We start from the raw sequence: 144,179 nt of genomic DNA on the forward strand, positions 1-144,179 counted from the left end.
GGCATAAGCTAACCACCATCTAATCAGGAAAGTAACCCTACAGGGTTTGTAGGGACACAATCTATATGCTGATTTGAACCCTCAAATGTTTTTGAGATTCTCGCTTGGTTGAAGCAGTAAGACATTGACTCAGTTTCCTTTTCACCATGCATTCTTCCCTGACCTCGGACTTTGGCCTGATTCTTATTCATAAACCTTTCTCATTGCATGTCTCCTCAAAGTAAGTCTTGCATCATTTAGAAAAGAGTTCTTCAGGACACAGACCAAAAATCAGCCCTTCGAGGTGATGGCAGTGGATACCAGGAGAAAAAGGGTACCTATTCTGTATTCTGGGTCAGCGGCACTGAAAACAGTCATTTCCCACCTTGCTGTCCTTGTATGTGCTTGTCTGTCTCTTGTGACACCTGTTTTCTTTACTGTCCCTGCGAGCTGTCTTTAAGCTATTGACCTCTGGGATTTGCAGATTTCACAATGTGGGGCTACTTCTTTTTTATTTGTAGGTTATTTCTCCAGGGTAAAAGACAATAACTCCCTAAAATTCATATGAATGTGCAGAAAACTAGTATGTTATTGGCTGTTGTTATTGATTTTTATAGTGCAAAATATGGTATAGAGTATAAACTGTAGAAAAGTTGAAGGATAATGTAAAAAACTCCCATAACTTAATCAGATTCACCATTAACATATTGCTTCACTTGCTTTATTATCTATCAGACTCATACATTTACAAGTTTCTTTTTCTCTGAACCATTTGGGAGTAAATTTCAGACATTGTACCTTTTATTCCTAAATACTCCAATGTCTATTACTTGAGGACATTCTCTTACATGACCACAGTATGATTATCAAATGAGGAAATTTAACATGAGTACATTACTGTCACCAAAATGCAACTCTGGTGAATTGTCCTTTATGACAAATGTTTCCCTTGGTCCAGGACTCACCCCAGGATGACATGTTGCATTTATTCATCATGCAATCTTTGGTATCCTGCAATCTGGAATAGTCTCTCTGCTTTCTCTGTCTTTCACGACCTTAATGGTTTTGAAGAATACATTCCAGGTATTTTGCAAAATATCCCTCAGTTTGTTCTAATGTCTTTATGATTAGATTCAGGTTATGCATTTCAGGCAGGAATACCATGAAGAGATCTTGTGTCCTCCTCAGTGCATCACATCAGGAGGCACATGCTGTCACTTTGTCCCATTCTTGGTGACTATTTGGTTAAGATGATGTCTTCCAGGTTTCCCCATTATAAAGTTTCTGTTATTCTTTTTCTTTGATTAATACGCAATTTGGGGGGAGACACTGAGAGGCTATGTAAGCGTCCTTCTCCTCATCAAATTTTTCTAGCTGCTAGTTTTAGCATCCATTCATGATTCTTGCCATGATGGTCACAGAATAGTGAAGGAAACATATTTGAGTGTTCTCTTTGCCAGAGATTGCAATATTTTTTTCCAGTGGCTGCCTTATTTAGCTGATCATCCAAAACAACCCACCATCCCCTCATGAATCATGTCCTGTTTTCTCATCCACGGAAAGAGACAGAGAGTGTTTCCCACAACAGAATGTGGTGCTTAGGAAGCAATGTCTACGTGGTAAAACCTTGGGCTGGGTCCGTGGACCTTTAACTCACACCAGATTAACTCACACCAGATTAACTCACCTCATCACACCAGACGAATGCAGCTGGCACTAACGCTAACCCCTGTTATGGGTAAGAACTGGGGAAAATTTATATACAAACTCAACCCGATATGAAGCTGTTCTTTGTAGACCTCTCACATGGCAGTCTTTTTCTCTGAACACTGCAAACAGATCATAACAAATTAAGAGGGAAGATTTTTATCTCTGTAAATCTCATTTTCCCAGACTCTAGAAGGGGCTTCCTGGAAAGTCTTTGTTCGTCCACAAATAGTATGTTGCCATTACCACACCCAGGCCAAAGTAAACGTTTTTTCTTCACTCCCTTCACCAACCTTATCTGACTAGATACAGCAATAACGTACTTCCAGACACTTACGGAGCCCTAGAAGTTAGCTCTGGGTTCCCTTTTTGGGGAGCTGCTGGTGGTTTCCCCTGGAATCTTGAGTGTACGCATTCTGCCCACACATGCTGGGCTCTTTCCAGGCAGCACCTCATTTAACCCTCACAGGATCCTTGTCAGACAGGTGCAACTATTAACCTCATTTTGCAGGAAACAACAGATGCTTAGAGGGATAACTGGTAAGTAACTTGCCTAAGGTTCTAGCTAGTTAGTGTTAGTGAGAGGCAAAGCCTGGATTGGAAGCTGGACTGAGTCCAGAGCCTGCACTCTTAACTGCTACGTTATACTCATCCAAGACAAACCCAGGATCTTCTTGGCAGGGCCAGGAGGAGGCTGAGCTAGGCAAGGTGCCTAGGGAGCAAAATTTAAGGAGGCCCTCACTCTGAGGTGCTAACCTTGCATTTGCACGACACTGAGAGTGGGTGCCCCCTTAAAATTTGCACCCTAGGCTCTTTGCTTAATTCACCATCCTCCCAGCCCTGGTTATGCGGAGGGCTGGCCAGTGTGAACTGGCCTCCCTAACAACTCAGTGAGACTCACACAAGTTCCTGGGATACATGGGAATGTAGAGATTTCTGTTTGCTTCCTTTAGTCAATGGACAAACTATTCATCCTTGAGCCTACTCTGTTCCAAGCACTCTGCTAGGAACGGGAGAGAGCAGAGACTAGGATGGGGACTGTCCCTGCCCTCCTGCAGCCTGCAGGTCCAAGCATTCGTTTCCAATGGAATCAATATGGCAGGCCAATACTTGGGCCTTCTTGAGAATCACCTCACCTAAGCAGTGGCACATTTTTTGAGGATTTCACAGTACACAGAGGTGTCAAATTCTGCTGTCCTGACAACCACGTTGTTTATTCATTTTATTCAAAGGGGACCTTTTTGCATTTACTTTGCCTGTGGTTTACTTTCCCCACTAACAGAATGAGCACTTTGGGTACTAACTCAGCTGTACTTCCCCGGGGCTTTATTTCTTTCCAGAACTTAGCTCTTGACAGCACCACTTACTAGTTGTGTTCTTGGAAAAGTCGCTCTGTCTCCCTGAGCCTCAGGTGTTTCATCTGTGAAATGGGCATATTTATTTCTCATCTGCAGAGTTGTAGTGAAGATGACGGGAAACACTATAAGCACCTAGCAGGCACATGGCAGCGCTCAACAAATGCTTGTTGTCTGCCCTTCTTTGGTCGACCCTTGTGCCAAAGTCACCCTTCCCAGGGGTCTGACTAAAGTGATGCAGACTGCCAAACAATCTTAAATCACAGTTAGGTGTTATCCAGGTGGCAGACTCTTTGGCCAGTCTTTGACAGTGTGAGTGCTCTGACTGGCCTTTCTTAGCACCTGCTGTACAGTGGGAGTGTTGAAAAGCAAACTCTAACCACAAAGGTGATTTTGTTGGGAAAGCATTCTTAAGTATTTCCTATTTCAAATACACACTATTGATTTCTTTTCTCCCTTGGATGATCTGAATAATTGGAGTTGGTTAATTAGATTAAGCTTTGTAAACCTCCCAGGATTACATTTTTGGTTTATTAAACTATTTCAAGATGTATAAACAAATGTTAATCTGTAATACATGAAATGTTCTTCAGGGGAAGACAGCAGGGAGCAGATAAAAATCATGTTGTGACGTATAATTCATCATTCTCAACATGGGACAAGTGTTATGCACAGTTTTTAAAAATTCATTTTACTCCTTTTGGAAACACTACCACTAAAAGAAACAGAGTGAGCTTACTCTAGAACTGCATGCATAAGGCAAGATCTACTGCCAACTATTTACAGTGCTTTTACTTTCATATTTTTAATAAATTTGGAGGGATTTGGGGGTTTATTTTGTTTTGTTTTTCTGACGTGAGCTTGTATAATCCAGCCCATGGGCTCTCAGTCTTTATAAGCCACTGTTTGATTAAAAAGCCCAGTGCTTGTGGAAGATAAACAAACAAACATAGATACGGAGAATAGATTGGTGGTTAGCAGAGGGCAAGGGGGTGGAGGGAGGAGGAAATGGGTAAAGGGGCACGGATGGACGGTGATGGATGGAAACTGAACTTTTGGTGGTGAACATGATGCAGTGTATACAGAAGCTGAAATAGGTCACCTGAAATTTACACAAGGTTATAAACCAATTTGACCTCAATAAAATAATCAAAAAAAATAAATAAAAATAAAATAAAACCAGGGGGCGAAAGCCCAGGGATTTCTTTGCTACTCCGCGGTTTCAAAGTATAAAACTGAGTTTGATGGACACTGCAACGAAAACAGCTCAGACTCAGAGGAATTAGGAGACTGTCCTTAGGCCTTAGCACGAGCTCTTCCTTACAATGATTCTGCATCCAGGAAAATGATTTAAAATGTAGTCTTGTAAAGTTGAAAGAGTCTTTCATCTCATCTTCTGATCACCGTTTCTATTTCCAAAGTGGACAAAATGAGCCATAGCTTCTACCACGGTACCTCATTGTAAATGACAGACCCGTAGACCAAGTCAATTCTTGGCTGCAAAGAAAGAGTCGGAATTTTCCTTAGTTCTGAAAGCTCTTAACCATAGGCTTCAGACATATAGCATTTTAAGTTAAAACGTCTCTGTGTATGACCATCATTTTCACATTTTAGTCTCATGGTTGTATGTGCAATTGACTCTACTTAGGTCTCAAGGGGTCCTATGAGCTGGTGTCCCTCAAGAACGGGAGGGGCCAGTCACTGTCCTTTCATCAACACCGGACAGCGCTCTTGCTTGCTATGACGTGCTCTCAGACACGCTTGCATTCTCTTCACACTCACCGTCCACTGCCAAGAGGCAGAAAACACACCAAGTTGTTGCATTTTAAAAGGTGCATGTAACAGCATCTTCAAGAATGTCAGGCATTTGAGTCAAGTTTCTGCAATTACAACCACAAATGACAGAATGAAAATTTTTCTTTTCCTCCAGAGCATGAAGAGTAAGAATCCTCCATAACTTTAACCTAGATTGACTCTTGAGTTCATGAAGGTTATACTATCTGGTTGCAACAACTGGTTTATCCAACAATGTTACAATGAAGGTTTCCCACATTATCTGCTTTCTAATTATCTGTATCTCCTTCATCACTTCCAGCTGGATTTTTTACATTTGGTAACATGGTGACTACTTATTATGGCACATCAAAATTATGGGCAGAAATATAAAAATTCCCATCTCCATTCATCAGTGAGAATCAATAAAGAGCTACAGCATAAAGAAAGCTCAGCTGGTGTTGATAAAGGGCGAGGATTGGAACAGGGCTCCAGGAGCACAAAGCGAGAAGTCAGAGATCATCTTTCCCACAGTGTCACTACAGGGGGACTTGTGGAGAGACTGACCTGACCCCCAGTCCAGCAGGGAGAGAGGGTTGCGATGCTCTCCTGTGCACATGCAATGCTTCACTTGCTCACCCACAGGCACACCTGGCTTCAGGTAGAAAGCATGTTCCTAAAACACATACAAACCACTGATGAGAGATCTTGGCACTTTTTTAAACATTTCAAGGTAAGTATTATCTTATAACAACAAATTTACTGCATGCCAGGCACTATTCCATGTATTTTTAAGTATATTAACATATTTTGTCATCTCAGTCATTGTGTAAAATGGGCACTACTATCCCCATCTTGTAGATGAAGAATCTGAGGCCCAGAGAATACATTAACTGTCCAAATTCACACAGCTAGTAAGTCAGGGATCAGCACACGTTGTCCATAAAGGCCCAGGTGGTGAGTATTTTAGCCTCTAGAGTCGTACAGTCTCTGTCTCAACTACCCAGCCCTGCCCTTGTGGAGCGATGGCAGCCTAGACGATGCATCATGAATGGGTCTGTTCATGTACCAACGAAATTTTGTTTATGCACACTGAAACTTGAATTTCACATAGTCTGCATGTGTCATAAAATATCCATCCTTTTGACTTTTTTCAACCATTTAAAAAGCTAAATACCATTCTTAGGTTGGGCCGTATAAAAAGTCAGCAGGCTGGGTTCAGCTCTCGAGGGGTAGTTTGCTGCAGCAAGTGGTGGAGCCAGGCCTTGAATCCAGGCAGTGTGGTTCCAGCAAGCTCTTAACCATGTACGTATGTGTACATGGCTGTACCAGGAGAGTCATAGTATCGTGCCCTTTATAGGAAACTCAGCAAAGTTTAAACCAAAAATAGCAACCACCCATAAAACCACAACCCAGAAATAACCACCAGTAAAATCTGATGTTTTCTTCCATTCTTTTGTCCACTATATGGAGTATTCATCTATTATGGTTTTTCACCATCATAAGTATTTTTCACAACTCCACACAGGTCACCCAAATATAATAATTAATAGATATATAACAGTTCATTTGAAATGTACTGGGGAAACTCCTATCTTGAAGAATCCTACAGCTACTAATTTCATAAAGCAAAGAAGCCCTCTATTAAGTGAGCACTTGGTCACCCCCTCACTTCTCTGCCACATTTTGCAATTCTAGAAGTTCAATTGTTAAAAGTGATCCAGTCTGCAAACAGGGATGTAGTAAAAAGGCTTTGGAATCTACCAGACCTAATTTGACTTCTCATTGTCCCTTTATTAGCCAAATGGGGCTGAGCAAATTGTTGACGCTCCCAGACCTCAGTTTTCCTCATTCTGAAGATAAACCACGACCACCATATCTAACGCACGGAGCACGTACATTGCACAGAAGGTGGTTATTGGTGGCAGCCGGCCCTGACCTTCCCTGCCACCCTCACCACTCCTAGGCTCCAACACCACCCGCAGGAAATGGACTGTTTCACTCCTGACTGTAGAGAAAGCGTCCTTTTCTGTTTTGTGCAGTACAAGAATTTTTCCCTGAAGTAAACATGGGCAGGCAGTTGGGGATAATGAGAAAGATCAAGGAGGTGGGTGGACCTGAACTGGAAGGCTCCACCCTGTCCCCCCACTCCTACCCCACCCTGACCAGGGGATTATTGACGAAGTTCCAAACTGAAGCAGCGCCCAGCTTCCCCAGCACCAGGTGGCATTCTGACACCAGCAGAGGCTGTGTTCATTTTCACAGGTGCAGGGCACGTCCAGACCAGACATCTGCAAAGATTTCAGCGCCCAGGCAAATCCATGAGCAGCACAGAGTCGGTGGAGCTGGAGAACACGACAGCACTCGCACCGCAGGGCTGCAGCAACCCTGGCTACCAGAGATGGGCCGAGGGTGTGCATGAGACCTCAGGGAGGGAAACCCAGGAAGCACCAGTGTTTAAGGAGCAGGAAGGTGAGAAAAGTCAGAGGATGAAGCAGAGAGGCCACAGGGAGAGAAAGAGGAGCAGAACCGGGAGAGGGAAGGGTCCGGAGAACTAACTACAGGTCAACAGCAAAGCCTCCTCCATGGAACCAAGGAGCCCACAGAATGAGGCAAGTTCATCTGATTTGACAACTAGGAGGTGACTGGTGACCCTGGGGTGTGGGAGGGGGGAGTTCGTGTTATGAGCAAGAGTTAAGAGACTGGGGAAAATGAGGGCAGAAAGGATGCTCCTCTGGCAGAGAGGAGAAGGGGGAAGAGAGACGGGCTCCGGCAGGCAAGATTGGGAATGTAGGCAGGGGGCTGTTTTATTTTTTTTAAAAAAAGTTTTTCTTGTGAAACATAACATACAGAAAACCTCATAAAACCAAAAATACAACTTATTATAAAGTGCCACCCAGGTCAAGAAACAGGACACTGTCATCCCGTAGCTCGGACGCCCCAACCCTGCACAGTCTGTCCCCACTGCCTGCCTCCCCCAGGGCAGCACCCGCCCCACTTTGTGGTAATTCCCTGCTTGCTTCACACTTTCGCTTCCAGCTGTGAATCCTCAAGCACCACCTTTGCCTGTTTTGAACTTTATATAAGTAGAAACTTACAAGAAAAGTTCTTTGCTTATCGTAAAACATTCATATGGAATTAGGCCAGATGAATCTTTCTGTATCTGGTCCTTTTCCCAGCTTTGTGTTTCTAAGACCCAGCCATGGCATTGCATGTCACTGCAGTTCATCCCCTTTCATTGATACACAGTATTTTCCTTAAATATTACACAACTTATCCGTTTCACCGTTAGTGGACATTTGGTTGGTCAAGTTTGCAGCTTTGGGGGAGCGTCTACCAACAACACAGCTGTGAACAGACACTCTTTACATGTCTTCTGGTGCATATGTAACAAATTCAGCCTGCAGTCATACTTAGGAATGGAATTGCTAGGTCACTGGGAATGCACATATATTTTCAACTTTAGTAGTAATGACTAAGTGGTTTTACCAATTTACACTCCCATCAGCAGTGTGAGTTCCTGTTACTCCATAGCCTCACCAATATTTATCTGCCTTTTTAATCTCAGTCATTCTTGTAGGTGTGTAGTAGTGTATCACTGAGGTTTGATTTTAATTTTCTTATGGTATTGACCACTGCACACCCACTTTATGAAATATTTGTTCAAGTCTCTTGCCCATTTTCTCTGCTGGATTTTGTCTTTTTCCAATTGATTTGAAAGAATTCTTTAAGTGTTTGGGATACAAGCCCTTTTTCAGTTGTATGGTTTACAATGTCTTCTACCACTCTGAAGCTGTCTTTCACTCTTTAACATTTTGACAAACGGAAGGTCATTATTTTTTTCCCTTATTTTTTCTTGAGGAAGATTAGCCCTGAGCTAACATCTACCACCAATCCTCCTCTTTTTGCTGAGGAAGACTGGCCCTGAGCTAACATCCATGCCCCTCTTCCTCTACTTTATATGCAGGATGCCTACCACAGCATGGCTTGACAAGAGGTGCATAGGTCTGCACCTGGGATCTGAAGTGGCAAACCCTGGGCCGCCTAAGCAGAACATGAGAACTTAACCACTATGCCACCAGGCTGGCCCCAAAGGTAATTATATTTTGGCCCCATTTATCAGGTATTTTTGTTTTATATATCTTGTTTAAGAAATCTTTTCGTACCCTGCAAGATCATAAAGATACTCTCTCTTATTTTCTAAAACTTGTTCTTTCCCTCTACAGTGAGGCCTCTAGTCCCCCTGAAATTGATTTTCACATATAGTATAAGGTATATGTCAAGACTCTTGTATTTCTACATGGACATCCAATTATTTCAGCATCAATTTTTCTAAAAATCATCTTTTGCCCACTCGACAGATACCACATTTGTCATGTGTCCAGATTTGGGGTAAGTCTTTTCAGAATAAGGCAATTGAAAGATTTTTTCCAAACTCAAAGGAGGAGGGGGAAGGATTCAGAGAAGAGGGAGAGATGAAAGTTGACCACAAAAGAGGTCTGATAAAGCTCGGAATTTCTAAGAGAGAAAATTCAGGCAATTTTGAAAGAACACTTTTACTAAAGCGTGTCCCTTAGAATCCCAATTCAAGTTCCCTCCTGCCCGTAAGTCAGCATCGCTGTTGCCACAGGCGGCCCTCAGAGGCACAGAGCCTGTGCTTGCTCTGACGGCAGTCGTGTGGGACCCACTGACTCTGCTCTGCACACACAGAGGGAGGCTGACCCACTGCGTGAACCGCCTGGAGAGCCAGTCAGCTTGGGAGAGTTCGTGGAATGTAGGTCAAAATTTGGGAGGTTATGTAGGTGTGGAACGTTGACACAGACTTCTAACCCAGATACTGTGAAGATGAAAGTCTGAGGTTGGAAGTAATTATGCAAAGTAAAGAAGAAGAGAATTGTTTCTCCAACACGCTAGTCGGGAACATCAACCTGAATCACACTCGGATTATTGAGTGGGTTTTCACATGATCAAGACCATCTCGGCTGGCGCTATCAGGATGCTTTTTTCCCCCATAAGTAAATTAAAACACAGAAAACACATGACAATAATCTACTTTTGTGAAGGAGGTTTAGAAAGATACATTCTCTACTCTTGCCTCCAATCTGTATGATGACACTTAGACTTATTTATTTCCGGGGGAAACAGCCCAGATGACAGTAACCCATGTCACTTCCATGACATCTCAGAGGGGAAGGATTTAGGGATTTCATTTTTTCCCTCATTCAAGCATTCCTGAAATGGTTCCCTTTGAAAAAGTGGAACCACTTACTCATCAGTGCTTAAGGCATTGATAGGAAAACAGGAAATCAATACTAATTTGGATAAACATAGATATTTGTTGAGGGCTAAGGCAAGACTGTCTAATAGAAATATAGCACATCCACATGTAATTTAAAATTTTCCTGTAAGTCCATTGAAAATGTAAAATGAATATAAATTTTAAAGTAATATATTGAAAATATTATTAAAACATATAATCTATGTAAAAATTATTATTGAGATTTTTTTTATATGCTTTGTTTCATACTGTCTTTAAAATCCAGTGTGTGTCTTACACTTACACTACATGCCAATTCTAATGCTAAATTCTTATTAGAAACAGTTGATCTATGTTTAGGTTTCTTAATGTTTATAATTGAAAAAGTCAGTTCATACCCAAGTTCCAAACGTACTTAAATGTTTTCCAATAAATGAAACTTTGTCCGTTTTAAAATTTAAATTTGTTGAAATTAAATAAAACTAACATTGGGCCCTCACTTGCACTGATCACATTCCAGGTACTTAGTAGCCACAGCTGGCTCGAGACTGTGGTACTGGATGGATCAGGAAAGATTCACGCTTTTGGTTTTGGAGGGCACAGCACACAAAATCCGATGATCCCCGTTGTTCAAGGACTTGATCACCCAGTCACAAGGTTAGAAGCCAAGTAAGATCCTGAGATTTGTTTCTGTGAGATTAGTAGTAATATCCCCTCTTTCATTCCTGATTTTAGTAATTTGTCTTTTCTTTCCCTTGGTCTTTTGTCTGGAATTTTCTTTGTTGGAGGGGTTATTATTGCTAATTCAATCTCCTTTGTTATAAGTCTGAGGTTTCTCTCTTCTTGAATCAGTTTAGGTAATTTGTGTGTTTTTAGAAATTTTCCCATTTCATCTAGGTTATCTAATTTGTTAGCATACAATTATTCATAGTATTCTCTTAATGTCTTTTTTATTTTTGCAATAAAATGGTTATGATGGCCCTATTTTCATACCTAATTTTAGTTTTTTGTATCTTTTCTCCTTTTTTCTTTGTCAGTGTAACTAAAGATTTGTCAATTTTGTTCTTTTCAAGAACTAATTTATTGTTTCACTGATTTTCTCCACTGTTTTGCTAGTCTCTGTTTCATTTATCTCAACTCTAATTTGTGTGTGTTTGTGTGAGGAAGATTCTCCCTGAGCTAGCATCTGCACCAGTCTTCCTCTCCTTTGTACGTGGGCTGCCTCCACAGCATGGCTGATGAGTGGAGTAGGTCTGCACCCAGAATCCAAACCTGGGAACCCCAGACCGCTAAAGCAAAGAATGCAGAACCCTAACACTTGACCCCAGGGCCAGCCTCTCAACTCTAATTTTTATTATTTCTTTCCTTCTGCTGGCTTCAGTTTAATTTGCTCTTTTTCTAGTCTTTTTTTTTACAGCAGAAGGTTAGGTTAATGATTTGAGATCTTTCTTCTTTAGTAATATAAACAAGTATAGCTATAAATTTCTAAGTGCTCCTTTAGCTTCATTCCATAAGTGTTGGTATGTTATGTTTTTAGCTTCATTCTTATCAAATTATTTCTTAATTACCCTTATGATTTCTTCTTTCATCTATTGGTTATTTAGGAGATTTTTAATTTTCACGTATTTTTTAAAGTTCCCATTTTCTTCTGTCATTCATTTCTAATTTCATTCCACTGTAGTTGAAGAAGGCACTTTGTGTGATTTCAGTCTTTTAAAATTTATTGATATTTGTTTTGCCCCAATATGTTGTCTAGCTTGAGGACGTGCCATGTGCACTTGAGGAGAATGCGTATCCTACTGTTGCTGGTGGAGTGTTCTGTGTACATCTGTGGGGCGTGGTTGGTGTGGAGCCTCGTCTACTTCCTCAGCTGCCTTCCTGATCATCTCTGGTTGTTCTATCCATTCTTGAAAGTGGAGTACTGAAGTTTCCAACTATTATTGTTGAATTGTCTATTTTTCCCCAGAATTCTGTCAGCTTTAGCTTCATGTATCTTGGAGCTCTATTATTAGGTGAATATATGTTTATAATTGTTAGATCTTTTTGATGAATTGACCCTTTTACCATTATAGAATTCTCTTTGTCTCTAGTAACAATTTTTGTCTTAAAATCTGTTTTGTCCCATTCAAGCTCTCTTTGGTTACTTAATGTAATTACTGATAAGATAACATTTACACCTGCTATTTTGAAAATTGTTCTTTATAAATCTCATGGCTTTTTTCCCTAAATTTCTCCATTATTTCCTTCTTTTGTGTTAAATAGATATTTTATAGTGTACCAGTTTAATTCCTTTGTCATTTCTTTTAGTATATATTTTTAAGTTATTTTCTTGGAGGATGTCCTAGAGATTAAAATTAACATGACAATTTATAACTAGTTATGACTAATCCCAATTTAATTTCACTAATACACAAAAACTTAGTATAGTTCATTCCTTTCCCCTCCTTTATGCTATTGTCATAGAAATTGCCTCGTTATACATTGTAAGCCCATCAATACAGTCTTATAATTATTGCCTCAGGCAATTGTATTTTAAATCAGATGGAAGAAAGAGACTACAAAGAAAAATACATTATATTTACCTGTGTAGTTGTGTTTATTGGTGTTATGATTCCTTTATGTGGATTTGGGTTACTGTTTGCTGTTCTTTCCTTACAGCCTGAGGGACTATTTTAGTATTTCTGGAAGGGAAGATCCACTAGCAGTGAACCTTGTCTTTGTTTATCTGGTAATATCTTCTAATTTTGTGAAGAACAGTTTTGCTAAATATGGAATTCTTGATTGAGAGTCTTTTTCTTTCAGCACTTTGAGTATGTATGTCATCTCATTGCCTTCTGGCCTCCATGGTTTCTGATGCGAAATCAGGCGTTAATCTCTGTGAAGATGCCTTGTATGTGAATATTCTCTCTCTTGCTGCTTTCAAGATTATCACTTTTTGTCTTTCAATAGTTTTATTATTCACCTTGGAGCCCACTAAGCTTCTTGAATGTGTAGATTAATGTTTTTCATTAATTAACAGGAAATATTTCTTCAAATATTCTTTTGCCCTTTTATCTCTCCTCTCCTTCTGGGACTCCACTATGCATATGCTGGTCCTACACTTGATGATGTCCCACAGGTCTCTGAGGCTCTGAATCTCTCTATTGACATTCTCTATACAGTGAGCCATGATTCTCATACTTTCCTTTAGTTCTTTGTGTATGGTTTACTTTAGTTTTTTGAACATATTTAAAATATTTGATTCAAAATCTTTGTCAAATAAGGCCAACATCTAGGCTTTCCTATGGGCAGATTCTGTTGACTGCTTTTTTTCTGTGTATGGACCATTCTTTCCCATGTCTTTGCATGTTTCATAATTTATTGTCGAAAACTAAACATTTTAAATAATGTGATAACTCTGGAAAACAGATACCTCTCTCCTTCCCCCAGGGGTTGTTGTCGTTGCTGTTGTTGTCATTGCTGTCACTGTTTGTTTAGTGACTTAACAACTAATTCTATGTAGTCTGTATATCTTGTTATGTGTGGCCACTAAAGTCTCTGCTCAGTTAGCTAAATGATCAGCTAAGGATTATGCATAAATTTTCAAGTGCCTCGAACCAGTAGTCTCTGAGTCTTTGCTGAGCGCTCTGTATGCACGCTGGGGGCTTGCCTTCAGTGCTCAGGCAGGCAGTTTACAGCTCTATGTTCCCCTTTACTTCCTGCTTCTGTCAAGTCTCACCATCAGCCAGAGAGAGAGCTTTCGTCCTTCTCAGGTCTTTCCCATCATGAACACAACCCAGGCACATGCCTAGTCTTCTAGATTCCCAGGAATGTCAGAGCCCTTTATGGATCTCTCATTCCCCAGCTTTTCCTTTAAATTTTTCCCTAACTTGCTGTTTTCTCTCACAGTTGTCACCAGTACAGGCAACTACCTATGTTAAACACTTGCCCCCTGCAAATAGTCCGGAGTGAGACGTGAGTCAGATCAAATAAACACAAGCTTTGTGAGTGGGATTTTGTAAGGAACTGAGAGACAGGTCAAATAATGCCAGTCATCTAGTACTGACCCCATCTTGCCCCCTCCATTGGCTGTTGGGCTGCTAGTTTTCACTGTGATTGCAGACTTGTTGTTTTTCAAGACTATCATGAGTCTGGGGAGAGGGGAAGAGCACTAGGGAATTAAGATGCAGCAAAGCTTGCTATTCTGAGATTAAGTCGTTTTACTTGGGGAAAAAAACACTTTCTGGATTGTTGCAAGACTTTGCTTAATTTCCAGAATTCTAAAGAAGTTATTTAGACAATTTTGCCAGAGTTCTTGTTACTTTAATGAGAGGGAGGAGTTTTGAAGGTCCTTATTCCACCATTCTTGCTCATGTCACCAACAACTTTATATTCAAACAGCAAAGTCAGACATGTCACAAGGGGGTATATGTATGATCCAGTGACGAATGGTGCTGGCTGCATCTCTGGTTTCAGGGGAGTGAAAGTACCTTAGGCTGGAATACCTCGGATGATCAGTTGTGAGTGGAGCAAGGACTGAAATTTTGAGGCTTTCACCCATCATCATTGCCTTTTACCCAAACTGGGGGTCGAATTCAGGCATCTAATGGTCACAGGAAAAGGAAAGGAGAAGAGGGAGATTAAATGCTATGTTTTTTTTACCATGAGTGTCCCAAGAGAGAGATGCCCTCCTGATTCCAAGAGGCGTCTTCTGAGGCTCTACATGTTGATTGCAGGGCATAAGACCTAGTTTGTTGTCCATCTCTGGTCCTACAAGGATTTCCAGGTAGATGTCATGTCATTAATGTTCGGAAGCCCCCAATCAGCCATGGGGACACCAGTTTCAATTGGTTTACAATGCAGTACGTTTTGCAAGTACATCGCCCACATCCACAACCTTCAGAGGGTAGGCGGCAGAGTTTTTCAGAAAAATACTCTTATGTCAGTTAGGACAGGCCCCAGACTGGTTACCAGGCACAAGTTTTGTTTGTCTGGGTTTTTTTTCCACTGCTTATTATAAAACCTCCACCCCACAGTCCCTCAATTTAGAATGAGGGTGGTGGCACCTGCTGACCCATCTCATCCAGACACTGTTGATGTTGATGAGACATGGCCCTGGATGCTAGCAAAACTGTTATTTGTCAAATTGAAAAAATCAAAGTTGAGAGTGTTTGGAATTTTATACAGAACAGAGTATTGTGTGTATGAACCCCCAAGTCTCAACTGTGCCACAGAAGTTTGGAACTCTGTCTTCAGATCTCACATGCAGGCAGACATAGTGCAGCACAATTTCCACTGAAAGACAGGATCCCTATTTGGAGGCAGCTAATTCCACTCCACACATGGGCTAAAGTATTTGACTCAGAAGCCACTGATAGCCTTGGCATGCCTCATCATTCTATATTTTTCCTCTGAAAGGAAGTTTAAAAAAAGATGGTATGTAAAGGTTCTGGTCACCAACTCCAAAGTGTTATTCCCACAAATCTAAGTGGTTCTCCAACACCATCAGGGTGTCCTACATTTCACCTCAATTCTGACACTATTTACCTGCAGATAGTATCAAATCCCACAAGTTAAGGGCTCAGTCCTACAAGACTTCGCCCCCTCACTCCTCACCCCGCCCCCCACTTCCTGACTTCAAATAAGAATCGAAAGTCTGGGTTATCGCTTGTGCTTCTGATCCACTGGACATTTATTGATTCAACAAAAATTTATTGAGCTCTGACATTGTGCCAGGCATCATGCTAGGAACAGGAAATGGAGAGCTGCTATTGGGTTAAAATTAGTTAATAACGGCAAACGAGCGCAACACAGTTTGTAAAATTACTGTTCATGACAGAAGGTGATCTCACCTGGACTGAGAGTTGGGGAATATTTTCCAGATGTTCCAAATGAACACTTACAGGCTTTCATTTCTTCACTCACTCATTCCCAAAGATCTATTGAGCACCTATTCTGTGCTAGGTGGAAGGAATATATTCAGTAGGGCACAAAGGATATAATTTCCCAAGCTCCCATGTCAAGAACTACTTTTTTCCATGTTGCACTATGTGAAGTCAAGGCCCTGAATGGGAAGCAAGAGAGGCATGAGCAGGGAGACAGAAAGGTGGTAAAGAGAGGCAGGCAGGAGTAGAGGCCAGTTCTGATTTACCTCAAGGCTCTTTGCTAATTTCAAAATCCTGGACCCAAGAATCCAAAACCAATGATAAGTTTAGGTTTAAAACTAAATTTCTATACTCTGTGGGCTCAGGAACATTCTAGAATAAACTAGCCAGCCAGATAATAAGGAGTTTTAACTAATGTAATGGTATAAACCTCTCCATGAAACGAGATCAGAAAGCAGCCCATTAATGTGAGGCAAGCTCTGTGCACCATGAGAAAGTGTCAGTCATAGTCCAAAAGGGCCAAGACAGACATACATATCTGCTCCCCTTCCAGACTATCCAGTTGCCTTATTCTCCTGAATGGCTCAAATTTGGGAGCACACAAAACTCTAATAAAGTTGTGCAGCTGTGCACTGATGGGTCTTACATTTCTTGTCAATGTCCCTCTCTTTCAATTATACCACTTTACAACTTTGCTAGCCTTTCAAAGATTCTTGGTTTTTAAATTGAATTTATTGCATCCTGAGTTTCTCATCCACCCGAGTCCATTGGTTCAGGAACATTTGCAAGGAGGAAGTTGGTTAGAGAACACTGGTCTGACTTGTGCAGCCAGGGAATTTTCAAAAAATTGCCTGAACAAGGGCCAGACTCATGTAGATAAAGCAAGTTGGGGGTAAAGGTCTAGTTACATGGTATGTTGAATCCAGCAAGGAGGGGATAGAGAAACAAAGACACACACAAAGCCAACAAAAGACATTTCTAGCAGCCAGAAAATGGTAAGCTTCCTTTTGGCACATAGGGCTACTTCCTTGTTCTCCTGCAGGGCATGAGGTCTTCAGGTCAGAGAAGAGGGAAGAAAGAAGTAGGGGAGGAAGAATTGACAAAGCACAGGTGGGAGTAAGAGATAGTCTGCAATGATCCAAGTCCTGACTCTACTCTATGTGGCCTTGACCTTGGCTGAAGATGACAAGGGCTTCTTGTTAGGGAAGAAGTGGGAGAGGGAGGAAAGAGAGATGTTCTGACAAAAGCCAGATTAGGGTGGGGAGTGACAACAGACACAGATGCTGAGGCCACATACTGGATCATTATGAGGAGGGCAAAACATAGGTTCTTTGGATGAAGAGTTGAGGCTTCAGAGCCAGACTGCCAGGCCCACAAATCAGGCAGGTTACCTAATTCTGCACCTGTTTCCTCATCCAAAACTAGAGACTAATACCCTGCATCGTAGGACTTTTGGAGATTACTGTGAAGCTTCAGCATCTAGCACTTGCTCAAGTGTCAGCAACTGTCAATCAAACCCTTTAGTTGGAGGATGACATTTTGGTGCAGACCAAACCAAAATTTGAAATTTGGGTGTGAAGTCCACTTCTTCTAATAGAAAATACTGGAATCCACTGATGGAAAAACAATGGGAGATGCCATCATACAGTTTTGAATTGTTACTCTGTCAGCCAAATGTAAAACCTCAAGTCCTGTAGGTCCCTGCCAGACTGGGAGAGCTCAGCTCCCAAAATCTGTGTCACTTCGAAGAACTTTATAAGATTATTTTCAAATATTTTGGTTCATTCTGATCCACTTCTTATTTAGTCAAATGTGTTTCTTAAAAAATTTTTATATACTGTAAATTTATTCCATGTGTTTCTAATTAATTTACATTGATTTAGTCAACATTCTTTGGAAAGAAATGCTTGATGGCCAAGGTGATTTTAGAAATCACCAAAAAAGCAACTTTTCTCTGAACATGAGCAAATGCAAATGCCTCTGACATAATGATGTAGCCTCTTTTAGTGCTTTACTGTCAACCACTATGGCATAAAATAGTCCAGTTCATAGTAAGGCTAATACTTACGAAAGTGATCACAACGCTCCAAAAACGCATGAGAGTAAGCTAGCCGAACCAACTCAGGCTTCATCCTGCAGATGATTCAGGCTTTGGCATAAAAGACACATTTATATAAACAGAGCTGGAGTGTGACTAAAGCATGGACCAAATGTAGACTTGAGGTCAGTGTCACTGAACTTGCAAGAAGGTCTCAAGTGGTTATACTAACTCTACAAGCCAATGATGGCAGAAGCAAAACGAAATTTGAACAGCTTAAGGGCTACTCAAGTGATACAACACGAAGTTACAAGATGAAGGTATCATTAATCACATCCAATGTCTCTTGACACCACCTATGCCTCTCCCTCTCTATTCCCATTTTCCTTCTTATTCTGTCTTACTCCAATAACAGACTTTAAGAGCAGAAGCCATGTTTCCTGCTCTTAATTTTAGAAATAAATCATTTAGCAACTTGGCTATACAAATTGCTTCACAGACAGGTGTTATTATATTCTTCATATCTTTTTGTATGTTGTAAATATTAGACGTCATATTGTGTTTCTTAATCTCTTGATCTTTGATTGAAGATCGGAAGCTCTACAGGAAAAAGACTTCCCATTGCTGGCCTGGTGGGCCCAGGTTGAAAGCATTTCTATGAACAAAAACCAATCTATATTCATCTTGCAGTCTGGACTTTGATCCCTTTAGACAGACTGGAGATTTGTCTACTACAAAGAAAGCAGAGAAAGAAATGAGACTAAGAAGAATCTTAATTTTGATTGATAGAGTCAAGGAATTATATCCTTCTTTCTTAGTTTTGTTCTCAGCTGTTGGAAGATGTTTTGCTGGTAAAGAGCAGTTCCAGTTCTCCCAGGACTAAACAGATTACATCTTTGGAATTTCAGACACAGTCAAGTTCATTCCAATTAATCTATAGTGGTAGTGCCTTGAACTTCTTAATATTCCTAATCATGACTATAATTAAATAACCAATTGTATAATTTATGATTGATAGCTTTTCTCCTAAACTCCCTGAGAACAAGAACCATATATGCAATGCCCAGCCATCAACATAGTGTCTAGCCCACAGTAGGTACACAATAAATATTTGTTAGAGGAATGAATGAGAATGTCTGGTATGAAGCCCAGAGGAAGTATTCATAACATTCAGGGTTTAGTGAAAAGGCTGATAATGGTACAGGAAAAGGAGGAAAAGTCCAGGTGTTAAGAGGAGATTAGCAAAATATGATATCACAGACATCAGAGAGAAGAATATTTTAAGGAGGAAGCAGTCCACTGTGTATGATGAAACTGGATTTAAGCACCTGGAAACCATGGCTGACTTTGGCAAGGGTGATTTCCATGGAGTAGTAAAAGTGGAAGCCATATTGGAATGGGTTGAAGAGTGAATATGAGGCAAGAAATGGAACCAGAGTCTTAGTCCATCCAGGCTGCTATAACAAAACACCACAGGCAGGTGGCTTGTAAACAACAGACATTTATTTCTCACAGTTCTGGAGGCTGGAAGTCCAAAATCAAGGTGCCAGTGTGGTCTCATTCTAGTGAGGGCCCTCTTCCTAGTTCATAGCCAGCCCATTCTCACTGTGTCCTCATATGGTGGAAGGGGCTAGGGACCTCTGTGGGGGGCTCTTTTATAAGGCCACTAATCCCATTCATTGGGCTCCACCCTCACAACCTAATCACCTCCAAAATATACTACTTTCTAATACCATCATGTTTGGGCATTAGAATTTCAGCATAGTGAATTTGGAGGGACACAAACATTGAGGCCAGTGCAACCAGTAAGTGCAACCAGTAAGATAGAAGACTGGTTTTTAATGGGAAGAAAAAGGATGCTTATCTTTGAATTCTTGGCTTCAGGGCAATAAAAAACTGACAAAAATGCAAATCTTTGAGAATCAAGGGAAGGAGGGGTTGAGTGAGGTGTGTGTGAGGAAGCGCAGGGCATGGTGCCCGGCCCAGAGTCAGGAGTCCAGGTGCTGCCGTATTGCTCTCAGGATTAGCTTCTCCATGGGTGTCTTGAGACTTCCGGTTTTCTCTCTCTAAAATATATAGCAGAAGCTCTTCTGGGAGTGTCTTCTTCTATTCAGACAAATCAGCCTAAATCAAAGAGTGGCAAGAAACAATAACAGGACGTTAGAACCAGGATGAAATAATCACACATTATCAAACTCAAATTATCAACACAAATATCAAAAGCTACTAAAAGAGTGAAAGGCAACCGAGCAGAAGAGGGGCAGTGAAGTCTTGGAATGTATGATTCTACATTTACATGACTTTTAGCCCTGGGCTCTGGAAACTGCACCTAAAAAAGACTTAAGCGCGTTTGGAGAAATTTAACTCCGCCATTGGTCCTGACTTGGTTGGGGTGGTAATGAGTAGAACACTCTATCATCAAAGTACATTTCTCTCTTTCTAATTAGTAGGTAACCTGGGGGGTGATACTTCAAGGCTATGTGAATATCCAATTCCCCAACACATTTCAGCCAATAGTTTTAGCATCCATTGAGGACCAGTACTGAATCAACTAGTACTTTGGGAGCTGCAAAATGATGATTTTCATTTTTTTTAACATTCCTTACCTCACATTCTCCTGAAAATAATAGATTTCTCTATTATTCATCTTTCTCTCTCTTTTTGAGTATCATTATGGACTAATATTCTCTTTTGTTCAATCTTTCATAATCAGTTACCAACATTACTTGTTTCTTCCAACATTATATTATGAAAATTTTCAAACAAACAGAAAAGTTGAAAGAATTTCATAGTGAGCACTTGTATATCCACTACCTACATTCTCCAATTAGTATTTTACTGCACTTGCTTTCTCACACATTTATTCATCTGTGCTACTCTCTATCCACCCATCAACCCATCTTATTTTTTGATACAAGTAAGTTTCAGACATTATTCATGTTTTTGACTTTTTGGTGCTCAATTTGCCCCAATCTTGGCCAGTGACCTTAGAATTCTTTTTGACAAAAATTGAATTTATTCATTAGATATAACCACCACAAGAAAATACATGAAGTAAACATTTATATAAAATTGAGACCGTGGGTTAGCATATTAATGCTTTTAATTAGGTTCCTGCTTTCAGAGCCAACAGAGCCAGAATGAGAAGTGGGGCCAAGCGTTGGCCTTCGTGGCAGCTACATCTTACGACCTAGATGGAGTGGGGCCGCCAAGTGGACATGTCATGCAGCAACCACTGGTGTCCAGCCTACATGAGCCTGTCTATTCTGGCACCAGAATTAACATCGGAAGCTAATCTGCATTTCATCTTCTAAATATAATCCAGGACTCTGATGAATTCTGAGGAAAAAATGATCACTTTAAGAAAAATCATGTGACATCAGCCTCAGAGACAATTAAAATTGCAGCATGCTTAAACATCACTCATCTGCTGTTTATTTCAAGAATCTATATGAACACCATGCTAAGGCCTATATTCCTGGCTATTGATTTTCTCCACTAGTAGATTTACTGGATGGTAATATGGATGGATCCAGAAGTGAAACCAAGATATTTAATTATAAATAAGAGAAAAGGCCCATACTCTCCCAGATGTATCCATTTATAGTTGCTCCATAACTAAGAGATACAATTCATGTGGGGGAGGAGGATGGGAGCCTTCCACATGGCCCTGAGGGGAAAAGGGGCACCTTCCTTCCACAGACCAAGAGGAGGTGGAGCTGCTTCTTTGAAATGAACGTGAAAGATGCAAAAGGACCCTCACTGCATGGAGCTAACACATGCAAGTAGTAAAAAGAATTCTTAGCTGTTGCAAATATCTCAAAATGTAATTTACACCCATGGCACTGAAATTAAGGTAGTTATTAGAACTTCACACTGGACTTTGTGGAGGTTTTTTCCTGTTTTTCAATGTGTTAATAAAGCTGCATATACATTATTCTATCACGTTAATTTTAATCTGTTAATAACTGTGTTTCATTTTAATCATATGTATTTAATTTTATGTATTTTAAAACATTCTGAAAGGGTCCATAGGCTCCACCAGTTGTCCTGTTTTAGGACCCTTCCCAGAAGTTCCACACGGCTTCTGTCACAGGGGTGAAATTAATCACAGCCACAGGGTGGTTTGGTAATGTGCCTTTATTCTTCGAAATCTTAGGTTCTGCTAAAATTCAGGGCTCTGTTTCTAAAGGAAATGGGGAAGAAGAGATACTGGGGGCAGCTAACAGTCTTGGCCACAGTGTGTTTTCTATTCGGGTAATAGAGTTCAATAGATGTTCACTAAATTCATGTTATTTATCTTGGTCTTCCTTATCCTTACTCTTGCCCACTTGATCTGTCACAGACCTAAAGCTTCCCTCAGCCTCTTTCCAAATGTGTCTCTAGATATTTCTCTCGTGTTTCCTTTATGTTCATCTATGCCGTTTGTCCATAGGGAGCCCTGCTTCTCGGAGTGTGAGATTGTGTCCTGACCACCGCCTCTTTTTGGACGTGTTCATTGCTTTTCTGGTTCTCTATTCAGGTTGGTTGAGATCGTGACCACCACAGGTTTACCCGTCTGAGTCATCTGCAGTCAAGGGCTGTGCTGTTGTCACTCCATCTGACTCCATCCAATCCACTGCTGATTTGCCAGATGTGCTTGTCTGTTCCTGGCTCCTCTCATCGAATTTCATGTTGTGCCTTTTAAAAGTCTTCCCCCTGTGTGGTTTGCATGTTCTTCATTTTTGTTTGGTTTCCTCTGAAGACTTGTATTGTTTTGTTTTAATGGTTCCATTTATAACCAGATCAAGATTATGAGTGGTAACCCCAAAATTAGCATATTTTCCACCTTCCAGTATTTTCTTCCCTTTTCTTCCACCACCTGATTTTAGCTGAATGTGTATCTTTGAGTGTTTACCTTTCTATCTTCAACAGTATTACTTATAATCTCTTTCAGCTCCCAGAAGTTGGAAGATGAGGAAACTGGTCTGCTTACTCTACCTGCCACATTTTCTCTTCCTTATCCTTCAAGTAGTCTTCCGATTATCGTTTCTACATTGTCAGGGGTTATGTTTACAATTTGTTCTGGAATCGGAATCCCTGGAGTTGTCTTAGATTTAAATTATTAAATAGATTCAACACACACTGTCACTGCTTTTGCCCTAATTTCTCCATTTGTCATTTGTTTGGCTGAAGTTCCTCCTCGAGTGCTTTCTTCAAGCAAGCTCGGAGAAACCACATTCTAGGAGGACTTGCGTGCTCACTTTATTTTGTGAATCTGATGCGTACGAACTTCCTCTCACTTTTCTCCTCCAGGCACAGAGCTCGGCCTCTTTCCCCTTTCCCTCACATCCTGGACTTAGAGGTTCCCTTTGCCCCTGGCTCACAAGGATCCTAAGTGAAGAAGGTCATGAGTGTTCAGTAGCCCTGACTCCCTGCACCCAATTCAAAGCTCCCTTCAGAGCCCTCAGGGAGACAGAGAATTGTGCCAGGGAAGTGTGACAGTGAGCCCCTGGCTGACCAGGTGGTTCCCTCCCACAGCACTGCTGCTCCTCACTCAGTCTATAAGCCCACCCAGGCCAGCCGGAAAAGCAGGAACACCCCAGGGAGGAACGGTCTAGCCAGCCCCCCCAGCTCACATTCAGGATTCCTTAAACCCAGGACTGGAGGCAGAAGTTACAGGAGCAGGAGGATCGGGGCCATGGGAAGCTCAAAGACTTCAGGAATGCTGCTTTTGAAAATGCAATCACTTCAAGGCAAAGCCCATGCAATCTGGAGGAAAACATTGTAGAGAAATGCCCTTAAAATATCTGACATTTGTAGATTTTGTTGTTGTTGCTGTTGTGAGGAAGATTCGCCCTGAGCTAACATCTGTGCCAGTCTTCCTCTACTTTGTACACGGGATGCCTCCACAAATGGCTGATGAGTGGAGGAGGTCCACGCCTGGGATCCGAACCTGCAAACACGGATGGCTGAAGCAGAGCACTCAGAACTTGAACCACTTGGCCACAGGGCCAGGCCCCTGACATCTGTAGATTTTAAAAGTAAAAAAAACGAAAAAAAGGTAGAGAGAGAAAAAAGGAGGGAGAGAGGAATGATCTTAAGCAAATTGAAGACATCAGATTCATGAAACAGTTTCACTTTCACAAGCCAAATTTCAACAACAGAGAACAAAGTGACTGCAAATCCTGCAGGACAAACAAGCAAGTAGTAAAGTAAACCATACAATTAACAGAAAGGTCAATGAGCTCTCATTATGTGTGGCCTTGGAACAGCGCCACAGCCCCAAAGGAAGGTGAAGAATCCTACATTCCCATGAAGCAGGGTATGAGGCCTCAAGAAATTAAGGCTGGATTTGAACCCAGGTAGGATGGTGGAACCCAAGCTTTTCATCAGAGTGGAGCGCCAATTAATACAGATAATTTGTCAATATTCCAAAAAGCAGTCACCTCAGGTTTACGATGAGCTCTTCCTATGATCTATTTGTGTTGCAGTTTGGAATTTTAAGTTACCATTTGAGGCAGTTGCTCTGGTCTAGTCCCTTCCTGTGCCCAGAGAAACGGATGCAGACAGATCATTGAAGAAGCTCAGAAAAACAACAGAAAGTGGAGAGGTATTCCTGACACCTTGATTCAGGCACCGAAGGCTTAGAAGATTAGAACGTAAGGGAACTGTCTTGGAGAAGTAGAGACAGCTGTCCTGCACCACGTGGTCTCTACTCAGCTGCAGAGTCACTGTTTTAGCGGCTGCTATAATCAGCTCAACAGCCCCTAGGAATGCGTTTCCCATCCTTTCAGAAACGGTTATTGAGCACTTCATGCCTGGCACTGTGCTATGCAGAGAACAGAGGACAGAGTCTCTGGCTTCTCGGCTTAGAGTCCAGTGGGTGTAAATCTACAATATAGATTTATATGGTCCCCAGTCCAACTGACATCATCACATGCCCACTTTTGTCACAGCCATTGGGACTCTGACATCCGTGGTGACATTTCAGGCATCACCCCTTCTCAGAATGCACCACATTGACTGCTTCTAGGAAGATGTGTGAGTGTCAGTCTCTAGAACTAGTTAAAGGTCTTCACAGCGACTCCTCAGGGTCCTTGTCAACATCACATTTGCCTGCTGGACAAGTCCCGTCTTCCCATAAACCTACACGATCTCCATCCCACCAAAGGTCAGGAGGGAAGTCTCCTGGGGGTGAAGGTGTCCGTTCTGGCCCCAGGCCTCAAAGCCAGGCTGTGCCCCCTCAGCAAGCCCAGTCCCACAGTCAGAGCACGTCGGCCAGAGCAGTTTCTACAAAGAAGATGGAAGAAGGGCTCCCTTGGCACAGTGATGTTGAGTCTGCAGCAGAGAAAGCCTGTCCACAAAAGCTGAGACATGGAAGCCACATGCTGCAATCAGGGCCACAGGGAGGGAGAGACGGAGTAGGTGGTGCAAACACAGTTGGAAGAACAAACATCAGACTAATCATGGAGACAAGACATGTCCACAAATGCAGGCTTGATCACTCATGTTATTTAAAGGATAGCTTCTACTTAAAACCAGTTATTGGGTGGAAAGGCCACTACTCTGGCTTCAGAAATGACCACCAGAGCCCAAATAGAGTTTAAAACTGGCCACAAGCGCTTGAGAAATCTCTCAGCACCTCTGTCATTTCTACTTTTGTTTTTTAATATCTAGAATTCAAATTAGGCTTTCTTCATTGAAAGAGAATTTAACCTATAAGTACACTACTATGCGCTTAGACACTCCCAGGGCCAGAGGGTCTTGTCCCAAGGGCCAAACACCACAGGCACGATGCAGTCTGGGGTTGGAAGTTCTTAGTTCAGATCCCACGTCGACCATTCCCGATTGTGCAGCTGAGTCAAGTGATTAATTATCTTTGCCTTAATTTCTTCATCCGTAAAATGGAGATCACAGTACCCACCTCACAGGCCTCTTAGGATCATATACAGAATTATTAAAGGGTTTAGCACAGTGTCTTGTACCTACTAAATATTATATCAATCTAGGTGCAAATAACAGCAAAATCCAAAAGTAGCAAACAAGGAGTCTGTTTCCTGCAGATAAAAGTCAGGCAGTAGGAAGGAGAGAGCTGGAGGGGAAGCACTGCTCAAGGTTTTCAGGACTCAAGTCCCCCCAACTCAGCCGTCTAACATCACCAGGACCGGACCCTTGTGCTCATGGCCCAGCTGGGACCCTCCACACACCAGGCTGCAGGATGGAGGAAAGGAGGAGAGGGACAAAGAGCACCCACCAGCCGTCTCCTAAGGAGCGTCCCTGAGCTGCCCCACTCAGGGCTCCACTTCCGCTTACATTTCATGGGCTGGGCTCTAGTTGAAAGTGAAGCTTGCAAATTAGCTTTTATTCTGGGTGGCCACGGGTTCAGCTAAAATACTATAGAAGGGAACATCATAAAAAGAGAGAAGAAGGGATTTCAGTAATTTCTTGTGTTCTAGAAGTTATATGGTTTTAGAAACTGAATGAAAGGAAGAAATTCATAAAAAGACCTCAGCCCACCTGTACTCCCTGTGACACCCACTGTGGATCTGCACTTGCTCTAGCAGCCTGGAAAGTGCAAGAGCAAACCCCAGGCACAGTGTACTCCCGGCTCAATGATGTGCCCTTCAGGGGGTTCTCAATCCAGGCTTGAGTACGCCCAGCAACGAATGCTGACTAGGGGTATTAAAAGTGGCATGGTGTAAACTGCCTAGAAATACCTGTACACAACACCCATGACATTGTTACCGTTCAGTGGCATGACGGGCTTGCATCTGGAACAAGGTAACGGTTGTAGTTCAGTGCAGTAAGGTATAGAGTAATCGGAATTGCTAAATAGATGGAAAGAAACAATTGGCTTAGAAGTAATTATGTTACCACTTGCAAACATAGGTTCTTTACCTGCCAGACAGGAGGGGCCAAATAAAAACTGGAATGCCAGGCTTATGGCAAGGAAAGTGTTTTTATTTCAGTTGACATCAGCCGGGAGATGACAGTGAGCACTAAAATATGCCTCATTTCATCTCATCTCCCAGAAAGAGGGGAGATGAGGGGTTTTAAAGGTTTGTGAGGAAAGTGGCTGCTCTTAGATGGCAGGGGGAGTCAGCAGCCTTGCTGGTTGGAGCTTTCCCACCAGCCTGCGTTTGGCCTTGGGATGCTGCTTGCAGGGAGGAGGAAGAGATGATAAGGAATCTGGGTGGGCGACCTTGGCTGTTTGTGTCCATGGCAGATAGTGGATTCTGGAGCCAGGGAGCCAGGTAGTGAGCAGGGAACAAGTGCTTTGGTTTTAACTCCATATATACTGGGTTTAATGTAGGGGAACTGATATCAGGGCCAGCATCAATTGTAGGCCACGGATTCTGGCCCTGTGACTCCAATTTGAAAAGAAGCAGATAAACAGGTGTCTTAATGGTCATTTCTCAGGCACCAAGCAACACCCACAATACCCCCTTTATTTCCGTTGGGAGTCCTCTAATGGGAGACATTGTTCTTGAGAATGCTAAAAAGACAAAACATGTATTCTATTGGAAGTAGAACAATCTCATTCCATCTTACAAAATACACCCAGGGGTGCTCTTGTTACCACTTATGCCCACTCCACCCTCACCTTCAACACATGCACACACACGTGCACACATATCTCTTCCTCTTTCATTAACTTTAACAAGGCAGGCTCCATCCTTGTGTTCCACAAGTGAGTTTCAGATTCTGCCACCAGGTGCCAGGAATAATCAACGTTAGGAAGCTAAAGGTCCTCATGGAACAAGAAAATGTCAGGATTCTGGAAGGGACCATAAGGACACCAAATCGAAACTGTGGTAGAGATGAGTGGACTGAGGCTTAGAAAGATGGGACCTGCCCAGCATCACACCTGTAATTTGGGAGCCTGAGGACCAGCCCCTCAGTGACCTGTGTCCTGTTTTTCTACCAACTCATGCTGGGTTTTATTTTTAATTGTTTATTGAGGAAATTTTCAGCATCCATGAAAGTCAGACTAGTAAAATGAGTCCATAAGTATCCATCAGCCAGCCAGCTTCAGCAATTAGCAACACTTTGTCCTCTTCCTACACTGTATATATTGTCACTCCCTGTCATATCTTTCCACCAAGTACCCAGAGGTATTATGTTCCTGTACCAGTTAGTGCAAACTTAAAAACACCATGGTTCATTAATTCAACAGTAATTGTTAGCGTCTGACATGTGCAAGGAACTGTGCTAAAGTAAGATGTAAACAACTGTAATGCAAATGGGCAGTTTGGCAACAAGACTTCTGTGTGTTGGGGAGGGAGAACTATTCCTCTACCCTCCAGGTCCTTCTGGTGGGTCTAAGAATTAAGTTGACATGAGACAGAATAACAGGAGAAAATCAAACAAAGTTTAATAACAGGTGTGTATGGGAGAAACCCAGGAAAACTGAGCAACTCAGCAAAATGGCTGAAGCCGCCACCTTAAATACCATCTTCAGCTAAAGACAGAGGAGGATGTTGGGGGTAGTGGTTTGGGACTTCCAGGGGAGGAAGGCAATTTACATGGAGATGGAAAAGCAAATGCTTGATAAACAGATGTTTGCTGGGCCATCTATAGACAAGGTGACCCAGAGAGAGAGAACGTTGGTAAGAATGGGCTTAGCAAGGACCCTCCCATCTGTTACACCCAGAGTTAGCCATGGTGATGGCCTGTCCTGGGACAGGGCTTCTGTCTTAAACTCTTTTAGGCAGTAAGGGGGAAGGTCAAAGTTTCTTTCAGAGTCTTTTATCCTCAAAAATAATGAGCCAAAGAGACACATTTTGGGGTGGGAGACACGCTCTGACCACCCTACATATGTGTGCTGGAAGTTAGATTTTATTCAAACTTACACACCCTTGTGTTTTGATGGGGTTCAGGGCAGGCTGCCCCAAGATGCACCACTCTGGTATGCAGATTATTTAGAGCTGAAGATAATAAAGGCTCAGAATGTTCAGGAAGAACATTCCACCCTTCCCCCACAACTGCCAAAAAGAAATTTAAAATAAAGGCCTGTTCCCAGGACAGACCATGACCATAGACAACTCTGGGTATTGGTAGACTGGGAGGGGCCTTGCTAAGTCCACTCTTACCAAAGTTCTATTTACCAAACATTTACTTTTCCATTTCCATGTGAGCTGCCTTCCTCCCCTTTGAAGCCCCAAACCACTACCCCAACGTCCTCCTTGTCTGTAACTGAAGATATTTAAACAAGCAGCCTTGGCCAGAGGGCTGAGTTCCTCAGTTTCTCCCATGCTATTAAACTTTGTTTGATTTTCTCCTGCTAACCTGCCTTTTTAATTATTTGGCCAGCCGTAAGAACCTTAAGGAAAATGGGGTAATTCTGCCACTTCCCCATTAGTTTCAATAAACGGAAAATGCAACACAAGTTGGAACTATAATTTCTTCCAGATTCTTGGGGCCAGCCAGAGGCCTAAAGTTAAAATCAAGTCATATACTTGTTCTTTTTTCAAGGACTTCCTGAAAAGATATAGGGACTCACTTGACACCATGTGTCTATCTGTTGCCATATAAAAAGTATCTTATAAAGAGGCAAGCTGAGATGAGATGGAGGAAGAATTGGACCCCCCTCCAAAAAGCATTAAAAGAGAAATGAGCCAGGTGTTTGTCACATCTGGAAACAGCAGCTGGGGGTCAGCACACCCCTCCCAGAGCACACCTCACTCAGTTCCTCAAAGTAAAACCAGCCTCACAAGAGGAGGCATTTCCCCTGTGCTCATTACTACCAGAGACTGCTTTAAACCAAAGAAAACACATTTTAACATCCCATAAAGCCAACATCTAAGTATAATATCATCCTAGGGTTACTATATTCTGTTCTATTTCATAAGTTAAAAGCCTGTGTGATGTGATGGAAAGGAGACTGGAAACCTGCCCCCTGGTCTCAGCTCTGCTGAGTAGAAAGTCCTATGGTCTGGATGAGGCAATTGTCCTCTTTGCTCTCTCCCTCAAGCTGGACCACACCAATCTTTCTATCAGAACAAAACAAAGCAAAAATCATCTATATGTCTTCATGAGCCAAGATTCACGGGTTCTTTTGTCTTTTTGGGAAGACGAGCACAGAGCTAACATCCGTTGCCAATCCTCCTCTACTTTGTACGTGGGACACCGGCCACAGCATAGCTTAATGAGTGGTGTGTAGTCCACGCCTGTGATCCGAACCTGTGAATCCCGGACCACCAAAGTGGAGCATGTGAACTTAACCATTACACCGCTGGGCCAGCCACTCACTGGTTCTTTCTTTAACCAGCCCACGCATCTAAGCTCCTCGTCTTTGCTGTCCCACCCCTCAAAATTCTTCTAGGTATCATTCATTGAAAAAATGTTCTTTTTTTGGGTTATATTTTATTTTTGCAATCTGTACTTTTTTCTTAGAGTGAAGAAGACTTTTGCAAAAACCAGAACACATCTGGAAATGACAACTTGCTGAGGAGCAGAGCTGTGCAGAACAGAGAGCATAGAAAGGACAAACAGGTAGGGGAGGAGGGAGGAGTGAATCTGTTACCATGGGAACCGCTGTGCAACAAGCACCTGAGAGCTATGGGGACAGAAACCATAGTGCTCGGCTGGCACTCGGAGGAATGAATTAAATGGTCATTAGAGTGTGTAAGGCAGAGTCATGAATAAAACCCACAGTCGCAAACAAAGATTTTTGTGTTTATATACCTGACCTCAGAGTTCTCTGATGGGGAGGGTACCAAGGCTTCCCCTGACACCTCACTATTACCAATCTCACACTCCATCCTAAGGTCCAAGGCACTGTCTTAAACAAAGGCATCTCAATTTTAAGGTAAATAAGGCAGACGAGGAAGGTTCTAAGACATGGTTCTAAAACTGTGTTCATCATGCCCTAGGGTTCCTCAGTGACACCTAAGTTTACAGAGCAGGCTGAGGTGCTCTGTATTGTTGACAGGGGTGAACATTAAATGTTATTGCTAAGTGAAAGAAGCCATCTGAAATGACTACACACCATATGATTCCAACCATATGACATTCTGGAAAAGGCAAAACTATGGAGACCGTAAAAATACCAGTGGTTACCAAGAGGGGAGGGAGGGATGAATAGGCAGAGCACAGAGGATTTTTAGGGCAGTGAAACTACTCTGTGTGACACTATAATGGTGGATACATGACATTATACATTTGTCCAAACCCGTAGAATGTACGACACCAAGAGTGAACCCTAATGTAAACTATGGACTTTGAGAGATAATGACGTTAACGTAGGTTCATCAATTGCAACAGATGTGCCACTCTAGTGGGAGACATTGATGATGGGGGGGCAATGCGTGTGTGGGGACAGCAGATATATGGGAAATCTCTATTTTCCACTCAATTTTGCTGTGAACCTGAAACTGCTCTATAAAACAAAGATTTTTGTTGTTGTTTAATATTGTTTCACAAAAAATTAAAAACAAATATTAAATACTTTACTATCATAAACAGAAGCATGAAGGCTGAGGAGTAGCTACTGGATTTGGCAACAGTGGTCCTTGTGTGACCTTGGCAGAAGCCGTGTCGGTGGAAGCCTGATCACAGGGGACTGGGGGAGCAGGATGTGACAGAACGGGTCATGAAGAGTAAAGGCAACTCTTTCAGGTGGTCTGGCTGTGACGGGAAGGAGGGGGCAGATGTCCATGACTGTGGGGTCAAGAAGGTGTTGTTGTTGTTGTTTTGTCTTAAAGATGAGACTGCTGGGAAAAAAGAATGAAAGAAAACAACACTAATGTTAGACATTCCATGGATAGTAGGTAACTTGGCAATTTCACTGTAAGACAATAATAATTATGATCATTTAAATAAAAAATTTACCAAACTTTGACTATTGGCCAAGCTAAGTGTTCAGGGGAAAATGAATAAGTCTTGTCTCCAGCCCTTACCTTAGCAGCTGCAGCTTGGACTCAGCTGGTCTCTCTTGCAATTGTCCCCTCGCCTTCCTAGTCTCCAAGACCCAGGGAGAAAATGAAGGCCGTCTAAGTCATAAGTGTAGTGGAGTTTGGCATTGAAGGACTATGTCATCTTTGAGGATCCTTTTGGCTCAGAAACATGCTAATGACATTGCTGTGATTTTTGTTGAAGTGAAGAGAATCAAAGACCTCATGGAATATGACAGAAAACTAAAGCTGAGATTTAGCATGATACCTCCTGGAGCATGTTCAAAACTGCTCCACATGTGCACACTTCCTCCCAACCTCCCCTCACCATTGCTTACAATAGCTGGACCTATGGGAGACATTATTGCAGAATGGAGGGAAGTGGGAAATCCTCTGGCCATCCCGAGATTAGGATGGATCATGGATATTTAAGAGCTCAAACAGTATCTAGAAAGATTGTCCATGAAAGATGGCCCAGGTATCCACTTCACTCAGTTAATTAGAGCAAGGGCTAGCTGAGTAAGGGAAATATTAAATTGGCATGAGACAGATTAACAGGAGGAAGTCAATCAAAGTTTAATAACATGCATACATGGGAGAAACCCAGGAAAACAGAGTAACCATCTTCAGGTGAATCCTCAGCTAAAGATAAAAGACAATGTTGGGGGTGGAAGAGTCAGGGACTTCAAAGGGAAGGAAGGCAATTCACAGGTAGGTAAAAAAGAAGCAAATGTTTGGAAAACAAGTGTCTATTTGGCTACACAGAAACAGAAAAACACAGAGAGAGCCCAACAAATAGGCTTTTCTAGGTTCCTCCCTGTGTACCACCTAGTTCATGTTATGCTAAGGTAATAGGTGCTTCCTGAGACAGGTTTTTTATCTGAATTCTTTCAGGCAGTTAAGGGGGAGGTAATAAGAAAAACTTACTGAGTCTTTTGTTTCTTAAAAATAGTCAGCTAAAATAATTCTCTTGTTGAAGAGACGCATTTTGGGGTGGCAAATATCATTTGCTTTCATCTCAGTCCTTTGGAAACCGGGGCTGGCAGAGTATAAAGAGAGATGTACGCAGCTCTGGTGTTAACTTCATTTTGCAATTGCCTGAAAACAGAGTGACAGTTGCATGATTACAGTAGAGGCAAGAGCGAAAAACTGAGATATGAGCCTGTTCTTAAAGAAAAGGAGATAATACCAACGGCTCCTTTGGAAGTAAAGGAAGAGATGTGTTATCTGGTTTTTTTGTGATGAGGGGAAAAAATGTCTGTGCAGTAGATAGTAGGAGCCATCTTCTTGCCTAATGATTTAAAAGGGCCTTTTAAAAATTCTTTGCCAAAATTCTGAGCAAAAGAGATCAGGGCCCATTATGCCCAGGATTCTCATTGTTGCGTCTCTGCTCCACTGTTTTATTTCCAGGATGAAGCGCAGGTCACCATTGAGCCGGATTCTCCAAGAAACAAAGAAGATGAAAAGGACAATCAAGAGATGGATCCAAAAGGGTACAGGTTTCAACCAGAGAAATAACCACACCTACCTCCTAAACAGAGTGGTTGTTTTATTCTCATCTAAATTTTAATATTTATTATGATTTATCAGAGATGGTCACCACCACCAATCTCCCCTCCCCATTACCCACCCAGCACCATTTTCAGAAAATTAATGGAGCTCTAGGATAATTAGCATGGTAAATTCAAACTACTGATGTCTGTAGAAAGAGGAGGAAAATAATGCCTTTACCCTCTAGGTCCTTTTGACTGCCCTACGTATTAAATTGACATGAGACAGAATAACAGGAGAAAATCAAACAGAGCTTATAACATGAATACATGGGAGAAACCCAGAAAAACTGGGTAACTCAGCCAAAATGGCTGAAGCTGCCACCCTAAATAGCAGCTAAAGACAAAGGAGGGTGTTGGGCTTAATGGTTTGGGACTTCAAAGGAGAGGAAGGCAATTCACAGGGAAATGGAAAAGCAAATGTTTGGTAAATGGAACTTTGTTAAGAATGGGCTTAGCAAGGCCCTTCACAGTCTACTGATACCCAGAGTTATCTATGGTGATAGTCTGTCCTGGGGACAGGTCTTTTATCTTAAATTTCTTTTAGGCAGTTAGGGGGCAAGTCAAAATTTCTTTCAGAGTGTTTTGTTCTTCAAAATAATCAAGCCAAAAAGATACATTTGGGAGTGGCCAATTCTGATCCCCTACCTGGAACCCAATATCCAGACAGTCTTCTAATTAAAGGTGTAAATTACTGACTAATTGCTCCAGTCCATACTAAGTAGTTAATTCATCTTCTCAATGTCAATCAACAAGCAATTGATTTCTCAAAGCCCAAACCATTTCAAATCCCAAGAAACTTGCTCTTACCTTGTAGTGCCCTGAAGGTATTCCAGGTCTTTATCATCCATTAGGTGGGAGAGGCACATTATTGTCTTTAGTTTTTGGAGGAGGAAAATGAAACTCAGAGAAGTGACTTACCAAGGTTAGTCAGCTAGAGTGGAACAAAGCTAACTTACAACTTCAGCTTCTGATTCCTAGTCCAAGATTGTCTGGTACTCTATCATAACACCAAAGTATTTGCCAATATTCTAAATTCCTATTTAAATTTGATTTAATTCCTAAGTCTCTGAGGAACTTTGCTTTTTACGTATCAGAAGATATCTCTGGAGTTGGTCAGAATTAGGATTGAAATCCCTTATCACGTATACACCATCAAGAATATTTACCACATCAGAAAGCTGAGCTTAGTTTCATCCATTAGTTTACTTTCTGAGTCTCTGACGCTGGGGGCTGAGAGATTCTCTTGGGTGTCCAGAGGCACTCAGGTTTCACCAATGTGAACGAGATGGACACAACCCCCAGGGGATTGGGAGGTGTTCAGCCTAGAAAACCAAATGGCCAAGCGTCTATTTCTGGCTACTTTATTTTATTCAGTGTCAGCTTGCTGTAATGTACACACATTCTCTGCAATTAAGAAATCCGATACACCCACCCTAAAGCAGGTGGACGCGCCCTATTAAATGCTGCCCTTCACCATTGCTACTTCTTAACACTATGTCCACGACTGAGGATAATGCATCACCAGCCTTTCCTAAATTAGATCATGAAAAACTTAGTCTTTATACACTATGTTCCTTCAATATCTTCTAGAATAGTGTTTTTAATTCTCAGTACACATATTCACATGTGATAATGACAAAAGTTTCATGAAGTGTACTTTCTGTCACTCTGTGTGATAAACTCTGAGATGTCCTCTTCTCCCTTTTAATGAAGGTTATCATGCCCTGTGTAACTTCCCAACCCTCTAATGGGTCCCAACCCACAGCTGTCAAATACTGTTCCAGAAAAGCAATGTACACTCCCATTGCAATTATCCAGTAATTCGACAAATGCCTGTCAAGCATCCTCAGTGTCCCAGGTGCTGGTGCTGTAGGGCTCACAGACATCCATTTGCCAGGAAGTTGTAGTCAGTCAAGGCTCCATAAGAAAACACAATCAGAGAAGACAGTAGGAAGGAAGTGCAGAGGATGCCTCTGCCTGAGCAGATGCAAGAAGGCTTTGTAGAAGCAAAGGATTGAGCTGCGCCCTGAAACCTGAAGGGAGCTAAGAACTGGACATGTGGGCATGACTGTGGGAAGGAGGAGACTAGAGGTATTAACCAAGGGGAGGGGTGGTCCCAGCTAGAGCCAGGGTCCTGTGGGGTCCTGGAGATTGAGAATCTTCTATATGGGATGAGAAGTGGTTGTTTAAAAATGCTGTCCAGTGGCATGGAAGTTGCAATGGTTAAATGTGCAAGTAAATTCCCTCCACCCAGCCTCAAGCAGGAGAAGGAGAGGCCTCTGTTAGATGTGTCATTGAGGAAAGAGGCACCTGCAGGAAAGCCAGGTCTCAGAGCAGGTGTGGAGGGGACCAGGAGCATCCCAGGAAAAGTAAAGGACAATCGTTGTGGGTACAGCCCTGTGGCCTCTCCACACTCACTCACGGGTGGACACCTTCCTCCTCAGAAGAAATGATAAGATACAAACATTGATCCCATACTACCTGGACAAGTCGGTGACCCAGATGGGCCCTCTGTCTCTCTGTTCTTCCAATGATCCGGTTTCCACTTGCCAGAGAACCTGTTCATGCTACCGGAGGTTGAGCCTGAGGGGGAGGGACTTTCCTCTTGGTGTCGGTGCTTCCAGCTTGGTGTGGCTTCCCCATTGGGAGACCCAATAGCCACATTTTGCTCCAAGAATCTCTCGATGGAGGTCAGTGGTGCCAACACCACAGCACAATGATAAGCGTTATTTCTTTAAGTTGTCTCACAAAGTCAGCTGCCTGAACCTTGAGCTTAAGGTTGCCCCAACCTTGGGTTTGAGTCCCAAGGTTTGCTTATTGGAGCCTGGCTTTGGGGTTCAGGTCCCTGTCCAGAGGTGGCCTGGCTCAGGGAAGTGAGAGTCCCCATGTGGTTGGAAGGATTGTGCGACCTGGCCACCCCAGAAGAACCGATGCTCAGCTCTGGCCAACGGGAGCAATCCCTGCTGACTAGTCATTGGGCAGTGAGGGCTTGAAGGCCATTTGAGTTTGTCACTGCTGGGGCTTGAAGCCCGTTTGAGGGCCCTTTGGTGTTTTGTGCTGTGTCAGTGACAGAAGGAGCTGGTATCTGGACTCACAGAGTCTGAGTCTTATCTTGTAACTGTGGTACAAGGCGGGGTTAGTCCCTGCAGTCTGAGTCTTAACTGCTGAGCCATCTGGAACAAATTGGGTGGGCACGCCCAGCAGAGGATCCTGTGTCCCTCTCTGTTTCCTCAACAGACGGGCTTCCGGGCCTCTCGGATCTCTCTTGTCTCTGTTTCCTTACCAGCCTTCCTTGGGGAAGCTCAATGTCCCCCATTCTTCTTTCCCTTGCACTTCGTTCTGGAGATGTTCCACCGGCCTCTCCTCTCCCAGATCGGACCTTCCTGGGGTCCTTAGTCTCCTTAATGGTCCTCCTTCAAGAGGGCACCTTTGCTTTTGCTGGTGGAAGAAATGAGGCTCAGAACTTGAGAAGACATCTGAGGTGAGTCGCGGAACTCATACACGACCGGGCCAAGGTACTTGCCCTCCCAGCACTTGGTCCGGTTTTTGTCTTACTGGGTATTGGATCTGTCAGGGTTTTTTGTTGTTTTTCTCTTTGCGCTAACCTTTTCAAAAAGGACTGGCTAAAAATGATGGGCTGTATGTAAAATGATTACATCTCTTTTGCCTAATTATATTTTAAATTATACTTTGGGAATTGTGAACACATATAAATCCACTCTTCAGGCAATGTTAATTAACCATGCTAAGAGAGACCTCACCTTAAATTGGCCAAACTGAGACAAGTTCAGTTTACCCAAACTGGTGTATTTGCATTCAGAATTGGAGACAAAGCTGGCTATAAAAAATTAAAAACCAATGGGAAGCCTATTTTATTTTATTTTATTTTTTTGGTGAAGAAGATTGTTCCTGAGCCAACATCTGTGCCACTCTTCCTCTATTTCATATGTGGGATGCGGCAAAAGCATGGCTTGAGGAGCAGTGTGTAGGTTCACACCCAGGATCCACACCCTTGAACCACGGGCCACCAAAGCAGAGTGCATGAACTTCACCACTACACCACTGGGCCAGAGATGCTTATTTTGATTTTTGACGCTTCTAAACATGTTCCAAATCCTGTACTGCCTCTTTAAGAAAAAAACACTACATAAACAAACATGCTAGGGAAAGGACACCCAATCTGCTGCTCCTCCCTCCTCTCTTGCTGGGCTCCCCCACTTCAGCTTCTCCAAAATTCCACATCTTAAACTAAGCAAGTGAAAATAGTTAGACCTTTAAAATATTTTAAAATTGTAATGGCCATTTTGGGGAGACTTTGTTCCAGAAAAGTCCACCTTAAAAGCGAGGATTCCAAACCTCTCACAATAGCATGCATTCTTTGATTAATACACAGATGCTGCTAAAAGATAAAATGACTTAAAAACCAGCTATAAAAAGAGGATCCTTAGAGCAAAAAGAAAAGAAAAATCTTTAAGACAAATCTTTAGCCATCTGAAGGGGTCACAATTTGGATCCAGCATTCTTTTAAGTTTTGTGCCTGAGACATGGCTGAAATTTTTAAAATCTCTGTTTTTGATCGTCCACAAGTCTGTGTGTGTCTCCAGATGGTGTCATTTCTAAAGGAGCTCTATTTAATTGACTGAAAATAAGTGCTTATATAAATTATTTCTAAATGTGACAAAAACTATCCCAGATTTCTCTCAAGTTGACTAAAATGATCTTTGGTAAATAAAAACTTGTTGAAGTTTGTTGGTTTAATTAAAGTAGACGTGTCCTCAGAGTTATCAACATACGATGTAATGTAAACACACAGCCTTTAAGAGTCAAACAAACTCATGTTGTCTCTGTTACAGAATTTGTCAACAAAACTAACTTAAAATAATAGCTAATTTTGTCTGATAATTCATAAAGTTTTTATAGGCAATCTAAGCAATCTTTGTAAGCAGGTAAACTAAACAGATGTAAAAAGGTAAAAGTTTTGGAGAGAACTATTAACAATAATCATATGATCTAACATATGTACTTCAACAACTTAAAGTGATGGCAAACTGCTCTGGTGTCACATAAAGTCTTTGTGAATAATCTGGACATGATTCTTAAAACAAATGGCTTAAATGTAAGTGAGGTAAGACTTTATGGATAAACTTTTAACAATAATTGTATTTTATAATGTATGTTTTTAGAATAACTTTCAAAATCTCCCTAGTAAGTTAAAACTTTGAAGTTTTACTCAATTAAATTAAATGATAAAAATTCATTAAATGGGAAGATACTTTCTAAGTAAGATAAAATAGACAAAGGTTAATCTACTTCTGGCTTCTTATTACAAAAAAACTAAAAGATGCTCAAGTCTATTAGTAAACATGTCCTATATTTTATTAAAAGATTATACTATGAAGGAACATGGTTCTAAAAATTATAAAAAGTATTTATAAATATGCCAAGCTACAGAATACTAATGTAAATGTATGTAATTACTTACTTTTTTATGTAATTATTTTATTTTTTTTATTGAGTTAATGATAGGTTACACTCTTGTGAAATTTCAGTTGTACGTTAATCTTTGTCAGTTGTGTTTTAGGTGCACCACTTCACCCTTTGTGCCCACTCCCCACCCCAGCTTTCCCATGGTAGCCACTAATCTGTTCTCTTTGTCCACATTTTTAAATTCCTCATATGAGTGGAGTTATACAGAGATTACCCTTCTCTAACTGGCTTATTTCACTTAACATAATTCCCTCAAGGTCCATCCATGTTATTGCAAATGGAATGATTTTGTTCTGTTTTGCAGCTGAGTAGTATTCCATTGTATATGTATACCACATCTTCTTTATCCATTCATTTGTTGATGGGCACTTAGGTTGCTTCCATGTCTTGGCTATTGTAAATACTGCTGCAATGAACATTGGGGTGCATAGGAATTGCTGACTTCAAGCTCTTTGGATAGATAGCCAGTAGTGGAATGGCTGGATCATATGGTAGTTCTATTGTTAATCTTTTGAGGAATCGCCATACTGTTTTCCATAGTGGCTGCACCAGTTTGCATTCCCACCAGCAGTGTATGAGGGTTCCTTTTTTCTCCACAACCTCTCCAACTTTTCTTACTTTTTGTTTTGGTTATTTTTGCCATTCTAATGAGTGTAAGGTGATATCTTAGTGTAGTTTTGATTTGCATTTCCCTGATGATCAGTAATGATGAACATCTCTTCATGTGCCTATTGGCCATCTGTATATCTTCTTTGGAGAAATGTCTGTTCACGTCTCCAGCCCATTTTTTGATTGGGTTGTTTGATTTTTTGTTGTTGAGTTGTGAAAGTTCTTCATATATTATGGATATTAAGCCTTTGTCAGATATATGACTTGCAAATATTTTTTCCTAGTTAGTGGGTTTTTTTTTTTCTTTCAATCCTGTTTTCATTTGCCTTTAAGAAGCTCTTTAGTCTGATGAAGTCCCATTTGTTTATTCTTTCTATTGTTTCCCTTCTCTGCGAAAACATGGTGTCTGAAAAGATCCTTTTAATACTGATGTCAAAGAGTGTACTGCCTATGTTTTCTTCTAGAAGCCTTATGGTTTCAGGTCTCACCTTTAGGTCTTTGATCCATTTTGAGTTTATTTTGTGAATGGCAAAAAAGAATGGTCAATTTTCATTCTTTTACTTGTGGCTTTCCAGTTTTCGCAGCACCATTTGTTGAAAAGACTTTCTTTTCTCCTTTGTATGCTCTCAGCTCCTTTGTTGAAGATAAGCTGTCATAGATGTGTGGTTTTGTTTCTGGGCTTTCAATTCTGTTCCATTGATCTGTGCACCTGTTTTTGTACCAGTACAATACTGTTTTGATTACTGTAGCTTTGTAGTACGTTTTGAAGTCAGAGATTGTGATGCCTCCCGTTTTGTTCTTTTTTCTCAGGATTCCTTTAGTAATTCGGGGTCCTTTGTTGCCCCATATAAATTTTAGGATTCTTTGTTCTAATTCTGTAAAGAATGTCATTGGGATTCTTATTTGGATAGCGTTGAATCTGTAGATTGCTTTAGGTAGAACGGACATTTTAACTATGTTTATTCTTTCAATCCATTTACGTGGAATGTCTTTCCGTCTCCTTATGTCATCATCTAATTCTCTCAGAAAGGCCTTGTAATTTTCATTATATAGGTCCTTCACTTCCTTAGTTAAATTTACCCTGAGTTATTTTATTCTTTTTGTTGCAATTGTGAATGGTATTGTGTTCTTGAGTTCTTTATCTATTAGTTTGTTATTAGAATATAGAAATGAAACTGATTTATGCAAATTGATTTTATACCCTGCAACTTTGCTGTAGTTGTTGATTACTTCTAAGAGTTTTCCAATGGATTCTTTGGGGTTTTCTATATATAAGATCATGTCATCTGCAAACAGCGAGAGTTTCACTTCTTCCCTCCCTATTTGGATTCCTTTTCTTCCTTTTTCTTGCCTGATTGCTCTGGCCAGGACCTCCAGAACTATGTTAAATAAGAGTGGTGATAGAGGGCATCCATTTCTCATTCCTGTTTTCAGGAGTATGGCACTCAGTTTTTGCCCATTGAATATGATGTTGGCTGTGGGTTTGTCATATATGGCCTTTATTATGTTGAGGTAGTTCCCTTCTATGCCCATTTTTTTCAGAGTTTTTTTATCATAAATGGCTGTTGGATCATGTCAAATGCTTTCTCTGCATCTATTGAGATGAACATGTGGTTTTTATTCCTCAGTTTGTTGATGTGGTGTATCACGTTGATTGATTTGTGGATGTTGAACCATCCCTGTGTCCCTGGTATGAATCCCACTTGATCATGATGTATGATCCTTTTGATGAATTGCTGAATTATGGTTGCCAAAATTTTGTTTAGAATTTTTGCATCTATGTTGATCAGTGATATTGGCCTGTAGTTCTCTTTTTTCGTGGTGTTCTTGTCAGGCTTTGGTGTCAGCGTGATGTTGGCCTCATAGAATGTGTTAGGAAGTATTCCATCCTCCCTAATTTGTTGGAATAGCTTGAAAAGGATAGGTATTAAATCCTCTCTGAAAGTTTGGTAGAATTCCCAAGGGAAGCCATCTGGTCCTGGGGTTTTATTCTTTGGGATGTTTTTGATTGCTGTTTCAGTCTCTTTCCTTGTGATTGGTCTATTCAAATTGTCTGCTTCTCCTTGAGTGACCTTTGGGAGATTGTAGGAGTCCAAGAATTTATCCATTTCTTCTAGGTTATCCATTCTGTTAGCATACAGTTTTTTGTAGTATTCTCTTATAATCCGTTGTATTTCTGCAGAGTCTGTTGTTATTTCTCCTCTTTCATTTCTGATTTTGTTTATTTGAGCTTTCTCCCTGTTTTTCTTTGTAAGTCTGGCTAGAGGCTTGTCAATTTTATTTATCTTCTCAAAGAACTAGCTCTTTGTTTCATTGATCCTTTCTACCACCTTTCTCATTTCAATAGTATTTATTTCTGCTCTGATTTTTATTATTTCTCTCCTTCTGCTGACTTTGGGCTTTGTTTGTTCTTCTTTCTCCAGTTCAGTTAGGTGTAGTTTAAGATTGCTTATTTGGTATTTTTCTTGTTTGTTAAGATGTGCCTGTATTGCAATGAACTTTCCTCTTAATGCAGCTTTTGCTGTATCCCATATGAGTTGGTATGGCATGTTATCATTTTCATTTGTTTCCAGGTATTTTTTGAGTTCTTCTTTAATTTCTTCAATGATCCATTGCTTGTTCAGTAGTGTATTGTTTACTCTCCACATCTTTGTCCCTTTCTCAGCTTTTTTCTTGTAATTAATTTCTAGCCTTATAGCATTATGATCGGAGAAGATGCTTGTTATTATTTCAATTTTTTTTAAATTTGTAGAGGCTTGCCTTGTTTCCCAACATATGGTCTATCCTTGAGAATGTTCCATGTGCACTTGAGAAGAATGTATATTCTGCTGTTTTAGGATGAAGTGTTCTATATATATCTACTAAGTCCAATTGTTTTAGTTTTTCGTTTAGCTCCAATATTTCCTTGTTGGTTTTCTGTCTGGATGATCTGTCCATTGATGTGAGTGGGGTGTCGAGGTCCCCTACCGTTATTATGTTGTTTTTAACATCTTCCTTTAGGTCTGTTAATAGTTGCTTTATGAACCTTGGTGCTCCTATGTTGGGTGCATAGACATTTATAAGCATTATTTCTTCTTGATGAAGTGTTCCTTTGATCATTATATATTGTCGCTCTGTGTCTCTCTTTACCTGTCTTATTTTGAAATCCGCTTTGTCTGATATAAGAATTGCAACACCTGTTTTTTTTTCCCTTGCTTTTAACTTGAAGTATTGCCCTCCACCCCTTCACTCTGAGCCTGTGTTTGTCCTTGGGACTGAGGTGTGTTTCCTGGAGTCAACAAATTGTTGGATCTTGTTCTTTAATCCATTTTGCCACTTTGTGTATTTTTACTGGAGAATTCAATCCGTTTACATTGAGAATGATTATTGATTCATGTGGACTTAATGCTGTCAATCTGTTGCTTGTTATCTGGCTTTCCTGCTTTTCTCTTCCTATGTGCTTTAGCCTAACCATTTGATACTGCAATTTCTTATGCTGGGTTTCCTAGATTTTTCCTTATTTATGTTTTGTGGCTCTGTTCTGTTTTTTAGTTTAGTGGCTACCCTGAAGTTTGTATTTAGAATCTCATGTATAATATAGTCTATTCTCTGGTGGTCTCTTACTTAGTTGGCCTAAACTGATTTAGTCCCTTTGCTCTTCCCCTCCTAAATTATTATTTTCATTTCTTATTCCAACTCATGTTATGAGTTTGTAGTTAGAGTTATAAGATCGTCTTTGCTTTGGTAGTTTCCTTACCTTTATCCTAATGCTATAGTTGAATATTTGCTATCCTATTCTGGTTCTATTTATCTGTCTCCCTACTCTGTGGTTTGTGACCATTTCCTCCCTTTTTTCTTTTTTCAGGTATGAGAGCCTTCTTGAGGATTTCTTGTAGTGGAGGACTTTTGGTTACAAATTCCCTTAACTTTTGTTTGTCTGGAAAATATTTAATTTCTCCCTCATATCTGAAGGATATTCTTGCTGGATAGAGTATTCTTGGCTGAAGATTTTTGTCTTTTAAAGTTTTGAATATGTCACTCCATTCTCTCCTAGCTTGTAAGGTTTCTGTAGAGAAATCCACTGAAACTCTGATAGGATTTCCTTTGTAGGTTATTTTCTTCTGTCTTGCTGCCCTGAGTATTCTTTCCTTGTCTTTCATTTTTGCCATTTGTACTACTATATGCCTTGCAGTAGGTCTTTTTACATTGACATATCTAGGAGATCTGAAAACTTCCTCTACACATATTTCTCCCTCAATCCCTAGATTTGGGAAGTTCTCTTCTATGATTTCATTAAGCACACTTTCTGCTCCATTATCCTTTTCCACATTCTCGGGAATTCCTATGATCCTTAAATTCTTTCTCCTCATTGAATCTTCTGTCTCTCTAATACTTTCCTCATTCCTTTTAATCCTTAGTTCTCTTTCTTCCTCTGTCTGGAGCCATTCAGCCTGTCTGTATTCGATTATGCTAATTTTCTCTTCTATGGTGTCTACCTGGGCATTCAGGGAATCCGTACTTTGTTTTATCTGGTCTATTGTGTTATTCCTCTCTAGTAATTTTGTTTGATTCTTCTTTATAATTTCAATCTCTTTTGTGAAGTAACTCCAGAATTCGTTGGCTTGTTTATCTTTCTCTCTACCTCACTGAGTTTTTTGATTATAGCTGCTCTGAACTCATTTCTTACTTAGTTTACCTATTTCCAAGTCCTCAGGACTTAATTCTGTGTTTATATTGTTTTCCTTCTGGTCCGGGGCTTTTATAAATTGCTGGATGGTAGAGGAGTGGTTTTATCCGCATGGTGGTAGAATTCGGTTGCAGTTACAGCTTGTCGCCACTAGATTGGGGTTGAGAAGCACACATTCTGAGCTCTCTACCTTCAGACAAGATGGCGGCGCCCAGCACTGTTTGCTGGGTGGAGGGGCAGTTTTTCTCACACACCAATCTGGATTCGGATCAGTTCTGTTCTCTGGTCACCCAGGGCCCTGGGTTTATGGGGTCCCCGCACACAGAAGCTTTCCACTGTCAGCCGGTTTCCACTGCACCTGCGATGGGAGTCCTGGACAATCCCCTGATCATGCGGCTCCTCCCCCCCTCCTTCCCGCACCTGTGGCAGCAATCCCAGACTCTAGGGGAGGGAGTGAACTTCTCTCCTACCCAGCTCCAGCTCCTCTGAGGCCGGCAGCAGGGGCTCCGTCCTCAGTCTTTTGATACTGTAGGTCTCTGAGTCCTGGCATTAGGCTTATTAGCTGAAATTTAGTTTTTTTTCCAGTCTTTTGTTGTAGTTGGAGGGGAGAGAGTCCGGGGTCAGCTGACCCCGCCATTTTGCTCCACCTACTCTGTAATTACTTACTTTTTAGTTTTCACAAACAAAATCAAGGTCTGTAAGAGCTAAAATTCTAATTAATATATGTGATTAACGCTACTACAAGTTGGGCCTGGCCCCATGGCTGAGTGATTAAAGCTGCCCGCTCTCTGCTTCGGTGGCCCAGGTTCTCAGGTTTGGATCCTGGGCACAGACCCAGTCCACTCACCAGCCACACTGTGGAGGTGTTGCACATACAAAAAGTGGAGGAAGATTGGCACAGATGTAGCACAGGGTGAATCTTACCAGCAAAACACAGTTACCTAAGTTAATAAGGGAAACATGTTTGTATTCAAGGAAAGTAAAAGGTATGTTTTCAGAAGGAAGACATAAAGACTAGAGATATTTTTACTTGTTTCATCAAAAAGATAAGTTTGTCTTACAGTACTAGGAAAAAAAGGAGGAAGACATGGAACAAATTCTAAACCTAAGAAGCAAGTGACACAAGGTTTGTGAAAGTAAAACTCCAAGACAAGAGTTTTATACATAGTTAAGTTGAGTAAGATTAAAATTAATTCAATTAAATAAATGAGGTTCTATATCAAAGGTAAGTTAAGAAATTAAAAATTTGGCTTTCTCTATCTTAAAAGGATAATCTTAAAGTTTGGCCCACTCTTGATAAATAGATTATGAAAGGTGCTCATTTATGGGATATTGAAGCTAGAGACAACTGAGGGAATAATCTGTTAACATGCCTTCCTTTTACAAATAGGAAATCAAAGCCTAATAAGGCAATGACTCATTCGAGATGTGTTCAAATGTCCCTACAAACTGCCTTAATTTCAAGTGCCACTAAATGATAAGATGTTGTCCAAAGGATGGGATGGTTCTCCTTTGCGGAGGTGGCCCTCTGCTCTAGGCATGAAGCTGGTCTCCTTAGGAGGAAGGGTCTGTGAATTACTAAAGCCAACCCTCTCCTACAGCAGTCCGTGTCCTGAGGGTGACCACTCAGGGCTTTTCAGCAGCCTCTCTCTGTGGGACCTCCTCTCCCCCTTGTTGGCCCTGCTGGGTGGGACCCAGGACCCATTCTCCCCAGCATGGCCCACCTGGGATCTACCAGGAACCTTCACCCATCCTTGGCCTAATAAACCAGGGTTGTGCAATCCCAACACAGCACCCTTTCTGGTTCTGCCATCCAAGCCATGTGTCAGCCTTGTCATGCCCACTAGATTCCCTAGGGAGTTGAATCCACTCTAAATTCTGACTTGACTCTCTGGGGCTCAGGATAGGTCCCCCAACTGCAGAGAATGCATTTCAAATTCTCTCTTAAAGGGAAGAAGGTTACATCTCACCTATCTTCTAAAGTGGAGGTCAGGACTCCCTGTAGATCTCTCAAAGAAATCATCAGACTTCTCTCCAAACATCCTTTCTTCTCTCTGACCCTTTTACATGCCCTTGAAGGGCCCAAGGGTTGTTGAATGAAGGGGACACATTGTTTAATGTTTTTGCTATTTGCCTTTGTAGCCACAACAAAAGAGGGTCTGTTGCAATTTCTAGAAGCATAACGTCTGGTGCCAGAGTGTGTTACTCTTAATATTTTTTGTTTGTTAGTTTAAGCCTGATTAAGGTTTTCAAGTTAGCACTTGAATGCAACAAATGTTGCCACAAATACAACAAATGATGCCCCCTTTCTGGTTCTCTCAGGGTGATTTGGAGCTCTCTGATCCTGGGAGTTGTTTTATGGCTGATCTTTGACACCGCCAAATTGGGCCAACAGCAGCTGGTGTCCTTTGGTGGGCTCATAATGCTTGTTATCCTGATGTTTCTATTTTCCAAGCACCCAACCAAAGTAAGTACCAAATTGATGTTATTTGATTTTTTTCCTCCTTTTTTCTCATGTGTGAATTCCTCAAAATAATGAGTGCAAGAGAATTTAACTGTTATTCCATATTTTTCTTACCATGCTATGATATTTTAGGTGACTAGGGTGCCCTTCTTCCTGATCTTTCATAGAATTATCACTTTCTCATTGTTCATTCTCAGTAATTTTCCAGTTACACAATAAGTGAGATGTTCTGTGTTGTCAAGTCCAACTTCTACTCGTGTCCCCTTCTCTCCTCATCAAACACACATTCAAAAAAAACTCATCCATTTTCATCCAGATTTCCCCAGGCCAGTAAATAATCTAATATTCTACCATGGGATTCTGCAGTGCATCAAATTTCCATTTGCAATTTTGGCTATTTTACTCCAAAAATTTGTCCTTAAACAGTTTTGTTCACATTAAATTCCCTTCTCATCCTTGTTCTGTCAGTCAGTAACCCAATACATGGGCAGAAATTCTGAGACATCAGTTGTTCACAAGTGACTCATAATGGCAAATCCTGGAAGATTTTACTGGCTGAAAGGTTCACCCCTCCAAAAATAAGCATTAGTCAGAGACCAAGTCACCTAATGTGATCCAAATTCTTCCCCCTGGGAACATCTCTGCTGTTTTCTTTGCCTCCAATCCCCTAGTTCGTTGCAGGCTGCTCATCTCTGCACCAAAATTGAAAGCAGGTGATTGTCTAAGACTCTGTTATCCCTGGGTCTGCGTTTGAGCTAATTGGTTCCTTTTACAGCAAAAGAAAGCCCCTCAACAGGGTGGAATTTCTTTCACTTAATTCACTTACAGTTTGTCAGATCAACAAACCTAGGATGCACAGAAAAGTCATGTTCTGCCTCTCCATCTTCCAGAAAGGGAAATAATTATATGTATCGAATATTTACACCATGACCATCAAGGCTAGATCCTCGCTCCTTATGGCCCTACTAAGACTACTCTTTGGGTCTGAGTTGTTTTCTCATGACATAAATGTTACAGGCTTGAAAGTCAGGCTTAGAAAGAGGGAATACGACCCTGAGATTTCTGGGTATGAGTCTATCAAGGGACTCTCTGCTCATGACAGCTTGGGCCTCCCAGAGAAGGTGGGTCACAGGCCACATGTGAGAAGCTTCCGAGGAAATAGTGAGGCTCTGGGCGTTTATGCTGAGGTCAGCATTCATGTTCTAATAAGATACGTCTCTCTCCATCTTTCTGCATAGGTTCACTGGAGGCCTGTCTTTGGGGGAATTGGGTTACAGTTTCTTCTTGGGCTCATAATACTAAGGACTGGCCCTGGATTTATGGTTTTTCAATGGTTGGGCAAACAAGTTCAGGTAAGTTGGGTTCAAAAGAACATTTTACTTTTATAGTGCTTTTAACATTTCAATATGATCCTCGAGATATGTCAGACATAGGTTTATTTATCTCGTGAGTTGACCCAAACTGTAATTTCATAGCATGAGTTAGACAAATAATTTTATGTGGAAAATGTTAATCTGTCCAGTTCATTGATATTATTGTTGCCCCTCACCCATACCATCCACTACATCTCTCCCCTATCCTGGTTGCCCCCTTCATCCTGCCCAAGGGGTGTCACAATTCTAAGATGGTTCCACAAACAGTGAGACAGGCTTTCTTTTCAGCTAGTGGTCAGCAGTGCCACCCACATGCCATCTATTGCTTCTGGAGCAAATTACCACAAGCAGCTTTTTCTTCAGCACCCTAGAGTCAGATTGAATGTTGGAAATGCCAGGAAATCTGTGCCAAGTTGTAGTTCAAAACTACACTTCCATGCCACCCACTGCGGGGAGAAAAGCTCAGAAAATTAACTCTCCAACTCTATCCAACAAGTGTGCTGGGTCCTCACCCTCTGCAGAGCCTGGTGGGTCCTGGGGACAGTAACCACCACTTTAGGGGTTATAATGATCTTCTCTTGCCATTTCTTTATCTCAGACCTTCTTGGAACACACTGATGTTGGTACTTCCTTTGTCTTTGGTGAGAACTACACAGACCACTACTTGGCATTTAAGGTAAAGCCAAACCCTTTTCTATGGAGTCACGTCCTTTTCAGTAACTTCTCAGTCTTTGTAGATGTTCGGATAGAACCCAACTACCAGAAACCAGAAGTATAGCTGCTGGGCACGTCATAGGTGCACAGCACACCACTGTCCTTTCTCATTGCAATTTTATCTGAAGTCAGTGGCTTGTAAATGTTTGCTTTGTTCCTGTAGCATTATGGGAAACATCTAGAGGGCTCACAAATATTCTAACACTTTTGCAGCGCATGTAGCATTGTCTGAGATACTTATGAAAAATCGTATGAGGCAACAGTATCTGAGATTTCAGGGAAAAGATCATTAGCTACCTGGCCATGACTAGACGTAACACCACTTAATGGCTTCCAGGTCCAGGATCGGTGACAGGTCTGTGCTCAGGACACCTTTAGTCCCAGGCCAACCAGGACAGCTGGTGGCACACATCAGCCTCTGTCCTTCCAGAACCATCCTCATGCTGAACTGTTCCCAATTTCTTTCAGCACAGCCTTTGCCTAGGGAGGCCTGGGGGCTGGGCCTTCTCCCAGCCAAAGAGGGATGTTATTTTACAGTGGAAAGGCAACCTGGCCCCATGCCTGGGCCTCATCAATTACCTCCTGGGGCTCCCACAAGCCCCGGGAAGTCACTGTCCTCTGGGAAGTCCATTCAGATGCCTGTCGATGAGTCAGAAAGATGCATTTGGCTTTTTCTTCATCTTTCCTTTTTTTGGTGTATTATTGTTCCTATAATTCTAAACTGTTTTCTCACCTAGGGACTTCCAATTTACCTCCAAATTACCCCAGTTTCAGTTAGGCCAACTGTTATGCTGGATATTTTTTTGAAACTGCTGATTTGATGCTTTGGTGCTGAGATAACTAAGCCATCTCTGAAAGGTCAAGTGTTTACATATTGAGATAGAATTATGCTCATATCATGATCTGAATCCAGAATTAGAAAAAATAAAGTCACAAAGAAGGCGTGACTTGCTGCCCAGACTGCACCAGTGTCTCACACCTCCCTCCCGCCCCCCCCAGGGCAATAGCCTCCATCCTCTCTGCCAGCAAAGAAGGTGCACATTTGAGAGATGAGCCCCTTTGACTCCCTGATGCTTTCAGAAAGGCTCTGCCAAGAAAAGAACATTAAATTCAAGAAAAGCACATAAGTGCATCGGCTCTGAATGATGGTGCAGAATGTCTTTTAACATATGGTATTAATAGATTTTCCTAAATTGGATCCTGTACAAATCATCCTCAGTCATTCTGAGCCTCTGGTGGCAGCTTGTCCCTGGCCATTTAGCTGGGGAGCAGAGGGGAAGGGGTGTGGATGGGTAGCACTGGGGAGGGACTGAGACTGAAGCTCTGTGTGCCATCTGGAGGGGAGACACGGCTCCCTGTAGACACACAAGCTGCATTGAAAGCACCCAAGGAGCATCAGGAAAATAGGATCTAGGAAAGGAAAACCTTTGTGAACACAGAAGTAAGCTAATTTCCAAAGTTTAACCGTCCTTAGTGATTTAGAAGTCTATAAGATAATTATCATTCTAAAAGCTGAAAGAGTGGATGCTTCCTCTATAGGAGGCACTGGGTGTGAGGACCTACTATGCTCTATCTGATCTGTGCAGCCACTTTGAATAAAGATCTGAGGTTGCTTGCACCTAATCTTGACCCAGGTTACTCTGCTAATAAGTGGTGAAGCTCATGTCTGTTTAATGTCAGAACAAGAACATCTGCCACTGGCTTCAGTTTGTTGAGCCTAATTATTAAAAATTCCCCCAAAACTTCATTCCTTCTCTGAGATAATAAAGTAGGAAAATATCTTTATAGCAGATGGGGGGAAAATGTTATTTCTGATGAAATATACTTCTCCAAGCTTATCCAAGAAAATTAGAATAGGAGACTGTAGATGCAGCAGCTGCCTAATAAAAGTGTTATTTAGTTCAAGAGGTGTTCCCAGTATTTTTATGATGTTTCAGAGGGGGAAAAGCAGGTAGAAAGAAGGAGACAGATCTAAAACCTACTAATACTCCTGAGGACAACATTAGCTCATGATTGCTTTCATCTCCCCCTCCAGTTCCTGCCAACGGTGTTTTTTTTGGCGCTGTCATGTCCATGCTCTACTACATTGGACTGATGCAGTGGATCATTAGAAAGCTACGGGACCAGAAGGGATGGGTGACAGGTGTAGAGCTTATTATTTCAGGGATAAAGTCCTAAATACCTTTTATTTGGGGTTTTCCAAAGTGCCTTATCTTCATACCATGATCCACCCTCCTTTCCAAATTTATTTGATTCACACCTTAAAATCCTACGTGTGTCCCTAGAGGGAGGTTTATCTCAGGGACTTCTGACAGGGCCTTGACTTGCAACCCACTGATATCTTCATGAAACCTTAGCAATTACTTCTTTAGCCAAAGAATTGACTCCCACAGGTCCCACACCTGCCAGGGAGAACAGCACTGTCCTTCACCTTCGGACTACCCTGTGCCTTATGCAGAGTCATGGCTTATCTGCAGGAGGTTCTAAAAGGGGGCACTCTGGTCTGGAAGCTGCTAGGGAATCAGAGCAAGAAGGGGAAGCTGCTTTTCGCTCCTCAAGGAGTTTTATAAGCACACAAATTTAAAAAAAATGTCTAAGAGTTAATTTCATTCCTGTTGACCCAGCAACTGTCAGTCCTAAAGTCACATGTTAGATCAGAAATCTATGAAATGTGCAAGTTGGTTTGAATGCACACAAGAGCGAGGAAGTGCACACAGGGTTTGGGAACAGCCCAGCCCTCCTTTGATCCCTATCAATAAATAAAATGGAGAGAGAGAGAACCAGAATACTGGAAGAATTCAGAATTTCAGCAAGAGCCCCAGGGCTCACAATTTTCCATTTGTCAATTTAAACATTCAGAATTACTGTGCTCATGGCTAAGGAGAAAGAATGCTACAGGAAGTCCCCATCCTGAGATGGGCACCACAGTCTGTGGTTGGAAGTGCCACTACAAAAGTGGGACCATAAACCGTGTTTGATTGAGTGTTAAGTAGAAAAGTCCAAACATCAACTACACAGCACTACTTGTTAGCTGGGTGGTTTTATACAAAACATCTAAACTGTTCTGTGCCTCAGTTTCCTCTTCTGTCAAATGGGCATAATTATAGGACCTCCCTCAAAGGGTTATTATGTGGATTAAAGCATTACTCAGATCAAGGGCTCAAAACTGCCTGGAATGGAGGAGTGACATCAGCGTCCTGGCGGAGTGAGCTTGCCTGGGACTCTCTCCCCTCCAACATACAACAAAAAGAAGCAACCATATTCCAACAAAAACTACCCTAATAGCACAGGAATCCTCAAAGACTCACAGCAGCTAAACGACAGAGGGCGGAAAGGCTGGAGCCCCCCTTGGAGGAGCTGGAACGGGGTAAGAGAGAACTTCGCTCCCTCCCCCAAAGACTGGGATCCTTGCTGTGGGAGGATCCTCAAGGGAAGGAGTGGGGGAGGGGCCGCACATCCACAGGATCACCCAGGACTCCCTATGGCACCTGCAGCCTAGAGGGGAGCCCTCTAATGGGGCAAAAGCTTTTGTGTGGTTGGACCTCATCAAGCCAAGACCCCAGGAGACCAGATAGTGAGAGCTGATTGTGAAACCAGGGTCTGCGCCCATGAGAAAGTACCCTCCTCCCCCAACCCACGCTATGCCATGCCATCTGGGCTGAAGGAAGAGGGTTGGAATAAGCCTCTCTTGACCCCCATCTAGTGGTGACAGCCTGTAACTGCAACCAAATAATAGTAGTATGCGAAAAAATCATTCTAGCATCAAACAATTCATAAAAACTCCAGACAAGAAGGAAAACAAGAAAAACACAGAATTATGTCCTGAGGACTTGGAAATAAGTAAAGTAAACAACAATGAAGTCAGAATAGCTATCATCAAAAAACTCAGTGAGGTGGACGAAAATATAGAGAAGCAAGTCTGCAAGTTCTGGAGTTACTTCACAAAAGAGATTGAAATTATAAAGAAGAATAAATCAGAGATACCAGAGATGAAAAATACAATGGATCAGATAAAACTGAATGCAGATTCCCTAAAGGCCTGTGTGGACAGCATAGAGGAGCAAATTAGCATAAGCAAATATAGATTTGTTGAATGGCTCCAGAAAGAGGAAAAGAGAGAACTAAGACTACAAAGAAATGAAGAAAGTCTCCAAGAAATAGCTGACTCAATGAGTAAATGCAACATAGGATTTATAGGTATACCCGAAGGTGAACAAAAGGAGAATGGAGCAGAAAGCATGCTCAAAGAAATAGTAGCAGAGAACAACCCAAATCTAGGGAATGAGAGAGGAATGTGTGTGGAGGAAGTTTTCAGATCTCTTAGATTTGTCAATGTAAAAAGACCTACTGCAAGGCATGTAGTAGTAAAAATGGCAAAAATGAATGACAAAGAAAGAATTCTCAGTGCAAGAATGTAGAAGAAAATAACCTACAAAGGAACCCCTATCACACTTTAAGATTTCTCTGCAGAGACCTTACAAGCTAGGAGAGATTGGAATGACATTTTGAAAACCTTAAAAGATAAAAATCTTCAGCCAAGAATACTCTATCCAGCAAAAATATCCTTCAGATATGAGGGAGAAATTAAATCTTTCCCAGACAAACCAAAGCTATGGGATTTCATAGCCATGAGACCACCCCTACAAGAAATCCTCAAGAAGGCCCTCATACCAGAAAAAGGAAAACAAGGGAGAAAGAGGTCACAAAACACAGAGTAAGGAGACAGATCGAATCAGAATAGGACAGCAAATATTCAACTAAGCATTAGGATAAAGGGAAGGAAAACACCAAAGCAAAGACAATCTTGTCATTTTAACCACAAACTCACAACACAAGTTGGCATAAGAGATGAAAATAATAACTTAGGAGGGGAGGAGGACAGGGACTGAATCAGTGCAGACTAAAGAAATAAGAGGCCATCAGAAAATGAACTATGTTATGCATGAGATTCTGAATACAAACTTCAGGGTAACCACTAAACTAAAAAACAGAACAGAGACACAAAAAATAAATAAGGAAAAATCTGAGAAACCCAGCATAAGAAAGTGCAGAAGTCAATGGGTAGGCCAAAACACACAGGATGAGAAACAAAGGAAATGCAGGAAAACTGGAAAACAAGTGACAGAATGACAGAATTAAGCCCTCATGCATCAATATTCACCCTCAATGTAAACGGATTGAACTCTCAAATAAAAAGACACAGAGTCACAAGATGGATTAAAGAACAAGATCCAATAATTTGTTACCTCCAGGAAACACACCTCAGCTCCAAGGACAAACACATGCTCAGAGTGAAAGGGTGGAAGACGATACTTTAAGCTAATGGCAAACAAAAGAAAACAGATGTCACGATACTTATATCAGACAAAGTAGATTTCAAGATAAGGCAGGTAAAGAGAGACATAGATGGTCAATATATAATGATCAAAGGGACATTACATCAAGAAGAAATAACGCTTATAAATACCTATGCACCCAACACAGGAGCACCAAAGTTCATAAAGCAACTATTAACAAACCTAAAGGAGATATCAAAAATAACACAATAATAGTAGGGGAACTCAAAACCCCACTCACATCAGTGGACAGATCATCCAGACAGGAAATCAAAAAGGAAACAGTGGAATTAAATGAAAAGCTAAAACAGCTGGACTTAATAGACGTATATAGAACACTCCATCCAAAAATAGCAGAATACACATTCTTCTCAAGTGCACAAGGAACATTCTTAAGGTTGGAGCATATGTTGGGAAACAAGGAAAGCCTCTTTAAATTAAAAAAATTGAAATAATAACATGCATCTTCTCCAATCATACTGCTACAAAGCTAGAAATTATTTATAAGAAACAAGCTGAGAAAGGGACAAAGATGTGGAGACTAAAGAATACACTATTGAACAAGCAATGGATCATTGAAGAAATTAAAGAAGAAATCAAAAAATATCTGGAGACAAATGAAAATAAAAACATGCCATACCAACTCATATGGGATGTAGCTAACCCTGTACTAAGAGGGAAATTCATTGCAATACAGGCACATCTTAACAAACAAGAAAAATCCCAAATAAGCAATCTCAAACTACACCTGACTGAATTAGAGAAAGAAGAATAAACAAAGCCTAAAGTCAGCAGAAGGAGAGAAATAATAAAAATCATGGCAGAAATAAATGCTATTGAAACAAAAAAGGCAGTAGAAAGGATCAATGAAACAAAGAGCTAGTTCTTTGAGAAGATAAATAAAATTGACAAACACCTAGCCAGACTTACAAATAAAAAATGAGAGAAATCTCAAATAAAATCAGAAATGAAAGAGGAGAAATAACAACAGACTCCACAGAAATGCAACGGATTATGAGAGAATACTACAAAAAACTATATGCCAACAAAATAGCTAACCTAGAGGAAATGGATAAATTCCTAGACTTTTACAATCTCACAAAGCTAAGTCAAGAAGAAGCACACAGTCTAAACAGACTAATCACAAGGAAAGAGATGGAAACAACAATCAAAAGCATCCCAAAGAATAAAACCCCAGGACCAGATGGCTTTCCTGGGGAATTCTACCAAACTTTCAGAGAGGATTTAACACCTATCCTTTTCAAGCTGTTCCAAAAAATTGGGGAGGATGGAACATTTCCTAACACATTCTATGAGGCCAGCATCACACTGATACCAAAGCCTTACCAGGACAGCACGAAAAAGGAGAACTATAGGCCAACATTCCTTGTGAACACAGATGCAAAAATCCTCAAGAAAATTTTGCAACCTGAATACAGCAATACATCAAAAGGATCATACATCATGATCAAGTGGGATTCATACTAGGGACACAGGGAGGCTTCAACATCTGCAAATCAATCAACACGATACACCACATCAACAAACAGGAATAAAAACCACATAATCATCTTAATAGATGCAGAGAAAGCATTTGACAAGATCCAACAACCATTTATGATAAAAAACTCTGAAGAAAATGAGGATAGAAGGAAATTACCTCAACATAATAAAGGCCATATATGACAAACTCACAGCCAACATCATACTCAATGGGCAAAAACTGAGCGCCATCTCCCTGAAAACAGGAACGAGACGAGGATGCCCTCTATCACCACTCTTATTCAACATAGTACTGGAGGTTTTGGTCAGAGCAATTAGGCAAGAAAAAGTAATCAAAGGAATCCAAACAGGCAAGGAAGAAGTGAAACTCTCCCTGTTTGACGACAACATGATCTTATATATAGAAAACCCCTAAGAATCCATTGGAAAACTTTTAGAAGTAATCAACAACCACAGCAAAGTTTCAGGGTATAAAATCAACTTACATAAATCAGTAGCATTTCTATACACTAATACTGAACTAACAGAAAAAGAACTCAAGAACACAATACCATTCATAATCGCAACAAAAAGAATAAAATACCTTGGGGTGAATTTAACTAAGGAAGTGAAAGACCTATACAACAAAAACTACAAGACTTTCCTGAAAGAAATGGATGATGACATAAAGAGATGGAAAGACATTCCATGCTCATGGATTGGAAGAATAAACATAGTTAAAATGTCCATTCTACCTAAAGCAATCTACAGATTCAACACTATCCAAATCAGAATCCCAATGACATTGTTTACAGAAATAGAACAAAGAATCCTAAAATTCACATGGGGCAACAAAAGACCTCGAATTGCTAAAGCAATCCTGAGAAAAAAGAACAAAACGGGAGGCATCATAATCTCTCACTTCAAAACGTACTACAAAGTGACGGTAATCAAAACAGCATGGTACTGGTACAAAACAGGTGCACAGATCAATGGAACAGAATTGAAAGCCCAGAAATAAAACCGCACAACTATGGACAGCTAATCTTTGACAAAGGAGCTGAGGGCATACAATAGAGAAAAGAAATTCTTTTAAACAAATGGTGCTGGAAAAACTGGAAAGCCACATGTAAAAGAATGAAAATTGACCATTCTTTTTCACCATTCACAAAATAAACTCAAAATGGATCAAAAACCTAAAGGTAAGATCTGAAACCATAAGGCTTCTAGAACAAAATGTAGGCAGTACACTCTTTGACATCAGTATTAAAAGGATATTTTCAGACACTGTGTCTTCTCAGACAAGGGAAACAACAGAAAGAATGAACAAATGGGACTTCATCAGACTAAAGAGCTTCTTCAAGGCAAGGGAAAACAGGACTGAAGCACAAAAACAGCACACTAACTGGGAAAAAATATTTGCAAGTCATATATCCGACAAAGGCTTAATATCCATAATATATAAAGAACTCACACAGCTCAACAACAAAAAATCAAAAAACCCGATCAAAAAATGGGCAGGAAACATGAGCAGATATTTCTCCAAAGAACATATACAGATGGCCAATAGGCACATGAAAAGATGTCCATCATCACTGATCATCAGGGAAATGCAAATCAAAACTACACTAAGATATCACCTTACATCCATTAGAATGGCAAAAATAACCAAAACAAAAAGTAACAAATGTTGGAGAGATTGTGGAGAAAAAGGAACCCTCATACACTGCTGATGGGAATGCAAACTGGTGCACCAACTATGGAAAACATTATGGAGATTTGTCAAAAAATTAAAAAATAGAAATACCATATTGCCCAGCTATCCCACTACTGGGTATCTATCCAAAGAGCTTGAAGTCAGCAATTCCAAAAGTCCCATGCACCCCAATGTCCACTGCAGCATTATGTACAATAGCCAAGTCGTGGAAGCAACCTAAGTGCACATCAACTGATGATTGGATAAAGAAGATATTGTGTGTATATATATATATACACAATGGAATACTACTCATCCATAAAAAAGAATACAATCATCCCATTCACAACAACATGGATGGACTTTGAGGGCATTATGTTAAGTGAAATAAGCAAGATACAGAAGGACAATCTCAGCATGACTTCACTCATATGGGGAATTTAAACATGTAGACAAAGAGAACAGATTAATGGCTACCAGGGGAAAGAGGGGGTGGGGAGTGGGCACAAAGGGTGAAGTGGTGCACCTACAACACGACAGACAAACAATAATGTACAACTGAAATTTCACAAGATTGTAAACTATCATAAACTCAATGAAAATTAACTTAAAAAAAAAAACTGCCTGGAATGCAGTAAAGCCTGCCATGACTGTCAGCAATTATTATAACTTATGACTTGTCCACATGTTTCAATAGAAATTCATTGGTATGATGTTGAAAGTATGTACAATGACTCACATTTACCCCTCCAAAAGGAGGGTGTGATTGGCCTGCTCTAAGGACTAGGTAAGATGTACTCTTGTTAGTACAATTGCTGGCCTGCTAACAGTTGTTGAAGGCCTCAGCGTTTTCCTCCAAAGGTTTTATCCCTACTCTGAAGTTTTGTGTATATAAATAGCTCTTCACTGACTTTGTCCCTTGCCCCCTTCTAGATTGGATGGCTCATGCTGGTTACTATGGGATCATCTCCTATTGAGTCTGTAGTCGCAGCTGGCAGTATATTCATTGGATATGTAAGTTGTAATATCACAAAACAAAACAAAAAAGAAAACCTCTGAAATGGACACTCTTTCCAGAAAGTGGAATAAAAATATATGATGGTTTTATTTGTTTTAGTGTAGAGGGAGGAGTGTCAAAATAAGGACCCCTCAACAATGACAAAGTCCAGGTTCCAGGGAGAGACAAAGAGAGAGAGAGATCCCTTCCAAGAGTCTCAGTGCATGAAAGCAGAATTGGGGTTCTGGAATTCTGATGGAGAGGATGAAAGATTGAGTCATTTTCTCAAAGCATCGGACTTATGCATAGATTCTCAACCAATCTTGTCTGAACTTACATAATTGTTGAGGCCTCTGGTCCACCCTTCAGAGGCGAGCAGCTCATTCACTCACATGGAGTTCACCACTATCTTGAGCCTGCAAACCCATAGCAGGCAGCCTCACCTGCTGTAGTGTAAGGCTGGGGCGATGAAAGAGACCAGGAAAGGCTCCCACCGACAACCGAGCAGCTGTATAGATACCTGAGTTCATTCCCAACTTGACTGAACTGGCCAACAGTCTGTCTTTGCTGAGCCTGAAGAACAATGCTGACGAGCAAAAGCATTTTCACTCCCTGATCCATCCCATGGTTAGATGCTCTTTTGCCTGAAGTCCATTTAAGCAAAGAAATGTGATACAAAAGGAGTATCTCTCAAAACAGCGGCATTCCTAAGGGACGGATGAGTGAGAGATAGCAATAATCATCCTCATCACTGCACATGGAGCTTCAGGCAGAATGGAGTCACATACCAAGGAAACCAAGTGTGAGTGCTGGCTGCCCAAGGAAATTGGATTTGAAGCAAAAATAGTCCCCCAGAAAAACACATGGCCCCAGATCCCAGGCTTATGACTGCTCCAGGCAGCTGAACCTTCTTCTCAGCCAGCCCAGCTTGCTAACCTGGAGCACAGACTTCAGAGCAGGGACCATGCTTCCTTCCCTAGGAGTTCAAATTATTATAATTACAGTCATAAGATCTCTCTGGACTAATTAGGGCACCATCTTGAGTTGATTACTCCTACCTGTAGGGTAACAGGGCTCACATACTGAAGTTTTATTAAGTACGTAAATTGAAGCTCAACACATTCACTCTTACAGAACAATTAGAAATAATAGGGGAAATTGTAAAATTGCACACATGCTCAATTTGATACCTAATATGCTAAAAGTTCAGCTACTGTTTATGAAGAGTCCGAGGCTGCAGGCCACCTGCCCTCCTTGAAGGGACTCAAGCCTTTACATCTACACTCTACCTGATTCCTTTCCACCCAAGGGCAAGAAGGGGTCTCTAATTCTCAATTAGGAAAAGGCCTCTGGGCACCTGTCCTTGTTTGTTTTTATGCTTTTTATGTTTTATGTCCTTGTTTGTGTCTATTTCCCTGTGGTGTCAGCAAAGAGGTTTAAGGTCTGTCGAGATGAAGCTGGAAGACGGGAAGCCACAGAGGCTTGGGAATCGCCCGTTCTCAAGGCCAGGCCACTGGGCAGAGTTACTTGGCCAACGGTGTTCCAACCTTGGAAAAGTGTCCCCAGCCAGCAGAGTCCAGTCCCAGGCTAAGTGGGGGCCTTGTGTGAATCGGCCTTGAAAATGCTGCAAACATTATGCATGATTCTGTACGCACACTCACCTAGAGGTCAAATGACCCAGACAGCTAGGATGTAGGCTTTCAAACTCCAGCACGCATCAGAACCACCTGGAAGGCTGTTAAAACAGGATTGCTGGCCCCACCCCCAGAGTTTCTGATTCAGTAAGTCTGAGAATTTGCATGTCTAAGGAGTTCCCAGGTGATGCTGATGGAGCTGGTCTGAGGTCTTCTCTTAGAAATATTGCTTTAGAGGATGGAATTTTGAGTAGATTGGCATACCCTCCTAAGACTTAAAAGGGAACGCTTAATCTGCTCACTTTCTGTTTTCAGACGGAGTCTCCCCTGCTGGTCCGACCGTATATACGACACGCCACCAAGTCTGAACTCCATGCAATCGTGACCACTGGGGTCGCTACCATGGCTGGAAATGTCTTAGGCATATACATTTCTTTTGGAGTAAGAATATTTGGTGATCAATTTATGGAAAATACAACCTCTTCTTTATTTGCTATTGTCATTTCTTTTGTTTCTTTACCAGTTCTGCTAGATAAGGAGGCCAAAAGAGTGTCCTTTTCACTCTATGGCTGGTCACAGTTCCTTTGGCATTTGAATGGAGTCCCCAAAGGAGCTGCCACCTAAATGTGAGTCATATCCAAACATAGAATGAAATCATATTATGAGGTTACTTTGGCTGAAAATATAAATATATAAAGGAAAAAAACCCTGCTATACTGGTAAAGGCAATCTAAACTAGAGGTCAGCAAAGAATGACCCATAGGCCAATTCTAGATCACTCCTCTTCTCTTGTAACTGAGTTTATACTGGAAACCAGCTACTCCTAGTTGTTTCTCTATGGCAGCTTTCATGCTACAGAGTTGAGTAGTTGTGGCCCCAAAAACCCAAAAATATTTGCTCTCTGGCTCTTTACTGAAAATGTTTTCTAACTCTTGGCCTAGAGCAGTGCTTCTCAAGCCTTACTGCACATTAGAATCACCTGGGAGCCTTTAAAACCCGAATACCCAGGCCCATCCCCCAGAGTAATTAAACCAGAATCTCTTGGGGTGAGACCCAGACATCAGTATTTTTTTAAAGCTCCTCAGTTTCCAATGTACAGCCCGTTGAGAGCTGGTGGTCTCTAGCATAGGGATGGAGAGCCTTATGGTAACTGGTGCATGTGCCGTAAGCACAGAGCCAACAAGTCACACATAGATGCAACCCCCATGGGAGAAATGGGATCAACAGCAGCCCTGTGACCCAGGCGACTGGGCGTTCTTACAATATAGGCGTTTCACTCCAGCACTTCATCGGGGCCTCGGAAGTTGATGAGCAGGAAGAGGGAAGAGAAAAAGGGTGAAGGAGACCTCAGGAATAGCACTGTCACTGGATCCCCAGATGATCCACTCTGCCACCACTGTGGGAACACCACCTGCAGAAATGTGCTGGGTGGCATGGGAGTGGGGAGGGGGTGCTGATTCTGGAATTCTGAAAAGAAAGGGAAGAGAATCCAGAAACAAGGGTGTGGGGAGGGGAGGAGAAAGAGTTTAAGTAGACCTGCAGTGAGGAGAGCAGAGATGCTCACAGATCACAGGGACTCTGCGTAAATGAGTGTTACGATGTAAAGGCACAAACTTTCAGAAGAGCACAAGGAAGACAGAGAGGGTTGTATCCATGCCTGCAGCCCCAGACATCCCCATCTAAATCAATGATGTGATGAAATATGGGCTCTCAGGACTGTTTGAACATTCCAAAGGACAACAGAGAGGTGGAGGGATCTGTGAAAGCTCCTACAGCACAGGATCCTCTTCTGAAATGATCTGACTTTGGTTTGTGTGCTTTTCTCCCAGGATGTGGTCAATTCACGCAAATTCCTCCCTCCTCCCTCTGAGTCTCATGGTGATGCCAACTTGGCTCCCTGAGCTCCTCCAAGCCTCCAAAGAAACACTGTTTTCTGGCATAGACACAGTTCCTGCCCTTCTCTTCCCTAGTGAGGCTTTTGGGCCATTCTTTCTGAACACAATAGAAAAACTAAACCTAAGTTGGCCTTCTTTCTCCTAAAATCACAGATTTCACCCACCCACTTATTAGCTGCTTCACTTATGTCAGCGCCCGCGTCATTGGCTGTGGCTAAACTCTTTTGGCCTGAGACAGAAACACCTAAAACAACCATCAAGGATGCCATGAAAATGGAAATGGGGTAAGTGAGATACATTCACCTCATTAATGACCGGGGGATGGGGGATGGGTCCTCATTCAAAGAACAGCAAAAATATTTACAAAGAGAGCATAGTGAATCATGTTATTAAAGTGAATTTAATTTCCCAATGACTATTAGACTTTACTCCAAAAAATCTTGTTTCAAAACTTGAAAACCTTTTTTTTCCCACTAAAGTATAGTTGACATAGAATATTAGTTTCAGGAGTACAACATAGTGATTCAACATTTATATACATTATGAAATGATGGGCATGGTAAGTCTAGTAACCATCTGTAACCATGCAAATTTATTACTATATTATTGACTATATTCCTTATGCTGTACATTACATCCTCATGACTTATTTATAAGTAGAAGCTTGTGCCTCTTAATCCCCTTCACCTGTTTCACCCACCTCCCTTCCCTCCAGTGACTACCACTTTGTTCTCTATATCTATGAGTTTTTTGTTTTGTTATGTTTATTCATTTGTTTTTTAGATTCCACATATAAATGAGATCATTAGTATTTGTCTTTGTCTGACTTATTTCATTTAGCTTAATACCCTCTAGGTCCATCCATGTTGTCACAAATAGCAAGATTTCATTTTTTATGGCAGAATAATATTCTGTGGTATATATATACACCAAATCTTCTTTATCCATTCATCTATGGATGGGCACTTAGGTTGATTTACATATCTTGGCTATTGTAAATAATGCTACAATGAAAATGGCAGTGCATATATCTTTTTGAATTAGTGTTTTCATTTTCTTTGAATAAACACTTGGAAGTAGAATTGCTGAATTGTACAGTAGTTATATTTTTAGTTTATTTTTGATTTTTTAATTTTTCCTTTTTCTCCCAAAGCCCCCCCTTACATAGTTGTGTGTATTTTTGGTTGTGGGTCCTTCCAGCTGTGGCACGTGGGATGCCACCTCAGCATGGTCCGATGAGTAGAGCCATGTCCACGCCCAGGAGTTGAACTGGTGAAACGCTGGGCTGCCAAAGCAGAGCTTGTGAAGTTAACCACTCAGCCATAGGGCCATCCCTTATTTCTAATTTTTTGAGGCATCTCCATACTGTTTTCCATGGTTGATGCACCAATTTACATTCCCAACAACAGTGTACAAGAGTTCCCTTTACTTCACATCCTCGCCAACACTTATTTCTTGTCTTTTGATATTAGCCCTTATGACAAGTGTGAGGTGATAACTCATTGTAGTTTTGATTTGCATTTCTCTGATGATTAGTGATGCTGAGCGTCTTTCATGTGTCTGTTGACCATCTGTATGTCTTCTTTGGAAAAATGTCTATTCAGTTCCTCTGCCCATTTTCTAATTGGATTTCTTGTTTGTGTCCTATTGAGTTGTATGAGTTCTTTATATATTTTGAATGTTAACCCCAAATTGGATATATCCTTTGCAAATATCTTCTCCCATTCAGTAGGTTGCCTTTTCAGTTTGTTGATGGCTTCCTTCATTGTGCAAAAGCTTTTTAGCCTGATTTAACTCCATTTGTTTATTTTTGCCTTTATTGCCTTTGCCTAAGCAAACAGATCCCTAAAAATATTGCTAAGACCAATGTCTAAGAGGTGACTGCCTAAGTTTTCTTCTAGAAGTTTTATGGTTTCTGATCTTACATTCAAGTCTTTAATACGTTTTGAATCTATTTTTGCATATGGGGTAAGAAAGTGGCCTCATTTCTTTCTTTTGCATGTAGCTATCTAGTTTTCTCTGCACCATTCGTCAAAGAGATTGTCTTTTCGCCACTGTGTATTCTTGCCTCCTTTGTCATAGATTAATTGACCATATAAGCAAGGGTTTGTTTCTGTGCCCTCTATTCTGTTCCATTGATCTTTGTGTCTGTTTTTGTGCCAGTACCATTCTGTTTTGATTACTGTAGATTTGTGGTATAGTTTGAAATCAGAGAGTGTGATGCCTCCAGCTTTGTTCTTCTTTCTCAAGATTGCTTTGGCTGAAAACCTTTCTAAATACCTGAATGTCAGTACATTTCCTTGACTTCAATGTAGATATTTTATTTTAAATATAATGTAATGTTCATTTAGCCACGATTTAAGACTGTTGCAAAAACACAGGATGACCATTTCTAGAAGTGTCTCATATAACAGAGAAAGCAGGTGTGATATAGGTATCCTTAACCCCTCTTCAGTTAATTTTCTTTTGCCCTGTGCAAAACAAAGACAAAAGGGTGGAAAAGACTATGGGATTTAGGATGTTCAAAAGTATTTCATTAAATAACAAAATCCATCAAATAGCATGGTTCTGAGATTCACCCCTTGTTTGTATGGAGGTAAAGTTATAACAGTGAATGAAAAAGCAAGTTTTCAAAGAATATATATATAGAATATGTGTGATTCCTCTTATAATGTTAGCAAATGTATGAACTTACATAACATGTTATTTAGGGATGCAGACATATAGGGAAATTGAAAATAAAGGGAATTATGAGCAACTTTTAGGGAGTCAGTTACCTCTGAGAATAAGGAGGATGAGATTAAGGAAGGGCACTGAGGGGGAGGGAGACTCGAAGGTGAAGGTGACCTTCCATTTCTTAGGTGATGGATGTTCAGACCTTCCTTTAATTATTAGTTCTTATACCATGAATATTTTGCAAATATTCTCTGGTAGCTACATTTAGTTAAATATAATTTTTAAATCCTATAGTATTTTTATCTTTTCCCAATTTTTTAAATTGTAAATGACCCCAATTAAAAGAGTAGTATAGCAGACACCCATGCACCCATCACCCATCACTCAGTAATTATAAATCCCGTCATGATTTCATGGAGTCCAGGCAAGTATTTTGACCAAGGCATGGGCCTGAGAGTTTGTCTCTCCATCTGTATGAGCTCTGATTACCCTATATCTACACCTGTGATGTCCATCCGCTGACAACTCCTTATTAATTCTCTCATTGCTATTTTTTGATAAAGTGATTCGAGGAATCTCCTAGAAGCCGCATCACGTGGAGCATCCTCATCCATGTCCCTGGTGGCAAACGTCGCTGTGAATCTGATTGCCTTGGTGGCCCTGTTGTCTTTTGTGAACGCAGTGCTGTCCTGGTTTGGAAGCATGTTTGACTACCCACAGCTGAGTTTTGAGGTATGTCCTATCATGTTTTTCCTCCATTTTGTTTCTGCCCGTCTTTGTTTAAAAATAAACTAGGTTTGTGAATTGCCTTCTCTAACTGCCCCTAGTGTGCTCATACAGAAGCACAAACCTATCTTCCCACAGCTCATTCTCCATCTCCTGTCACCCTCATTTCCCCATCATATAGTCGTTGTCTCCATCTGGAGAATCCAGGTTATTTCAAATGACCCAATTCCTGCCTTGACTCCTAATGGATATAGATGGGCAAGGGCATGTGAAGGGATTTCTATGCCTACAGGACATACAGAGGGGGTGGGAACAATCTTGTCATGAGGGTGAGGCAGAAAAACGGGAGCAAATCACTACTCTAATAAAGTATCTATTTTTGGTTTTTGTAGATGATATGCTCCTACATCTTCATGCCCCTTTCCTTCATCATGGGAGTGGAATGGCAAGACAGCTTTATGGTTTCCAAACTCATAGGTTATAAGACATTCTTCACTGAATTTGTGGCCTATGAGCGCCTCTCGATTTTGGTGGATTTAAGGAAAGAGGCCGGACCCAAATTTGTGAATGGTGTGCAGCAATATATGTTGGTGAGTAAATATTTTGATTTTTCAGTGCACTTCTTTATCACATACATACACTCATCAAATAGTTACAGGTGCCTCTGTGTGTCAAGCCAGGCACTTGGAATAAATCAAAGAACAAAACAGACCCAAGTCCCAGAATTCATGGAGCTCATAATGAACATAGCACCTCATAATTTTCAGTTGTGTTGAATTAATCATTGTGTGTGTGTGTGCTTGTGTATAAGCACAACTAATACTTACCACTGCGATCATTTACTGCTGAGCCCATGGATCCAGTCACGGAGTTATATGAACTGGGACTGGAATCAATCCATCAACAATTATCAAATGCCTTCTGTGTGCAATGCACCTAGGAACTGAGGCCACAGCATTGAACAAGTGATGAGGCCTCTGCCCTCGTGGGGCTCAGAATCTAATGATCAGTAAGCTCTCTTCCTTTCAGCTTAAGGAATTCTATGAACTCTGAGAAACTACCTAAATGCAACCTAGAGCCTGGACATCCTAACGAAGTAGTGAGACACAATCGCTGCTCTCCACGAAGATGAGGGAAGAGAAGAAGCTCAGGGTCTGTGGTCTGAACCTTGAGACAAGCACCCTAGAACTATGTCAGGCCTTCAGGTCAATAGCCAGCAAGGAGATGCTCATGTCCCCTTGGCCTTGGATGGGATAAGGGAGCTCAGGTGAGGCTCTTCCTAGGGCCATATTTGCAGCTGAGTCTCCAACTTCTATTTTCCTAAAGAACAGAATTGGCACACAGGGAAACTCCCAGGGAAATGGTGAACATTTCTGACTCCCAGCAGTACTCCTGGAAACAATCCATTTGGAATTAATGTCTTAGGCACATATTGGGCTTTAAAAGGAAAGGGGAGGGAAAGCATGCTGTGCAAGCTTCTAACTGAGATGGGCCACCTCTGAACAATCCCCACTCTCCAGCCCCCCACAGACCAAACATGCACATTTACTCCCATGTGTTACACTAAATAACAGTACACCCCAGGAGAGTGCTGATTTGTATGTTCTAATCAGGGCATTTGACCCACACATCTGATGTGCACAGTGGGTCTGTAGGTCTCCTGTTTCTCAAATGTTCATTCTTCAGCTGACCACACAGAGGGGCTTGGCTAAAAGTCCTCAGTGTCTGGATGCCACCACAAAGCAGCTTGCTTCCCTGCCAAAAGTAAACCATAGGATCAATTAAGTGAAATGTTTTTCATCCCCAACTGCCAGTTGCCAGGAGAAAGTAGTTTTGTTAATGAGCAAAGCAGGCTCACAGGTCTGGCAGTGCTGAGCAGGTTTGTGAGCAGGTTAGTAAGAGGATAGAGCCAGGCCAGGAGAGCTGATTCTGGTTGGGGGTGGGCCCGACCGGGGCAAGATCAACAGAATGGGGATGAGTCCCTGTAGTTTGTGTTTACCAACCAACAATTGGTGGGGGTGGCCCTGTAGTCTCCTGGAAAAGGCACCACATGACCGAAGTGTAAGATCTGGGTCTGTGATGCAAAAACCCCACGTTATCCATTAATTTATGCCCACTGCTGACCTCCATCTGAGGTAAGAGGTCAGAATGTGTATGTCGCACTTTATTACTCCATTTTCTCTTTATTAAAGATGATACTTTGCATGTTTGTTTGTTTATATGCAATCCATTTCATGGTACGGAATTCAAAAAGTACAAAAAGGTGTAGAGGGAAAAGTGAGTCATCCTGCCTATTTCTCTGGCACTAGCTCCTCTCCCTGTGCCATATTATATTCACTGTTCTTGGCCTTGCTCTTTGCACTTAATAACATATCTCAAATGCCTTTCCATACTGGTGCCTGTGACACTGTATTCTATGTGCGAGCACACCATAATTTATTTTAACCAGTCCCTTGTTGATGAACACCCTTATCAATTACTTGCTTTTGGAAGTAGTGCTACAATGACCATCCCTGTACATATGGCATCTTTGCTCATGTGAAGGAGAGCTGTAGGATGCACTATTAATCTCCTAGTGCAGTTCTTTCCATCACATAGTCTTGCACATTTCTGGGCAAAGACAAAGTGGAATCATCCCAGCCTCCTTTCCCTCTACTTATAAAACCCTACGTGGCCCCATCTGTGTGCCCCCTCTGCAGCTCCCCAGAAAGGAGAAAGAGGACTCTTGAGCACTTCACGCCCTCTCCCTCCCCATGGTCTCCTAATAAGTTGCCTGTTTTTGAAGCCAATTGAACTAAATGAAAAGCACTAGACAGAGCAGGGGACGAGGATGAGCTTTTCCAGAAACAGTGGACTGCTCAAATACTTGAAACATGTTTCCCTTGCCTGCTATATGCACACTGATTGAAAACATCAACAAAGGAGTTGTCAGAAACCAGGAAAAGAAGAGGGGCTTTCTCAGCAAAAACTTACCATGACCACTTGAGTCTTGAATGTGAGCTTTAAAAAATCCAGTTAGTGAAAGGAAAAAAAAGGCACCACCAGTTTTGAATGTAACATGGACCTGATTTGTTCTTTGAACTAAATCATGGAATTTTCAGAATTTGGGGGAAAATAGTTATTGCCTCAACTGTGCGGGTGCCTTTGCCAGACAGTGAAGTGCCCTGGCTCTTCCAAGCCTCCATTGTCAGTCCCTCACCCTGAGAAAGAACCATCTGGCCTGAGCAGCACCTCTTGCCTTCAGAAGAGAAAGGAGGGCCATGCCCACACTTGGACAAATTCACCTTCCATCCTCTCATGGCCCTGTGAGAGGACAGTCCATTCTCCCACTTCCAAGGGGCACCTAATGTTCCTATGGGCTGCTCAGAGCTGAGAAGCAAAGAAAGGCAAGCACACCCCACGGTCAGATGGAGGGGACTCCTGTGATAGCTGTGAGCTGCCTTTCTACTGATATGATTCCTTTTACAGTATATCCTTTTTACTGCAGTACAATTTACATGCAAAAGAGGCCCATTTTTGGTCTGCATGTGAGTTTTGACAAACGTGTCCCCTGTGTAACGACAACCACAATCAAGATGTAGAACATTTCCACCACAACTAGAAAATCTTCCTCATGGCCAGCTGAGCTGACAGCCCCCACCTCCACCCCAAAGCTGTTCCAGGCAGCTACTGATCTTTCTTTCACAATAGACTACTTTAGCTTCTTCTAGAATTTCATATGAATGGGCTCACTTAGCGTTCATGTTGTTACATTATTTTCCTTTTTATTTCAGAGTAGTATTCTATTTTATGGACATCTACAATTTGTTTATTCATTTGCCTGTTGAACATTTGAGTCAATTCCAACGTGGGACTATTAGGAATAGAGCTGCCGTAAATATTCATGTACAGTCTTCTTGTGGGCATAGGTCTTTATTTCTCCTGGGAAAATTCATTAGGAGTGGACTGCTGGGTCATGCAGGCAGTGGATGTTAACTTCAAAAGAAGCTGTCAAGTATGTGTGTATTTTACAAACAGGCTGTCAGGTTACATTCTCACCAACAATGTACAAGAGCTCTAGTTGCTCCACATCCTCACCAACACTTAGCATTGTCCATGTTTTTAGCCATTTTAGAGGATGTGTAGTGGTATCTCGTTGTTTTAACCTGCATTTCCCTGGTGATTAACACTATTGAACATCTACTCACGTGCTTATTCGCCATTTGCATTTCCTTTGTGAAATCTCTGTATTTGTTTATTAGACACTTGTCTTCTTATTACTGAGTTACAACAGTTCTTTATACATTCTGAATAAGATCTTTGTCAAATAAATGTCAATATTTTCTGGGACCAATTTTGTGTCTTCAGCAGCTGGTCTTGTGCCTGGCACATTGTAGCAGGTGGCCAGGTCACACTGAATATTAAAACTTGTCATTAAGCAGAAAGTAGCATTTGTAGAGGCCAAGACCACCCATTCCAAGCCCTTTGTGGAGTCTCTGAATCCACACAGCCCCTTTCTCTCCATCCAAATTCAAGGGGAAATGGAAAAAAGAGTCTAGGAAGCAACAGGTGTTTGACACCGTGCACTGTGCACTTATTTGTCACTATTGATTCTGTCGTCAGAATAGGAAGCCCAGTTAGGATGTCAGATTTACTAACTTGGTCACACCATGTCTGCATCTGTGTGTTTATGCTTATTTACAGATTCGTTCTGAGACAATTGCCACTTACGCTCTCTGCGGCTTTGCCAATTTTACTTCCCTAGTAATAGCAATCAAGACTCTCGGTAAGTAAAAATAATATTCTTCAACAACAGATGTGCTGTAAACATGCTTCAGATCTCCATGTTGCTCTGTAGCATTATTCATGTCAGGAAAAGAAGGCCCAGTAAGAACAGTACATCCTTTGGGGTCTATTTGTTATCCCTGCTCTGCAATGTAGTTCCCCGTGTAGACCCAAGCTAACATCGGGAAGAATCTGCCCAAACGCACAGGTGCTTCTCCAGCCAGGGGTGACACATGGCTTTCACTTCATGTGCCAATTCCAGTAGACTTATAATGGCCACCTGGAGAAGGATTCTGAGGTCCAATGGAAATTAAGTGGGAAAATGCTGTGATTAGTGAGTGATGTCTGCTGTGAGCACAAACGTGGATGGTGACAGATGAGTTGCAGATGTTTGGGATCCTTCCTTGCAATGCATTTGACTTGCTGTGCCTTCAACATGCTGTGTTCACCCTTGAATGAACCTTTGGACTTGTTTCTTCTGTAGAGAATGGAAGCCTCTGGGCCTTTTGGTGTGGACAAACTGCTTTTCCTCCCACACCAGGGAACTTCTCCAGATGTGGAACTCATCACTAAGCTCTTGAATCTTGAATTGCTGAGCTAAGTTTAAAAAAAGAAAAGTCAGCTGCTCTGAGACTCCAGCCCCAGAACAATTCTCAGAGGTTGGGAATTTGGAATTCTAATCAATAAGCTTCAACATTAACCTCTCATATCTGCTTCCATGTTTCCCAGCAATTATGCTGATTTTCAGAAGGGATGACGTCTCTGCAGTGGCAGTGAGAGCTCTGATTGCAGGAATCATCTCTTCCTTCATGATGGGCTGCATCGCAGGTACTACTACCACTGTGTCCTGTGTCCCTGTGCCCACAGCTCTCAGGGGGCGGTGCCTGCAACTTTATATGAAGCATATGCTGTGCAGAGAGCTGAGAGGCAGAGACGTGTTAAGCATATCGTGAAGTGAAATGTGTGCAGCATGGTGGAGAAGCTATGAATAGAAGGAGACTTCAGTGACCTTGTGAATTAATAAAATCCGTCGTGCTCTGTTCCACTTCTAGGCATCCTCTCCAGCACACCTGTAGACATCAACTGCCATCACATTTTAGAGAACGCCTTCGCCTCCAGCTTACCTCAAAACACAACCGACGTGCTGTCGTGTTGCCAGAGCCTACTGAGCAGGTATTGTATTCTTGATCATAACCTCTTTATATCCATTATTAATTTAAAAATTAGACCTAAAGACCCCTTCCACTTATTTTTAAACTTCATAACTCTTACTTTATTTAAATATAAGAACCTCTGAGGCAATTCTAACTACCTTTCATTTTGATGTTTCTCAGCTAAGACTAGGGCCCGTAGCCATCTAGTGTCGCTCAAGCATTTCACATGTCCCTGCTGTGTTGGACACTTGGTGTGAATTAGCTCACTTGCACCTTGCAGATGTGGTGTAAGTTAGGCACTGTTGCCTTTTTACGCGTTATATAAAATCAGGGCTTGGGGAGGCTATGTCACTGACCCAAGCAAAATGTGTGCAAGCACAGTCAAGTTAGAAAGACCCAAGAAAATCGGGGTCTTTCTGCTCACAGAGCCCATGCACTTAACTAGTACTTGAGTACTAGTTACTAGGTTCTGCCTCCCTTGCAAGGGGATCAACCAATGCAGGCTCTCCTGACAACATGGTGATGATGACAGGCCATGGTGCATGAGGAGCTGCCAGTGCCCCATGCCAGCAACCCCCCCGTACAGTTTTTATTTGCAAAATCAATATCCCCACCCCATCTGCCCTTCTTAATGTGCAAGTGTTTTATAAGGATTAGTTCTATCCTTTCTTTGTTTATTCTGGAGGAAATAGGTGGAGTCCTTGAGGCCAAACAGGATTTGAGAGTCAAAACTATTTCTTTGGTGTCTCTGTCCTTAACCCACTGTAACCTGAGTGTGAGGGGGGAAGTCAGCTCCCTGTCCTATCCTATTTTTAATGTGTTATCTTCTGCTCATCTACTGTTTCCATCTTCACTTTCCATCTCTGAATGTCTTTAGATTTGAAGTATGTCTCTTGTAGGCAGGTTTGTTTTTTAATCCATTCAGCAATGGAACTTTTAATCCATTTACATTTTAGGTAATAAGATATGTTCTTATTGCCATTTTGTTAATTGTTTTCTAGAAGTTTGGGTAATTCTTCTCTGTTCCTTTCTTCTCTTGCCATTTTCCATTGTGAGTTGATGAGTTTCTTTACTGTTTGGATTCCTTTCTCTTTATTTTGTGTATCTATTAGAGTTTTGATCATTGGTTGCCACAAGGTTCATATATAACACACTTAACTTCTTATTGTAGAAAGAGTATAACATTCTTAACTCTTATGTTAATGTAACATGTTAATAAAATATCCCTCTAATTCAAGAAAGTTGTTATTTCTGATGTTTTGTTTTTATAGACAATAAAGCAATTAATTTGTTGAGCTGTTAAGTTATTGCTCTTAGGTTTTTTTCTCCCCTAAATTTAGTACCAGAAACGAAGAAGGAAGTAACAGGTAGACTGTTTATCCACAGTTAAATTCTCTACCTTAAGTTCTCTTGTTTCAGCTAATGCACTTTAAAATAACAATGGAACCTCTAGAAATGTCAGGCACCCAGAGACTCTAACTTATTCTGTGGCCAAGTCAATTGCTAACTTCATCATACTTTTAGATAAGAAATATTTCTTTTCTTTTTTGTTTTGGTCCCTTGAAAGCCCGTTTTTATTATAGGTCAATATTTGGGTCCCTGTGTTTCTCCAGAGTGTGGCCACTGTGATAGGAACATGTGATGGGACTAGATCAATTCCTACAAACCCCTTAAGTGAAGATACTCACATACATGACACAATGCATTGGCTTGGCCTCTGCCACCTCCTGTCATGCTCCCAACAAACTTTTTGGACATGTATTGCACAGGGTTGCAGGTCCATTGCTGGTTTTACAAGAAGAATGACAAGGCTGGTGTTTTCCCAAAATGTCTGTGTAGAGAAAGACGCAACAAATCAGTCTCCTTTGAACAAGTTCATAGTATTACAGTGTTGGAAAAGGTCTCATGGGTAATCTGGTCTCCCTTCCTGCTCAAAATAGAATCTCTACAATTTTACATTAACTAAATGTTGGCACCCACACATTGTCTACTGTGTGGACTTCATTCATTGATTTTTTTTCTCTTACTGCTTCATTTACAATTGATTATCAAGACTTTCTTTGCAAACTTCTAGTGAAAAAGTAGTTTTAAATACTAAGGGGCTATTTCCTCTAACAAGTCTTACTTCTTTCATAGATTAAAAATGTGGGAGTGGGGGCTGGCCCCATGCCCAAGTGGTAAAGTTCACATGCTCTGCTTCAGTGGTCCAGGATTTCACTGGTTCAGATCCTGGGTGTGGACATGGCACTGCTCATCAGGCCATGTTGAGACAGCATCCCACATGCCACAACTAGAAGGACCCACAACTAAAAAAGTATATACAACTATATACTGGGGGATTTCAAGAGAAAAAGCAGAAGAAAAAAAAAAGAAGATTGGCGACAGTTGTTAGCTCAGGTGCCAATCTTTATAAAATAAATAAATATACAACTATGTACTGGGGGTGTGGGGGGCTTTGGGGAGGAAAAAAAAATAAAATCTTTAAATAAATAAATAATAAATAAATAAAAATCTGGGAGTGAGTGTTTGTCTGCTTATGTGTATGCATGCAAGGAAGAATTTCCATGTCAAACGTGATCACTTATTTCCCAAGATTCTCAGGTGACCACTTCTCATCCCTCCAAGATGATGATTGAGAATTCATTGTGCCTTTCGTGAAGAAGCATATCTTCTTTTTTTTGTTCTTTGGAACTAGATTTTATAATTGATCAATGTTTTGGGTCTGGGTTCTTCAGAGTAGGTACTGTGGAATACAACTGAAATTTATCTCATCTTAATTTGTCCCAAATCATCATTAAACATCAACATAATGGAGCTACCCTTGAACTTTCTTATTCTTCAGGTGATAAGCTGGCCATCCCATGTTAGTGACCATCAACCTGGGAAACAGAGCTGTTTCCCGTCTCTTTCTCTTCAAGAGCATTCGATGGGTAGGCTTCTCCAGGAAGTCAGCAACTCCATGGGAAGCTTCCAAAGACGCACATAACAGCCTCAGTGACATCACTTAATCAGTACACATTGAGATCTAAACTAAATTTTATTAATTGCTCCAAATCAATATGACTCACACACGGGAAAATTAGAAAAGATGTAGCTCACAATGTATGATACGAATGACCCTGACAATTAGTCAGTTATCTGTGTTGGCATCTTACCATTCTCTTCTAATACCTCCTTCCTCCCTTCCTCCCTTCCTCCCTTCCTTCCTTCCTCCCTTGCTTTTCATTTCCTCCCTTCTCTCTCTTAGAGTCAGGCTGGCAGAGTTGGCTCTCTAGTCACACCTGTCTTCAGACCCCAGCTGTGCCACTTCCAGGTAGGGTAACCATGGATGCAGTAACTCTCAGAGTCCTGCTTTCCATGTCTCTACAGTGAGAGAAAATGATCCGTCCCTTGTAGGACTGGTGTGAACACTAAATGAGATGAGGTGTGTAAAGTGCACACACAGCTGTTCAGTAAATGGCCGTTCCTTCTGCTTCCTCTCTCATCTCTCCCAATTTCCTCACTTGTTGCCATTCTACCCCATTTCTGAGGCTTTTGCTTTATTTTCCTCTCTCTTTCCTCTGTTCCACACCTGGAGTGACACCAGGAAGTATTGCCTGGTTTCTGTGATGGCGCTCAAGTTAATCAGCCTTTGAGCCTTGCTGCAGAGGAAACTGGATTCAGAGGGAGGTAGACCTAGATCTCGATGATAGTGATAGAGATGAGTAGAGATGGACATAGAGAGAAGTGATTGTCCATCCTGCCGTGCTGAGTGGCAGTTTTTTTCCTAGTTTGGAGAGAAAAATCTTCCCTTCTTATCCTGTAGACTGACTGACTGACGTACTCTCCCTGAGGGATCTGCTAAGAGCTCAGTTAGCCTTGGCAGAGCAATGCTAGTCAGGGGAGTGTCACAAAAGTGGTCTGCGTGACTCCTGACATGAGGGAGTCCTTCCCTGAAGGCCTTTTTAAACTGAGAAGTCCACTTAACCCAAGAGAGAAGGCAGCAGAGAGCTAAGCAACAAGTCTTTTGACAACATTAGTCCTCACTAATCATGAGGGAAATGTAAGTCAAAACCACAATGAGATCTCACCTCGCACCTATCTGAATGGCTATTATCAAAAAGCAAGAGACAACAAGTGCTCACGAGGATGTGAAGAAAAGGGAACCCTTGTGCTGTGTTGGTTGGAATGTAAACTGCTGCAGCCACTATGGAAAACAGTTTGGAGGTTCCTCAAAAAATTAAAAACAGAAATACCATTGATCGAGCTGTCTTACTTCGGGAATATATATATGGATATCTGAGCCCCCGTGCTAACTGAAGCATTATTTACAATAGCCAACTCATGGAAATAACCTAAGTGTCCGTTGATGGATGAATGGATAAAGAAAGAGTGCATATATAATGCAATGGAATATTATTCAGCTATAAAGAAAATGAAATCCTGTCATTTGCAACAACCTCGAGGAGGCTTGAGGGCATTATGCTGGGGGAAATAAGTCAGACAGAGTAAGACAGATACTGCATGATCTCACTTATTTGTGGAATCTAAAAAAATCTAACTCATAGAATCAGAATAGATTGGTGGTTGCCAGGACTGAGGGTAGGGTGAGAGGTTGGGGGATAGGTGAAGGTGGTCAAAGGGTACAAGATGTAAATTAGCAATTAATTGCCCCAGTCCATACAAAGTAGTTAATTCATCTTCTCAGTGTCAATCAACGGGCAAGTGATTTCTCCAAGCCCAGTCCATTTTAAATCCCGACAAACTTGCTCTTCCCTTGTAGTACCCTGAAGGTATTCCAGGTTCTAATCATTCATTAGGTGGGAGAGGCAAAGTATCGTCCTTATTTTGGACCAGGAAAATGAAGCTCAGAGAAGTGGCTTACCCAAGGTTAGTCAGCTAGAGTGGAACAAAGCTAACTTACAACATCAGCTTCTGATTCCTAGTCCAAGATTCTCTGGTACTCTATCATAACACCAAAGTATTTGCCAATATTCTAAATTCCTATTTAAATTTGATTTAATTCCTAAGTCTCTGAGGAACTTTGCTTTTATGTATCAGAAGATATCTCTGGAGTTGGTCAGAATTAGGATTGAACTCTCTTATCACATATACACCACCAATAATATTTACCACGTCAGAAACCTGAGCTTAGTTTCATCCTTCACTTTACTTTCTGAATCTCTGACGCTGGGGGCTGAGAGATTCTCTTGGGTGGCCAGAGGCACTCAGGTTTCACCAATGTCAAGGAGATGGAAACAACGCCCAGGGGATTGGAAGGTGTTCAGCCGAGAAAACCAAGTGGCCAAGCATCTATTTCTGGCTACTTTATTTTATGCAGTGTCAGCTTGCTGTAATGGGCTGCACACGTTCCCTGCAATTAAGAAATCTGACACACCCACCCTAAAGCAGGTGGACGCACCCTATTAAATGCTGCCCTTCACCAATGCTACTTGTTAACACTATGTCCACGACTGAGGATAATGCATCATCAGCCTTTCCTAAATTAGACCATGAAAAACTTAGTCTTTACTACACTAATATTGCTTCAACATCTTCTAGAATAGTGTTTGTAATTCTCAGTACAGATTCACATACAATAACGACAAAAGTTTCATGAAGTATACCTTCTGTCATTCTGTGTGATACACTCTGAGATGCCCTCTTCTCCCTTTTAATGAGGGTTATCATGCCCTGGGTGAGTTCACAACCCACTAAGGGTCCCAACCGACACCTGTAAAATATTGTTCCAGAAAAGCAATGTGCACTCCCATTGCATTTATCCAGTAATTCGACAAATGCCTGTCAAGCATCCTCAGTGTCCCAGGTGCTGGTGCTGTAGGGCTCACAGACATCCATTTTCCAGGAAGTTGTAGTCAGTCAAGTCTCCATAACAAAACACAATCAGAGAAGACAGTAGGAAGAAAGCGCAGAAGATGCCTCTGCCTGAGCAGATGCAAGAAGGCTTTGTAGAATTCAAGGAATGAGCTGTGCCCTGAAACCTGAAGGGAGCTGAGACCTGGACGTGTGGGCATGACTGTGGGAAGGAGGGAACTGGAGGCCTTAACCAAGGGCAGGGGCGGTCCCAGCTCGGGCCATGGTCCTCTGTGGTCCTGGAGATTGGGAATCTTCCCATATGGGACGAGAAGTACTTGTGCTAGAAATGCTATCCAGTGGCATGGAAGTGGCAATGGTTAAATGTGCGAGTAAATTCCTTCCACCCAGCCTCAAGCAGGAGAAGGAGAGGCCTCTGTTAGATGTGTCATTGAGCAAAGAGGCACCTGCAGGGAAGCCAGGTCTCAGAGCAGGTGTCGGGGGGAACGGGAGCATCCGAGGAGAAGTAGAGGACAATCGTTGTGGGTACAGCCCTGTGGCCTCTCCGCACTCGCTCACTGGTGGACACCTTCCTCCTCAGAAGAAATGATCAGATACAAACATTGCTCCCACACTACCCGTACAAATTGGTGACAGATGGGCCCTCTGTCCCTCTGTTCTTGCAAACATCTGGTTTCCAGCAGATGGAGAACCCGTTCATGGTCCTGGAGGTTGAACCTCAGGGGGAGGGACTCTCCTCTTGGTGTTGGTGCTGCCGCCTGGCATTGCTTCCCCATCAGGAGACCCAGCGGCCACTCTGAGCATTTTGCTCCAAGAATCTCTCATTGGAGGTCAGTGGTACCAACCCCACGGCACAGATATAAGCGTTATTTCTTTAAGTTGTCTCACAAAGTCAGCTGCCTGAACCTTGGGTTAAAGGCAGCCTCAGCCTTGGGTTCGAGTCCCAAGGTTCGTGTCTTGGAGCCTGGCTTCTGGGTTCAGGTCCTTGTCTGGAGGTGACCTGGCTGAGGAAAGTGAGAGTCCCCATGTGGTTGGAAGGATTGCGCAACCCGGCCACACTGGAAGAACCGATGCTTGGCTCTGGCCAACGGGAGCCTTCCCTGCTGACTAGTCACTGGGCAGTGAGGGCTTGAAGCCCATTTGAATTTGTCACTGCAGGGGTTTGAAGCCCGTTTGAGGGCCCTTTGGTGTTTTGTGTTGTGTCAGTGACAGAGGGAGCTGGTCTCTGGACTCAGAGTCTGAGTCTTATCTTGTAACTGGTACAAGGTGGGGTTAGGTCCCTGCAGTCTGATTGTTAACCTTTGAGCTGTGTGGAACAAAGTAGCTGGCCACACCCAGCAGAGGATCCTCATAACCCTCTGTTTCCTCAACAGACAGGCTTCCAGGCCTCTGGGATCTCTCTGTCTCAGTTTCCTTACCAGCTGTCCTTGGGGAAACTCAACGCCCCTGTTCTTCTTTCCCCCTCACTTCCTGCTGGAGAATTCGGTTGGCCTCTCCTCTCCCAGATTGGACCTTCCTGGGGTCGCTTAGTCTCCTTAACTGTCCTCCTTCGAGAGGGCACCTTGGCTTTTGCTGGTGGAAGAAACAAGGCTCAGGACTTGAGAAGACATCTGTGGTGAGTCATGGAACTCATGCACGAAGGGGCCACGGTACTTGCCCTCCCAGCACATGGCCCGGTTTTTGTTTTACTGGATATTGGATCTGTCAGGGTTTTTTTGGTTTTTTTCTCTTTGCACTAACCTTTTCCACAGGACCTGCTAAAAATGATGAGCTTTATTTAAAATGATTACATTTCTTTTGCCTAATTATATTTTAAATTATATTGTTGGGATCGTGAGCACATATAAATCCACCCTTCAGGCAATGTTAGCTAACCATGCTAAGAGAGACCTCACCTTAAATTGGTCACAATGGGGCAAGTTCAGTTGACTTAAACTGATGTATTTGCATATGTAATTAGAGACAAAGAGGGCCATGAAAAATTAGACAACCAATGGGAAGTCTGTTTTAATTGTTTTTTTTTGGTGAGGGAGATTGTCCCTGAGCTAATATCTGTGCCAGTCTTCCTCTATTTCATATGCAGGATGCCACCACAGCAGGGCTTGATGATTGGTGTAGGTCCACACAGGGGATCTTCACTCTCAAATCCCTGGCCACTGAAGGGGAGCATGTGAATTAACCACTATGCCACCAGGCTGGCCCTGCCTATTTTCATTTTTGAGCCTTCTAAACAAGAAAAAAAAAATCCTGTGCTGCCTCTTTAAGAAAACCTAAATAAACAAATGTGCTGGGGAAAGGAAACCCACTCTGCTGCTCCTCCCTCCTCTCTTGCTGAGCTCCCCAACTTCAGCTTCCCCAAAATTCCATATCTGAAACTAAGCAGTGAAAATAGGTAAACTTTTAAGATATTTTAAAATTGTAATGGCCATTTTGGGGAAACTTTGTTCCACAAAAGTCCACCTTAAAAGCGAGAATTCCAAACCTCTCACAGTGGCATGCATTCTTTGATTAATACACAAACACTACTAAAAGATAAAATGACCTTAAAACCAGCTGTAAAAATGGATCCTTAGAGCAAAAAGAAAAAAAATCTTTAAGACAAATCTTTAGCCATCTGAAGAAGGCACAACTTGGATCTAGCATTTTTTTATATTTTGTTCCTGAGACATGGCTGAAATTTTTAAAGTTCTGTTTCTGATTGTCCAGATGTCTCTGCCTGTGTGTCTGGATTGTGTCATTTCTAAAGGAGGTGTATTTAATTGACTTAAAATAAGCACTTATGTAAATTATTTCCAAATGTGATAAAAACTAGCACAGATGTCTTTCCAGTTAACGTGATCCAAAATGATCTTTGGTAAATAAAAACTTGTTTAAGTCTGTTGGTTTAATTAAAATAGACATGTCCATGAGTTATCAACATAGGATTTAATGTAAACATACAGCCTTTATGAGTCAAAGAAACTCATGTTGTCTCTCTTACAGAATTTGTCAACAAAACTAATAACTTAAAATAATAGCTAATTTTGTCTAATTGATAAAGTTTTTATAGGCAATCTAAATATTCATTGGAAACAGGTAAAATAAATAGATTGAAAAGGTAAAAGCTTTGGGGAGAACTTTTAACAATAATGGTGATTTAATATACGTACATACAACAACTTAAAATGATGGTGAACTGCTCTGGTGTCACACAGAGACTTTGTGAGTAATCTGGACAAGATCGTTAAAAACAAACGGCTTAAATGTAAGTGAGGTAAGAGTTTATGGATAGAATTTTAACAATAATTATATTTTATAACATATGTATTTAGAATAGTTCCAAAATCTTTTTTGTAAGTTAAAACTTTGAAGTTTTACTCGATTAAATTAAATGATAAAAAATTCATTGAATAGCAAGATAATTTCTAAGAGAGATAAAATATCAGATAAAGGTTCATCTACTTTTGCCTTCTTATTACAAAACAACTAAAAGATGTTCAGGTCTATTAGTAAACACGTCTTATTCTATAAAAGATTATACTATGAAGTACCATCTTCCTAAAAATTATGACAAGTATTTATAAATATGCCAAGCTACAGAATACTAATGTAAAAGACAGTATGTAATTACTTATTTCTTAGTTTTTGCAAACACAGTCAAAGTCCATAAGGGCTAAAAGTTCTATTAATACATATGATTAAATTTGGGCCCAGCATTGTGGCTGAGTCATTAGAGTTCCACAAACTCCAATTTGCTGGTGCAGGTTCACAGGTTCAGATCCCAGGGGCAGACCTATTTTGCTCACCAGCCACACTGTGGAGGTGTCCCTCATATGAGAATATAGAGAAACATTGGCACAGATGTTAGCTCAGGGCAAATCTTCCTTGGCCAAAAAAAAAAAAAAGCTACTAAAAGTTAGTAAGGAAACATCTTTGTATTCAAGGAAAGTAAAATGTACGTTTTCAGTAAAGAAGACATAAAGACTAGAGATATTTTTATTTGTTTTGTTAAAAAAGATAAATTTGTTCTACAGTACTAGAAAAAAAGGGAAGAAAAACATGGAACAAATTCTAAATCTAAGAAGCAAGTGACAGAAAGTTTGTGAAAGTAAAAACCCAGATAAAAGAGTTTTACACATAGTTAAGAGGACTAAGATTAAGACAAATTCGATTAAATAAATGAGTTTCTATATCAAAAGTAAGTTAAAACAATTAAACATTTGACTTTCTTCCTCTTAAAAGGATAATCTTCTGAAAGTTTTGGTCTACTCTTGACAAAGAGATTATCAAAGGTAAAATTTCTTTATTTTTGAGTGAGTCTACTTACAAGACAGAAAATCTATGTTTCGTTAAAATAATTTCCTATGCTCAAGGAGGCAGAAGTCTCTCTATTAGGGTCTTCTTTTTAGACTGTTTCACTCTCTCTGTTTGCCTCTGACATTTTCTGTTGTCACCTTGATTAAATGGATAACGAAAGATTATTTCCAATTTGACCAAGTGTTTTAAAACCTCTTGATGTTTTTTGACTAATTTCCCCAAGGTTCAAATCCTAAGTAAAGTCTTCTTGGTGGCTTCGGTGGGACCCTGAGACTTCTCAAAGAATATGTTCTTTCTATAAAGTGGTAGATTTTAGACTAGTTAGGCTTATTGGGTGTATTAAATTACATAAAAAATTACCAAATAAATAATAGTAAACCTTTATAGGTTATATTATGTGGGTAAGTGTCACTGATATAAGTGGTTCTTGATACCTGTTCACATCTCAAAGTGCTCCAGATATCTGTAGGAAACTCCAAAAACTGACAATAGGGCCTGATAGCAGTTCTGTGCAGTTAGTGGAGGTGGCCTTCAGGGTGCTCAACACCCGAGATATGACAGAAGAAATGAAAGATGACCAAGAGATGCAGAGGCAAGCTACTCTGCTTTTGATGACCCTCCAGTCTGCAGGAGGTCACCTGAGGGAGAAGAAGAAGATGCCACTGGTGAGTGACCCTAGCCCCTACCATGGGACCAGAAGGCTACCAATGATGTTGGGACCTAATCAGTAGCAACTGCAGACAGGAGGGGCATGAGGATTGTCCAAACCAACCTAAGAGAGGGAAGAGATCAGACAAGACCAAGCCATGGCAACTTCCCATGACTACAGATGAGATGTGATGGGGCCATGGGGCTGCCCAGTTGGCTCCAGGCAACTAGATCCTCATCTCCCCAGAAGAGCCCCAGGTAACCTGAGCAGGGGCAGGAGAGCATGTTGAATTTTTGCTCAATACTGGGGCCACACTCCTGGTGTTAAATACTCAAAAAGGAACCCTTTCAAAATAGAACATATGATATAAAAGGAGTATCAGTAGAGGAGAGACCAGAAGGTTTCTGGAGCCCTTGACCTGTGAAATAGGATCCAAAACATTAAGACGTGCTTTTCTATATCTACCAGAATGCCCCGTTCCTCTCCTTGTGGGTGACATGTTATCAAAACTAGGGTCCTAAATCAACTTGGAACAAGACAAAATAGAAACCCAAGTTCCCAAAACTTGGGAGGTCGAGTTCATGGCCTTGTTACAAAACACACCAGTACCTGAAAAGGAAGAAATTCCCCAAACATTCTAAGCTGAGACAACTTAGAGGTATGGACACAACGACAAATGGGACAGGCAGCTGGTGCCATACCTGTAGGGGTGGACTTACAGCAGATAGACCACTGGCCTCTCACATAACAATGCCCCCTAACGTCAGAAGCCATAAGAAAAATTCTTCCTATAATTAAGAAACTTTTAAAACAAGGAATAATCGGGCCATGTAGCTACCCATGTAACACTCACATTTTACCCATTCAAAAGCTAGGAAAAGGGGAGTACAGATTTGTTCAAGACCTTAGGGCTGTCAACAAAACAGTCCAAGACCCATATCCTGTAGGACCTAATCCTTACACCTGCTGGCTAATCTCCCTGGGACTGCATGTTTCAGACAGCACTAGATTTAAAAGATGCTTTATTTTATGTCCCATTTGAGCCTGAGTCTAAAGAGATTTTTGCCTTTGAATGGGAGGACCCAGACTCCCACCAGAATCAACGATACTGCTGGCTTGTCTTAGCCCGAGGATTTAAAAATTCCTTTACAATTTTTGAGGAAATCCTGGGCAAAGATTTAAGGGAATTAAAATTAAAACAAAGCACTGTGTTACAGTATGTGGATGCATCCTAGATGTTAGTCCTTCCAAGAAAATCTCTGATGAGAACACTGTGACCATGTTGAACTTCTTAGCCAGTAAGGGATATCAAGTGTCTAAGGGAAAAACACTGGTATCTAAAGAGACTGTAAAGTATCGGGGGTTTATTATTTCAAAAGGGCAGCACCACTTTTCTCATCAGAGGAAAATGGTAATATATCAACTTCTCCACCAAGAACACATAGGCAACTATGAGGATTCTTGAGATGGCTGGGTTCTGCCACACGTGGATCCCTAATTTGGGGTTGATTGCTAAGCCTCTTTATGATAAATTACAGGGGTCAGAAATGGACCCCTCTGAATGGGATGAACTATATGACCAAGCCTTCAATAAGCTTAGAAACTTACTAATAGAAGCACCTGCACTGGCCTTTTCCAGACCTGAGCAAACCATCTGACTTGTACCTTCATGAAAGACAAGGAGTAACTCTGGGAGGATTAGCCCAAACATTGGGACCCTTAAAGAGAGTGATAGCCTGTTTCTCAAAGCAGCTAGACACCCTGGTGAAAAGATGACCCCCATGCCTGAGAGATGTGACTGCCACCTGCCTGTTAATCAAAGATGTGAACAACTTAGAGCTATGCCTGGTGACCCACAGACTTACCTTATATCAGCGGGAAAAATTCTACTTGCCTATCAGCCTCTATGACAATTCCCATGCTCAGGAGGAAGTAGTTACAGAAGATGGATCTTTGCCCCATGCCCCTCAAGAATGAGGAGCAGGATAAAAGTAGAGGAGGGATTCTGTCACCAGCCATCGACTCTCACTCACTGCTCTTGTCCTGCCTAAACTCTAACCTTTTGTGTTTGACCTAATTCTTTTGTCTTCTTCAAAGGTGCAGACATTCTTCTCTCCAACAACTTTGGGGTCTTGAGCTTATGTGGTTTCAGCTATGCACGAGGAGGAAGCTCTAAGTGACAACCACCCTGGACCCAACCACTTTGAACTGCACCAGACCGGCAGAGACCACAAGCACAGGAATGCCACCTATTGCAAAAGGCGAAAAGCTGTACTAAAGTAACCTTCCCTCATTAATATCATAAATTCTCCTCTGAGAGGGGCAAAGCAGCCATTTTGAGATCATAAGATGCATGTAAAAGCATGATTTCAAACCACGCATGTGCAAGCTTCTGCCCACCTCTATGTGCGATGATAAAACTTCCCCTTTGAATATTCATTCCCTACCCCAAATAAAAGTACCCACCTCCCCATGCTCAGGGAATCATAACTTTTGTGAGTTTTTCCCTGTGGTCTCCATTTTCTTTCCTGCATGCCACAAACAAAATTTCTGCTTTGTGTGACAACTACTTCTGGTGTAGGTTGATTAACTTGCCAAGAAGGGGACTCATGTTTTGTCCAGTAACATACCTACCACCCTATAACAAAACTCTGGAGAGAAACAAAGACATGCTAACAATTCTAGAACTTTCTGAGAAAGCTACATTACAACCTACTAGTTAATAGTTCTCAGATCCATGAAATTCCACTTTATGTTTCAAGCACCTAGTGAAGTCTGTCAGCCTCCCGCTAAAAAGTATGGTGAGTGAGGACAGGGAACCACCACCTTCCTCAAAGTTTGTGGAACCAAAAGGTTGACAGTTCATTGGGTTTTTACTTTTTTTAGATGAACGTTTAATAACAGTGTTTTAAAATCTAGTGGAGGCCCTCATAGTCCAGTGAGAAACACCCTTTTCCTATGATTTATTTTGAGCTTTTGGTTAGTTCTCCGTCTCCCCTGCTCCATTTCCAGGAGCACGTTTTCTCAGCTCTGTAACCCCTCAAGGGCTGGCACATGCAATTCAGCAAATCCCAACCATTTGGCAAAGGCGATGCAAGCCAGGGCTGCTTTAATTCTAAAATGAAAAGAGTTTCCCATTTCTATACTGTAGGACACACACTTCACAAGTTTGGTCGTTTGCTTACTTGATGTACAAAGCCCTATCCAGCCTTAGCTGCCAGTTTATTTCATGATTTTGGTGTTGACTTCTGCTTGCCTTTTTGCTTTTGTCTTCTACAGGTATCTGGAAAGGAAGTATGGTACAGTTCGGGATTTTTATCAAAGACACAAAACCACTCTTCCGTAGATCCTTTGGGGCATCTTTTTAGCAGGTAAGTAGCAAAGGGGATGGGATCGAGTGTCTCTTTTCAAGGATTCCCAAAATAAGAGCTTTCTGTGGAAAGAAAATAAGTCTTCCCACTGCCGTGGACCTCAAGGAATCATCCAGAGAGGGAGAGAATCAAACAGGAAGCCCCTAGGGAGGGGGACGTCTCAGCGTGGGACACCTGTGCAGAGTGGTTTCCTGTCCAGCTTTTGTACCAGCAGCTAACTTTTTAGGTCCCCTACTCCTGTGGCCTTTGTGACTGTGTTTTGCATTTGAGGGCTGGTTCATCACATCCAGGTAAGTGGAAAACATGGTGATAATTACAAGTGAGAAACCTAAGTGTAGGGGAAATATAAGCAATTAATACTCTACGCAAACACAACACGAGGAGGAGCCTGGGGTCAGGGAGCCCACTCCTATTGCCTGAAGGCAGGACTGTACTGTCCTCACAGATGAACAGCTCTCCGGTTTTGCTCCCTCCCAAGAAAAGGGATCTGCAGCCCATTTTAAAGGGCACTCCTGTCTATAAGGTGGGACCCACCCACCCAAGTCCAGAGACGTTAACCCGAGACCGCTACTCCCCAAGGTCAGTGGGTCTGCTGGTGCTCACACCGCAGGAACAGGGACCAGCCATAAACTTTCTGTGTCCCAGGCCAGATGGTGTCTCAGGCTTTGCAGGCCATACGACAAAACTCACATAACTCTGCCTTATGGGACAAAAGCACACAGACAGTGTGGCTGTGTTCCCATGAGACTTTATTTGTAGAAGACAGATGCAAACATACAAATACAGCTGTACTTGCCACCTACAAAGCACGTGGCAGCCAGATTTAACCTGCAGACCATGTTTGCTGACCTTTAACAGGAAACCTTGTTGTTCTTATCCTACAACCTCCTCTTCAAAAGCAGCCCCCTTGGTAATTGCCCCACCCCTTCCCCTTTCCTGTAGAGATCTGGAGACACTTAGAGATTGTTGGTGGGCCTGATTTCCTACTCAAGCTTCGGCCAAATATGAGCAGCAAACCAGAAGGATCAATACCTTTGTCAATACCATTCATAAAGGCTTCAACCCCTCGCCTTTCTCTGACACCAGTTTGCCTGCCTAGTGTGAATGTCAGAAAAAGGTGCTTAGTACTGAGTGAGAGGCCCAGTGATGAAGCATCACGATTCGAGAACTCAGAAGGTTCTATAAGAGAATAAAAGACCTAGTATGCTATCCTTCTAGCCTTCATGGTGAGACTTTAGGGACTTGCTTGGAAAAACAACAGAAGCGCCCAAAATCCACTACTTATAATCAGAGGATCCCACAGCCCTATCACGAGCACCCCCGCCTTCAATGCTCCCTTGACTGAACCTCCCCTTGGTGGAACCGATTGGTGCTGTGGCTGGTCTCCAGCTGGTGCTTATGGTCCCCATCTGTGTTTGCTTCCTGGCAGGTTACCTGACTATGGTGATCGCCGCATGTGCTCTCAACTTTCACCGAGCGCTTCCTCTCTTCATGATCACCATGGCTGCCATCTTATTTGTGGTCTGGGATCACTTTATGGCCAAATATGATCATCGAATCAAAGAGCTCCTGTCTCCTGGCAGAAGGCTTCTGGACAGCCATTGGTCCTGGCTGAAGTGGTAAATGCAGTAGGTTCTCTTACTGCTGTTGAGAGGGATCTTTGACTTTTTGAACACTCTTCCAAAACTGTGTTCTGAAATTGCTTCTTCATTTGTGGGATATTGAAGCTAGAGACAACCTAGGGAATAATCTGTAAAAAGTGTTCATTTTGCAAACAGGAAATCAAGGCCTCAATAAGGTAATGACTCATTCGAGATGTGTTCAAATGTCCCTACAAACTGCCTTAATTTCAAGTGCCACTAAATGATAAGATGTTGTCCAAAGGATGGGATGGTTCTCACTTGGGGAGGTGACCCTATGCTCTATGCACGAAGCTGGCCTCCTTGGGAGGAAGGTTCTATGAATTACTAAAGCCAACCCTCTCCTACAGGAGCCCGTGTCCTGCAGGTGACCACTCAGGACGTTTCTCACAGCCTCTCTCTGTCGGACCTCCTCTCCCTCCAGGTGGCCCTGCTGGGTAGGACCCAGGACCCATTCTCCCCAGCAAGGCGCACCTTGGATCTACCAGGAAACTTCACACATCCTTGGCCTAATAATCCAGGGTTGTGCGATCCCAACACAGCACCCTTTCTGATTCTGCCATCCAAGCCATGAGTCAGCCTTGTCATGCCCACTAGATTCCCCATGGAGTTGAATCCACTATAAAGTTCAACTTGGCTCTCTGGGGCTCTGATGAGGTCCCCCAACTTCAAAGAACACATTTCAAGCTCTCCCTTAAAGGGAAGAAGGTAACACCTCACCCATCATCCAAAATGGAGATGAGGACTCCCCATAGATCTCTCAAAGAAATCACCAGACTTCTCTCCAAACATCCTTTCTTCTCTCTGACCCTTTTATATATCGTTGAACAGCCCAAGGGCTTTGGAATGAGGGAGACACATTGCTTAATGTTTTCACTATTTGCCTTTATAGCCACAACAAAAGAGGGTCTGCTGCAATTTCTAGAAGCATAAGTTCCTGGTGCCAGAGTGTGTTAACTCTTAATATTCTTTGTTTGTTGGTTTAAGCCTGATTAAGATTTCCAAGTTAGCACTTGGATGCTACAAATGAGCCACAAATACAACAAAAGATGCCCCCTTTCTGGTTCCTCAGGGTGATTTGGAGCTCTCTGATCCTGGGAGTTGTTTTATGGCTGATCTTTGACACTGCCAAATTGGGCCAACAGCAGCTGGTGTCCTTCAGTGGGCTCATAGTGTATGTTATCCTGCTATTTCTATTTTCCAAGCATCCAAGCAAAGTAAGTATCAAATGGATCTTTTTTTATTTTTCCCTATTTTTTTCTCATGTGTAAATTGCTCAAAATAGTAACTGGGAGAATTTAACTGTTACTCAGTATTTTTCTTACCTTGCTATGATATTTTAGGTGGCTAGGGGGCCCTTCTTCCTGAACTTTCATAGAACTGTCACTTTCTCATTGTTCATTCTGAGTAATTTTCCAGTTACACAATCAGTGAGATGTTCTGTCCTGTCAAGGCCAACTTCTACTCGTGTCCCCTCCTCTCCCCATCAAACACACATTCAAAGAAAACTCATCCATTTTGATCCAGATTTCCCCAGGCCAGTAAATAATCTAATATTCTACCATTGGATTCTGCAGTGCATCAAATTTTTACTTCAATTTTGGCTATTTTACTCCAAAAATTTGTCCTCCCACAGTTGTGTTCACACTGAATTCCAAGCTCATCCTTGTTCTGTCAGTCAGTAACCCAATACATGGGCAAGAATTCTGAGACATTGAGTCTTCACAAATGACTCATAATGGCAAATGCTGGAAGAATTTACCTGCTGAAAGGTTGACCCCTCCAAAACAGCATTAGTCAGAGAGCAAGTCACCTAATGTGATCCAAATTCTTTGCCCTGTGAACATCTCTGCTGTGTTCTATGCCTCCAATCCCATAGTTCTTTGCAGGCCACTCATCTCTGCACCAAAAATGAAAGCAGCTTATTGTCCATGACTCTGCTCCCCCTTGGTCTGTGTTAGAGATAATTGGCTCCTTTTACAGTGAAATGACAGCCCCTCAACAGGGTGTAATTTGTTTCACTCAATTCACTTACAGTTTGTCAGATCAACAAACCTAGGACACACAGAGAAGTCATGTTCTGCCTCTCCATTTTCTAGAAGGGCAAATAATTATACGTATTGAATATTTACAGCATGACCAGAAAGGCTAGCTTCTTCTTCCCTATGGCCCTGCTAAGACTACTCTTTGGGTCTGAGTTTTATCATGACATAATGGTTCCATACTCCCCTGAGACTGAAGGCTTCAAACTCAGGTTTAGAAAGAGGGAATACCATCGTGAGATTTCTGGGTATGAGTCTTTCAAGGGACACTCTGTTCATGACTGCTTGGGCCTCCCAGAGAAGGTGGATCACAAGCCACGTGTGAGATGCTTCCAAGGAAACAGTGGTCCTCTGGACGTTTATGCTGAGGTCAGCACTGATTCTCTAATAAGATACATCTCTCTCCATCTTTCCGCATAGGTTCGCTGGAGGCCTGTCTTTGGGGGAATTGGGTTACAGTTTCTTCTTGGGCTCATAATGCTAAGGACTGGCCCTGGACTTAGGGCTTTTCAGTGGTTGGGCAAACAAGTTCAGGTAAGTTGGGTTCAAAAGAACATTTTACTTGCATAGTGCTTTTAACAGTTGAGTATAATCCTCAGGACATGTCAGAAATAGGTTTATTTGTCTGCATGAGCTGACTGAAATTTTAATTTCATAGCACGAGTTAGACAAACAATTTTATGTAGAAAGTGTTAATCTGTCCAGTTTATTGATATTATTGTTGCCCCTCACCCACACCATCCACTACATCTCTCCCCTATCCCGGTTGCCCCCTTCCTCCTGCCCAAGGGGTGTCACACTTCTAAGATGTTGCCACAAACAGAGAGACAGGCTCTCTTTGCATCTAGTGGTCAGCAGTGCCACCCATGTGCCATTTATTGCTTCTGGAGCAAATTGCCACACCAGCTTATTCTTTAGCACCATAGAGTCAGATTGAATGTTAGAAATGCCTGGAAATCTGTGCACAGTTATAGTTCAAAAATACACTTCCATGCCACCCACTGGAGGGAGAAAAGCCGAGAAAATTAACTCTCCAAGTCTATCCAACAAGTCTGATGGGTCCTCACCCTCTGCAGGGCCTGGTGAGTCCTGGGGACAGTAACCACCGCTTCAGTGGTTATGATGATCTGCTCTTGCCCTTTCTTTATCTTAGACCTTCTTGGAGCACACTGACGCTGGTGCTTCCTTTGTCTTTGGTGAGAACTACACAGACCACTACTTGGCATTTAAGGTAAAGCCAAACCCTTTTCTATGGAGTCACTTCCTTTTCAGTAACTTCTCAGTCTTTGTAGATGTTCAGATAGGACCCAACTACCAGAAACCAGGCATACAGCAGCTGAGCATGCCATAGGTGCACAGCACACCACTGTCCTTTCTCATGACAATTTTATCTGAAGTCAGTGGATTACAAATGTTTTATTTTGTTACTATAGCATTAAGGGAAACATGTAGAGCAGTCAGAAATATTGGAATATCTTTGGAGGGCTTGTAGCATGGTCTGAGATACTTATGAAAAATCATACGGGGCAACAGTATCTGAGATTTCTGAGAGAAAAGATTATTAGGTACCTGGCCATGAACAGGCATATGGCCAATAATGGCTTCCAGGTCCAGGATCGGTGACAGGTCTGCACTCAGGAAACCCTCAATCCCAGGCCAGCCAGGACAGCTGGTCACCCACATCAGCCTCTGTTCTTCCAGAACCATCCTCGTGCTAAACTGTTCCCATTTTCCTTCAGCACAGCCTTTGCTTAGGGAGGCCTAGGGGCTGGGCCTTCTCCCAGCCAAAGAGGGATATTATTTTACAGGGGAAAGGCAACCTGGCCCCATGCCTGGGGCCTCATTGATTCGCCCCTGGGGATCTCGTAAGCCCCAGGAAGTCACTGTCCTCTGGGAAGTCCTTACAGATGCCTGCCCATGAGTCAGAAAGATACACTTGGCTTTTTCTTCATCTTTGCTTTTTTGGGTATATTATTCCTCCTACACTTGTAAACTGTTTTCTCACCTAGGGACTCCCAATTTACCTCCAAATTACCCCAGTTTCAGTTAGGCCAACTGTTAGGCTGGATATTTTTTTAAACTGCTGATTTCATGCTTTGGTGCTGAGATAACTAAGCCATTTCTGAAAGGTCAAGTGTTTAAAAATTGAGATGGAAATATGCTCATCTCGCGATCTGAATCCTGAATTGGAAAAAACTAAAGTCACAAAGAAGGCGTGACTTGCTGCCCAGACTGCACCAGTGTCTCAGACCTCCTCCCGCTCCCCCCAGGGCAGTAGCCTCCATCCTCTCTGCCAGCACAGAATCCCTGTGGGCACATTCGAGAGATGAGCCCCTTCGACTCCCTGACGCTTTCAGGAAGGCTCTGCCTGCCCATTAAAGCCAAGAAAAGCACATAAGTGCATGAGCTCTGAATGATGGCACAGAAAGTCTTTTAATATATAGTATTAATCGAGTTTCTTAAATTGGATGCTGTACAAATTGTCCTCCATCATTCTGAGCCTCTGCTGGCAGCTTGTCCCTGGCCATTTAGCTGGGGAGCAGAGGGGAAGGGGTGCGGAGGGGTAGGGGTGGGGAGGGACTGAGACCACAGCTCTGTGTGGTTTCTGCAGGGGAGACATGGCTCCCTGTAGACATACAGGCTGCATTGAAGGCACCCAAAGAGCATCAGGAAAATAGGATCTAGGAAAGGATAAGTGGTGAAGCTCATGGCTGTTTAATATCAGAACAAGAACATCTGCCAGTGGCCTTCATTTTAATGAGCCTCACTATTACAAATTCCTCCAAAACTTCATTCCTTCTATGAGACACTAAAATGAGAGAAGATCATTATAGCAGAGGGGAAAAAAAGTCAAGTTTCCGATGAAATATACTCGAGCTTATCCAAAGCAAATTAGAATAAGAGACTGAAGATACAGCAGCTGCCTGATAGAGTGTTGTTTAGTTCAAGAGATATTTCCAGTATTTATACGATGTTTCAGAGGGGGAAAAGGAGGTAGAAAGAAGGAGACTGATCTGAAACCTACTAATACCCCTGAGGCCAATGTTAGCCCACGATTGCTTCCTTCTCCCTCTCTAGTTCCTGCCAATGCTGGTTTTCTTCAGCGCCGTCATGTACATGCTCTTCTACCTCGGACTGATGCAGTGGATCATTAGAAAGGTACGGGACCAGGAGGGATGGGTGACAGGTGTACAGCTGATTATTTCAGGGACAAAATCCTAAATACCTTTCATTCAGGGTTTTACAAAGTGCCTCTCTCTTCAGACCAAGACCCACCCTCCCTTCCCAGTTATTAGATCCAAAAATCCTACATGTGTCCCTAGAGGGAAGTCTATCTCAGGGACTTCTGACAGGGCTTTGACTTGCAACCCACTGATATCTTCATGAAACCTTAGCAATTACTTCTTTAGCCACAGAATTGACTCCCACAGGTCCCACACCTGCTGGGGAAAACAGCACTGTCCTCCATCTTGGGACCACCCTGTGGCTTATGCAGTCACTGCTTTTCCAAAGGAGGTCCCAAAAGGGGGCACTCTGGTCTGGAAGCTGCTAGGGATTCAGAGCAAGAAGAGGAAGCTGCTTTTCGCTCCTCAAGGAGTTTTATAAGCACACAAATTTAAAAAGTAGTCTAAAAGTTAATCCCATTCCTGCTGGCCCAGTAACTGTCAGTCCTACAGTCACATGTTAGACCAGAAATCTATGAAATGTGTAAGCTGGTTTGAACGCACACAGGGTTTGGGCACAGCGCAGCCCTCCTTTGATCCCTATCAATAAATAAAATGGAGAGAGAGAGAGAACCAGAATACCAGCAGAATTCAAAATTTCAGCAGAACACCAGGGCCCGCAGTTTTCCAATTGTTGATTTAAACATTCAGAACTACAGTGCTCATGTCTAAGGACAAAGAATGCCAGAGGCAGTCCCCATCCTGAGGTGGGACCACAGTCTCTGGTTGGAAGGGCCACTACAAAAGTGGGACCATAAACATAAACTATGTTCTATTTAGAGTTAAGTAGAACAGGCCAAACATCAACTATACCCCACTACTTATTAGCTGTGTGGTTTTTGACAAAACAGCTAACCTGTACTGTGCCTCAGTTTCCACTTCTATCAAATGGGCATAATTATAGGACCTCCCTCAAAGGGTTATTGTGAGGATTAAAGCATTGCTCAGATCAAGGGCTCAAAATGATGCCTGGAATGCAGTAAGCCTACCATGACTGTCAGCAATTATTATAACTTATGACTCGTCCACAACGTTTCAGTAGAAATTCATTCGCATGATGTTGAAAGTACGTACAATGACTCAGACTTACCCCTCCAATAGGAGGGTGTGATTGGCCTGCTCTAAGGACTAGGTAAAATGTCCTCACAGTTAGCACATTGCTGGCCTGCCCACAGTTGTTGAAGGCCTCTGCATTTTCCTCCAAAGGTTTTATCCCTACTTTGAAGTTTTGTGTATAAAAATAGCTCTTCACTGACTTTGTCCCTTGTCCCCTTTTAGATTGGATGGCTCATGCTGGTTACTGTGGGATCATCTCCTGTTGAATCTGTAGTTGCTGCTGGCAATATATTCTTTGGAGAGGTAAGTTGTAATATCAAAAAACAAAACACTGGCTAAAATGGACAGTCTTTACAAAAATAGGAGTAAAAAAATACGATGGTTTTATTTCTTTTAGTGTAGAGGGAAGAGTGTCAAAATAAGGACCTCTCAACATTGACAAAGTCCAGATTCCAGAGAAAGTAAAAAAGAGAGAGAGAGAGAGAGAGATCCCTTGCAAGAGTCTCAGTGCTTGAACGCGGCATTGGAGTTCTGGAAATTTGATGGAGAGGACGAAAGATTGAGGCATTTTGTCAAAGCAGCAGACTTCTCATGCATAGATTCTGAAGCAGTCTTTTTCTGAGTTTATAGAATTGTTCAGGCCTCTAGACACCTGTCCTTGTTTGCTTTTTCTGCTCATATCTCTATTTCCCTGTGGTGTCAGCAAAGAGGTTTAAGGTCTGTCGAGATGAAGCTGGAAGATGGGAAGTCACAGAGGCTTGGGAATCCCCAGTTCTCAAGGCCAGGACAATGGGCAGAGTTACTTGGTCAGTGGTGTTCCAACCTTAGAAAAGTGTCCCCAGCCAGCAGAGTCCAGTCCCAGGCTAAGTGGGGGCCTTGTCTGACTCAGTCTTGCAAATCCTGCAAACTTTACTCAAGATTCAGTATGCATGCTGACCTAGATTTCAAATGACCCAGACAGCTAGGGTGTAGGCTTTCAAACTCCAGCATGCATCAGAACCACCTGGAAGGCTGTTAAAACAGGATTGCTGGCCCCACCCCCAGAGTTTCTGATTCAGTAAGTCTGAGAATTTGCATGTCTACGGAGTTCCCAGGTGATGCTGATGGAGCTGGTCTAAGGTCCTCTCCTTGAAATACTGCTTTAGAGGGTGGAATTTGGAATAGATTAGCCTCCTAAGATTTAAAAGTGAACGCTTAGTCTGCTCACTCTCTGTTTCCAGATGGAGTCTCCACTGCTGGTCCGACCGTGTATACAACATGCCACCAGGTCTGAGCTCCATGCAATCATGACTGCTGGGTTCGCTACCATCGCTGGAGATGTCTTAGACCCATACATTTCTTTTGGGGTAAGAATGTTTGGGGATCAATTTATGGGAAATACCACCTCTTCTTTCTTTGCCATTTCTTTTTTTTCTTTATTATTGCTGCTGGATAAGGAGCCAAAAGAGTGTCCGTTTTGCTATATGCTTGGTCACAGTTCCTTTCACATTTGAGTGGAGTGCCCAAAGGAGCTTTGGGGCTTTACATTTATATCCCTGTCACCTAAATGTGAATCATATCCAACCACAGCATAATGATATAATATTATGAGGCTACTTTGGCTGAAGATATGAATATGTAAAGAAAAAAACCCTATTATACTAGTAAAGGCAATCTAAACCAGTGGTCAGCAAAGAATGAGCCATGGGCCAATTCTAGATCACTCCTCTTCTCTTGTAACTGAAGTTACACTGGAAACCAGCTACTCGTATTTGTTTCTCTACGGCAGCTTTCACGCTACAGAGTTGAGTAGTTGTGGCCCAAAAACCCAAAAATATTTACTCTCTGCCCTTATACAGAACAAGTTTTCTGATCCCTGGCCTAGAGCAGTGGTTTTCGAAACTTACTGCACGTTAGAACCACCTGGGAGCCTTTAAAAGCCCGAATACCCAGGCCCATCCTCCAGGGTAATTAAACCAGAATCTCTTGGGGTGAGACCCAGGCATCAGTATTTTTTTTTAAAAGCACCTCAGATTCCAATGTACAGCCTGTTGAGAGCAATAGCATAGGGATGGAGAGCCTTATGATAACTGGGGCATGTGCCCCCAGCACAGAGCTAACAAGCCACATACAGATGCAACCCCCATGGGAGAAATGGGATCAACAGCAGCCGTGTGACCCAGGTGACTGGGTGATCTTACAAGATAGGTGAGTTTCACCCCGGAACTTCATCGGGGCCTCGGAAGCCGATCAGCAGGAAGAAGGAAGAGGAAAAGGGTGAAGGAGACCTCAGGAACAGCACTGTCACTGGATCCCCAGATGATCCACTCTGCCACCACTGTGGGAATGCCGCCTGCAGAAATGTGCTGGATGGAATGAGAGTGGGGAGAGGGTGCTGATTCTGGAATTCTGAAAAGAGAGGGAAGAGAATCCAGAAACAATAAGGATGTGGGGAGGGGAGGGGAAAGAGTTTAAGTAGACCTGCAGTGAGGAGAGCAGAGATGCTCACAGATCACAGGGACTCTGCCTAAAGGAGTGTTACGTAAAGGCACAAACTTTCAGAAAAGCACAAGGAAGACGGAGAGGGTTGTGTCCATGCCTGCAGCCCCAGACATCCCCATCTAAATCAATGATGTAATGAAATACAGGATTTAGGGACTGTTTGAACATTCCAAAGGACAACAGAGAGGTGGAGGGATCTGTGAAAGCCCCTACAGCACAGGATTCTCTTCTGAAATGATCGGATTTTGGTTTTGTGCTTTTCCCAAAGGATGTGGCCAATTCTCACAAATTCCTCCCTCTGAGTCTCACGGTGATGCTAACTTGGCTCCCTGAGCTCCTGCAAGCCTCCAAAGAAACACTGTTTTCTGGCATAGAAGCAGTTCCTGCCCTTCTCTTCCCTAGTGAGGCTTTTGGGCCATTCTTTCTGAACACAACAGAAGAGCTAAACCTAAGTTGGCCTTCTTTCTCCTAAAATCACAGATTTCACCTGCCCACTTATTAACTGCCTCAGTTATGTCAGCGCCCGCATCATTGGCTGTGGCTAAACTCTTTTGGCCTGAGACAGAAACACCTAAAGTAACCCTCAAGAATGCCATGAAAATGGAAATGGGGTAAGTGAGATAGGTTCACTTCATTAATGACTATACAAGCTGGGGTGGTGGGAGGTGGGTCCATTTTCAAAGAACAGAAAAAAATTGACAGAGAGCATAGTGAATTAGGGTATTAAATGAATTTAATTTCCGAGTGACTACTGGACTTCACCCCAAAAAAATCTTGTTTCAACCCTTGAAAACATTTGTTTAATTGAAATATAGTTGACTTACAGTATTATTTTCAGGTGTATAACATGGTCGATATTTATATACATTTTGAAATGACCATAGCAAGTCTGGTAACCGTCTGTCACCGTACAGTTATTACCATATTATTGACTATATTCCTTATGCTGTACATTACATCCCCATGACATTTATTTTATAAGTGGAAGTTTGTACCTCTTAATCCCTTTCACTTGTTTCCCCCACCCTCCCTCCCCTCTAGTGAGTATCTCTTTCTTCTATACATCTATGAGTTTGTTTCTGTTTTGCTGTTTATTCATTTGTTTTTTTAGATGCTACATATAAATGAAATCATACAGTGTTTGTCTTTCTCTGACTTATTTCACTTAGCATAATACCTTCTAGGTCCATTCATGTTGTCACAAATGTCAAGATTTCCTTTTTATGGCAGAATAATATTCCACTGTATAAATATTTACCACATCTTTATCCATTCATCTATTGATGGGCGCTTAGGTTGCTTCCGTATCTTGGCTATTGTAGTTAATGCTACAATGAACATAGGGGTGCGTATATCTTTTTGAATTAGTGTTTTTTTCATTTTCTTTGAATAAATACCTAGAACTAGAGTTGTTGAATTGTATAGTTCTTCTGTTTTTAATTTTTTGAGGGATCTCAATACTGTTTTCCATAGTGGCTGCACCAATTTACATTCCCAACAACAGGGTACAAGTCTTCACATCCTCGCCAACACTTATTTCTTGTCTTTTTGATAACAGCCATTCTGACAGGTGTGAGGTGATAACTCATTGTAGTTTTGATTTGCATTTCCCTTATGATTAGTGATGTTGAGCATCTTTTCCCATGTCTGTTGACCATCTGTATGTCGCCTACGGAAAAATGTCTATTCAGGTTCTCTGCCCAGTTCTTAATTGGATTTTTTCTTTGTATCCTATTGAGTTGTATGAGTTCTTTATATATTTTGGATGTTAACCCCGAATTGGATATATCCTTTGCAAACATCTTCTCCCATTCAGTAGGTTGCCTTTTGGTTTTGTTGATGGCTTCCTTCATTGTGCAAAAGCTTTTTAGTTTGATATAATTCCATTTATTTATTTTCTCTTTCATTGCCTTTGACTGAGGAGACAGATCCATAAAAGTATTTCCAAGACCAACATCTAATAGCTGACTGCCTAAGTTTTCTTCGAGGAGTTTTATGGTTTCAGGTCTTACATTCAAGTCCATTTTAAGTTTATTTTTGTATATGGTGTAAGAAAGTGGCCTCATTTCAGTCTTTTGCATGTAGCTGTTGTTGCCCGCAATGGCAAAGGGCAAGGAATGACAGGTACTGCCAAGGCTCCTTGGTTGTTTAAGCAATCAAAGTTTATTGATAAAGGGAAACAGAATAAGGAGCAGGGATAAAGGGGAACAACAAATCTTTAGTTATAACGTCCACACCACAATCAGCTGGGGAAGTCCCAATAGTTTCTATGGTGGGTGGAAGTGCTGATTTTCCAGGTCTGAGGCAAAGCGTCCTTTCCTCAGTGAGAGTTCCAATTATTCTATGCCTGTGACTCCCTTTTATCCCAAGGTTTCTCTGGGTTCTGACTCAGGGTTTCAGACATTTGGATATTTTCAGTTATTTCTTCTTGTTCCCACAGATGGAGTGTTTTTATCTTTTTTGTTCCCACGGATGGGACGTTTCTAAAGTCCTGTCAGGTGCCCATCAGGGTGGCCAGCTCAGACAAGGAACATGACACAAGACGTATTTTTTGTAACTTGTGCCTTAGAGGCAAGGCCAAAATGGCCATCTTTGGCCCTGAGCCTAGACGCATTCCTTTGTTTGGGGCCTAGAGGCCCAGTGTCCTTGGAAGGTGGGGAGGGGTCAATGAACTCTGTACAGCTGTCTAATTTTCTCAACACCATTTGTTGAAGAGATTATCTTTTCCCCAATGTATGTTCTTGCCTCCTTTGTCATTGATTAATTGACCATATAAGCAGGGGTTCATTTCTGGCCTCTCTCTTCTGTTCCATTGATCTCTGTGTCTGTTTTTGTGCCAGTGCCATACTGTTTTGATCACTATAGATTTGTAGTATTGTTTGAAATCAGGGAACGTCATGCCTCCAGCTTTGTTCTTCTTTCTCAAGATTGCTTTGGCTGAAAAGCTTTCTAAATACATAAATGTCATTACATTTTCTTGACTTCACTGTAAATATCTTATTTTAAATATAGTGTAGTGTTCCTTCAGCCTTGATTTAAGACTGTTGCAAAACCATAGGTTGACCACTTCTGGAAGTGTCATATGATAGAGAAAGAAGCTGTGATATAGATATCCTTAACCCTTCTTCAGTTCATTTTCTTTTGCTCTGTACAAAAACAAGAAAAAAGGGTGGAAAAGACTAAGTAATTTAGGTTGTTCAAAAGTATTTCTTTAAATAACAGAATCCATCAACCAACATGTTTCTGAGATTCAACGCTTGTTTGTATGGAGGTAAAGTCATAACCACGAATGAAAAAGCAAGTTGTCAAAGAATATGTATATGGAATATGTGTGATTCCACTTATAAAGTTAGCAAATGTGTGAACCTACACAACATATTATTTAGGGATGCAAACATATAGGTAAATTGCAAAGAAAGGGAATGATAAGCCACTTCTAGGGAGCCAGGTACCTCTGAGATTAAAGAGGATGAGATTAAAGAAGGTGACAGGGGGAGAGGGACTCAAAGGTGAGCGTGACCTTCCATTTCTTAGGTGATGGATGTTCAGGCCTTCTGTGAATTATTAGTGCTTATACCATGAATATTTTATCAATATTCTCTGCTAGCTACTTTTAATTAAATATAATTTTTAAAGCCTATAATATTTTATCTTTTCCCAAATTTTTAATTATAAAGGCCACAAAATAAAAGAGTAGTATAACAGTTAGACGCCCATGTGCCCATCACCTACACTTAGTAATGATAAATCTGATCATGATTTCATGGAATCCAGGTGAGGATTTTGACCAAGGTATGGGTCTGAGAGTTTGTCTCTCCATCCGAATGAGCTCTGATTAGCCCTTGTCTACACCTGTGATGTCCATCTGCTGACAACTCCTTGTTAATTCTGCCATTGCTATTTTTTGATAAAGTGATTCGAGGAATCTCCTAGAAGCAGCATCACAGGGAGCATCTGCATCCATCTCCGTGGTAGCTCACATTGCTGTGAATCTGATTGCCTTCCTGGCCCTGTTGTCTTTTGTGAACGCAGCCCTGTCCTGGCTTGGAAGCATGTTTGACTACCCACAGCTGAGTTTCGAGGTATATATTCTATCACATTTCTCTTCCGTTTTGTTTCTGCCTATCTTTGTTTGAAAATAAAATAGGTTGGGGTGGGCCCAGTGGCATAGTAGTTATGTTAGCGTGCTGTGCTTTGGTGGGCCAGGGTTTGCGGGTTCAGATCCCAGGGGCAGACCTACATACCACACATGAAGCCATGCTGTGGCAGCATCCCAACTACAAAATAGAGGAAGACTGGCACAGATGTTAACTCAGTGACAACTTTCCTCAAGCAGAAAAGAAGAAGATTGGCAACAGATGTGAATTCAGGGCCAATCTTCCTCATCAAAAATAAACTTAAAAATACATAAAATAGGTTTGTGAATCACCTTCCCTAACTGCATCTGGTGCACTCTTACACCAGCGCAAACCTATCATGTGTCCCCTATCTTCCCACAGCTCTTTCTCTGTCTCCTGTCACACTCCTTCTCCCAACATACAGTCATTCTCTCCATTCCGAAAATCCAGGTTACTACATATGACTAATTCCAACCTTGACTCCTAATGAATGAAGATAGACGAGGGCATGTGAAGGGATTTCTATGTCTACAGGAGACACAGAGGGAGTGGGAACAATCTCATCACGAAGGTGAGGCAGAAGAATGGGAGCAAATCACAACTCTAATGAAGTACCTATTTTTGGTTTTTGTAGATAATATGCTCCTACATCTTTATGCCGTTTTCCTTCATGATGGGAGTGGACTGGCAAGACAGCTTTATGGTTGCCAAACTCATAGGTTATAAGACATTCTTCGATGAATTTGTGGCCTATGAGCGCCTCTCAGAATTGGTGGATTTAAGGAAACAGGCTGGACCCAAATTTGTGGATGGTGTGCAGCAATATATGTCGGTGAGTAAATAGATTGATTTTTCAGTGCACTTCTTTATCACATACATACACTCATCAAATAGTTACTGGTGACTCCTTGTTGGGCCAGGCACTAAGGATAAATCAAAGAACAAAACAGACACCAAATCATAGAGTCGTAATGAACACAGAACCTCATAATTTACAATTATCTTGAATTAATCATTGTGTCTGTGTGAGTGTGTTTGGTTGTGTGTGTGTATGTATGTATGTACGTGGACGAGCACAGCTATCCTTACCACTGCGATAATTTACTGTAGAGCACCATGGATCCAAACCCAGAGTCATATGAGCTGGCAGTAGAATCAATCCATCAACAATAATTATCAAATGCCTTCTGTATGCAATGCACCTAGGAACTGAGGCCACAGCCTTGAACAAGTGATGAGGTCTCTGCCCTCGTGGGGCTCAGAGTCTAATAACCAGGGAACTCTCTTCCTTTCAGCTTAAGGAATTCTATGGACTCTGAGAAACTGTCTAAATGCAACCTAGTGCCTGGACATCCTAATGAAGTAGTGAGACACAATTGTTGCTCTCCACATAGATGAGGGAAGAGAAGAAGCTCAGGATCTGTGGTCTGAACCTTTGAGACAAGCGCCCTAGAACTATGTCAGGACTTCAGGTCAATAGCCTGCAAGGAGATGCTCATGCCCCCTTGGCCTTGGATGGGATAAGGGAGCTCAGATAAGGCTCTTCCTTGGGCCATATTTGCAGCTGAGTCTCCAACTTCTATTTTCCTAAAGAACAGAATTGGCACACACAGAAACTCTTAGGGTAATGGTGAACATTTCTGACCGCCACCATTACTCCTGGAAACAATCCATTTGGAATTACTATCCTAGGCACATATTGGGCTTTAAAAGGAAAGGGGAGGGAAAGCATGCTGCCCAAGCTTCTAACTGAGATGGCCCACCTCTGAACAGCTGCCACTCTCCAGCCTCCCAAAGACCAAACATGCACATTTACTCCCACATATGACACTAAATAACAGCACACCCCTGGAGAGTGTTGATTTGTGTGTTCTAATCAGGGCATTTGACCCACACATCTGATGTGCGCAGTGGCTCTGTAGGTCTCCTGTTTCTCAAATGCTCATTCTTCAGCTGACCATGCAGTGGGGCTTCCCGAGTGTCCTCATTGTCTGGAGTCTTTGCCAAAAGTAAACTGTAGGCTCAATTAAGTGACATGTTTTTCATCCCCAACTGCCAGTTGTCAGGAGAAAGTAGTTTTGTTAAGGAGCAAAGCAGGCTCACAGGCCTGGCAGTGCTGAGCAGGTTTGTGAGCAGGTTACTAAGAGGATAGAGACAGACCAGTAGAGCTGATTCAGGTTGGGGTGAGCCCGACCAGGGGCAAGATCAACAAAATGGGGATGAGTCCCTGCAGTTTCTGTTGACCAACCAAGAAGTGGTGGGGGTGTCCCAGTAGTCTCCTGGAAAAGCTACCATGAGACTAAAGTGTAAGATCTGGGTCCATGAGGCAAAAACCCCATGTTATCCATTGAATTGTGCCCACTGCTGACCTCTATCTGAGGTAAGAGGTCAGAACGTGTATGTCATACTTTATTACTACATTTTCTCTTTCTTAGAATAAAGATAGTACTTTGCATGTTTGTTTGTTTGTTTATACATAATACATTTCATGGCAGAGAATTCAAAAGGTAGAAAAATGTGTAGAGCGAAAAGTGATTCATCCTCCCTATTTCTCTGGCGCTAGCTCCTCTCCTTGTGCCATATTATGCTCCCTATCTTAGCCTTGATCTTTGCTCTTAATAACGTAGCTCAAATGCCTTTCCATACCGGTCCCTGTGGCACTGTATTCTATGTACGAGCAGACCATAATTTATTTTAGCCAGTCCCATGTTGATGAACACTCTTAACGATTTTTTGCTATTGGAAGTAGTGCTACCATGACCGTCCCTGTACATATGGCATCTTTTCTCATGTGCTAGGAGAGCTGTAGGATGTCCTATTAATTTGCTAGTGCAGTTCTTTCCACCATGTAGTCTTGCACATTTATGGGCCAAGACAGAGCAAAATCATCCCAGCCTCCTTTTCCTCTTATTATAAAACCCCACGTGGCCCCATCTGTGTGCCCGTCTCTACAGGTCCCCAGAAAGGAGAAAGAGGACTCTCGAGCACTTCATGCCCTCTCCCTCCCCATGGTACCCTAATAAGTTGCCTGTTTTTGAAGCCAATTGAACTAAATGAAAAGCACTAGACAGAGCAGGAGACGAGGATGAGCTTTTCCAGAAACAGTGGACTGCTCAAATACTTGAAATAATTTTTCCCTGCCTGCTATATGCATGCTTATTGAAAACATCAACAAAGGAGTTCTCAGAAACCATGGAAAGAAGAAGGGTCTTATCAACAAAAACTTACTGTGACCACTTGAGTCTTGAATGTGGGCTTTAAAAAATCCAGTTACAGAAAAAAAGGCACCACCAGTTTTGAATGTAGCACTGGCCTGATTTGTCCTTTGAACCAAATCATAGATTTTTCAGGATTTGGGGGAAACATAATTATTGCCTGAGTTTTGAGGGTGCTTTTGCCAGATTGGGTGTGCCTCCGGTGAACAGTGAAGTGTTCTGGCTCTTCCCAGCCTCTGCAGTCAGTCCCTCACCCTGAGAAAGAACCATCTGGCCTGAGCAGCACCTCTTGACTTCAGAATAGAGATGGAGGGCCACTCTCACACTTGGACGAATTCACCTTCCATCCTCTCACGGCCCTGTGAGAGGACAGTCTGTTCTCCCACTTCCAAGGGGTACCTCATGTTCCTATGGGCTGGTCAGAGCTGAGGAACAAAGAAAGACAAGCACACCCCACAGCCAGATGGAGGGCACTCCTGTGACAGCTGTGAGCTTCCATTTTACAGGGGGCCAGCCCCATGGCCGAGTGGTTGAGTTCGCGTGCTCTGCTTTGGGGGCCCAGGGTTTCGCTGGTTTGGATCCTGGGCACAGACATGGCACCACTCATTAGGCCATGCTGAGGCGGCATCCCACATAGCACAACCAGAGGGACCTACAAGTAGAATATACAACTACGTACTAGGGGGCTTTGGAGAGAAGAAGAAGAAGAAAAAAGAATGGCAACAGATATTAGCTCAGGTGCTAATCTTAAAAAATAATTATACTGTTCATTTTACATTATATCATTTTTACTCAAGTATAATTTACATACAAAAAAGGCTCATTTTTGGTGGACATGTGAGTTTTGACCAATGTGTCACCTTTGTAACCATGACCACAATCAGATATAGAACATTTCCATCTCACCTAGAAAATCTTCCTCATGGCCAGTTGTTGTCAATAGCCCCCTCCCCGACCCCAACCCAGTCCCAGGCGGCCACTGATCTTTGTTTCATGATAGATTACTGTTGCTTCTTCTAGACTTTCATATGAATGGACTCACTTAGCATTCATGTTGTTGCATGTATTAGTTATTTTCCTTTTTATTGCACAGTAGTATTCTATTTTATGGTTATCCACAATTTGCTTATCCAGTTTCCTGTTGAAGAACATTTGAGTCGTTTCCAACTTGGGACTATTAGGAATAAAGCTGCTATAAATATTCATGTATAGCCTTTGTGGGCATAGATTTTTATTTCTCCTGGGAAAATTCCTGGGAGAGGGACTGCTGTGTCATGCAGGCAGTGGATGGTAACTTGAGAAGAAACTGTCAAGTATGTTTGTATGTTACAAACAGGCGGTCAGGTTACTTTCTCACCAACGATGTACAAGTGTTCTAGTTGCTCCACACCCTCACCAACACTTAGTATTGCCCATGTTTTTAGCCATTTTAGTGGATGTGTAGTGGGATCTCATTGTTTTAACCTAAATTTCCCTGGCAATTAACACTATTGAACAACTTCTCATGTGCCTATTGGACATTTGCATGTCCTTTGTGAAATCCTTTTATTCATTTGTTAGGCACTTGTCTTCTTATTATTGAGTTATAACAGTTCTTTTTGCATTTAGAATAAGTCCTTTGTCAAATAAATGTAAATATTTTCTGGGACCAATTTTGTGTCTTCAGCAGCTGGTCCTGTGCCTGGCACATTGTAGCAGGTGGCAAGGTCACACTGAATATTAAAAGTTGTCATTGAGCAGAAAGTAGCATTTGTAGAGGCCAAGACCACCCATTCCAAGCCCTTTGTGGAGTCTCTGAATCCACACAGCCCCATTCTCTCCATCCAAATTCAAGGGGAAATGGAAAGAAAGAGTCTAGGAAGCAACAGGTGTTTGACACCATGCACTATGCACTTATTTGTCACTATTGATTCTGTCGTCAGAATAGGAAGCTTGTTTAGGATGTCAGATTTACTAAGCTGGTCACACCATGTATGCATCTGTGTGTTTATGCTTATTTACAGATTCGTTCTGAGACAATTGCCACTTATGCTCTCTGTGGCTTTAGCAGCATCAGTTCCCTAGGATTAGTGATCAGAACTCTCAGTAAGTAAAAAGAATATTCTTCAACAACAGATGTGCTGTAAATGTGCTTCAGATCGCCATGTTGCTCTGTAACACTATTCATGTCAGGAAAAGAAGGCCCTGTAAGAGCAGTAAATCCTTTGGGGTCTATTTGTTATCCCTGCTCTGCAGTGTAGTTTCCCTGTGTAGACCTAAGCTGACGTCAGGAAGAATTTGCCCAAATGCACAGGTGCTTCTCCAGCCAGGGGTGACACATAGCTTTCACTTTGCATGCCAATTCCAGTAGACTTCTAATGGCCACTAGAGAAGGATTCTGAGGTCCAATGGAAGTTATGTTGGAAAATGCTGTGATTAATGAGTGATGTCTGCCATGGGCACAGATGTGGATGGTGACAGATGAGTTGCAGATGTTTGTGATCCTTCCTTGCGATGCATTTGCCTTCCCATGTCCTCAACATGCTGTGTGCGTCCTTTGGATGAACCTTAGGACTTGTTCCTTCCATAGAGAGTGGAAGCCCCTGGGCTTGTTGGTGTGGACAAACTGCTTTTCCTCCCACACCAGAGGACTTCTTTGGATGTGGAACCCATCACTAAGCTCTTGAATCTTGAATTTCTGAGCTAAGTTTAAAAAGAAAGAAAAAGTCAGCTGATCTGAGACTCCAGCCCCAGAACAAGTCTCAGAGGCTGGGAATTTGGAATTCTAATCAATAAGCCTCAGCATTAACCTCATATCTGCTTCCATGTTTCCAGCATCCATAGCTCCTTCCAGGAAGCGTGACATCGCCTCAGGGGCAGTGAGAGCTCTGATCGCAGGGAACATCGCCTGCTTCATGACTGCCTGCATCGCAGGTACTGCTTCCATTCTTTGTGTCCTGTGTCCCTGTGCCCCCAGCTCTCAGGGGTCCGTGCCTCTAACCTGCACATGCAGCATATGCTGTGCAGAGAGCTGAGAGGCAGAGCCGTGTTAAGCATGTCGTGAAGTGAAATGTGTGGAGCGTGGTGGAGAAGCTGAGAACAGAAGGAGGCTTCAGTGACCTCCTGAATTAATAAAAGCAATGGTGCTCTGTCCCACTTCTAGGCATCCTCTCCAGCACTCCTGTAGACATCACCTGCCATCACATTTTAGAGAACGCCTTCGCCTCTGGCTTATCTCAAAACACAACCGATGTGGTGTCGTGTTGCCAGAGCCTATTGAGCAGGTATTGTATTCTTGATCATAACTTCTTTATATCCATCATTAATTTAAAATTCGGACCTAAAGACCCCTTCCACTTATTTTTAAACTTCATAACTTTTACTTTATTTAAATATGAGAACGTCTGTGGCAATTCTAACCACCTTTCATTTTGACATTTCTTGGCTAAGACTAGGACCCATAGTCATCTAGTGTCGCTCAAGCATTTCACATGCACCCGCTATGTTAGGCCTTGGTGTGAATTAGCTTGCTCACACCTTGCAGACACTGTGTAAGTTAAGCACTCTTGCTTTTTTTACGCATTATATAAACTCAGGGCTTGGGAAGGCTATGTCACTGACCCAAGCAAAATGAGCGCAAGCACAGTCAAGACAGAAAGCCCCAAGAAAATCTGGGTCTTTCTGCTCACAGAGTCCATGCCCTTAACTAGTACTGTAGTACTCTAGTACTAGTTACGAGGTGCTGCCTCCCTTTCAAGGGGGTAAAGCAATGCAGGCTGTCTTGACAACACGGTGATGGTGATAGGCCATGGTGGATGAGGGGCTGCCAGTTCCCCATGCTGGCCACCCCCTCCCTGCACAGTTTCTATTTGCAAAATCAATAACCCCAGCCCATCTGCCCTTCTTAATGTACAGGTGTTTTATAAGGATTAGGTCTACATTTTCTTTGTTTATTCTGGATAAAATAGGGGAAGTCTTGAGGCCAAACAGGATTTGAGCGTGAAAACTATTTCTTTTTTGCCTCTGTCCTTAACCCACCCTAACCTGAATGTGAGGCAGAATGTCAGCTCCCCATCCTATGCAATTTTTAATGTGTCATCTTCTGCTCATCTACTGTTTCCTTCTTCTAAGGCTTAGCTAACTGTTTCATTCTACTTTCTACCAGCACTGTTGCCAAGGGTCCCGGGGAGATCATCGCAGGAGGGTACCACAGCATGTCTTCTTTGAAGAACTGCTGCGAATTGTTGAAGCCATCAACCCTGAGCTGCACTTGGATCCCTGATGAACTCTGAGTTCAGCCACTTCTCCAACAGAACTCTAAGTGCAGATACTGAACTTTCTGTTTTGGGGACGAAAAAATGTCTTTTCTCCACAGATTGGTACTTCCGTCATGGAGTCAGCTTTAACTGGAAAGAAGGAACACGGGAGTGAACACTTCAGGTCTAGAGCACCTTCCTCCCCTCCTCAGCCCCGTCCCCACTGAGAACTACTATAGTGTCCCAAAGTGAGGTGTTGTCTTGAGTCCCCAAAATGTCTTCTGACCTTAGAATTTCAGGACATTTAACAATAATGCAGGTATAGTTCAGAGCTCACAACAACTACGCTGTGACTTGGCATACTCATTAGTGCGAATCTTTAAGTAATCCAGAGTGACCTGCTTTAAAAACATCTCAGGTGAGGTCTCTCTGCATTCATCCTGGCTGAGCTGAATTAGCCTAAACATGAATCTCAGGTGGAACAGGACCAGTCACATATCACCCACTCATCACCTGTCCTGAGGAAGTCCTGCAGAAATCAGGAGTCCTTCAGGAGAGCACCTAGACCGTTCCAAAGCTAGGTTTTAAATCTCGTGTGCTTTGAGTTATATCAGTCAGCTTAAGCTGAACTGTGCTGCAATAACAAATAATTCACAAACCTTGATGTCTTACAAGTTTATTTTTCAGTAATATTATGTGTTTATTGAGGGCCAGTTTTGGCCGTACTCCATGTTGTCTGCATTTCCAGGACCCAGGCTAAAGGAGCAGCCCCTATGTGGGGAATATTGGTCTTATGGGAGAGGGAAAAGAAAGATGAGGACCACATTATGGCTCTTAAAACTTCTGCTAGGATGTGACACCCTTCACTCCCAGTACCTTCCATTATCCAAAGCTAATCATGTGAGAAGCATGAGTCAATAGCCATAGATGTTTTATCCTGTCTTAGGGAGGGATAGCCAGTATTTTGAAGAAATAATATCATATACCACGTGGGTACATAATATCCATGTCTACCTTACAGAAGTCAACCTGTTATGAAGCATAACAGGTTGCTCTGTTGAGTAAGCCTATTCATGTGCAATTTTGGTTATGTTCTTAGTGACAAGACTGGAAAATGATGCTACTCTTTAGTCAAAGAGCCATATAAGGACCATTTGAAGAAGAAAACTTTCCATTGATACTTCCAGAAGAGTATTAGCATCAACTTGCTTAATGGGTATCAAACAAGAGCCTGAATGGGTTCTGAGACTTAATGTGTCTCAGAAGAAAATTCTAGAAACAGTTTTGGGGTGCTCTTTTATGAAATGCTCATCATCAATGCCCTTAAAACAGAAAAAACACATTTTGTGAGAAAACACAAACAGTAATGATTGGAATAAAAGATGATTCACACAAAACAAACATGTGAAAAAGGTTTTGGAATCTCTTAAGTACTTTATATATTTTCCCTTCATGCACAACAGTAATTTTTTTAAATCCATGTGTAAATAGTTGATCTTTGTTTTGTGATGGTGGTGGTCATAGTGAAGGAGGGAGCTAAGGCCCAAAGATTTAGCTAAATCTCTGAAGTACAGTATACTAGGATATTTCTAATTATTGATCATTTGTATCAAAGTTTTCTTGGGACTCAATGTGTCCTTTCAGTATTTAGACTTTGTTTTAGGAAAATATTTACCTGTCTCTCCCCTGTTCTCAGTGCTCTGGTGTCAGCCTTCATAAAAGCCTGTGGCAGAGTGTGTCAGGGATGCCAGTTATTCACATGTTGGATCTCCTTTGTCTGTTATCACTGTTATTTTTATAACTCTTTTTTTCTCCTTTTAACTCTTTGCATTTTTCTATTCTGTTTTATTCCTAAAAATCTCTTTCTGAGACAATCTCTTTGCTGTTTCTAGCATGCCTCTCTGGCTAATTAATTTTCAAATTCCGTCTGTTGCCATTACTGTTCCTTATGTATTTGTAGCTCTGCTCTGAGCTCTTTGTTTCTTTTTTTCCCCAAGGAAAACTTAGTTACTGCCTTTTTTTCTTTTTACTATTTTATTCTTTTTCATCAAAAATTAATGTCCATTTGTAATAAAAAGTAACAATATTTTACACACACACTTGTATTTCTCCCTACCCTGTTTGCCCCAGCTCTTTCTAGTACCACACTCCCCTGAGATTACTATTATTAATTAGCAGATGCACCTTTCTCCAAATTTATATAAGAATATGAGGAATTTGTTGTTTCTACACAAATAGAATGAACCTGTTTATGTACCACCTTCAACTTCTTTTCACTCGGCGTTACTCTTTGGAAATTCCTACAAGTCATTATATATAGTCCTAGCTCTATCCTTCCCTTTCTCCTAGAGTGCGTGTGTGTGTGTGTGCATGCATGTGTGTATGTATGATTCTACATAAATGAGATAATATACATGCTGGGGGATGGGAGGGAGATAGACATTTTATTGTCTTTCTACTTGCTTTGCACCTCGTCTCACCTGCCCCTGGCCCACCACACAGGTAACCCAGGTTAAATAACTTGATGTTTTTTAACATCACTGTACTTTTTTTTTTTTGAGGATGATTAGCCCTGAGCTAACATCTGCTGCCAATCCTCCTCTTTTTTACAGAGGAAGGCTCTCCCTGAGCTAACATCCATGCCCATCTTCCTCTACTTTACATGCGGGACGCCTACCACAGCATGACTTGCCAAGAGGTGCCATGTCTGCACCCAGGATCCAAACCAGCGAGCCATGGGCCACTGAAGCAGAACGTGCGCACCTGATGGCTGCGCCACTGGGCCAGCCTCAACATCACCATATTTTTTTATGTTCAGGTCATATTTTACAAACATGTAGATCTATTCTGGATTGGGATGGTAGCTTTATAATACAGATCTTCCCCAATTCACAGTGGTGTTACATCCTGGTAAACCCATTGTAAGTTGAAAATATCATGTCAAAAATGCATTCAATGCTCCTAACTTACAGAACATTATAACAGCCCAGCCTGCCTTAAACATGCTCAGAACATTAGCCTATGGTTAGGAAAAATCACCTAGCACAAGGCCTATTTTATAATAAACATTGAATATCTCATGTAATTTCTTGAATACTGTACTGAAAGTGAGAAACAGATGGTTTATGCATACAGAATGGTTGTACGTGTATCGGTGGTTTACCCTCATGATCGTAGGGCTGACTGGGAGCTGTGGCTGCCCAGCATCACGAGAGAGTGTCGTACTGCATAGAGTATCACTAGCCCTGGAAAAGATTAAGATTCAAAGTACGGTTTCTACTGAATGCATATCAGTTTCACACCATCATAAAGCCAAAAAATCATAATTCGAACCATCATTCAATTGGGCACCATCTATACTGGGATTACTCACATTTCTATGCAGTTTACTTTTCTTCTATAATAATACTGTGTGGATAGTCATGTCTGCTGGCAAAAGTTTCTTCTTTTCAAAGTCTTCATAACAGCCCATGACGTGTATGTATACTTATGAGCCAGTCCTCTATGCACAAGGATCCACTTTGTTTCCAGTTTGTTTTTGTTTTTTGAATACTTTGAACAGTTTGTCCATTTACTGTACATACTGCTGCTTTTATTTTCCTTAGCAGTGCTGTCTGATCAAAATATATTACAAATCGCATGTAATTTAAAATTTTCTAGTAGCCTCATTTAAAAAGTACAAAGAAACTGGTAGAGTTAATTTTAACAGTATATTTAACTCAATATATCCAAGATATCATTTCAACAAGATATTTTACATTCTACTTATTGAATTGAGTCTTTAAAATCTAACATATATTTTATACACAGCATATCTTGAGACACTAAATTTTCGTTGGCAATACTTGATTTGTATTTAGATTTCATAAAATTTATAGCAGAAAAATAAATTTACATATTCCAGTTGTTCCAAATATGCTTAGAAGTTTTCCCATGGAAACTTGCATTTCCAACTAAAATGAGTATCACTTTTAGGTTAAAATTTGGGGTCCTTAGTTCCATATATGAAATAGATCCATATTTCAAGTATTAGTGGCTACCATATTGGGCGGTGAAATTCTACAGCATGACTTCCTAGGTGAATTGACGTCTGTGTAGATATTTCATATTAATACATGTTGTCAGATTGCTTCTTAGAAAAATATGTTGTCTTAATTTTCATCTGCTTTCTGGTATAACCTTTCTGATGTGTTTTATTCACGTACCTCTGTGTGTATGTGTGATATTTTTAATGCAAAATGATCACCTAAGTCCCATGCTGATTTCTTTTTTTAGTTTTGTCCATCCTTGAGCTGAGGGTGTACTATTCCTGAGCCATACATGAAAAGATAGTAAGGGTAAGGACCAAGTGAGTGAGCTGGTGAGCACTTTGGGCTTGTGGCCTCCAGAACCTTCTCAATCCCCTGTGAATGCTGTGAGTGGCTCTGGGCTGGCTGGAAGTTTCCCTCCTCCCAGTGAAACAACCTGATGGAGGTTTTTGGTGGTGGTGATGTCTTCACTCTTCTCTAGCAGACACAGAAGGTGGAGGGCTGTTTCCTCCCCCCAGTTCATCCTCCACCCACGTGCCATCGTCTCCTAGGATGGCAAACATGGAATGTGTGTGTGTTTCAGGTGTGTTTGCTTGGTTGTTGTCTGAGGTCACTCAGGGCTGACAGCAGGTCGCTGTCCGTCTATGCACCCCGACCATGTTTAAAGGCAAGGTTGTGACATCTGTTTTGAAGAATTCTGTAACTTGTCTAGTCTGCCCATGACATTTGAAGGCCCCAGCCTTCTCTCTGTGTCTATATTCACACTGGTACAGTTTCCACTAATCTAAAAGCCCTTTTTCAAACACAATATTATGGGTCCAGATATGAATTTTTCCTAATTTCAATGAAGAAGGAAGTTTCTTTACTGCGTCTGTTCTCCTTGTTGTTCTCCACTGGTTTGCAAAAGGAGAAGGAGGCAGAAATGGCGTTTCTCTCTCCAATCCAGAAACCATAGTTATACACAAATTCTCTGACCCTGTGGAGATTCTAAGTCTCAGCCAAGAATATGCTGGAGTCATGGGATGTGGAGAATTTTCTTTTTTTTTTTTTCCATTGGTCAAATCAGCACATCCACACAGTTAGATCTGAATGAGAAGGTCTCTGTAACTACACAGATCAGTAACATATTTCCATTTTCAAAATGCCTCCAACTAATTGCTCCTCTATTTCTGTAGTCTAACTAGGCTGGTAGGCCGCTGTGAAGAGCTCAAGACGCGCACTTGCCCTGTGAGGCTGACTTCCAATTACAGAGCAATTCCGAATCAGGCACGCTCATGAGGAAGGTGCTGCAGGACAGTGTGCTGGGAAGGGTTAAACTACCCGAGTGCGCTGGAGCAGAGGAAGGGAGGCAACCACACAGGTTTAAACATGCAGGAGCGCAGGATTTAAGGAAGAACCGCCTGGTACAGGGGCACCACGGGGAGGTAATGAACCATGTGGTCCTGAGAAAAGCTACTTTTTACAGCTTGTTATTTTACCAACGAAAACAAAATGTCCCTTTGTTTCAAGCTAAAGCAAAATGAATGTATTTATCCATTCTTTTTCTGGCTCTAAAGACAGCACAAGCTTATGATAATAATTATCCTTTCCTTTACATTACAAAGGCACTATGACTGCCCCCTGGATGTAGGGGGACTGCTTTCAACCCTGGTCATTAGTGGGCTACTTGGCAATTTCACTTCAAGAGACTCTAGAAGGTAAACAAAGAGTCTTCCCCAAGCCAGCCCTCTTACCCAGTATGCCTTTTGCAAACTGCAAAGACAGTGACTGATTTTAGGGATCATCCTGTAGCCATGAAATAGAAAAAAGCCCTCAAATGACAACCTTGAAATGTGGTCCTCTGGCAACTGACAACCAACTGCTTTACCATGAGAAACTAGGATTAGGAAAAAACTGATGTCTTCCAAGCCATGTCAACATGGAGAATCAGCCCTACATCTTCTGTGCTCTGGGCATGCTTCTGGAGTATTCATGAAATAAGAGGATAGTAGAACCCTAGGTCATTCAGAAATGCTTCAGCTCCTCTCACCCTCAGTCATGTAGAGCCGCCAAACCCATGGCTAACAGCAGAGCTGGGGCAGAGTCCCTGGGTCTAATCGGAATCCCTTCAACTGCAGAGCGCCTGCCTCCTTCCGTAATTGTCCATACGTCTGTCTCACCACTAGACGACTAATTCCTGTGTGTCTCCAGTGCCTAGGATCTGGCATCTGGTAGACATTCGATAAATGATTACTCAATGAATGAATGAGTGAGTATTGCAGTATGGCCAACCTTCACACAAGCAGGAACAGTTACTTCATGCACGGCTAAAAACTTTTTAAAAATCTCATCTAAAATGCACACTTGTAATAAAAATTTCAAATAATATGCAAGCATATAATTGAGAAATTGGAAATTTCTACCCACTTCAATCTCATTCCCCATAGTTGGCCACTGTTAACACTTTGGCGTCACTCTTAATTTTTCTCTCCATCTTATAAACAATACAGGAAGCTACAACTATCAAGCTGGAGTAAATTAGTCTTCTTTCCAGCCCAATGCCTCAATCACTGCCACCTTCCATTGCTTGGCAACATCGGGTACGTGATTTTGCTTGTCTACAACATTAACTGTTTTCTACAGTGATCAGCAAACACGGTTCCAGAGACTGGCCTTCCTGATAATCTACAAAGCCAGCCTGCAGTTTAGTAGTATTGTCTACACTGAAGCTAAATGGAATCATTAAAAGCATTCCAACATCCAACACAAATAGGCGTATTTTAAATAACCAGAATTTTATGCTTATATGAGCAATTGTTCTATCACATTTGGAAAAGCTCTTAACAGGAAACAGAAAACCACAAGCTGGTGGCTACTTCTGGCATGTGGGGAAGTATAACTCAGGAGCTAGGAGTCCAGCTCTGGAGCTGAACTGGTAGGGTTCAAATTCTCACCCTAAACACTAGCTTCATTACCTTAGATATTTATGCAACCTCTCTGTGCATTGGTCTCCCCATATGTAAAATGCAAATAAACATCTCCTCTCTCGTATTTTTGTGAGAATTAAATAAGTTAAATCATGTAGAGCACTTAGAAGAACGCCTCACAGAGAAAGGCTGTAACATGCACTCTTCACTGAAGTTTAATTTATACACAGTAAATGCATAGATTTTAACTATACAGCTTGAAGAATTTTGAAAATGTATAAACCCATGTGACCCTCACCCCAATCAAGCTGCAGCACATTCCCATCAATTTAGGAAGTCCCCTGCGCCCCTCCCCAGGCTATCTCACCCCCGATCCTCCCACATAAGCCTGATTGACTTTCTTTCCCCCAGAGATCAGTTCAGATAAATGGTTCAGAGAGAACTTCATAGAAATGGAGTCACATGTGCTGTTTTGTCTCTTGCTTTTCTCATTCAGCGCAATGTGTTTAAGTTTTATCCAGTAGGTCGTTCTGTTTATGTTGCTGAGTATTTTCCCATTGTATGAAGAAACCACCATTTATGAGTCCATTCTACTCTTGATGGACATTTAGAGTGTGTTCAGTTTTTGCAGAATTGTTTTTGCAAGAAGCTTCTATTTGCTGCCATTTTTTGGGGTGTTTCAGAGTATTTTGAGCTTTGGAAATGTAAACTGGAGCGTGAAGAAGGCGTGGTGCCCTCATGGGGGCTGCTACTTACCGCCCTTTCTCTCCCTCGTCATCTTGCCGAGACTCTTCACTTACATGTTGTTCTTCACAGGGATTGTCAAGATCATTGGCCTCAGGCCACAGACTGGAAGATCAATGATGCTGGAGCCTCCAAGGGAACACCAGGGAAGCTGGAGCACCACGAGGCACTCTCGGTTGAATAGCACGTTGACGAGCCTGCTCCCACACGCTACATAATGGTCCTTTCACTGTGCTGCGTTCTGAGAAGATCACTTGGCTTTTCTAAGTCTCCAATAAATGTAAGAGTTAGGTTAGCATTTAACCCCATGGTGCTATAGAGCTGGAACATGAATTAAAAAAATAGAAGGAATGTAAAAAAACATTTTGTAGTTTGAACGCAGTGTAGGAAAGCCTGATACACATGCCAGGTGAGCTCTGATCATAACAGACTGCAAGGTGTAGAGGCATCCGTCAGCTGGGAACTTTGTTGCTTAGGAGCTATAGTAAATTTAATCCCATTTACGGGAAAGGTTATCCAGTTGTTAAAAGCACTTGTGTGTTGTAGCAAAGACCCCAATTTTCATCAGAGCTCACCCATCAAAATTCAACCTGCCCTTTCTGAGAGGGACATCTCAAACAGTTGAGAAGTATTTGCTCTCTTTGACCATCCATTCATTACTGTCTGGCCATGGAGAACAGCTTATCCAGAAAGTGAGGGTTTCTGCATCTACTTAAAACAAACGGAACCAAACAGAAGGAAACAATATATTTTAGGGGATTCAGGAAAGTCCTCCTGTCACAGTCTGATTTGTTTTCATAGCAATAGACTCCAAAGTCCCCAGACAAACACATGTGGTCACAGGCTGCAGCTGGACCCTCAAGAAGGTTTTCTTAAAAGCTACTGAAGTATTCAGACAGAATTCAATCAACATTCCCTCTAAAATTGATAAAGGGTGGTCTTCTAGATGACCTGAAGATAAAGTGAATTTCTTAAACGCTTTCTCCTCCCTCGTACCACTAACATGCTTGAGGGGAATTTTATTGAGGTTATAGGTTTTTACAAGTGTCTCTCCTCAGGTGGATGGCACAGACGCAGTCCAGACCTCAATAGAGAGGAACAGGCAGACCCAGAGAGCTTCCCCAGCAAGTGACCAGAGCCGGCGTGGCCCTGGGAGGACAAGGCAGAGGTCCAGGTTCTGGAGGAGGCTCCCTGCATTGGCCGCTGCGACTGTACCGAGACAGGAGCTCAGAGGCATTCTTGCCCCTCCCCTTCTCACAATAGCTTTTATAAGATGCCTTACTGCAAAGGTAATCAGTCATATTTGTTGCAGAAAAATATGCATAATCTTAAAATAAAAACTAGACCTATATCTCATCGCGTGATGTGTAGCCATTCAATGTGTGTGTGTGTGTGTGTGCATGTGTGTATAACACTTTTGAAATTAGATAACTATAGTGATTTATTTTGAGGCCAACTTTTCCTCCCTTAATACATCATGAACACTTTTGAATGTTAAATATTCTTCTGCATCATCATGTTTAAGTGGCTCCAGAGCGTCCTGTGTGTGACTGTACCATAATTTATCCTGTGTCCTACGGTTGCCTATTATGGACATTTCCCATTTTTCATGATTACTAACACACCTGCAATAAACATTCTTGCAGCCAAATCTTTACACAAATTCACAATTAGTTCCTTGTAAAATATATAAAAATGCTAGAGACACATAGAGATCTATCTCCAAACAGAATGTTTCCTATCTTATGCTAAACCTCAGGGCGAAGCCTATGATGCATCTTTGAATGGACATTTCTCCAGCACACAGCCGGTCTACCTATGATCAAACTCCTAGATTCTGCTGGCCGTCAAGAAGGTGGTTGAAACACGACAGCAAGCCTTGGCTTGTGTGGATTTCATATAACCACTGACATCCACTTTGTAAAAGCCCTTGGTGAATGACATACCGGGTTATCTTCATCTCCTTAAAGATGCATTTTCTGGTTCCAGAGTTAGAACTAAAACGATTTCTCTATTTCTTTAGTGGGCTTGTATCCTGCCCACACAGATTCATTGATATGAATAAAACAAAAGTCTGAATGCTAACTCCCAACCATCCTTAGACCCAGTCCAGGAAGTTCTAGTCCACAGAGCATCAAAAAGTATAGTCCTGGGGTTGGCCCCATGGCCTGTGGTGAAGTTCAGCATGCTCTGCTTTGGCAGCCTGGGTACACTGGTTTGGAACCCTGTTGTGGATGTACACCACTCATCAGCCATACTGCAGCAGTGAGCCACATACAAAATAGAGGAAGACTGGCACAGATGTTAGCTCAGGGCAAATCTCCCTCAGCCAAAAAAAAAAAAGGAAAAATATATGGTCCCCACCAGCACAGTTGGATACAGGGCGTGCTGATGGTAGGGGAGGGGCGAGCACTGCATGGGTCCCTGAGGAGCTGGGTCTGTTCACCCCATCAAGGGAGGGCCAGCAATTTCTCCAGCAAAGGCAAGATCCAGAATTGTGTGTCCCATCGCCTCAGGTTGCCCAGGAGAGCAGCTGTGGGTTCCCCTTTGTGGGGAGAGGGGTCAACCCCCGTACTCATGGTTCGCAAATGGCAGCCTACTGTACACTGTTCTGTATCTGGGCTCTTTCTCACCTAATAATATATCCTAGGGCTCTTTCTAAATCACAACATAAAGACTTTGTTCTTTTGTATGCATCATATGGATTCACTATAATTTATTTAGTAGTCTTCTATTTATGTTGTACTCCATGTTTTGTAAAAGAAACAAAAAAAGTGCTGCAGTAAACAGCCTCTACCTATGTCACTGCAGACATGTGTGAGGACAGTTGTATGAGAAATTTCTAGAAATGGAATTGCTGATACTTAATCCAGGTACATTTGTAATTTCAGAAGATGTTGACAATTGCCCTCCATGGAGATCTGACTGATTGGTATTATCACTAGCCAAACACAGTGCACTATTTTATTAAACTTTTGTATTTCACAAATGCAAAAGAAATGGCCTCTCAGTGTTGCTATTGTTTACATTTCTCTTGTTTAATGAGGCTGAGGATCTTTCTGTGTGTTTAAGAGCCATGTGCATTCTTCTTCTAGGAATAGTCTCTTCCTATCCTTCATCCATTTCTCTGTTGGGTAAGTTGTCTTTTCCTCAGACATTTGTAGGGGCCATTTGTCTGTTGGGGAGCATAACCCTATGTCTGTGATAAGAATTCCACATATTTTCCCCATATTTTCCCTTGTACTTTTACTTTTATGTGGTGCTTTTTTGCCATATAGAAGTTGTCCCAACATCACTTATTAAATCCTGGTAATTTCTGTTTTCCCCATTTATTAGAGATGCCACTTTTATCCCATAAAAAAGCCTCATGATCAGGGGTGTATGTGGACTTTCTGTTCTGTTCTGTTATCTGTCTGTCTACTGAGGATCAATTGTTTCATCTTGAGGGGATCAAAGTGTGCTGCCCCAAAAGATGCCACTTGGGTGTAAGGGTTGTTTTGAGCTGAAAGAGCTTAGTTCTCTGCCCTCCCCCTTACTCACTGGAGATGATTCATCAAAGGAGAAGCCACCAACTGGAGTCTGCACAACAAACCTTACTGCATAATTCTCTTCCTATCTTTGCCTCATACGATTTACCTTCTTCCCACAATTGACTGCCCCTAGGAGCATGGAAGCGCAATTTACTTCCCACAGTTTACCCCCCTGCCCTTGTCTAGCTATGTCAAAATTTATCAACCTTTGTTAAAATGGTATATGAGCCCCATGGTCTAGTGACTTCTTTGAATATTCATTTCTTTCTTGTGAAGCTGCCATACACATGCAAAATAAACCTTTTCTCCTGTTAATCTGTGTCTCATCAGTTTAATTCCTTGGTCCCAGTCACAAACCTGAAAGGGTAAGAAAAAGATCCCTTCCCTCTCCCACAGTCTCTAAAATGGAGATTATAATATCTACCCCAGAGAATTAGCCTCAAGAATTAAATGAATGTGGAATGTTTGGCACATAAATTCCAGCAATTATGATGAAGAGAAGAAGGATACTGCCTGTTTCACTCTTGTGCAAAGAAATGCAGGTACCCAGAGGGTTCACATATATCAATGGTTCAAGGATTAGCCTTTCCATTACCCTCTGAACTAACGACTTCTCTACATGCAGAAAGCGATGTTCTTAATGATTTTCATAATGGGTTTGAGATGATCTTAGTGATCTTTTCACTAACCCAGTTCCAAAGGGAATCTCTGGGCTGTTGTTCCCCTGAAACTGGCCTGCGGAGGCCAAATGTCAGATGAGACCAGACTTGAACTCCAGTTTAGCCGCTTGTCTCTGAGCCTCTGTTTTCTTCCCATCAGAAGAGGGATAATCCTGCCTCCTCCTTCTGACAGCTAACGAGATGGTAACATCACAACAGTGGCCAGCACTGCGCCTGTGACATAATGTGTGTTCTAAATGTTAGCTACTTTCCTTGTTATCATCACTGCATTCTTTGTTGTAATCATTAAAGACGAGGGCTTCGGGTGGCTGAGGACATATAGAAGGAAAGTAATAAACACTAGAATTGGAAGGAAAGAAAGAGGGAAAGACCCATCAGAATATTAAAACCAAAGCTATTGAAAAACATAAGATGTATTGGTGGAGGGATAGAGGGACACACAGATGGACAGCATGTGATAAAGCAGTAAAATAGAATGTTGACAGCAGAACCTAAGCAGTGTGTTTCTTTCAGGTATATTTGAAAAATTCTTTATAGTCAAATGTTGTGGAAAATTGAAGGCTACCAGCCCTCTCTCCTTCTAATCCTCATTTTACCGTAACCCCTGTAAACACTCACAGACGAAGGAGGATGGATTTTCCTGTCTTGATATTTCTGTAGAGTGAAGACCTTGTAACTCCCCTCCAGGCTGAAACATCAAGCTGTCTCTGTGACTGGGAGTCACTCCCCTCCCCTCAGATCCATGCTTCTTATTTCCTGCTGGTCCAGCTGAGAGCTCCAACTGACACACATGCCACCAATATCACTCATGTCCCAGGACCCCCCGCTCATCCTCTTCTCTCAGGCCCCAACTCCCAGGGTCCAAACAGCTTCCCACCCAGAAAACCGCAGAGAGAGAAGTTGGGACCTGGGACTGAAGCCCTGTTTCCAGGCACTTGGAATACGGAATACAACCGAAGCTTCTCCTGTCGCCATGACACAGGCGACCCTGTAGAGGGGCCAGCCTGGACACTGACGGATGGGGACCAGTGTGCGCTGGTTGTCATGGTGAGCGGGGACCTAAGGGTGGTTTCTCCAGGCCCCTGGTGCCTGGCAGGTCAGGTGCCCCAAGCTGCTGGAGAGCTAAAAGGCCTCTTCAAATCGTTAACATTTAGGCAGGAAGTCAGCTGTGCGCTATTGGTCTGAGGTCCTGCTTCACAAAAGAGAGTGTTGGACCCTCAGAAACCTGGAAAATTAAGTAGCCAAAGCATTTGCTGTATCCTTTTAAATAACTTGTTCATGTTCTTTTTCAAAAGAAAGTTTAATTAACTCCATTTTTTTTAAGGATTGGTACCAGAGTTAACATCTGTTGTAATCTTTTTTTCCCCTTCTCTTCCCCAAAGCCTCTCAGTACATAGTTGTATTTTCTAGTTACAGGTCCTTCTAGTTGTGGCATGTGGGATGCTGCCTCAGCATGGCCTGATGAGTGGTGCTTTATCCGGGCCCAGGATGCAAACCAGTGAAACCCTGGGCCACCAAAGCAGAGCGCATGAACTTAACCACTCAGCCACAGGGCTGGGTCCCTAAATCCATTTCTAAATGTTTCTCTTTAGACAATCAGCATCCTCTAGTCCAGTATTTGTGAAAATGCTGTTCCCTGAGCTTTTGAATCAGAATCTGGGGGCCGGGGCCCAGGTCACTGCAGTTTTAATCACGTCCCTAAGGTCCTGGGCAAACTGAAGTTTGAAAATACAGCTCTAGTGGAGCTATAGAACTGTAAAGTCTCGGGGCCGGCTCCATGGCCCAGTGGTTAAGTTCATGCACTCCACTGCAGTGGCCCAGGGTTCGGATCCTGGGCGCGGACATGGCACCGCTCGTCAGGCCACGTTGAGGCGGCGTCCCACATCCCACAACTAGAAGGACCTGCAACTAAGATATACAACTATGTATGGAGGGGTTTGGGAAATAAAGCAGAAAAAGAAAAAAAAAAAAAGATTGGCAACAGTTGTTAGCCCAGGTGCCAATCTTTAAAAAAAAAAAAAAGAACTATAAAGTCTCATGACAAACTATTCTAGCCAGTACCTCCCAGCCTTCTCACTATTCCGGATCTTTTTGGTCACATCCTTCCATCCACGTGGCACTTCAAGAGCTGCATTCTTTGAGAGAGATTTGTCTACCAAGCAAATTGCATTCAGTGAATAATAATGATTTTCCCCTCTTTATCAAAAATTTACGTAATCCCCAACTGATTGGCAGAGAGAAGCAGTGTTAAGATGTTGTGTTGATAGAAAATTCACTTCAAATCAAGGAAAGTGGATCCGCCCTCACAGCCTCCACCCCGGTGAGTGTATGTTGCTCCTCAGGCTTCAGAGATGCAGAGCTCGAGCTCAGCAGGACCACCTCTGAGCATCCCAAGGTGGGAACGGTTAAGATCTCTGTGGCATCAGAGCCCATTCTGAGATTCAGACTCGTGTTAAACAGAATCAATAACAAGAGCCATCCTCCTTCGAAGAATATAAACTTATTGATCCTTTCATTTACTTATCATCATCCCTCCCCCAGTATAGACAGAATTTACATATAGTTCACAAAGATCCCTAAAATAATCTAAATTATAAATAGATGTACCACAACCTGCTACTTGTTTCCTAATGGCCCATCTCCCCTTCCTCTACAGTATTAAGACTCCTCATTTTTAGCTAAAATACACAGCTACCCACATTTGTGAGCCATTCTAGTAGCTAGGTGTAGTCATGTGACTAAGGCCTGGTCAACGGGATGTAAATGGAAGTTGTGTGTGCAACTTCTAGGAAGTAATTTTCAAAGGGAAGCTTGGTTGTGTCCCTCTTCTCTCCCATTCTCCTTCCTGCTGACTGGATGCAGACATGATACTGAGAGCTCGAGCAGCCATCTTGCACCATGAGCCGGCAGCTGTGTGTTGACGACGGCAGAGCAACACATTAGAAGTCTGGGTTCCTGATGACCATGGAGCTGCCATTCCAAACTGGGACCACCTACCTAGAATTTTACCTGAGAGAAAATGATGTCTCTATCTGTTTAAGCCACTGGTATTTTGGGTTTTTCACTCTTCATAGTCAAACCTAATCCCTACAACTAATGTAAATGAGAAAAAAAAGATAGAAACATAGAGAGTTAGAAATACACTTAACAAAAAAGCATATACCACAAAGTCATATATTTGCTATATAAGTTGCAAATTTAGCTCCAAGCTTTATAGTAGTTAAGGCTATAGTAAAATTTTAAGGGCACAATTCTCAGTGTCATAAGGTTTATTTTTTTAGTTGCCCAGGAGAAACACAACTGTTCCTGATGCTAAGAACCAATTAATTTATCCTAAGAGTCTTCATAAAGAGGACATCCATGATGTAATGTAATTAACAACAACTGCAGCAACTTCTTACAGTACAAACAATGTGTTTCATGATGTTCTTCAATATAGGCCAGGAGAATCTGAGTGTGGATAATCTGAAATTGCCCTGTCTACCGGTTTAAGGCACAGTCGTGAGCCGCATAACCATGTTTAGGTCGACAACAAACCTCATATACAATGGTGGTCCCATAAGATTTCAATGCAGCTGAAAAGTTCCTATCACCTAGCGACATCATAGCCGTCATAACATCATGGTGCAACACATTACTCCTGTGTTTGTGGTGACGCTGGTGTAAACAAATTACCACACTGCCAGTCATATAAAAATAGAACACATACAATTACAGTCATGACCCGCACAACATTTCAGTCAACAATGGACCACATGTACAATGTTAGCCCCAAAATATTAGTACCACATGGCCGAGGTATGTAGTAGGCTATGTGATCTAGGTTTGTGTAAGCACACACTATGATCTTTGCATGACGAAAAATTTGCCTAATGATCCATCTCAGAACATATCCCCGTCGTTAAGTGACCCATGGCTGTGGTCCACTAGATTGAATGCTTCCTTTCCCATCCTCAGGCACACTAGCTAGGCAGGACTTAGAGAGGTAAGTGTTCAAGAATCAGAAGGTAGTTTATAAAGCCAAATTGTTACACACTGAACCCCCATCCAAGTTGTCTACCATCAGGACCAACACCATCCACGAGAAATGGGCAGAATTCATCCGCCCTCCCTTTTACATGCCCCATTCAACTTTTCTTCTTGTGACTTAATTTCTCATTCAATACATGCTTGAACTAATTTGAATTTAAATTTTATAGGTTATTTCAAATCGAGTAAAAATTGTGTGCGTTTATTTGTGTGTACTGGGGGAGAAACTCAATGCGCGATTTTTCAACCTCTAGTCACTACATATCCCGAATATACAATACAAGTAGACAATGAATAAAATTCAGCTATGTAAGGCACTCATTTACCCATAAAACACAGGGACCAAAATGTAAATATTGAACTTATGAGTCACGTGTCCCAACTGTGAAGACGAAGAGGTGAATGTCAGCGATTTATATCTCACAGAGGAAACCACGGTGGTTTCCAGCACAGCCTTCCTTTGCCAGGGCAGCAAGGCGGGCACCCCTGAAGCCACAGGGACACGTTTTCAGACTCTCTAGTGAGATGCTTACCGATGGGTCCTCATGCCTGCGCCATTGATTCTATAGCATTTCAAGCAGGATCGTGCCCTCCACAGACTTGCTGGTCAACCCCGGGTCTCTTTCTGGATTTACCCTGTTGAAGGGACGATTTATGAGAGCAGTGTGTGGGAAATGAATGGTGAATGTGCGCTGCCTAAACCAGAGGATTACATATTTGCATCCAACATGGTCCCTTATAATGTATAGCTGGGTTTTGTTAAAGTACGCTTCCCTAAAACCCAATATTGGCTTTGAGAAAAGGATACATTGCTTTTTGTTTGCTTGGTTTCTACCATGAGTGTTACTATTTTTCAGGATGAAAATACTGCACTTACATTGTAAAATACAGATGAGGACATGCCTCTGGGAGACCCAGTCATTCCGAGTAACTCAAGTCTCACCAACACAGGACACAACATGAAGTTCTCTTTATCCCTTGGAGAGGGTCACTGAACACCTTTTCTTCTCCCTTTAATTTAAATTAACCTTCCCATTTACCTAACTGCAGACCAAAGTCTCAAAACTTTATCACTCTGGTCTAGCTGTTGTCCCTCAATGGTCCAAAGCCACCTTTTCATTTATATATTGAATTCACAGACAAATTCATTTCCCACAAATGGGATCTCAAAGCTGCATTTGAAATTGCGCAGTAAATGGGAAAATGAGAAGATTAGAGAGCATCATTAATTAACAGCTGCAAATAACCCTTAAATCAATCTGGATATGTCTCTCCACAAAGCCGCTCTTCTCTTCCATTTAGGAAATAGAAAATTTTGGCCTGCCATTGGCAATAATCTCAGCAGCATGCATAATGATAGCAATAATGGTAATTTTTAAAAATGTCAACCCACATCTGGGTAGATCGTTTTCAGTACAAAATGCTTTCAGTTGCATTATCTTCTCCTTTGATCTTGCATCTGCTTTGTGTGTAGTAGAGGAGGTGTTTTTACTTCATTTCACAGACACAGGGCAGAAGGGTTTGTGGGTGAGTCAAGTTACTTGATTTGGGTCTCGGTTCTACCGTGTATCACCTGAGTGACTTTCAACTAGCTACTTAATGTCTCTGAACCTCAGTAAATCTATAAAATGAGGATAAAAATAGTATCTACCACAGATGGACGCTGTGATAAGCAGTAACAGACATGTGGTAACCCGGGGTAAAACACTCTAACTGTTAGTGGAGGACAGAGGGGCGAGTCGATCTTCCCAAGGATGAACAGTTTAATCTGCAGACCCAGGAAGAACCTGGGGCTTACCTGAGGCGAGAATTGATTTAGGAGCAGAACCAAGACCGGACATTCCAAGCACTTAACCTTTCCCATTTCTGCCAGCCCCTCAGCAGGAGGGCGCTCTGAAAGAATGAGAGGATTGATGACTCTCCTTTGGGGCTGGGATGCAACGCAAACATTTGATGATCAATATAAGACTCTATAAATAATGAACAGAACCCACAGAATTCTGCTTGGACTCCAGAAGCCTGGAAATGCCTGCCACATGTTGCTTCTCCGCCCAGGCTCAGCCTAGGGTGGCCTGTGCACCTAGGGGACAATGCATAATGATCAAGTCTACAATTGGCCACAAGGGGGCAGGTGGTCACCTGCAAGGATGCTCAAGCCCAAACTTCAGGCTGGAGCAAATCAGGCCCCAGGAGCTGATGATGTCTGACGCTGAGACCACAAACTGAAGCATTCCAACCAACATCAACCCTAAACCTAAGTTAGTGCCCAAAGTTCTGCAGATGCCATTCTTCTGCCTAAAGCTCTCTGTCTCTTATTCAAGACAGTGAAATGGGCACCTCCTCAATCTTCACACACCAAAGGGAACCTCAAGGTGATCAAGAACTTATTCCAACACAAATGACTACTTTTGTTTGCAGAATTTCAAATGTAGAAAGCAGTTGAGAAACTTTAGGTGTCAGGAGCAGCTGTCCAGCATCCCCAGAATCCTCTTATTATAATTTTTTCTTGTAAAAATAACAATATGTAAAAAAGAAATTTTCAGATCTAAATTATTTCTATATAGCTCAGTTATGGTCAACATCTTAAGACCTGGATATTCCTACCAACCTACTTTTTTCTGAGCTATCTTCTCTCTTTCACTCTCTACAAAACTGAATGTTTAAGGATTATACAATAATTTAAATAATAGCCTAATGATATACAAGGTTCTATATAGACATACATTATTCTAGGGTCAATGGTAACAGGAGATCAGCTACTTTCATGCCCTCATTTTCCCAAGGAAGAAACTAGTATTGCCAGGAGTTAATGAACTTGCCCAAGGTAACACAGAGAATCAGTTCAGAACTGAGACCCGAACTTTTGTTTTTCGACTTTTTTGACTTTCAAGATAGTTTGGACTAATTTTAATCTTTTTTTCACTGTCCGGAAAGTCATGATTTTCCTTTACCCTATAGAATTGAAAAACCAATAACTAGGAGAGAAATACCAGTCCAGTGCCGTGCCGTGTGACTTCGGCAGCTCAGCGGGCTGCGTGTGAGAGAGTCAGCAGTGGTTAGGACAAAGCTGTCTGAGAAGCACTGTGATTACTACCATAGTAAAGCCCCAAAATAAAAAATAAAAGGCCTAATGGATGATCCAGGGGAAGTCTCTCTAGAACCTGGAAAGGAACCTGGCAGGGCACAGCCACTCAACTGTGACAGGAAACCAAATAAGACTCAGGCAGAAGAACAAAATATCTCCCCCAGGGCGCTGGCCTGGTGGCACAGTGGTTAAGTTTGCACCTTCTGCTTCAGTGGCCCGGGGTAGCTCTCTTGTTTAAAAACCTCAGAAAACTTTTATGCAGTTTTACTTAAAGGGAGATTTTTGTTTTATTTTTATTGTTTTAATTAGCCATCTCCAAGTTATTCCTTGAAAAATCTAGCTCAAGAAGCAGAACCAGGGTGGGGCCAGGACTTTCCCCGTCGGGCTTAGCGCCATCAGCTAAAAGTCCGGGCTGGACACACAGTGTCCTCATTATCCGCCCCAGCGCAGGGATCTGTCTTGAAGGACAGCCAGATGGGCGTGTCTGTCAGGGCAGGGACTCCAGGCTCTGCAGGGGCCGAAAGGATTGTTCCCTCCAGTGGTGCTGGGTGTGGTGACCAGAACCTGAGGGCCTGAGATTCCATGAATGCGGTGCTCTTCTGTCTTATGTTGTTGGCTTTAACCCCATTCTGTCTCCAGCAGGTGAAAATGACAGACTTTCAGGAGGGAAGGAGATGGAAGACTGCAAGCAGCACACTCTCCAGGACGCCTTCCCCACCCCACTTCCTCCAGACCTGGGACTGAGATGCCTCTCCCCAGGTTCAGGCTGGCTCTAGCTATGGAAACAGTAAGGTTAGGACAGGCCAGGGGCACCCCAGGACTGAGCTGCTCAAAGCCCACACCCAGCCTTCTGTGTGATGTCTGGCCTGAGTGGAGAGAGGAGGGAGAGAGAGAAGGAAGCCCTGCCTTTGTCTGCAGGCCTCAGCTCTCCTGGCCTGGACAGCAGCATATGCCCTCGGGGTCATGTGGGTGCTAAGTGCTCAGTTAACCCTGCTACTAATAGAGTAACTACTACCCTAAGGAAGACACCAATTTGGCACCAGCCGCATCACTCGGGAATCATTTAGGGAATTCCACAGTTATCCAGACTCTCAGTGCACAGAAGGTTGAGCAGCGGATCTCAACTTGTGTTCTCTGGACCAGCAGTGTGAGCATCACCCAGGAACCTGTCAAAACTACAAATTACCAGCTCTCTTCCCCCAGGACCTACTGAATTAGGAACTCCAGGGATGCAGCCCCCCAGGTCATCTGTCTATTTGCATTACCTATCTGACTCTTGCACTTGTGAAACAGTTGGTATTTTTCTGAGCAAAATCTTGGACACTATTTATTTAATCACATTTGCTCTTGGGATTACTTTGCAAGGGAAAAGGGAAGCCAAACGATGACAATATTGACAATGACATCAGGATATGTATTGTATGTGTATAAAACCAAAGGTTTTAGGAGCCCACATGCTGAAACTCATTGGTGGTGCCCTTGTAGGTGATTGTAAACATGGTCAGAAAAGAGAGACTGTGGTACCCTACACATCAGGAAACGCTCGCAGAAATGACCCACAAAACCAGAGTTTATTGATTACGTGCCAATGCACACGCCAGCTTTATAAGTTGCGCCTAAGCTGCACGATGCTGCTTCCTTCTGCCCTTCGAGAGCCCTTGGAGTTGATACTTCCCTTGCAAAGCGCAGGCTTGCTGATAAGTAAAGGAAGAATATTCTCCAAGGCCCCTGGATTCAAAAGCCCACTCAGTGTCTTGGAAGGCCACAGGCCTCTATCTGCCTGTCGCTGGGTGTGGCTGCGGCCTACAGTATGGGCTCAGTCCCCGCAGGCACCGGTTAGTTCCTCTGGAACCAGAGTCAGGACTGCATCCCCAGCCGGTTCTGGCAGGCCTGCTGGTGGGTCCAAGTCTTGGGCCAAGGATGGACACGTGACTAAGAGTCCACATGTTCTGGGATGGTCAGTCCCAGGCACTCACCTTGATCCTGGAACAATGAAACCAAGTCTGCGCAGCAAAACACGAACACCACGTGTTTATACTTAAGGCCATTCCAGAAAGTCACCCTTACAAACTCAAAAAGTCCACTTTCCCCTAGGATTTTTGATGATACCCACTGCGTTTTGAACTGTCCCTCAGGCAAATTTGAAATTAAGAGCCCATGCCATCCACGCCACTACACCTGCCAAGGATGCGAGGAAACGAGCCTTCCAACTGCTCCTCCCGTGGAGCAGGTGAGGGAGTCTGGTGCTCGCTCGTCCTTCCTTGTTCAAACCTGTTCTCCCGCTGAAGCTTATTTGGTTTGACTTAGAGCTTCATCTCTGGGGACGAGGGGTTGAGATTAGACAGCTGTTCATTAGAGAGTGTGTACAACCTTGACATTTCTGCCTGTTGTCAGGACACAGGTTCACATTATTGTGGACACAGACTCGCGTCCCCTTAGGAGATGAGAGGGAAGCTAAGAGCTGTCTTTCCAGAGAAGGAGAAAGAAAGGGCAGGCAAACATGATGCAGACACGAGGTGGACAGTAAAGCTAAGATTGGTTGAGGTGAAAGTGAAAAGCTAGGGAATTAAGGCAGACACATTCAGTCTTTAGGAGAAATATCATAATAGAGGCTGTGTCAGCGTCTCCTCTGGCCTAAGCTGCACCATTTAGAAGTTGTCAGAGCCCTGTGGGAACAAAGTGATCATCTCAAAACACAAATATGACCTTTTCTGTCCCAGTTTTAACAACTCTAAAAGTTTCTGCTGCCATTGGATTATATTCCATGATGTCAAATGTTCTCTGTGGTTTGACCCTTGACTCCTCTCCAGCATCCCTTCATACGCATGTCCCCCACTTTGCCTTTGTGTGGGACAGACTCACATTTTATTTGAACTGCACAATAATTCTAAAATTTGAACCAAATTTAAAAATTGGGAAATTTCATATAAAAACTTGGGTTTTTTGTTTCTCCTGAAAACTTGGAAGATCTGGCAACATGAGGCCTACATGCCCCAAATGTTTGACTGGAGACCAGAGGCAACTGCTCTCCATTTCTCCACAGTCTCCACCACCCCCATTTGTCTGCCTGATCTTGAGGCTGTCGGTTACCACCGTCATCATGGTTTTTCTGGTGGAAGAGAACTATTTGTCTTTATTCTTCTTGTAATAAAACCCAGAAAAACAAAGAACAAATTGAGTGTATCAGGTATTTGCAGAAAAATGGGAGATAATACATTTCTTTGAAAAATTAAAATTATTTTTTTGTGTTTCTCATGTAAGCAAAGTATATGTATGTCAAACCAGTCATTTTGGCTCTTTAAGTCTCTCCTTGTCTGTAGAAAGGGGAGCAGAGACAAGATGGTATGTGAAATCGTGTTCACACTTAAAACACACTCAATCTTCATGCATAGGACAAAATTAAGGAGTGGGTTGAATGCTAAACAAATGTCTAAAATGTTCTAGGCATCCCACAGCTACTTGGACAATCCACACAAAATTGCTTTGACCCTTCTTCTGTACTTTCTGTTTGCCAGTATGTGTCTAATCCATTATCTTCAAAAAATTCATTGTACCGCTCCCATGTACGAGTTCTATAAACAGTTGATGTGGAAAATGCAATAAATGATAACATGAAACTTGCTTCAAGGAGTTTACAGTCTGACAGAGGGGTGTGTCCTCATGTTATAAAACAAGAAAATATTAAAGACCAAATGATGGTGGGAATCCTCCCGCAGGTCAGAGAGGAAACATGGCTTTCAGCCGTAGTGAGCAGAGGAGGCTTCCTGGAGAGGATGTCGCTGAGAAGCTCTGATTAGCAGGGTTCTCTCCTCCTGAGAGCACGATGTCCCTAGGTCACGTGTTAGCACAGCTATCGTACAGCAGGCAGCGCTAAAGAAGACGACTGACTGATGGAGTTCCACATCAACAGGCTTTAACTGAAGGCTGGATCCTCTGGCGAGGGAGTCCCATCCACACACATACGCCTCTCCCATCAGTAGGACTTTCCCTTTCTGAATAATTGTCATTTTGTTAAGATTCAGGTCCGAATCTTTTCGGAAATGCTGATCCCCAGCTATGTTGGTGAAGATTCACTCTAAATTCTCGTGCAGATTTATCCTCTACCAACCTGGACCCAGAGCTAATTTCTACCAATCACACCACAGCTACAGTAAGCAGAATGCTGAAGTAAACATCATTGAGTTTCTGTTCAGAGTCCCTCGGCCTTTCTTTCTTTCATCCCTTCCAGCAATCCTTTCAGCTCCTCCCTTCCTCCCTAATCCCTCCTTTCCTCCTGCAGACATCCAATGCCTTCACATCGGTCCACCTTCTCTCCTAACAAAACCAGCTGCCCAGAAATGCTCTGGAAACAGTTGATTACTCTTCAGTATAAATGAAGCCAATCTGACCCTCTCTGGGAGTTCCTTACATTTTAACTCTCATCTCATATTCTCACATGGAAGGGTTGGCACCTAACAAAAATATCAGCCCTTCTACCTGAACCAGCTTCTCCTGCAGATCATTACAATAATTCAAATTCTGAGACTCTGGGCAAATAGCCAAAAACTTATGCATGGTATTTAAACTGATGGGGTACCCAAATTATCAGCTAAAACTAAGTAAGCTGTCATACTACTCAGGCTATTGGAGATATGAGCAAGTCTTGGTGTAATCCTGGACCAAACCCATGGGAAAAGCTGGCCACGGTCAAGGCATCTAAGGGGCCTCCTTTTGCAGGGTCCTTGTATTTTAGATACTAAGACCCTTCCAATCTCTGTCCTTCAAATCCAAATGACAATACCCAAAGGGGTTAAATAATGAAGACACAGCTGAACAATAAAAACGTGATTGGAGAACATTTCCTCTGATATCTGAAGCCATCATCATTAATTTTTATTTTAAGATTGTTGATCCAGTTGGATATGTTGGAAAAATATGATTATTGCCGAATATTAATTCACTCACTGACTCACTCACTCAATCATTCATCAGATGGGTATTTAGAGCTCGCTCTAGGCCAGGCTGCCCCCGGCCTCTGGAGCCTGAGTTGAAGTCATGTGAGGGGTGGGGGAGGCACAGCAACTGCTGGATGGAGGAGAGGGGAGGACTCCCCCTGCTCTCCCTCAGATCTTCCCACTGACGTCTGAGATGTTTGCCCTCTGAAGGACAGGATCTTTTCTGAATGAGTCTTGGTGGAAATAGGCTGTCTAGGATTTCATAAAGTGCCTGAGAAGAGCACAATTTGGAAGGTTGATCCTCCGTGGGCTCCTAGATTCCAGGTTCCACCAGATCAGGGGTTTGTGCTCCACAGCACTGACCTTTAGCTGTAGATTCACCAAACGTTGTTGTGATTGCATCCCCCCAACACTCTCCTTGCCTTAGAGGGTGATGTTCTAAGTCAAACTTGGAGACAGCAGACACTGTTCCCCACCTCTATGGAAGCCCTCTTTATTTTCTCTGTCCCACGGGAACCAGCAGACTTCTGGCATGAAATCACCAACAGAAGCTTCCTTCAGAGTGCAAAGTCCAAGGATGTGCTCTTTAAATCTTATTTCAACTAGGGCTTTAATTAAATAAGAAACGGTGCGTTATACCATTGGAGAGTGCTGAGTTTACGAGTAGGAGACAGTCAACTGTGGGCAATTTCATGCAGTTCAATTTAATATTGTACTGACTTTGTGTTTCTGCACTTGCAACACGGGATTAGTGCTATCTTTACCCACAGACTCAGCAGCCTTGCATCTTGAAGATCAGCAGTTCTGGATGTTCATGTGGTAGATCACGTGATGAGTGAACACTGAACCCCAGTTGTTTTGGGCAACACAGATCAGCTGCTCTTCAGAGGCAGGGACACTTGAGAGACCTGATTCAGAGAAGACGTGTACCCTAAACACACACAGCACTAACAAAAACCCCAGGAGGGGGCGGGGTAGGAGACCTCTAGGTGCATCTATGTTCATCTCGCTGATCTATATATGTAACTGATTATAATCGTTTTCCACTAATTGTGATAGTTTGTAATTGATTAGAATTTTCCATTCCCTCCAGGAGCAAATTCCCATAGTCTCACTCTGGGGCTACTGCTGATTCTTGTAGAGTCCAATGTTGACAGAAGCTCAGGAACTTTCCAGAATGCATGTAAAGGGTCACAGGGGTGTGCTTGGTCTGCTGCTTCAGTAGGCTGTCATCATCGGAATCGGCAGCTGTACCAAAATTCAGGCCTTAGACAGTTAATAGAAGCTTGTGATTTTGGCAACAGAATTCAGAATCAGTCTAAAAGATTTCTCTGTCATAAAAACATGTGTATCAGTGAGCATTTGTTTATTCTCATGGGATCTCTGCAGCCCCCAAGTCTGCGAGCTTCCACAGACACAGAAAGGAGCCATTGGGAAAGTCATGCACATTCTGACTTGAGTTATCCGCAGGGCGTGGTTCGTGCTTTTGCAGTGACAGCCCAGAGAGTAGTCACTGTTCTCTCAATATATAAAATATTGGAAAATGATTCCTATTCAACTGCAAGTGTATAGATATGTACTTTTCATTAAATCCATTCTTATGCTCCTGGTCCCCTAGGAGCCAAAGCACTCAGTTATATCTTTTTTAAATCAAATAAGCTGAATTAAACTAGCTTCATGGTTAATTAGGTACATTTTCCATCTTTTGGTTGGCCTCCATCTGTTCAGAACAGTATGGCTGGGAGCACTACCTGTACCAGGGAGAGAGTTGGAGAGCTGTCCAGTGGGCCAGCACCCTATGAGGGGCACTCCTGCCTGCCCTGCCCAGACAACTGTGAGCCTTGTCACATATCTGCAGGCAATGCATAGGTGGCCACCTCATAGTGCCCACCAACCACACCTGCCAGAAGTTAGAGTGTGGACGAAGTAAGGCTGCTCTGGGGCCACTGCCTTGTACTAGGAGCTGGCATGAGGAGCTGTACTCCTGATGCCCCGGGGATTAGAATTCTCTTCGTTGCTTTAATGTCAGCATCTGGGATGACTTTGTGTGATTCTATATGTCAAGTGCGGACAGTGACAGCTACCCCTCTCTTCCCCTACACAATTTTTCTCTGGTTTCCCCAGACACAATCCAGGGACACAGGAATGCAGCTAGTCACATAGGAAGTGATCTTGAGTACAGGGTTTGTGGGCAGGGTGTAGTGGGAGGGAATTAGATTAAAATCAAAAGCCCTGGTCAACAATTTACTCCTTCCCAATTACTAGTTATGAGATCCTGGGCAAAATTAACTTAATTTCTCCATGCCTGGGTTTCTTCATTTGTGAAAGGGAGAGCATAACACCAAGATGGTTGCTGTGAGAAGCCAATGAGAATCAGCCCACCTCTACTACTTGGAAATATTAAAATGTTCTGTGAATCATATGTGTTATTGTTATTCTCCAATTCTTTGGCATATATGGGAAGAGGGAGATTGAAAAACCTACAGTTTTTGTTCTCTTCCACGTAAGAATGCAGCAGACCTTTTTTGCTCCTTGTAAGAATTATGCCTGGTCTGATGCTGAAGAGAGCTCCAAGAGGTTTCTAGAATAATTAAGACAGTCATTCCTTTTTCTTCTTAGTGTTTACCAATGTAGCATAGGATCTAGAACTTTTTTTTAAAAAAGTGTTTAGGAAGACTGACGGAAAGAGACAGAACCTCATCATTTGTACTCAAGTCTATATTCCCAGAAGCAGAACTGACTTATTTAATGAATAAAATCTACCAGGTTGACTTCAAAACTAGTTGCATGGCTTATAGTTCAACTTTGTTCTATTTGTACCCAATCAAGCTGACCCAATCTGTTAAATTAATAGAAGGAGGTAAAAATGTGCGTGACACATATGTCTTCACGGATGATTTGGGTTTCATAATTGCTCTGTGAATTGCTTGAAAATAGGTGACACACCCACATATTTTCATAGCAATTAATGTGTCTTGGCTTAGTTAAAGTGGATTGTGTTTTTCACTCCTCTCACTGCGTAGGTGGAGTCCAAGGCCCAGACTCTGAAGAGCACGTGCCTAGTGAAGAAGGATGTCTGGGATGCAGGTTGGGTATGCCATCATCCTCTATCAGTTAGAGTAGAAATAGCTTGTCCTTTTCCACATATCACCATGCTGTCATGGCTTCAGCAGGGAATCTTGTCATTGCTGTCACCATCAGTGTCATCATCAACATCCATTAAGTGGGCTCACTCCCATGCAAACAGGGTCACAGTGAGAGATGCTCCCATTTGAGGCAATGGATAATTCACTTGTTTTTGTGAAACTCAAGTTTAGGAAGGGACAGTGGCATCTTCTTTGGCTGTTGGCTAGTTGGCAGGGGATACCTACAGCAAGCATGTTTCAGGGTGCCTGGGACTCAGCCACTCCTTCTTGAGGTGACAAATTTGAAGAAGATCAATGGTGGGATAGAAAAGAACTCAAGCAAAAAAACACCTAATGATTATAACTCACTCCGGATGTGAAACACAAAAGCTTGTCAGGAGCTTGGGGATCTTCTTTTCAAAGTGACTCTATTGCTTTGTCCTAAGACAATCCTTTGAGAATAAAGCAATGTGGTGACAGCAGAGTTTGAAATCCCATCGTACAAGGAAAAGCTCTTGTCAGTCTTCCACGTAATTCTCTAACTCAAATCATTGCCTCCTCCTTTCTCCCCACCTTGCACATGTGGCTCTCCTGTGGCTGTGGCAGGGGTGGTGGGGACACACAGCACCATTGGATTGGATGTAAAATAAACAATAGAGAGGCCACCAAGTTCCAAGAATGTATCTTAATGTAAATTTAGGTAAGACATTGAAAATAATTAGTACTTGGCTCTATGGATTTTTGGGAGGAAAGCTAACCTAAATTAAAGATGGATGTAATGATTTCTCTTCATTGAGTTTCCTTGAAGCCCTGTGATTGGTTAACTCATGCTTCTAAAACTTTAAAGTGCACACAAATAACATGGGGGACTTGTCAAAATGCAGATTCTGATTCAGGAGTCCAGGGCAGGGCCCCAGAATTTTCATTTCTAACCAGCTGCAGTGAAGCCAATGCTTCATGAAGCACTCACAAAGTTGAAAGGGGTTAGATTGTGCCAGGATTAAGCAGACTTTTTATTGACCTTACCTCATGGATTTCCTTAATTCTTAAGTATGATACATGAATCATAATTTATCTGAGGGTTGTCACTGTGTCTCTCTGCCTTAAACGGAAAAGAAGTATTTTTTACAATATCTGTAACAACAAAATAGTGTTTTTAGGAATTGAATACCACTGCCTCATGCCTTCCACTATGAATTGGGGCAGATATTACTGGAAAATAAAATAACAAAGTTGTACTTAAGAGGGTAACATTGAGAGTCAGAGACTTAAGGATAAAATGCTAATTTTCTGGGAGCAAAAATAGACCTAAAGAGAAGTAATAAAAGCACTAAAATTTAAAAGATTTAAATTTAAAATTTAAAAGAAAAAGTAAATGCCAGTGTCTCTTGTGAAGTGATAAAAGGTGGTTGGTCTTGCAGGGAGCGAGGATCAATGTTTTCACTCTCTTGATTTCCCTTTTTGCACATTTCAGATCATATTTGCCCATTAGGTTTCTCAACTCAGCTAATTTTTCTGGTCTCCTTTTGCACCTTTGCTATTGGGAGTTGTGTGTCCATCTTTGTGCATCATGGAAATATGTGTGTGTGTCTGTAATATCTTAAACCTGAAATTTTGGTTCTCAGGTTTAATGGGATGTATGAATGTGTGTGGACTCATTCAGGATCAGCGAGGATCCTGGCATGGAGGTGGGGACACTGACACCAATCCTCACTGAGGATCTGCATTGTGCCCACCCTTCCCTTAGCTGACCAGGCTAAAGATGAGACCAAGGTAGAAAGAGGTACAAAGTTCAGTTGGCTCATAGGAGAGGTGACTAGAACATTCCAAATGCTGTTCATTTCTAATTGTAAATTCTAAAATTAAATTCTAAAATACCTTCAGTATTTTTGGATTGTCTTGGCTGAACTCAATTATCACCTTATTTCTGAAGCCTTTGTTGATCTCTAGTAGAATTAATTCTCTGTTCTTATTTCCCCTTGTTTGTAGGCCAATAATAATACTTTTTACAGCTGATTTGTGTAATATTTGGTACCTACTCATCTTTCTGCCTAGACACTAAACTACTTGAGAAGAAACTCTATGACTTTTCTGCTCTGCTCCCACAGGAACTAGCAGCATGCTGAGGACATAATCAAGGCACAATAAATGTATAAATGTTTGCTGAATTGAATTTGAGAGTTGCCCAAATTCAGGGCATGGATGCATGGCTCAGGATCTCTACATAATGTAACAATTAGTTGTTGGAAATAGTGAGTTTTCTAAGTCTTCTTCAGAAATTTAATATAGCCGAAGATTAAGTTCTTTTCCAGCCCACAAGGAAGAACTCAAATTCCAGATTGACTCTGACCTCATCTAGTTCCTGGCTCCAGCTATTTGTTATTCCAAAGAAAGACTATCAGAAAGGGGACAGAAAGGAAACACATGACCAAAAAGTGACAGTTTTATGGTGAGGAAAATATTGAATCCGATATTCTAAGATGAAACACGGGTATTTTTATTATTATGAGGTTAGATTTCTTTTCTTCTTGTTTTACTGAGATATGATTGACATATAACGTGATACAGTCAGGTACCAAGTAGGCTTCACTATCTAAATCCATGTAAATTCTTTAGGGGAGGAAGAAGTTTTCCTCTACCCTTCTAGGTTCTTCTAACTGGCCTAAGAATTAAGTTGACGTAAGACTAATTAACAGGAGAAAAATAAACAAAAGTTTAATACACATATACCTGGGAGAAACCCAGCAAACCGTGTAACTGGCCAAAATCGCTGAAGCCCTCTCCTTAAATAAAATCCTCAACTAAAGGGAAAAGTAGTGTTGAGGGTGGTGGAGAGTCAGGGACTTCAAAGGGAAAGAATGCAGTTCACACTCAACCTGTGCTCAAATTCCCCAAATGTGAATGGATTTGAGGCTCCAGTAGAAGAAAAGTCAGTCTTCCTTTAAGCGCTGGCTGCCACTGTCTTGGTGTCTGTAAGATACAGGTGGAGCTCCAGACCCACACAGCTTTGCATCACATATATTGATTTGGGCAGAAAGATTTCAACATAAAGTACTTTCAATTTAACTATTTAATGAAAGTGGCCATTTCTTCTCAAAGGAAATGCTTGTCTTCTGAAACAGAAGTAACGGTGAAATAAAGCATTAACAGAAGAGTTTTGTAATTGCAGGGAGAAGGCAGGAGGACAAATTGCTGGGCAGATCTATGTGGAGAAGTCTGCTTTAGCGAAGCAGCTCTCTGAAAAAAAATACCTTCTCACGTTGCCTCCCAGCTGCCTCCCGACAAGTTTCTGAGATTCACGTATTTCTGAGTTAGCAGTAGTCTTCAATACTTTTTCAGTCTATTTTGCTTGAATCCATTCCTTTCATTGCAGCATCTCATCTTACATCCACTGACTCCCTGATGAGAAGAGTCTGAAAAAGGATTCTTCGTGCTGCATCTTTTTAAATTCTGTAATGGAATTACTCATCTTCAGTGTCCAGAAACTATTCTATAGCGACCTTGGCCAGGCCTAGCATAGGAAATTCCCCAGAGGTCAACTGACATCACCTGGCCCAGCAACCCCAACCTCTAAACACAGAGTTGGTCCTCCTGATGTTACCAGTCCTCATCCTAAAGCTGCAGGGTGTGGCCAGCCCCACCCTGAGTCATTTTGTTAGCAGGGACTGTCCTGTGTGGTAGGAGGGCCCGCAATGGATAACACGAACCTTCCTACCACTTCGGGAGTTCTAAGAGTTTAGAAGTTAACAAGGGGAAAGGCCAGACCTCTCTTCATTCGAGGCCAAATTTCTCACTACAAACTTAGTAACAATGAGTCCACCAAATTCTCATTCAGGTAGAAGATGTGATGTGTTTGAGAATGCACTAAATTTCCTTAATTTCAAATTTCTCGAATTCAATCAAACTCTTGGTGAGGAAGTCATACATTTCTATCAACTGTCTTGTCAAATTCACTTTTAAGAGATTGATTTGCTTGGACAAAGCAGCAGTGTCTTTGTTCTTCGAGTGTTCTCCATCGCGGGCCCAAAGCTTAGGATGCCAATGTGTGAGGAAGCTTGGTCTTAGCTTTCATCTGGTTACTACTTACTTCCCGCTCTTCAACCTAAACTGCTCCCTTCTCAATTTTTCTGTCTTAAAACCACATTAGAAATGTGACTTTTATTCAATCTTGTCCTATTTCTTCCTGATCCACTCAATACAATTTGTTTACTGAACAAATAGAAGAAATTAATGACTGAAAGAATGATTAAATGGATGTGAATGAGTTAATTATTTAATACATGAAGTAAAGATGCTGTAGAGGAGAAGTCCCTTACTGGCTTTAGGGTTCGTAGAGGACTCTAGGAGATTGAGTTATTTGCTGCAATCATTCAACCTCCCTGCACCCCTGCCCTCTGCCTGTAACTTTGCAGCACCTCCCAGGAGAGGCAGAATGGCCTTCCCTGACCCTTGGCTGTAGGCTGGACTGTTTGATTTGCTTTAGCCAATGGGATGTTAGCAGGAGAGAAGCAGATTAAAATGTGTTGGCCATGTTGAACTTGCCCTCTTGTGCTTCTGTCACAGCTAAGAGAAGAACATACCCCAGTAGTCCCCTGTGCCGAGGGGATATAGGGACGTGAAGATCAGACCCAGTGTGCAGATTGCAGCCAGGCCTCCTTCCCCCAGAGCACATGCCTGAGTTCTTCCTGTACAAGGACAGGTGCCTCTCTGAGTGCAGGCTCAGCCTAGCTCTGCCAACCACAGACACACGAGTGACAATAAGTTTGGGGTGTTTTGTTACATAGCACTATTATGGCAATAGCTGATTAATAGAAAGATAAATGTATAAAACAATTGGACTAACTACCTATGACATCAGAAGTCCATTTTCTCTAAACTGGTTGATGACTGTCCTGCTTCTGCAAGCTCTTCTCTTCAGTTTTTCCCTCCAGAGAAACATTGTCTATACTGTCCTCATCTCCCAATTACATTGGAGAGAGCTGAGGTTTTTCGTATTTACTGTGTTCACACACCAGTGAGTGTTATCTATAGTATGATCTATAGTGTGACAGGTTAACCACTCAGGTACAACAAACATACAGTCACCAGATTCCACCTGGAAGAAAGTCAATCACACAAACTCCACTGACAGGTGCTCCAGCTGTGGTTGATGCTGTATGCAAACGTTACATGCGTGCTTGAAAGAAGACATCGGAGGCTGGGTCAGAGCATCCAGAAGCAGAAGTGGTTCCATTTCGCAGGGCATTAAACCTCTTGAGGCTTTTAATAATAATTTTCCTAATTTCTTAAATTAAAAATAGTTTTTTCATTAAAAATGTATTAAATTGAATAAAAAGTACTTTCTACTTTAAACAAAATAAGAAAAATTAAGAATGAAAATCAGGAGATAAAACAGGGAAATCAGAAGGTGACTAAACTAGATAGGAATTAACACGAGTTGTTTCCAAACAAACCGAATTCCCCAGGATGACCCCTGTCCCTTTCGTGTCATTTCTGCAGACGTGATCTCTTACCACACTTCCTCAGGAGATCCTCTGGTTCGTCTGGGTCGACAGCAGCAGCAGTTCATGTTCACAGCCCTGACTCTTTTGTCCCCAGGTAGGAATCTTCTCCCAGGTTGGGGGCTTCCCCAGTTGCTCTCTGCTCCCCACAGGGGCTTCTATGCAGAAGACGGCACCTGTGAACGCTGCAGCTCTCCTTGCAGAACACGTGGAGGAAATGCCACCAACGACCACTCTTGTGAAAGAGGCCTCATCCTGGACCAGGGAGGGTGAGAGGAAACCTGCTCCAGCAGGCATGTGGCCATGGAGTGGGTGTGCAAGTGTTGCCCAGAGATGTGTCAGGACTACACCCACGAGAAAACATCCAGAGGTAGCTGGGAGCATCCCAGGGGAGAGCGTGGCTCTGCGGAGCCTCCCCAGCTGGGGGCTGACTCTCTGAGGGTGGGGTGTCTGAGCAGAACTGGGGGAACCCGTCTCCCTACCTTCACAGAAATGTGTCCATCACTGTGCACATCACTGAGGAAACTGAGGAGGAGAGAAAGCCTTCCATTGTGCACTCTGAAGATTAAGACAGACAAGAGCCCCTTTTCGCACTATTTCTTCCACACACATGTACTGAGCACTTAGGGGTGCCAAGCACTATCCCAAGTGCTGGGGGAAACTAAGACTCTGAGAACAGTACTCTGGCTAGGAACTTTCTCTCTGGAATTATCTCCCAAGAAAGGATGGCTAATTTCCTACCAAGGATAAGACTGACTCATAACTGGTGCTGTCTTATCCAAGGGATTCTCTTGGTCTAACCAAAGTCTTTTCTGGAATTCTCCCCGAAGTAAGAGAATGAACACAAAGAAAATATACCTACAATGCATTTATCATGCTAATCAACTATGTATATTTCATTGGTCTACCCTACCAGTGAATGAAAAATTAACTAATCCAAGAATTCCTAAACTGCTTTCCCTACTAAAAAGAGCCTAAGGGGCTCGGTACAACTTTAAAAATCTGTTACTGCTTCCTGGGATTTCAGAAGAATCCCTCCAGCATCTCAGCCATCACTCATCTGCCACAGCACCACAAGTTGTGCATCTCTAAGAGAAAGGTCATTTCAGGATGTAAACCCAGCACCATCCAGTCAGGCCACCATATGTCATCTCCTCTCCCAAAGCAGGGCCTGTGCCACACGGAGGATGAGCCCCAGCAGGGTGGGGATGGGGCAGATGCAGGTACACTCGGGTCCGATGAGCCAAAGTGGTGCGGATAGGCCAGCCCTCTGCAGAAGGAATGAATTCCTTTCTCCTGTCCCTCTGGGGGTCACTTGCTGCTCTCCCTTTCCCCAGAATGCATGCCTGGGTCCTTCCTGTGCAGAGATATGTGCCATCAGTCCTGTCCCCAATGCTCCTATGAAGATGCACGCCCGTGTGTCCCCTGCCATGAAGACTGGAGGGCAGTGGCCCCTCAGCAGATGACTGTGACCTCTGTGCTGAGGCGTCCTCGGTTCTCTATGATGCAGGGTGTTTGGACTAGTGTGCCCCAGGATCTCACTATGCAAAAGAGACTAAGGACTGCAAAGGAAAGACTTCTGGGTGCACAGCTGAGCGCTGCATCCCAGGGAGCCTACGGGGATTAGGGTATTCAACTGAGAGAAAGCAGGTTCCGGGGTTTGCACAGCTCCCACCCCTGAGCTGTTGTCCCAACCTTTCCCTCCTGCTCACAGAAGCATATTGTGACGCTGCCCTGATTCATTATTTATTTTTAAAAGGTGTCATTCTTTAGCTTTGATCATGTACCTGTTATTACAATGGCTAATGCTGACCCTCCTCACAAAAGTGGCTGATCCAAAAGGATCCTTGTGTGAAGATTTACAACAGAGATAAGGAGCCTTCAAAAGCCCCCCAAAATAGAAGATTTTTCCCAAAATTTTAAGCGATTATACCATCCAGCAGCCTAAGGAAAGCTGAGCCACAGAGGATTTCTCAGGGCCCCTTGTCCCCCTTCACTGTTGCCTCCCTAAAGCTCCCTCTGTCCTCCTCACCTTCAGCTCTGCTGCCATGGGTCCCTGTTCCACCCCACTTGGCACCTCAGTCCCTGCACAGTCAAGAGGGGTCTGCTCTTCTGGTGCCTCCTCATGTTTGAACTGGGCGTGAGTTCTTGCCTCTCACTAGGTATCAGGGAACAGAAAAGTTAGACAAATTGCCCATTACCAGAGGAATCCTCAAGCAAGCAAGAGAAGCATCCTGTGGAAGGGAACTTTCTCCACCCCCTACACCCACCCCAGTTTTAATGATATAAAACATTGTAAGTTCAAGGTGTACAACATGATGATTTTATACACATAGATGTTGTGAAATGATGATCAGTTAGGCCAGTGAACACACCCATCACCTCACATGGTTACCCTTTGTTTTGGTGAGATCATTGAAGATCTACTCTCTTAGCACCGTGCATGTGTACAATCCTGTCCTGTTAACTACAGTCACGGCCTGCCAGGATGGCTTGAGGCTGAACCACCATGGGGACTGGGTGCCCACCAGGAACGGGCCCCCTCTGAGTGCTGGGGTGAGGGTCTCTGGGATACAAGCCCTGTCCCGCCAAGTGCTCTGCTGCACGGGACCCTCAGAGGACCAGTGCTACACCCTTCGGAGGGGCAGCCTTCTTCCCAGTGAGTCGTTTTTCCTCAGAGGAGGGCTTTGTCCTTCCCTCCATCTGAGAAACGACCTTGCTTCATGCTTGGTGCCCAGCAGGTATTGGTGTTTTTCTTTTCTTTGTGTTTGGAAAACTTTCAAATCTACAGAAAAGACAAAAGATTGAGAAGAGTACAGGCGCCGCTGGTGGTGTAGTGATTAAGTTTGTGTACTCTCTTTTGGTGGCCCACTGTTCATGGGTTCATGGGTTTGGAACCCTGGCCTGGACCTACACACCGTACATGATGCCACACTGTGGCCGTGTTCCACATACAATATAGAGGGAGATGGGCACAGATGTTAGCTCAGGGACAATTCCTCTCCCCCCCCAAAAAAAGTGAGAACACTCAAAGAACAAGTACATGTGCCCTTTACCCCATCCCCACTGTTCACCCGTGACCCCTCTGCTTTATCCTGTGCTTGCTCTCGGTCTCTCACTCTCAATCTATATACAGACATAATACACAATATATTTCTTTTCAAAGAACTTTCAGATATGTTACAAACATCATCCCACTAATACTTTAGAATGTATTTCCTAAGAACAGAATGCTTTCTCACATAACCACAGCATGGTTGTCAACTTCAGTGAATTTACCATTGCTACAATACTTCAATATCCCATCTGTATTATAATTTTGTCAATTCCCGTTTAGGCCAGGGTCCAGTCCAAAGGTAGGTATTGCATTTAGGTGCTGTATCTCTTTAGCTTCATTTAATCTGCAATATTTCCACTGAATTTCATTCTCTTTTATAATATTAACGTTGTAGAGGAAGACACTCTGTACCCGTCCATGGGGGTCTGTGTGAATTGTCCCCACGAGTAGATGGAGATCATGCATTCTCAGACAGAATTCCTCACGGGTGATGTTCTGTCCTTCTGGAGACACGATGTTCACTTGCCTCTCGTCAGCCATGTTAATTGTGGTCATCTGTTGAGGGCGCTGTCCCATTTCTCCACTGCATTGTTACATTTTCCCCTGTGATTAATAAGAAGTCTGTGGAGAGACACTTTCTGGAAATGCAGGTGGTCAGCTCCTCATCAAAGTTTCCCTTGGTTTAGCAGCCGTTGATTAATAAATCTTCTTGAACAGAGTATGGCCCAGTCTGAGGTTGGCCGCCTCCAGCAGATCCCATGTGGAGGTTCCTGCTAATGTGAGGCAGTGCCCTCAGGTCTCCAGGGATGCCATGATTAGTCTCAGCACAGGTAGGGGAGAAAGAAAACAAAACAAAACTCAACTCAACTGAAAGAAGGTGCGGTGGAGGGTGTAGGAGCGAGAGAAGGAAGGGCAAACATGCTGAAGACCTGGAAAGCGCCAGCTTTCATCTCCCCAGCCCAACAGAGAAGACCTAAGAAGTAAGACCCTCAGGGTAGAAATGTGTGGCCATTTTTCCTCTTCTTATTGAGGGGTAATCAGCTAGGACACCATTTGCCTGCGAAGACACAGGGATAGCTATCCTCCACACCATTCCTGGTCCCCTCCCAGTAGAAAACGCTCGAAGATCCTGGTCTTCTCTGTCCATCCATCTCAGCTCCTCTTACACAAATCTCAGTGACCTTCCTCCCCAGAAGCTGCTGCTTCATGAGAACATTCCCAATTTCCTGTATCATCTGACCCACAGACCTTCTTTTCTAATTATCCTAATCTAGAGTGTCACCAGTGACCCACTCAGGTGCCTTCAGACAGATAGGAAGACGTCATCACTACAAAGGTGGTC

The 144,179-nt window shown here is 42.3% G+C and overlaps 2 protein-coding genes across 2 annotated transcripts; both read left to right on the forward strand.

The window, feature by feature from the left end:
* Positions 1–7,135: 7,135 nt before the first annotated feature.
* Positions 7,136–77,479, forward strand: LOC124240770 (solute carrier family 28 member 3-like). The gene is made up of 15 exons (XM_046663879.1): positions 7,136–7,286; positions 36,776–36,884; positions 46,488–46,632; positions 47,868–47,981; positions 48,601–48,703; positions 50,752–50,852; positions 58,164–58,244; positions 60,177–60,302; positions 61,910–62,040; positions 64,996–65,164; positions 65,551–65,748; positions 69,842–69,923; positions 70,652–70,750; positions 70,975–71,095; positions 77,281–77,479. The coding sequence occupies exons 1-15, from the start codon at positions 7,136–7,138 to the stop codon at positions 77,477–77,479; spliced, it is 1,929 nt and encodes a 642-aa protein (XP_046519835.1).
* A 436-nt stretch (positions 77,480–77,915) lies between these two features.
* On the forward strand, positions 77,916–108,793 carry LOC124240771 (solute carrier family 28 member 3-like). The gene is given in 18 exon segments (XM_046663880.1): positions 77,916–78,011; positions 78,396–78,505; positions 81,638–81,783; positions 85,114–85,206; positions 86,636–86,825; positions 87,919–88,063; positions 89,309–89,422; positions 90,042–90,119; positions 91,967–92,047; positions 93,391–93,471; positions 94,389–94,514; positions 96,130–96,260; positions 99,563–99,731; positions 100,402–100,599; positions 104,986–105,067; positions 105,797–105,895; positions 106,125–106,245; positions 107,127–108,793. Coding segments are annotated over 18 exon segments (2,187 nt in total). The 3' UTR covers positions 107,254–108,793.
* Positions 108,794–144,179: the final 35,386 nt, after the last annotated feature.

Source organism: Equus quagga, chromosome 6, assembly GCF_021613505.1.
Source record: "Equus quagga isolate Etosha38 chromosome 6, UCLA_HA_Equagga_1.0, whole genome shotgun sequence".
Taxonomy (NCBI): Eukaryota; Metazoa; Chordata; class Mammalia; order Perissodactyla; family Equidae; genus Equus; species Equus quagga.

Excerpts from the sequence above, each read along its gene's own strand:
- LOC124240770 (XM_046663879.1), top strand. The coding sequence starts at position 7,136 with ATGAGCAGCACAGAGTCGGTGGAGCTGGAGAACACGACAGCACTCGCA. Across the intron at positions 60,303-61,909 it reads GCATATACATTTCTTTTGGA|ATTTCACCCACCCACTTATT; the intron begins GTAAGAATATTT and ends CTAAAATCACAG. Across the intron at positions 62,041-64,995 it reads GCCATGAAAATGGAAATGGG|TGATTCGAGGAATCTCCTAG; the intron begins GTAAGTGAGATA and ends TTTTTGATAAAG.